The sequence below is a fragment of the Microcaecilia unicolor genome, chromosome 1 (assembly GCF_901765095.1).
Source record: "Microcaecilia unicolor chromosome 1, aMicUni1.1, whole genome shotgun sequence".
NCBI lineage: Eukaryota > Metazoa > Chordata > Amphibia > Gymnophiona > Siphonopidae > Microcaecilia > Microcaecilia unicolor.
In genome coordinates, this window is record NC_044031.1 from 265939808 (window position 1) to 266083986 (window position 144179).

General features: G+C 43.9%; 1 protein-coding gene across 2 annotated transcripts; it reads right to left on the minus strand.

Annotated features, from left to right (window-relative positions):
* Positions 1 to 7130: 7130 nt before the first annotated feature.
* ENTPD3 (ectonucleoside triphosphate diphosphohydrolase 3) lies at positions 7131 to 117186 on the minus strand. 2 transcript variants are annotated; one of them, XM_030190029.1, is made up of 10 exons: positions 117128 to 117186; positions 91900 to 92024; positions 67884 to 68001; positions 60949 to 61099; positions 51112 to 51271; positions 32726 to 32956; positions 22785 to 23051; positions 22565 to 22675; positions 15527 to 15664; positions 7131 to 8014 (listed from the first exon to the last, which is right to left on the minus strand). In XM_030190029.1, exons 2-10 carry the CDS (start codon positions 92014 to 92016, stop codon positions 7826 to 7828), a joined length of 1482 nt encoding a protein of 493 aa, XP_030045889.1. In that variant the 5' UTR covers positions 92017 to 92024; positions 117128 to 117186; the 3' UTR covers positions 7131 to 7825. The 2 variants fall into 2 exon arrangements, with proteins under 2 accessions (XP_030045889.1, XP_030045888.1); XM_030190028.1 differs by lacking the exon at positions 117128 to 117186 and adding an exon at positions 115725 to 115880.
* Between the last annotated feature and the right edge of the window lie 26993 nt (positions 117187 to 144179).

Sequence of the window (144179 nt, forward strand, 5' to 3'; positions counted from 1 at the left end):
TGCCCCCCCTCGCCCCCCCCCCAGTCTACACCTATGCATTTAACCCTACCCTCTTCTGTCCCATAACCAATTCTTAATCCACAGAAGCACATTACCTCCTATCCCATGATGCCTTAATTTTCTCAGCAGTCTCACATGAGGTACTTTGACAAAAGATTTCTGAAAAATCTAGATATACTACATCAACCGGCTGACCTTCATCAACATGTTTATTTACACCTATGAAGTGTGGGATTCAATCTCCAGGTATGGTGATTTGAAGTATTGTGACCAATTCAGGATACATGACACAACTGCATGATTTGACACAGTGATGTCATTGATCTTAGAAGATTGAAGTAGGGGGATTATATCCTTGGAGCCGAAGAAATAGTCCAATCTGGAGTATGTGAGATGTGGAGATGAATAGAAAGAGTACTCTCCATCCATTGGGTATAGAAGTCACCAGAAGTCAGACCAGCCATATCAAACATATAAACGGCGAGTGACCGTACTCACTCGCAAATGCGCAGTAGAGACTTCCCTCTCTGCCCCGTCCCCGCTTCAATACGTGATGATGGGGGCGGGACAGAGAGGGACGTCTCTACCGGCATGCTGCAGACGTCGGAACCGCTCCCCCTCCTCCCTCCCACGGAGTCGCCACCGCCCCTCCATCTGGCCCGAGCACTGTGAACTTACATCAGCACGCAGCAGCAGGCACATCAGCAAAGCTGCCATCGGGCTTCCTTCTCTGCCTTTGTCCCGCCCTCACCGACGTTACGTCACACGAGGGCGGGACACAGGCAAAGAAGGAAGCCCGCCCCGACGGCAGCTTTGCTGATGTGCCTGCTGCTGCGTGCTGATGTAAGTTTACAGTGCTGCTTGGGCCGGGTGGAGGGGCGGCGGCAGCGACTCGGGGGGGGGGGACTCGGAAACCCCTCCCCCATTCCAAAAGTAGCCCGTTTTCACGGGCTCAACGGCTAGTTCCTCCATAAAAGAAGAGAAGAGAGATCTTGATTTCAGTTTTGTAAGACAGCAGTTTGAAGTTCTATCTAGAAGAGGATACAGCGGGAAATTAAAGTCTCCTCAAATTAAAGTATTTGAGGAACAGGAGATGTTATTTCCTCAGGGCTTTTTTTGAGGGGGTACTTGGGGGTACTAAGTACCAGCTCCTTTTCCATTGTCTGCTAAAATGGACCCATGGTCCCCAAGTCTTAATGAAAGAGCTCAGGCTCTACACACCAATTCTGCCTTGTCATAGATTCTGTGACTAGTTGCAGGGGGCCTGGCTAATGTGGGATGAGTTCCTCAGTGATCACCCCACACCTGAAGGGTGGCCTGGCATTTGAGTACCGGCACCTTTTTTGCTAGAAAAAACACACTGTATTTCCTAATACTAAGGAGCAGAAGATGTCTGGGTCATCTGTATTTAGAACGTAGATAGTGAGCAGAATAATCAGCTTGCCAAGAATTGAGCCTTCCAGATAGGAGCATCTGCCATTGAGGTTAAAGATGTGTGGGTCACAGTGAAATTCTATATTCTTGGGGATAAGAGTGATGACTCCATTTTTTTCCCTTTCGCGGGAGCAGCATAGCAATGTTCAAAATAATTCCCAGTGAGCTTATTTAATTCAGACTTAGGGCCCAATGCACAAAGGCAGCCATAAAATATGGTTGCTTCTTTAAAATTTAGTGAGTCGGAAACAGCAACTGATGCACAAAGGGAATCACATGCAAACGAGCTGCATGGATCCCCCTTTTGTGCATTGGATGCTGTTTGTGACTCTGAGCTGCCAAACGCATTTGACTGCTCCCAATGCAGACCTGACCTGACCCCAACACCCCCCTCCAATCACCCCTCTGCCGACTCCCCCCCCCCTCCACACCTGGCTCCACCCTGCACTCCAAGGAACAAATATCTGGTGCTCCAGTGGACCCCCCAAACCTCTCCCGGCCCCCCCCCCATGCAAACAATCCCCAGTGGTCCAGTGGAACCCAAATCACCTCCCCCTCAAAGAAAGAATGGCCCTGGTGGTCTAGTGACCCCGAGCCCCCCATGCCCCCTTCCTGACCCCCAATCCCCCAAAGGCACCAATGGCCCTGGTGGTCTAGTGACCCCGAGCCCCCAATATCTGGAAAAAGATGGAGGCAGGAGGACAGGTGCCTTGGAGCCCACCCTGCACAAAATGCCCTGGCCCAGTGCATCCTGGAAGTCACCGGGAGGGGAGAGGTAGGGAGCACAAGCAGTCAGCCTTTGCAGCTGCCTGCTTGTGCGTCTCGTCTCTCCGACAACTCCAGAGCAGCTGCAAAATTTGCTTGTTGGAGCTAGGCACTCTGGAGCTGTGCATCACCCCGAATGCTCATTAGAATACTTATGAGCTCATTATAATACATTTGCATGGGGTTCTTGGTGGCTGCTAACGGCACACATTAGAGCCACAGAAATCCCCTTTTTGCATTACTCCCTAAATTAACATTTACTTTAGACTGCCTACAACCAGTCTAAAGCAGACATTCCCAGCACGGTAAGCATAGTGCATCAGGCCCTCAGATATATGAGACTCCTGCAAGAAACAGATGTCCGCTTTGCAGTGGCGTTCCTAGGGGGGGGCGGTGGGGGCGGTCCGCCCCAGGTGCACGCCGCCGGGGGGGTGCCGCGCGCGCCTGCCCTCCTCTGTTCAATGCTTCTTCTCTGCCCTGGAACTGGTTACTTCCTGTTCCGGGGCAGAGAAGAAGCATCGAACAGAGGAAAGGCGCGCGTGGCACCCCCCCTCCCCCGGCGGCGTGCACTCGGCGAGGGGGGTTCCTTCGCAGGGGTGTCCTTTTGCCGGGGGGGGGGGGGTCCGCGTGGCATCGGGGGGAGCGCTGCACCCGGGGGGGCGGGGCGCATCGGTGATCCGCCCCGGGTGCCAGCCCCCCTAGGAATGCCACTGCCGCTTTGAGACGTTTGTGGCAGGATTTTTTTTCCTCTTAATAACGTGAGTTATGCCTTTAACATTTGAAGTGACAAAACAAATTAGGCATCTAGAAGAGCAAATCAGGGAGCTCCAAAGAACACATTATTTCTAGAGGAGGAAGTGTTGCATAGTTCCACATTGCCAAGGCAGGGAAGAGGGAGAATAACATTCATAACCAGAACATAAAACCAGAGACTGGAATCATGGTTAGCCATGAGGGTCGTGTAAGAGCAAGGTCAAAACATTGGACAAAATATGTAAAGATCAAAAAACTGTAAACATCAGCCATCCTGTAAGCGTTCAGAGAATTGTTCTTCCAGAAATGTACATAATGCTTCAGAATTATCAAAAACTTTGGTGGAATTATGATAAGTAATTTTCATTTTTGTTGGAAATAATAGGCCATATTGGGCGCCCACAGATTTTAATTTAAGCCACATGACCAGAAAACTTTTGCGAGCACGTGCAGTGGTTTTCACAAAATCAGGGGTGAAGATTAATTTCTTCCCTTGGTATCCCTCTGTTTTTTGACCCTAGCAGATTGTAATATCTGAAGGCATGATTGAACTGTAGAAGTCGCAAAATCACTAGACATGGGAACTTCACATCTATGGGAGGACGGGATGGGGTTCTGTGGGCCCATTCTATTTTGAGCAGTGGGTGCAATTTGATGCCCAGGACTTGGGCGGAGAAAGGCTTGCAGAAAGATTAGGTCATTACCTTCACAGGCCTCTGGCAGACCCAGGATGTGTGCGTTGTTTCTGCACATTAAGTGCTGCTCTGCTGGAACTCATCTTGAGCTACTACTGAAAAAGGTGCGAGCAAAATCCAAATAAATAAATAAATAAACTTTAAATTTCCTAAACGTTTCTTCTAAATGTATATAATTTGGAAGCTGATTCCACAAGAGCGGGGTCAAGGAAAAAAATGCTCCCACTCTAGTGGAGCTTAACCTGGTCCTATGAATAGATGGATCCGCCAATCTCTGATCCTGAATGGGTCTTAAAACCCTGGCTGGTGTATAAGGAATAGTCAATGTGTGTAAATACCCTGGTTGTAGAGAATAATAGGTGAAAAAAGGAAAAGGGGTCCACAACTTCCACAGGAGAAGTGAGCACAAAACAGCAGGGGTGAAAGTGGAGAAAATTCCAAATGACCAATACAAACAAGGCGTAAGAGTGTCCAAAAAGTTTATTTGTCAGAAAAAACTGACCTAAATACATGGGCCGTGTTTCGGCAACAAGCCTTCCTCAGGGGTCAATATGGTTCAAATAAGTCAGCATCACAGAGTGTGAAAGCTGTTAAAATACTGGAGCACAGTACACTGCATGCCTTGGAAAACAGTCTCTCCACTTTCACCCCTGCTGTTTTGTAGAGAACAATAAGCATTAAGAGTTAATGCTAACATTTTAAACTGTGCTCTAAAAACCACTGGTAGCCAATGATATTTCAGAAACAAAGGTGTAATAGCTTCATATTTTCTAATATTCCCTAATAATCTAAGAGCAGTGTTTTGCAATGTTTGCAAGCACTTAAAATTTGCCTTTGATATCCCTGCCATAAATGACATTACAATAATCTAATTTTGATTTTAAAAGAGCTTGCATGAATGCATGAAAATATTTTTGTCAAAAAGATACCTAAGTGATCTCGATAATCTAAAGGTATAAAACCCTTTTTTTAATTGTTTCTGTAACTTGACTCTCAAAATTTAAATTGGAGTCTATCAGTTCCGCTAAATATTTGAATGTATCCACAGGAGAAAAAGTTAGGCCCCAAAAAGTTGGAAGGATATTTTTTTATCTCTCCGTGATCTGTTATCAAACACATACGCGTCTTTTGACTGTTTAATATCAAATGCTGCTCTCTTAGCCATTCAGAAACTGCTGGACCAGCTTTGGTGGAGACAGGGCAAGAGAGATTGACTGGCTGACAGACTAGGGGAAAAAGGGGGAAATATGCTGGATGGAAGAGAGGAGGACAAACCGTGGTGCCTAGGAGGGAGACATAGAGGGGCATAATCGAAAGGGATGCCCAAGTTTTGTTGAGGACGTCCTTGCAAAACGTCCCGATGGAGGGGCGGGGAAACCTGTATTATCGAAACAAGATGGACGTCCATCTTTTGTTTCGATAATACAGTCAAGGACGTCCAAATCTTGAAATTTAGGTTGTCCTTAGAGATGGTCGTCCCTAGACTTGGTCATTTCTGATTTTCAGCGATAATTGAAATCAAGGACGACCATCTCAGAAACGACCAAATGCAAGCCCTTTGGTCGTGGGAGGAGCCAGCATTTTGTAGTGCACTGGTCGCCCTGAAATGACAGGACACCAACTGGGCACCCTAGGGGGCACTGTAGTGGACTTCATAAATTGCTCCCAGGTACATAGCTCCTTTACCTTGTGTGCTGAGCCCCCCAACCCCCCCCCCTCAACACCCACTACCCACAACTGGACACCATTACCATAGCCCTTATGGGTGAAGGGGGGCACTTAGATGTGGGTACAGAGGGTTTGTGGTGGGTTTTGGAGGGCTCGCTGTTTCCTCCACAAACGTAACAGATAGGGAGGGGGATGGGCCTGGGTCCACCTGCCTGAAGTGCACTGCACCCACTAAAACTGCTCAGGTACCTGCATAATGCTGTCATGGACCTGAGTATGGCATCTGAGGCTGGCATAGAGGCTGGCAAAAAATATTTTTAAAGATGTTTTTTGAGGGTGTGAGGGGGTTAGTGACCACCATGGGAGTAAGGGGAGGTCATCCCCAATTCTCTCCGGTGGTCATCTGGACATTTTGGTCATCTGGACATTTTGGCCACCTTTTTGTGCCTTGGTTGTAAGAAAAACAGGACCAGGTAAAGTCGTCCAAGTGCTCGTCAGGGACACCCTTTTTTTCCATTGTGGGTCGAGGACGTCCATGTGTTAGGCATGCCCAAGTCCTGCCTTCGCTACACCTCCTATACGCCCCCTTGAACTTTGGCCGTCCCTTTGTGTCAAAAGATGGGCATCCTTCTCTTTCGAAAATGAGCCTGATACTGAACTGTGGGAGAGAGGAGTGGGATGATAGAGGGAGGTATTCTTGCCCCAGGGTAGGGGGTGTGGAAAGAAGGAAAGAGAGAGGTGGGAGACAGGGAGACAGATGCTAGGTATTGAAGGAAAGAGATAGGGACACAGTGGGGCAATGCTGATCACAGGAAGGGACAGGGACAAAGAGGGGGGGGGGAATGCAGGACAAGGCAAAACAAAGACAGAGGGGAAACTGCTGAATATAAGGGCTGGTTTGGGACACTTTGAGGGCAGACGCTGAAATTGGAGGAAGGGTAGGGACAGGGCCACAGAGAGCAGATGGTGGACGGGATGCATAAGGACACAGGAGGATGGTGGACATCGAGAGAGAAGAAATGTCTAATGGAAAGAAGACATTGCAAAAGACAAAAAAAAAAACGGAGAAAAGCATAGAACAGACACTGGGACCAAAATGAATAGAAAAACTAAATGATCAGACAACAAAGGTAGAAAAAAGTATTTTATGAGAATTTATTAATTGGAATATGTCAGTTTTTGGAAATGTGCATCTGTGATATTTTGCATTTCAGTTTCAATTTCTCTAGTATTGCTGTATGCTGAGTCTGACTTCTTGAGGTTTCCAGTTCAGTTTTTTACCTTCATATCTTTTATTGATCTCTGGTCCCTTGTGTCATATTTGCTGTATTATGTGTTTTTCAAGTGTGACCAAGTTGCAGTATTCTGCTAGCATGTAGTATTTGCGTAGAGATCTTATTGCAGTCCTATTTGTTTTGGGTTTTTTTCACTAGGTAGTATATTGGTATTTTAGGGCCCGGTGTAATATTTATAGTGCTGCCTTTTCAGGCATAAGGTTGCAGCTCTTCATGTCCTGGGAGTTAGTGCTTTAATAGTCTGGTAAGGTTCTGAGTGTGTTTTTGCCCAAGTTTGTGTATAGTGTTTTGCAGTGGAGGGATTGTGTGTTGGCCTTACTGAGGTGGTACCAAAACATCAGAAAAGGGTTTAGACTCTAAATTATGAGACACGGCCTCTTGAGGGAACTTTAATACAGTTGAATTGTTTCCATAGGCGTCTTGGCTGAGGGCAAGTGGGATGTGTAAGACAGAAGAGAGACAGACTAGACTGGCTGCAGACCTCTATGGAGGTGTAGATATCATCTATGAACACTTTTTTCAATTCTCTTTAATTCAGTTGCCTAAGAGAACTATATATATTTATTGAAGGTTACACCATTTAATTTTCTTGCCACTTTATATTTTGGCATTTAATACATACTTATAGACTCAGACCCCATGCCCATCCACACCCACTTTAGCCTCCCCAAACAGCCAAGACACCGACTGCCTACGAGTTAATTACAATATTATTTTATCATTTTTTTGTTTGGTCTTTATTGAGTCATATCATGGTGTACAAAATCCACTGTTATAGCCAGTTACACATTCATCCTCAGATTTCTTTCATAGAAACACGAGCACTTCTTTTGAGGTTCAACACTTTAAAAGTAAATCCTAGGCAAATGTTCCTTTTCTCCTATGACCCAGAAAGTCTCATCAGCCGGCCTGCAGCCCTGAAGTTTAAGCTTGAAGCAACCCAATGGGCACAAATGAGATAGCCAGGGCTTTTAGACAATATCACACGAACTCCCTGCGAAGCTTAAAGAAAGGGCCCCCTCGAAAAGTCACACGATGCATTTTTAAAATACCATTAAATCTCCAGGCTGCCAAAATTTTTTCTTTTCCTTCCTCTCATCCTGAAGCATAGTTTGTAAGGAAGTGAGAAGAAGGTGTGCATCTAGTAGTCCATGAGGAAAAGTGCTTTTCTTTCCCTGTAGCATTCCCTTGGTTGTTGTGCCAAGCTTCTTTCTTTTAGCACGCACGGATAAGTGAGATCACAAGAAAGATCAGACACAGGACACACAGCGCAGTGAACAGGAAGAGGAGTCCTGCAAATATTGAGCGGCTCATAGGAAACTGGATGAGTTCAGCTTCAGCAGGAATCATGTTAGTGAGGTTCAGCATGTAGCCAAGGGTCCATGCTATACTGCTGTTTCCAACCTGCAGTACAACAAAAACATCATTTCATTATTCTTCAATTTTATCCATTTGTTCATAATGAAATGGTATAAGCTAAGGACAGTCTACAGAATATGCCGAATACATCAAGTAATGCACATCAAAACAATAAACCCCACCCCTTCCCTACTTAATTAGTCAGTTCTTCTCTGAGTCCCAATATCTAAAACCCTTCTAAAACACATGATCCAATAAACCAAATGACCCATTCCCCACCCCCCACCCCCAACTAAGAATAGTACAATAGAAACCAACAATCACTTAAAAGCAAGCAGCTTTGCCAGTATGGGGAGACTGAAGGGAGTTATGTAGTCTCAAATGCTCGTGTACAATAACATCTTTGTAAAAGTTTTATGTTGGTCCAATAGTAGGTATCACCAGGGGCGTAGCCAGACAGCAGATTTTGGGTGGGCCTAGGCAAGAAGTGGGAGGGCACCAAATGTTCTCTCCCCCACCCCCACACCAAAAAAATATCTCAGCTGATGGGAAAATGCTTCTCTCCAGTCTCCACCTTGGTAGTCTGCAGCAGGCATGCGCTGAACACTGAGCATGCGAAGGTGCCAGTATTATGGAGAGCAGCATTTTCATTACCATGTGCTACTGTTGGATGGGCCTGAGCCCTAAGTGGGTGGGCCCCAGCCCACCCAGGCCCACCTGTGGCTACACCACTGGGTATCACAGCCTGCAAAGAATTCAGTCTTCACTTTTAGGCGCCCTTTTACAAAGCAGCAGTAGTTCCAGTCCTGGCATGTGCCATTTCTTGAGCGAGGGGAAAATTGCCCCATATTTGTTTAGCACAGTGCTAACCTGGCAGTAATCGGGCAGCGCAGCATGCTACCCGGTTAATGCCCAGTTACTGCGGGACCCCTTACTACCACCTCAATGGGTAGTAATTGCTTCCCCCTGCGTGGCCATGCAGTAATAGCAATATTATCCCATGGCCAAGTCTTTTTTACGGCCTTTTTATCTGCTGCAGTAAAAAGGGCCTCAGCACGTGGCAAAAATGGCCCCCGCCGCTAGCGCAGGGCCCTTTTTATTGCAGCGCTGCGTATGCCTTGTAGCGCTATAGAAATGCTAAATAGTAGTAATAGTAGTAGTAGTAGCTTGGTAAAAGGACCCCTTAAGGAATGTGCTCCTGTTGGTTAACTTTTTTTTTATTTTAACTACGATTAAATTTTTAATCATGATCCACATTTTTAACTCTTATCTGTTGCCCAGCATTGCTTTCTCTCCCCTGCCTATCCTATTTCACATTGGCATAACATAACAGAGGGAAGACATGGGCGTCAGTTGCAAGTAGCATGTGGGAATCGCTGCTGGAGACCTTTTGAAGATCCAGATAAATGTTAAGATAAATGCGGGGGGGGGGGGAGGAAGCTAGACTTGTGTACTGGGGGCGGGGGTCAGCAGTAGGAGAGGAAAGAAATGGGTGTCTGTGTGATGGGGTAACAGGTTTAGCAGCAGAAGGGGAGCTGAAGGGGAAGGATGCAACAGGAAAAGATAAAGGTAGGTACCTGTATGGAGGGGAGGGGGAGCAATGTGTTGTGGGAAGGAAGTGTATGTATGCAACTTTTCGTTATATTCAGCAGGTTTAAAAAATTTCCATACTACCAAGCCATCCAGTCCAGAGCTTTGACTAAACATGTGATTAAACATTTTAATACCACAAATAATTTTGATTACAATTTTTAATATTTGCCCACCCCTAATTGAATAGCCTGTTGTAAAGGAATAATCAGCCATGCTGAACATTTGTTCAAAAGGATGTTTGGGTCAACTTTCAAAAAAAATTGAAAAGCATGTGTCCAAAATGCATGTCATGATTAATCGCAATTAATCACGATTATAATTTTTCATCGGTGCCCACCCCTAGTTAACACATATTATTCCACATTAATGCAATTTCAAAGGCATTTTTAATAGAGGGCCAAATATTGTCAGTGGGACTTATTTACAAATTACATGTATAACCCATATTAACACACATTGATAAATCTCTGGGAATAAGGAAAATACCTGCTGTACTTAAATTGAGCTGCCTGTGAAAAAATGTGAACCAAATCCAAAATATGTGGCCTTTTACTAAATCATGTTAAGCACTAATGCACACTTAGGGGGTCTTTTACTAAAGCTTAGCTCGAGTTATCTACGGCAGAGCCCATAGGAATAAAATGGGCCCTGCTGCGTATAACTAAGCTTTAGTTAAAGACTCCTTAATGTGGTAAAAAAGGGTTACCGCACAATGGGTTCAAGCATTTTGCAGTAATTTGCCTGTCAGTGCGTGCTAAATGTGCAGTATTATTTTTTTCTAATCATTTTGGGAAGGGGTGGGGAAGGGGCATGGAAATGTTACTCAGTTAATGCTCTCTGATTAGCGTGCACTAATTGGATAAAGCAGACTTAAGTCAGGAGCACTTAGCACCTACTAAACAGGAGGCAGTAAGTGCTCCCATGTTAGCCTTTTGGAAGTCCCATAGCATGAGACCTGCAAAAAAAAAAAAAAACCCTGATGCTTTAGCAATGGACTTAGCAAGAGGGAAAGTCCCATGTTAAAACACACTGTTTTCAGACCGTAGGACATAGCCGGGCTGTCTCCTGCAGTCAGCACTGAACCGGGATATTCAATGCCAGACCGTTTCTGGTGACCCTGCATTGAATATCTGGTTTAAATTTGATTGGTTCCAACTTAACCGGCCAAGCTGATTTTTAGCGCAAGCTTGTCAAGTTGGAGCCGGCCAAAGTTATTTTGCCTATTGTGGCGGTCAAATGTGGCAGATAGGATTTAACTGAATGGATTTATTTATTTCTGACATTTATATCCCACATTATCCCAAATAAGTTTTTCAATGTGGCTTACAATAAACAATACATACATTTTTTGTTTACATATATTTTATTTTTATTTTTTAATTTATACATTTTTTTATACTTTTTTTGGAGATACATTTTTGAGTATATATATAAAAATATTCTTTTAAAAAATGTTGGCATTAATTTTGTGATTATTAGTGGTGTATGTTGATGATGACATTTTTTGTGCTGATTGGGCAATCCAGGTTGGCAAGTCTTTTTAAATATGGCCGCCGTGTTGTTCCTGCTGTTTACTTGTGATTGACAAGGGAGCAACTACCCTCCAGCAAGCTAGAGTTAGTCCACAATGCTCTGTTTCTTATTTTCCTTTTTTCTTGCTGCATTTTGTGTTTGTGTTCATTAATGCTTGCTGTTTTTATTGTGCAGTATCAGTGCCACCACCAGTGGGTTTCCTGATGAAGCTAATGTGAAAACGGCTCCGTCGGGACTGCACGGTTTTGAGCTATATAGCTGGAGTGGAGCCATGGATCACACGAACGCAGCACTACTCAGATAAGTTTGATTGTCAATATTTAATGATGTGCTTTCTGGATAATATTGAATGTGATTTTTGTTACTGAGTAGTGCTTGATTAAGTGGATAATTATTTTGTTACAATTAATTAATGATTAAAAAAAAATTTTAGAAGGTTTTTGATCCATGACTACTTTTTCATTGTAGGCAAAAAAGAGCCGCAGAAAGAGCGGTGCGTTGTGCTGTTCACTGCCACAGTATTATGAGATCTTTTTTCCTCCTTTAATTGAGAGTGTTGTGTTTTCCTTCACTTTTCAGTAATTGAGCAGTCTCATATTATTAGTGAAGAGGATCTTAGTGAGTTTCTACTTTGATTACAATAAACAGTATACATTGTAAGGCAAAGAAAGAAGGTTGTAACACATTGTCGATGTGAGGTTTGAATGTTATTTTCTGGTCCAAAATAACCACTAATATCCTAACTTTATCTTAATATCATAATGTATGCAGAGATGGATTTGGACAGTAAGGATTGGGAAAGTGAATAGATTCACATCTAGAAACATTGAGAAAAAGTTTATGTTCTCGTAACCAGGTAGAAATTTGTTTCAAACAAGAGTTGAGAGGTCTGAAATCTATAGGATCAAAAGAAAAGGTATAGACAATTTGAATATCATCAGCATAGCAATATGGTCTGCAGCTACAAGATTGAATTAAAGTGATCAAAGATGATAGGAAAAGATTGAATAACATAGGAGCAAGGATGGATCCTTGTGGTACACCACAATTACTGAAAATTTTAATAGAAAGAGCATTATCAATAAAAAGTTGAAAAAGTGTGAGAGAGATATGATTTAAACCAGTTCAGAACAGTCTCAGAACAGTTTCTGAAAGACCCATAGTAGATAGTCGATATAAGAGAAGACCATAGTCTACTAGGCCAGAGGCTGATGATAGATCTAAAGATACAACAACTGCAGATGTCTTTTGATCTAAAGCCATACACATTTCATTGTAAAAAAGCTGTTAATAAGGTTATAGTGCTGTGTGCTACTCTGAAACTGGCTTGCCTAGGATGGAGAGCAAAGGTCTTGTCAGACAAAGTTGTTAACTGACTTAAAACTACTTTCTCTAAAAGTTTAGAGGATAGAGGTAGGTTTGAAATAGGTCGATAGTTTAAAAGTTCAGTTGGATCCAAGTTAGATTTTTTCAAAATTGGTATGACAACTGCATGTTTCCAGACCTCAGGTACAATTCCATACTCAAGTCTGTGCCGAATCAGGGGTAAAAGAAGAGGCATAAGTAAAGAAGAAAAACGTTTGAAAAGTCATGGTGGCCAGGGATTCAGAGGACAGATGAAGAGTGTGAAAAGACTCAGATCATGGAGTGTAGGAATTTTGAAGGAACACCATCTTCAAGGACTAGGTTTGTTGGGTTTGCCAATGGACATGCTGATGGTTCTAGGGCCCACTGCATATTTAAAATGCAGCCTTTTCCTTGATAGGGTCCTTGTTATATGAGATTTGAAAGCAAATGCTCTAGGTGCTGAGTGACTTTTATGTATTACTTCACAATATACCTGGCATTGAGTGGGTTTATGTTGCTATTATTGAGATAACATCATAATCAAACTTTTTGTATGGTTAAGTTTTATGGGAAAATGTCCTTGTTTTGCTTTATACCCATTGTTGGGGGAGGGCACAGGGTTTTATGTGGATGTATATAACATTTTTAGATTTAATATTATATATTTTATTTGTTTATTTTTTATTTTTATTACATTTGTATCCCGCGCTTTCCCACTCATGGCAGACTCAATGCGGCTTACATATTATATACAGGTACTTATATTTGTACCTGGGGCAATGGAGGGTTAAGTGACTTGCCCAGAGTCACAAGGAGCTGCCTGTGCCTGCAGTGGGAATCAAACCCAGTTCCCCAGGACCAAAGTCCACCACTCTAACCACTAGGCCACTCCTCCACACATATAGTGAAGCATATATGTCAAGGGTATTTAAAGGAGTCCATAGGACAGTCAGGTTTTCAGGATATCCCTAATAAATATGCATCTAAATATAAATATCTAGGTTCACAATCTATTTAAAGTGGTACTCCAAAATCACATCAACTACAGTAAAGAGAAACATGGAACCATGTAGAGCTGAGCTCAGATATGATGGACATTGAATGGTGTTCTGAAAGCAACTACACTTTTGGGTTTAATGGAATGTGGAGGATTAAGGAGAGAATGATCATTGGACCAAGGAACTGAGATTTAAAGAAGTCCAATGAGGAGAGATTTATTAAACAAGAAAATAGTAATCTGTTACATTGACTCCACATGAACAAGCTATCTGGTGATGTTTATAACTTTAAAGACTTTGGGGGACTAGGTACCCTATGGACAGATTCAAATAATTGTACTTGGAGGAGATTTAATTAAAGTGTAGATGCATTTAAGCTAAATTAGTACTGTTGAATTGATTTTTAAAAGATTTGTATAATAAAGTTTTGTAATTTGTAAATTGTTTGAAAAGTGGGTTATCATTACAGTTAAAAATATGCATGGAAAGGACAGACATGCAAATTTCTCTCACATCTATTCATTAACTTACCAATATAATCACTCTTAAAAGTTTTACTGTATCAATCTACTTTATTAAACCCTTATATTTAGATTGCATATACAATTAATTAAAACTTCCTCAATCCTAGCCTCATTCATACATACAATCACTCCTACAATTCAAATCGTACTTGGTTATCGCACATAAAGTACACATCGTAGTACATCCAAGAAATGATGACTAATCTTCATATACAGCATCATCCTGACTGTCTTTAATTAAATACATATTTCTCATCAACTGCCAGTGGTATATGTCTAATTATCTCATAACCCTGATACTTCTGTTCTTTTTTCCTTTTTTCTTTTTTTCACTGTATAGCAATATTACATAGGTACTGTCAAAGTGCCTTCTTGTTTTTTCATTGAAAATGTGTGCTTATATTGTGCCACACCTTTTCCGACTTATGTTAAAAATCAATTCCAATTCTAATCAATTACGTCTATATCTTCTCTGTTCTTCCATTTGTCTTCCAATCTCTCTCCTCGAGTCTCCTCTCCTTTCCTTAACAACTCTCCTCCTGCTGGAGGTATGAGTCCCAACTCCTGCCACACCCTACACAAATGTGTTTCGCCGAAATGCGTCTTCAGGGGTTGTGACTATAACAACAATAAAGCCAAGATTTGACTACATGTTGTTCTGTAATCTATCTCTTAACTATCTTATTCCATATTTCGCTTACCTTCACTCTGCTCACTTTTGTTTCTAATTATATTCGGACAGGCCCTGGAGGAACCCTCGCTGAGAATAGGGAGAAAATAGCAACCAGGCATCAACTGACGTTATACCCTCTACCCAGAAATCTTCCCACTTTAAATGATAGTGGAATTACATCACGGCAGCAAACCCGCCCATTCCACCTCTTTATTCAATCCTTTCGGGGCCACCGTGCCCCATTCAAAGATTAATCTCTGTTCTAACCTCAACATCTTTTGTAACACATTGCCCAACTGATTTGTCTCAAATTCTGCCAATACCACAAATTTTAGATCTTGCATTGAATGATTTTGTTTCACCCAGTGATCCACCAAAGGCGTGTCCATTTTGTGTAAATTGAAAAAGAACTGAAAATACTTGGGATAACGAATGACAGATATCTAACTTTTGATAAACAATATCAACTAATGGTTAAAGCCTTCGGTATATTAAAAAAAACTCTGGAAAATACATCATTGCTTCACTCAGGACAATTTTAGACAATTTTGGTGCAATCTCATTCTTGCACAAATTGATTATTGACAAAATCTAAGGCTAAATCTTGCTAAATATTCTATTCTTCAGAACGGTCCATAACCATACCAAAGTCATTTTTCCTCTGGATTTGCAATTTCAACTATGCAAGTGAGAATAATGGTAGCATAGTCAGGAAGAAAAGCAAAAGGTAGTAACAAAAAAAGCTAATAAAGTAGTAAAAACAGCATTAGGTTTACACTTGCAAATAGATTGGATTTCCTCAGTTTAAGAACAACAAAAAAGACTAGAAAGTGCCACTAGAGGAAGCCACTGGTCAACAAACGAAATCTAGAAGTCACTTTAAACTTACTTCTTTTTGAAACTGTATTTGAGACCATGTTTCTGCATTAAATTTATATCCATGTACTAGGAGGTAATATATATAGTTTGCAGAGAAGCAGTAGGACCTTGCATATGTTTCTTCAAATTTTGACAGAATTAGTGGAAGCTAGAAGATATAAAAATACACACACATGATAGGTACATCCTGATATATTTTTAAAAATTGGCACATAAGTTAGATGTCTAAAAGATAGCACATTATCAAACATACCCAGTTGGATATCTATTTTGGCAGCTGTCCAGGAACCATGGTTTCACGTTTAAACAGCTAGATACATTGATACTTTTTTTTATTAAATTATGATTATTATTATATTGTGTGCCCATCTAATCATGTGCAAAGTTTAAGATGTTTTAGTGGGAAAGGGTTTTGAGGGTCTTTTACTAAAGTGTGCTGGTGTTTTTAGTGCATGCTAAAAATAGGCCCATGCTAAATGCTAAAGACGCCAATGCAGTGGCGTTCCCAGCCTGGATGGCACCCGGGGTGCACGCTGCTGGGGGGTGCCGCAGCGCGTGCCTGTGGGCTCCGACTTCGCTAACTTCACTCGTTCGCTGCAGCTCCCTCTGCCCCGGAACAGGAAGTAACCTGTTCCGGGGCAGAGGGAGCTGCAGCGAACGAGCGAAGTTAGCGAAGTCAGAGCCCACAGGCGCGCGCTGCGGCACCCCCCAGCAGCGTGCACCCGGGGTGGACCGCCCCCACCGCCCCCCCCTTGGTACACCACTGCGTCAATGTATTCCTATGGGCATCTTTAGCATTTAGCGCACGCCTATTTTTAACGTGTGCTAAAAACACCAGCGCGCTTAAGTAAAAGACCCCCTAAGACTGTGAGCATTTGTTGTTTGGTTTCTATTTTCTAAAAGCCATCTGCACAAAGTTTGTAAAGAAATGTTAGCAATGTTAAACAGGGTAGGGGGAGGGGAGGGAGATATTCAGCTAGTAGCACTCAACATTTCTTTAACTGCTGGCCGCTGATGGGAGTTTTCATTTTATTCCGGCTTTTCTGGCCATTTTCTCATTTTGTCAGTTTCTGATAATAGCGTGCACTCTTTGGAAATGATGCACACTGTGAGCTAGATTCTATATACGGCGCCCGAAAAAAGCGTTATTCTATAAGCTGCGCTTAAAGTTAGGCGCAATGCATAGAATAGTGTTTACGCCTGGGAATTGTATCTAACTTTAGGCATGGCCATTTGCACCAGCTGAAACATGGTGCAAATGTACATGCCTAAATTAGGCGTGTATCCCTATTATTCTATAACAGGCATTAATTTTAGAAACACCACTGTTATGCCCATGACCCTCCCATTTCTACATCTCCTTTTTCAGATCACATGTAAATTTTAGGCATGGATCCTATGCCTAAATTTACACATGCAAATTATGGATTTCAAAAATCCTCTGAGTGAGCTACCTTATTTTATTCCAGGACCTATTACCCACCACCAACTGAAGTATCACTCTCCAACTATTTTGGTCAAAAATAACCTTCCTTAAATCAGAAAGTCAGAAAATGTGCTAATTTAATGGCATAGCTTCATACCTCATTGTGATGTATCTCCGCATCCAGGTAGTACAGAATAACAACTTTTCTCCCAAATGTACTTTAAGGGAGCAGTTTTGTACTTATACTTTAACAAACAAAATAAAGGTATTTTAACATATAATAGGGCAATGCTTCTTCCTTCCCAGTCTTATGTGGAACTGGGAGCCCTGAAGCCTTCTGGTACTTGATCTCATGATCCGTGACCTTCTGCAGGTCAAGGCTTAGAGGGAAGTTCTATTGCTTGCTACCTCCAGTTAGGTGCATTGATGCGAATGGCAGAGACTATTATAAAGAACAAAAGACCTCTTTTACTAAACTGCACTAGTGATTCCTGGCACTGCAAATGCGTTGCAGCTCAAATAGGCTGTGGTGCATTTCCCGCACTGGGAATCGCTAGCGCAGTTTAGTAAAAGAGGCCTTTTGTTCTTTATAATAGTCTCTACCATTTTGCCCAGCACCAATGTCAGGCTCACTGATCTATAATTTCCTGGGTCATCTCTGGGACCATTTAAAAAAATTGGTTACATTAGCCACTCTCCAATCTTCTGGTACCACACTTGATTTTAAAGAAAAATTGCAAATTGTAATAGATTTGCAATATCATTTTTTAATTATATTGTCACGGAACCCGGGATGGTGAGCCCTTGGGCTGCAGCCAGGCTGCAACAGACAAGTCCTCTGGGGAGGCGCAGAGCAGAAGCGAACCAGGCACTGAATACAAACAAGATACCAGACATGGCAAATAGACAGGGCACACTCAAGACAAGCAACAAGCACCACCAGAAAAGGGAGATAGATCACTCAGGTGGGCTGCAAGGCCGATCCGGAACCTCACGGCTGAACTGGAACCGAATCATACCAGAGGGAAGGGAAAAGAAACAGAACGGAATCTCTTGAGCAAGTACTACTCAAGCAGTACACACATACTGCACTAAACAGAGCTACAAACAAGGGGTCAAAAGACCCTACACACAGGCACAAAAACACTGAAGGGGAAAAGACAATCCCTCTTAGACTCATATGGTAGAAACCACAAGTAAAAGATAAGAAAACCACACAGGAAGGCAGCACAGGACTGGGCTTAGAACCACAGCTATAAATGAATAGTCCTAACCAAATCAAATAGAAATCACATAGAGAGGTAGCTCAAGGCTGAGCTAGTAGTCCCAATGGAAGAGCTGTCCACTCGTGCCACACAGAGAGGCAGCTCAAGGCTGAGTTAGTAGCAGGGCTTTTTTTGAGGGGGTACTTGGGGGTACTGAGTACCGGCACCTTTTCCATTGTCTGCTAAAATTAACCCATGGTCCCCAAGTTTTAATGAAAGAATTCAGGCTCTACACACCAATTCTGTCTTGTCATAGATTCTGTAACTGATTGCAGGGGGCCTGGCTATTGTAGGGTGGATCCCTCAGTGATCACCCCACCCCTGAAGGGTGGCCTGGCATTTGAGTACCGGCACCTTTTTAGTAAGAAAAAACATACTGGCTAGTAGTCACAGCTAACAGAAGAACCACCCACTCAAACAGAACCAAACAGAGAGGATGCTCAGGGCTGTGCTAGTAGACACAGCTAAACGGAAGAACAGCCCACTCGTGCCACACAGAGAGACCACTCAAGGCTGCGCTAGTAGTAACAGTTAAACGGAAGAGCAACCCACTCAAACTCAAAACAGAAGCCTCACAGAGAGGTCTCAAACAGAAAGCACACAGGGAAAACTCAAGACAAGGCCACACAAAGGAACACTCACGGCTATGCCACACAGCACTCAAGGATAAGAGAAGCCACTCATAAAAATACGCAATGCTGTGCCACACAGCACTCAAGGGTAAAGGGAAGCCACTCATAAAAATACACAAGGCTGGACCACAGAGTCAAATAACAGACACTAGAGAAAGGGAAAAGCAAGCAAACAGGGAAGGCTGCCTTTACATACACAAATCAGATAAGGAGCAATGCTCACAAGAATCAGGAGGCAAACACAGCAGACAAAGAGTTAAAGCAGGCTAAAGGGAAGGGCTGCTTCTAAAACACATCAGAAAGAAGCAGGGCTTACACTGCAGTCAAAGGTTTAAAGAAAAACAAAGGGGAAAACAACCAATGTTCTTACCAGAACTCAGCTAGCACCCACAGCCAGGTAGGGAAAGGAAAAGCAGGCAGAGACAGAGCACACACAGCTGCACGGAAGTAAGGTAATCAAGGAAAGCAGCTGGGCTGACAACAACCAGCTCTCTGAACAGAGAATGGTAACAAGGGAAACCACACAAGGAAACAGAACAGGCTTATGCTTGAGAGCCTAGATAACAAGGAAGGAATCTATTCATGTACAAACCAGAACCATACATATACAGAAAAACAGAACAGGGCTTTGCTTAGGAGCAAAGTTAACAGGCAAGTAATCCACACAGATTCAAACCAGAACAGAGAAACAGAAGAGGGCTTTGCTTAAGAGCAAACCTAACAGGAAAGTAATCCATACAGATTCAAACCAAAACCACACACACAGGGCTCAGGGCTGTGCCCAGAGACACAGCTTAACAAGAAGACCAGTTCTCTCAGAATCAAACAACAGTACAACAAGAAAAGGGAAAAATAGACCTGTTGCAAAGGCAAGGCAGTAAAGCTCCCTTGGTCCTTAAAAAGGAGTAGGCTGATGATGTCACAAGTAGGAAATGAAGCAGAAGCAGGGAGACCAAAGCGAGGCTTGGCTTCAGGGACACCAAAGCGAGGCCTGGCCAACAGGAAGAACAACAACAGGAAAAAAGGCAGACTGGAGAGGTCACAGAGCTAGATACAGAGAAACAGTAGGTCTGAACATAAGGGCACGGCCACAACCGTGACATATATCAGTACGCCAGATGATTTGCTACTCTTTAGTTTGTCAAATTGCCCTATTACAGGTTTATAGAGTTTTGTTTCGATTCCTTTGACACATCAGCATTAAATACCATTTCTGGCGGCATGCGTATCTCCCTCAGATCTTCCTCAGTGAAGACTGAAGCAAAGAATTTAAAAGAAAAAAATATGTCAACATCCAAGTGCTGGCTACGTCCAGCATGAATATCCATTTTACAAACGGAAACATCCAAATTACGAATGGGACAAAATATGGGACATGGATGTCTTTGTGGCAGCATCGGAACATCCATATTATAAAATGTCCACATAGATATCCATGTGGAAACATAGAAACAGAAAAATATGATGGCAGATAAAGACCAAAATGTCCGATCCAGTCTGCCCATCTTCCGTAACCCTTAACTCCTCCTTTTCATGCTTTCTTAAACTCTGACATAGTTCTCGTCTCCACAACCTCCACTGGGAGGCCATTCCACACTTCTACCACCCTTTTCGTAAATAAATACTTTCTTAGATTCCTCCTAAGCATATTTTCTCTTAACTTCATTGTATGTCCCCTCATTCCAGAGTTTTCCTTCATTTGAAAAGGCTCTTTTCCTGTACATTAATGCCCCTGAGATATTTAAATGTTTCTATCATATCTCCTCTTTCCCTCCTCTCTTCTAGCATATACATGTTTAGGTTCATAAGCCTGTCCTTATATGTTTTATGTCCAAGACCGCTTATCAATTTTGTAGCCGCCCTCTGGACCAACTCCATCCTGTTTATATATTTCTGTAGGTGTGGTCTCCAGAATTGCACACATTCCTCTAAATGGGGTCTCACCATCACCTCTTTCTTCCTGCTGGTCATCCCTTTCCTTATGCACCCAAGCATCCATCTGGCTTTGATTGTCGCTTTTCTACCTGTTTGGATACTTTAAGGTCATCAGACCCAATCACCCCCAAGTCCCTTTCTTCCTTTGTACACAGAAGCACTTCATCCCCTACCCTGTACCGTTCCCTCGGATTCTTGTGACCCAAGTGCATCACCCTGCATTTTTTAGCATTAAATCATAGTTGCCAAATATTGGACCATTCCTCAAACTTCGCTATGTCCTTCCTCATGTCATCCACATCCTCTGGGGTGTCCACCCTGTTGCAGATTTTGGTATCATCCGCAAAGAGACAAACCTTACCAGACAGCCCTCCTGCAATATCACTCACAAAGATGTTTAAAAAAGCCGGCCCTAGGACCCTTCAAATTCCACTGCAGCTCTTTGTAATTTTCTTTTCTTTCATTTAAAAAAAAAATTGTGAGCCCTCCAGGGACAGAAAAATACCTACTGTGACTTCCCTTACTCCATCCAGTGGAGAACTGCTCAATTAGATCGCCTTTCTGTAATCTGGATGTGCCAAGTACCAGGTATAAAAGCGGATGTCCATCTTTTTGAACATAGGTGTCCCTTCCCCTTCTGAAATCAGAGTTGAACATCCATATTTTGGACTCTCTCTAGTCCCACCCCAAACAAATGTAGACCATGCCCCTTTCAAACAGAAGAGTGAAGCAAATACCAGGAGGATATCAAAATATGCAAGGACCTTTATTGTAGAACTCATAGGGACCTGACACAGCTGTGTTTCAGCGCATGGACCTGCCTCAGGGGTCATCAAACCTGTAAGACTGACATTATTAAAAACACTTATATTCAAAAGATATCAAAGTGCTTAGCTGTGCAAATCGTTGTGTCATCCAAGTAAGAAACAAGCGTAGCTTCTCCGCAATGCAAAAAGAACTCTCTGGAAAACCGGTGACATAGAGCTGAAAATTGTCTCCCACCCAGTAGTTAAAAGTATGTACATCAATTTCAGAGCACATGTACATGCAATAAAGGGAAAAGAGACAGGGCAAGGGGAAGCAGTAGACAGGAAGGCGTGCTCAGGTTTCTTCCTACTGACTAGATCATTTGGTTTTACTTCTCTAAGACTTTCCTCTCGGGAAAGCAGTGATCAAGGTCAGTGCACTGGTACTGAAGCTATGATGAGTGAGAAATAGGGCTCAAAGAGTGTGAGAGTGAGAAATCTTTCAAATGAGCATGACACACTCCTAATGAGTGAGACTTTGCATCTCTGAAAAGGGCTCTTTAATAATCAGGTCTTTAGGTTAGTCTTAAATACTGACTCAATTATTTAGTACTTTTTGCTAGCTCCATTGTTTTAAAATAGAAGTACAAATATTCTATGGTAATTTTCTTAAAACTTTTTTTAAAGGTACCAGGTTGGGGCTAGGGTGGTCTCTACCTTCTATTCCAGGTGCAAGGAGGACTGGCATTAGCGAGGACAAACAGGGCAATTGTCCTGGCCCTGATGCCATGGGGGGGGGGGGGGGGGAAGCCTGCCTTAAGCTAAATGGGGCATAGCCTGCAGGGGACTTTGAGGTGCCCTCTCCAGTTGTTGCCCTGGGCTTCTGATGTTTAACACTAGCCCTGGATGCAAGAAAGAAAGTGAGTTAAAAAAAAGTTCCAGGTCGGTGGCCTAACAGAACATCAAGCACTGCAAATATTCACCCAGAAGGCCACAATGAAACTATGTCTCCCCCACAGATACAGGAAAGAAGCACACACTGACCTCGTTCCAACTCTGCTGGCAGAAGGACCACACACTGACGTTGAACGTCTTCAGGGAAAAGTATCCCGTTAGGTTTAAGGCACTGGTTGTGTAATAGAACCCAGAAAAGGCCTGAGGATTAAAGCAGATGGCTCACGTTACAAAGAGAGAAATTCTGAGGAATTAACAGCGATGATAATAAAAGAGCAAAATGAATCACTGTCTCTCCTTCCTATCTTACCGAAAAGTTCCCTTTTACTTTAGGCTGATAGACAGCGTTGAAGGAACAGTCATCATCACAGGCTGTAAAATTAAACAGCATCGCCACCATCTGCTGGCACAGAGCAGGATCTCCTGTACCCCGGATGGTCACAGTTTGCTCTGGATTGAAATCTGCCTGTCTAAGAGATTCAGTGCATCGGCCACTGAGCAAGTGCTTTGTTGTAAACTGCACCTCATAGTTCTGGGGGTAGCAGGGGTTTTCAGCACTGGATTTGTCAAGCAAATTCTGTGAAGAAGAAAACAATGGTTATAGTTAAAATATGTGCTTTTAAATAATCAGGGGGGCCTTTTACTACAGTGCAATACGTTTTTGCACTTACCACATTTTTACAGCAAAAGTTAATGCAAAGACAGTGCAGTCATCGTTGGGGACGTGCCCAGCATGTCCTCTGCAATTACCAGACTGAAATGTTTTTTTTACCATGTATTATGATTGTTTGTAATTAGCAAAGAAGCACGTAATGTCTCCACTTGAAGAGGTCAGTAAATGTATGCGTGCTAGCCACACATGATAGCATATGGTAAGTACCATGTGCTAACTGGTGTGCAGCTCACTCCCATTCTCTGCCCAGAACCTTCCCAGCAGTGGCATAGCTACAGGGGGCTTTCTGGGCCTGGGCCCTCTAAACTGGATCTGGGGCCCTTGATTTGGCTGGTGGGGGTCCCTAACCCCCACCAGCTGAAGCCTTTCTCCAGCGCTGTTCTCTGTGCATTGCCTGCCCTGCTTCCCCTCACGTTCTATGCATGCTCGGTTTTAGTAAAACCGAGCACACATGCAATTTGTGGGGAAGCAGGGCAGGCAATGGCAGAGGACAGTGCTGGAGAAAGGCTTTAGCTGGAGAGAGTTGGGGACCCCCACTAGCCAAGGTATGTAGGGTTGCAGCGGGGAGGGGGGGCCAAACTGTGCTCCCCCACTTTGGGCTCTGGACCCCCCAAATGTTGAGGTCTGGCTACGCCCCTGATTGTTACCAGGTGGTAGGAGGAAGGGGGGTATTAGAGGAGAGGCTCCTGCCAATTTAAATCGCTTTGCAAATTGGCTGGAGAGTCTCTCATTGATTGTCCTCCTTCCACCAGGTCTCTGAGATACCTATTATATCTACCTCTTCATTTACTGCTATATACTCTAACTCTCCTTTCATTTTTTCGGTTTCTGGCATTTGTATACAGACACTTCGAAGTGTGTTTTTCCCTTGCATCCACAAGCTACTTAGAAGTTGACAGGGATAATTTGCAACCTTTGCTCTGTTCTGCTATTAAACATTCCTGACTTTCTTTCACCTTTGTTGAAACCTCTCTATTGGGATTCCCTAAATGTCCTGATATAATAGTATCCTTCAAGGATACCTCACTCTGAACCATGCGCTCCTGAGCAACTGTCGTTTCCCCCCCCCCCCCCCACCCCCATTCTAATTTAGAAGCTGCTCTATCTCTTTTTTAAATTTTAGTGCCAGCAGCCTGGTTCCATCCCAGTTAAGGTGGAGTCCATCCTTTTGGAATAGGCTCCCCCCTTTCCCAGAATGTTGTCCAATTCCTAACAAATTTAAATACCTGCTTCCTGCACCATTGTCTCATCCATGCATTGAGACTTCAGAGCTCTGCCTGAGGTTTCCTGTGACTATCAGCTCTGCTCTACACTGATGCTTTGGTAAATTCTAGAATAGTCCCTTAACTGCTAGCCTATGAAACTGTAATACTTTATATGCTAAACAAACAAAACCCTATTCTCTAAGCTGCCTTTGCTAAAGAAACAGAGTAACTTAAAAATAAAGACACTGAGACTACTTATTTAACTCTAAATCTACTTTTCCCCAAGTTTAAAAGCAATGTTTCCAGCAAATAACTTACCGGTGAAGTTCTATCCTGCTCTGGACTCCTCTCACAGCACCTCTTCTGGACAGAGAAGAACTGAAAGTCTGGCTTACTTATGTGCCTGTGCTGCTTTGATGACTCACACTGCAATCAGTGTGACAACAGGGACCTTTTCAACTCTCCTCTTTAATCAGTCACTGTGGCTTGATTGACAGATAACTAAACACTAACATGGTGTTACTTACTTTCTAACAAGAAGACCCTTTGTAAAAGATTCTTTGTAAAGGTAACTTTCTCTAGCAAATAATTTGAAATAAAAATACGCAAGTATGACCCTACCTTGCTTTCTGATAGTATTCCTTTTCTTTTAAAAGCTGCAAACTAAAGTTAAATCTCTAAACCGAGGTTTCCTGTGACTATCAGCTCTGCTCTACACTGATGCTATGGTAAAATCTAGAATAGTCCCTTAACTGGTAACCTATTAAACTGTAATAGAGGCTTAAAATGCTAAATAAACAAACAAACAAACAAACAAAAAAGCCCTATTCCTTAAACTGCCCCTATAAGTGATTTAAACAGCTTGGAGCCTCTCCTGACTATTTAAATCACTTTGAATATCTAAATCATTTCGAATACTTACCCAACTATAAATGCATCTTTCTGTATATAAAACAGATCTCTTCTGAAACCACAACCAATGGGGGTAGCCTGGACTTATTGCATAATGCTTAGCTTACTAAAAGGAATAAAAGTGGTTTCACTGACTAAATTTTCAGTTTGTGTTGCCCAAAAGGATTTCCCAATCACAAAGCATAAAACGTTAAGAGGGGAAGTTATCAATGTGGGCTATTATTAAGATGGCTTATTGTACTGTTAACCTGGGTTATTAGTAACTAGGTCTCATTGCATAAAATGGGGCCTTTGCTAACACAGCATAAGTTAGTGGTAAACTAACCCATCTTAACAGTAGCCCTTGTTGATAATTTCTCCCCTAAATGCTTCACTCTCGGTTTATGACCCCATATGATCAAGCACTGACTACTTAATCAACCACTAACTAGGAGATGCTAACCCCCTGACCATGTGGTTATATCAGTGCAGATCTAAGCATAAGACCAAGTGCCCATTTACTAAGCCACGTAGATGCCTATATGCACCCAACGTGCGTCAATTTTGAGTTACCGCCCAGCTACCGTGTGGCCCTTGCGGTAATTTCATTTTTGACGCGCATCCACTACGCGTGCCGGAAAATAATTTTTATTTTCTGGTGCGCGGCAGAAACTGAGCAGTAATCATTCTATGCACATAGATGATTATCGCACAGTTACTGTGTGAGACCTTACCACTCAGTCAACGGCTGGTGGTAAGGTCTAAGACCCAAAATGGAAGTGCACCAATTTTTATTTTGTCGCGTGTCCATTTTCGGCAAAAATTTTAAAAAGGTCTTTTTTACAGGAGCGCTGAAAAATGGATCTGCATGCGTCCAAAACACGCGCCTACAGTAGCGCAGCCCATTTTTCGGCAGACCTTAGTAAAAAGGCCCCCAAAAGCAGAGGCAGGGCAGAGAGCCAAAGATACATAAATTGATATTAAAGGCTGCTGCTTTAATCCCAGGTAAACCACACGCCTTTGATACAATGCCAAATTAATTTTCCTCTACCTACTTCTCAGCAGTAATGGAAAGCAAACTGCAGTATTTGATACCATGTTTATATATCCTACTTTATTGGTGCATGATATTCACTATTTCTTTTACTCCAAAGTTTGCAGTATTTGTTTTTAAGGCTCCCCCTTTTAAAATATTTATACAAAGGATTTCCATTTTTATCATATTTAAACTAAATAGCTTTGAGACTTTAAGCCAGATATATAAACACCAAAAACCTGGAAGTTGTATGCATGATTCACAGCTGTATGCATAAAACCCACTAGTGAAATGTGATTACCAGGACCTCCAGTCCTAACTTAATTGGCTTCTTTAGCAGAATTTTGTAAGGATGAATGCATTAAAACCCTTAAAGATAGTTGGAGCCATGTTTCATACCATTTCATTAATATGTGATATGCTGTTGACAGAGCACCTTGTACACCACAAAAGAGAGAGGGAAATTAGAGGGCTGCTGACAATGCAGATGGCAATATTTATCCACTATCTCTATGGAGAAGACAAAATGCATTCCAGTAATTCGTTCAGCAGCTGAGTAATACTCATATTTATTATTCATTTCTGAGGAACTAAAGGTGAACTGCCCCTTTGAAAGCTCCTTCCATTTAGCCACGTTCACCTAGCAATCGGCATGGAGATCAGGATTTTCAGCTGCAACCCAAATCCCAACCTTAATGCAGGTATTTTCCAGTTTTGAGGTCTATCACATTTCATCCCATGTAATTGATGGGCAGTTTGTTAGAGCCTGATTGAAGTTTGCTATATTTTCCCCCTGATTTCAAAGGTCCAATGGAATCTCAGACTTGTGGGGGGTAATCTTATAAAAGGATGCCTGTTTTTGAAGTCTAAAATAGGCAAAATAGGTAATTACGTGCCTTTAGAAACCTGTTGTTTCTTCCTTTATAATATCGCCAAAATTCGCCCTTTCCTTTCTGGACACGCTATCAGAACCCTCGTCCACGCTCTCGTCACCTCTCGCTTAGATTGCTGCAACTTGCTTCTCGCGGGTCTTCCACTCGGCCACCTCTCTCCTCTTCGGTCTGTTCAGGATTCTGCTGTGCGACTGGTGTTTCGCTGGAGTCATTGTGCCCATGTCGGCCCTCTTCTGGAGTCGCTTCGCTGGCTCCCTATCCGTTTCCGTATAAAATTCGGGCTCCTCTTATTGACTTATGGGTGCATTCACCCTGCAGCCCCTCACTACCTCTCCACCCTCATTTCTCCCTACACTCCTTCCCAGGAACTCCGTTCACTAGGCAAATCTCTCCTAATTGCACCCTTCTCCTCCATCGCTAACTCCAGACTTCGTTCCTTTTGTCTCACCGCACCTTATGCCTGGAATGGGCTCCCTGAGCCGTTACGTCTGGCTCCATCCCTGGCCGACTTCGGATCCGGGCTAGAGGCCTACCTGTTTGATGCTGCTTTTGACTCCTAACTTGTCACTTGCTCGTAACCTTTATCTTGTCTTCCTCTCTTCAATAGTCCCTTTCCCTATGTGTCCTTCTGTCTGTCCTACCCTTATCCTTATTGGTCCTGTCTATCTGTCCTGATTTAGATTGTGGGCTCTTTTGAGCAGGGACTGTCTTTTCTTCATGTTCAATTGTGAAGCGCTGCATACGACTGGTAGCGCTATAGAAATTATTTATAGTAGTAGTAGTTTAGAAAATAGAAACAGCCTTAATAATGTGCAAATGCTCAAGCTCATATTTATACCTGCTCCAAAGCTGTAAATGTGTGCATGTACTTTATGGTTATATCTATGTATTTAAAAAATGTGTGTGCATCGCAAATCTGCCTATACTCCATCCAAATTGCAACTTCAAGAATACCTATACACAATGTGCATATAAAGAATTGTGATCTTTCAGTGCATGTATTTATTATGCATGTATGTAGACTGACAATTTTATAAAAGCCCTTTTCTGCCTATAAAATAGGTGTGAGGGAGTTAGTGGTATAGCGACAGGTGGTACTGCCACTATACCAATCCCTCCCTCACACCTGTTTTATAGGTGATAACACAGTAAATGATGGCAGATAAAGACCTGCATGTCTGCCCAACAAGGTAGTTAAAGCCACGCCTGTAACTCTGTGCAGGCCTCAGTCACCCATGCGAAATCTCCACCATGCCAACCATACAGTCAGCCAAACATGATGTAGTCTCCGTTATACCTACATTCCATCCCCAATTATTATTGATAGTGACAATAAAGTGATCCACAACACTGGAGTTGCCGAAGCTTCACCTGTCTCTTGCCAGTTGCGGGACACAGACTGTAGAAGCCTATCTGGCATCAGCCTTGGTTCCCCCAGTGCTGGTGTTGCTGAATGTTCTTTCAGTCTTTTGCCATTTGCGGGACACAAACCGTAAAAGTCTGTCCGGCATCAGCTTTAGTTTCCATTACTCTTGCCCAAGGTAACACCTCAACAGACACGTTGTGTTTCTATCCTATTTCTATTTAGGCATCCCTTGTGTCTATTCCACACATTTTTGAATTTGCTCATCATTTTTGACTCTACCAACTCTCCTGGAAGGGCATTACAGGCATCCACTGCTCTCTCTGTGAAAACTATTTCCTGGCATTACTCCTAAGTTTACCTCCCTGCAACCTCCATTCATGTCCTCTAGTTCTACTGCCCTTATGTCTCTGGAAGAGATTTGTTTGAATATTAATACCTTTCAATACTTAAATGTCAGTATCATATCACCTCTCTCTCGCTCTCCTTTTCTCTAGCATGTACATATTCAAGTCCTCCAGTCTCTTCTCATATGTCTTATGGCACAAACCATGTACCATTTTTGTCACCTTCCTCTGATCCACCTGAAGTCATTTTTATGTCCTTGAAGAGATACAGCCTCCAAAGCTGGACACAGTACTCCAAGTGGGTCCTCACCAATGACTTGTAGAGGGGCATCAACACCTCCTTTCTTCTGCTGGTTACACCTCTCTCTATGTAGCCTTGCATTCTTCAGGCAACAGCCACTGCCTTGTAACATTGTTTCACTGCCTTGAGATCCTCAGACACTAACACCCCAAGATCTCTCTCTTGATCCATGTGTGTCAGTCTCTCACTCCTAGCATATACTACTCTTTTGGATTTCTACATCCAAGTGCATCACATCCCTCTGGAATGCTTTTCCATTTGACCTTCATGCAGAACAATCTTACCCCCTGGTTTCGGGCCCTCCTCAAGGCACACCTCTTTGCAGTAGATTTTCCCTCTCTAGCAATCATGCGGTAACACCCAGCCTTTTATGCTTCTCTCTTTTCCTCTATTCTTGGATTCGATGGAGCTCTTTTCCACTCTGATTATTAATTGTAAACCTCTCTGATATGTTCTGAAGGGCAGTATATATAATCCCTAATAAACTAAACCAAACTAAATCACCAATAATAAGATAGAGGCAACAGTCCAACAGTGAGATGGGGGCTATCCAGTCTTTTGCACTGAGTGTCACATGTTTGATTATCTCCCAGTTGGTGAAAAGTCATATCTGTGTACTCGGTGCAAGAGTTCCTTGCACTCAGGGAATGGGTCCGATCTCTGGAAGCTAGAACAGCAGACTTGGAGGAGCTGAGGCAGATAAAGGTTTATAGATGAGGCCTACAGGGATATAGTAGAGAAGTTTAACCTCTATCTGGCAACCTCTGTACTGCCATGGAGCAGAAAGGTCTACTAAAGGGAGAACATCACTGTGGAGAGGCAGGAAGTAATCCTGTAGCCATGGCCTGCCCTTCAGTGAATGCAATATCCTCTCACACCGAGGATGTGCCTCCAGGGGCTTCTGCCTATGCGGTAAGGGTTAGGGCGCCCATTGCAGTTGGAGATATGATCATTAGGCATGTAGACGGCTGGGCTACTGGTGAATGTGAGGATCGCCAGGTCACTTGCCTGCCTGGTGCAAAGGTAGTAGACCTCATTCGGCACCTAGATAAGATTACAGACAGTGCTGGGGAGGAGCCTACTGTCTTGGTACATGTGGGTACCAATGACATAGGAAAATGTGGGAGGGAGGTTCTGGAAGTCAAATTTATGCTCTTAGGAAGAAAGCTCAAATCCAGAACCTCCGGGGTATCATTTTCAGAAGTGCTCCCCATTCCATGCATAGGACCCAAGAGACAGGCAGAGCTCTGGAGTCTCAATGTGTGGATGAGGTGATGGTGCAGAGAGGAGGGTTTTAGATGTGTTAGGAGCTGGGCAACATTCTGGGGAAGGGGCAGCCTATTCCAGAAAGATGGGATCCACCTTAACCAGGGTGGAACCAGGCTGCTGGCATCAACATTTTAAAAGGAGATAGAGCAGCTTTTAAATTAGAAACTGGGGGAAGTCTGACAGATGCTGAAAAGCGCATGTTTCGGAATAAGGTATCTTTAAAAGATATCACCAAACAGAGAAGACAGAGCATTCCAATAGCAAAGTTACAAAAAAGACCATAGTAGGCCAGGTGTATTTAAATAAAGAGCAGACAGATTTTCAAGATTGCAAATTAACACTGTCAACTACTGAGCAAGTTGAAAATAGGAAAAACAAACATTGTTTGAAATGTCTGTAAGCAAATGCAAGAAGTCTACGAAATAAGATGGGAGAGTTAGCATATGTAGCACTAAATTAAAAGATAGATACAAAAGGCATCTCTGAGATCTGGTGAAAGGAAGATACCAATAGGACACTGCCATAACAGGGTACAAATTATGTTGCAGTGATAGGGTGGATTGAATTGGTGGAGGGGTAGCATTATATGTTAAGAGGGCCTTGAATCGACATAAACACATCTTGGTATCGCTATGGATAGAAATTCCATGTGCAAAGGTGAAAAGGATAGTGATAGGAGTGTACTGCTATCCACCTAGCTAGGATGAACAGAAAGATGTAGAAATGTTATCAGAAATTAGGGCGGCTAACAAACTGGGGAACACAATAATAATGGGTGATTTCAATTACTCCATTATTGACTAGGTAAATGTAACAATAGGGCATGCTAGGGAGTTAAATTCTTTGATGAAATCAAGGACTGCTTTATGGAGCAGCTGCTTCAGGAACCAAGAAGAGGGAAAACAATTCTAGACCTAATCCTTAGTGAAGCACATGCTGCGGTGCATGATGTGGGGCCACTTAATAACAGTGATCATAACATGATCAGATTTCATATAATCTCTGGATTAAATACACGCAGGAAATCCAATACATTAGCATTTAACTTTCAAAAAGGAGACTATGATAAAATGAGGAGAATGGTAAAAAAAAAAAAAAAAAAAAAACCCAACCCGATTAAGTACATAAGTATATAAGTATTGCCATACTGGGACAGGCCGAAGGTCCATCAAGCCCAGCATCCTGTTTCCAGCAGTGACCAATCCAGGTCACAAGTACATGGCAAGATCCCAAAACAATACAACACATTTTATGCTGCGTATCCTAGAAATAAGCAGTAGATTTTCCCCAAGTCATTTTAATAATGGTTTATGGACTTTTCTTTTAGGAAGCTAGCCAAATCGTTTTTAAACTCCACTAAGCTAACTGCTTTTACCACATTCTCTGGCAATGAATCGTCCCATCCCCTTTATCATTTTCATCGCTCTTCTCTGTAATTTTTCTAATTCCACCATATTTTTTTGAGATGCGGTGACCAGAACTGCACACAATATTCGAGGTGCGGTTGCACAATGGAGTAAAACAAAAGCACTATAACGTTCTCATTTTTGTTTTCCATTCCTTTCCTAATAATACATAACATTCTATTTGATTTCTTAGGTGGGGCAGGAGTGGGAGGGGCTTGGCCTAGAGTGGACATGTTCTGGACAGATCCACAATTCTGATTGGCTGCTGTGACCTGAAGTGAACATAACATAAGAACAGTAGCCATACTGGGTCAGACCAATGGTCCATCTAGCCCAGTATCCTATTTTCCCAACAGTGGCTAAGCCAGGTCACAAACCCAAATTGTGGCAACACTCCATACTACAAATCCCAGGGCAAGCAGTTGCTTCCCATGTCTGTCTTAAGAGTAGACTATGGACTTTTCCTCTAGGAATGTGTCCAAACCTTTTTTAAACCCAGAAACGCTAACCGCTGTTACTACATCCTCCAGCAAAAAGTTCCAGAGCTTAAATATTCATTGAGTCAAAAAATATTTCCTCCTATTTGTTTTAAAAGTATTTCCATGTAACTTCCTCGAGTGTCCCCTAGTCTTTGTACTTTTAAGTAAAAATTGATTTACTTCTACTCGTTCTACACCACTCAGGATTTTGTAGACCTCAATCATATATCCCCTCATCCATCTCTTTTCCAAGCTGGAAAAATCAATTACATAATTAATTGTTGACAAATGCTAGTGAGGTATACTACTGATGAGACTCTCAGCCAGGCAATGAAATGCATATGGTTCAAGGGGAACAAGACTACTTAATGGTATTGTAAAATAATACCTGAACTAATAATGCCAGGAACTTCTTTTCTGCTTCATCTCTTCCATAGCACTGATAGCTGTGCGTGTATACATTGTACTGATAGCCATACAGTGTCACCTGCACACTGCTTTTGGAGCTCTGCCCAGATTCCTCAGGGATGAACGATATTTGTGTGGAAGCACCTCCCAGATCCAGAGCACCGGTGGTCTCCATTCCATGAGGACGCGTCCAGATTCTCAAAATATTTTTCTAATGAATAAAAAAGGGGCATTTTGTTAATCTATATCTGTTCTCCATCAAAGACTCTTCCAATTAATCAGCGTTAATCCTAAATACTGAAGTAATGCTGTAAAAAAGATTTTAGACTCCCAGTAGAAATGTTATGCTGACCCGAAGAGGTTGGTTGTCAGTGAAAAGAATTTCTATGAACTAATTGGCATTTTAAAAGCTCATGTTTAGAGATTCAACCAATATAACCCATGAGAAGGAGTAGGAAATTAGTGTGCCTTAATCCAAGATTATATATCCTGTGGGGGTCTATGGGAATATAGTGCCACCGAGTTTTTGCATACTATAGGTGAAACTTAATTTAGTTTCCCTTCTGTTCTAAAATAGCACAAAATTATTCATTTCAGATTCTCTTCTGTTTGGTCAGCAATGATACTAGAATGGCAAAGGCTTCATTTAGGGTCCATGTTTGCAATGTAAAGATATACAAATAGCATTGCGTGGAGGGGCGTTTTTGAAAGAAATGTCTAAGTCAGAATTTGGACGTTTTACAAAGACGTCCAAATTCCAAACCGGGAAGAAAGTCATTTTCAAAAAAGAAGGACGTCCATCTTTTGTGTTTGAAAATACCATGGTCATCCTGTAATTTGGACGTTTTGTGATTTGGACATCTTTGATTTTCGGCCATTTTTGAAAAAACAAAAAGCATCCAAGTGTAAAATGTCCAAAGTCAAGCCATTGGGACTTAGGAGGAGCCAGCATTTTTAGTAGACTGGTCCCCCTGACATCCCAGGACAGCAATCGGGCACCCTAGGGGGCACTGTAGTGGACTTCATAAAATGCTCCTAGGTACACATCTGACCATTGCTCCCTTACCTTGTGTGCTGAGCCCCCCCCGAAACCCCACTACACCAACTGTACACCACTACTATAGCCCTTACGGGTGAAAGGGGCACCTATATGTGGGTACAGTGGGTTGCTGGTGAGTTTTGGAGGGTCCATAGTTTCCTCCACAAGTGTAACAGGTAGGGTGGGTATGTGCCTGGGTCCACCTGTCTGAAGTGCACTGCACCTACTACTAAACTACTCCAGGGACATACATGCTGCTGTCATGGACCTGAGTATGACATCTGAGGCTGGCATAGAGGCTGGCAAGTAATATTCTTAAACACACTTTTTGGGGGTGGAAGGGGGTTAGTGACCACTGGGAGAGTGAGGGGAGGTCATCCCTGATTCCCTCCAGTGGTCATCTGGTCATTTTGGGCACCCTTTTGTCCCTTATTTGTATGAAAAACAGGTCCAGCTCAAAACGTCAAAGTTTTAGTGCTGGACGTTTTTGCTTTGTTCCATTATGGCTCAAAGACGTCCAAGTCTTAGGAACGCCCAAGTCCTGCCCTGAACAAGCCCCTGATATGCCCCCTTGAGATTTGGATGTCCTTCTGATGGATTTTGGAGAAAGCCATCCAAAATGATGTTTTGATTATACTGATTTGGACGTTTCTGTGAGATGGTTGTCCAAATGCTGACTTATGTCACTTTTTGGACGTCCATCTCTTTAGAAAATGAGCCCAATAGTGTCTTAAACCCAAGCTTTAGTAAACCAAATCTGCTCTCAGTCTTCCTCCTCAGACGTTTATAGTCCTCAGGGTGGGTTCCCTGACTTTCTCTTTACAGATTATATATTGCTGTAAAATGCAAAAGAAGAGTCCATTAACAAGAAGAGAGGCCCAAATCACAAAGCAAAAGACATGAACTCAATCCACGTTAGTCGTGAATGCACATGGTCTTGATTATGTGAGGACATTCACCAAGTGACAGTTCCCCTGTTTTCAAGTTCACCTGAGGTTGAAATGACTTAGAGAGAAATTTCTGATATGATGTCCAGATCCGATTTTGGATGTTTGGCAAAAAAAAAGTCCAAATGTCCAGTGCCAAATATGTTTAGTGCATCTTCTATTAAGGGCCATTTTCAAACAAAAAAATGCCCAAGGGAAAAATACGCAAAAACAAACCACTGGGATGTTTGGGGGGGGGGGGGGGGTCATCATTCTTACTAGATAGGCCACACAGACATCCCAGTGGAGCAGTGGGGCAGCCTAGGGGGGGACTGTAGTGAACTTCACATAAAAGGTCCCAGGTATACATCACATCATTCTGTACCCAACTATACACCACTACTGTTGTGCCCCCCATTTGCAATGAGGCAGGGAATTGGGTTGTGCCCTTGAACTACAAAATCCCTGTAATCCTGTAGTTCCCTATGATAGGCTCTTTCAGAGCACATGTCCAGCTCCCTGTGTCTTTTTGAGACTTGTTCTATTGGCTTGCCTTGTTATCTGTACATGATAGGTTAGTTGCCCCCCCCCCCCCCCCCCCCCCACACACACACACTTCTCTCTCCACCAGGTCTGTAAGAGTTAGTCTGCAGCATATCTCCTCTGTGAACTGAAACTGCTTATGCTGTATTTTGCTGTATGACCCCCTTCATGCTACTGTGATGCTATCACGATTTTACCTGTGTAAAAGTATAAACAGCATCATTATTCAGCATGTTGCTGCAAACTCCCAGCCTCTTTTGCTTGAGAGAGAGAGAGAGAGAGAGAGAGCTGGTGGAGAACAAATTCTGACTTTGCAAGGCACATCTGAACTGTATTTTCACCTTGTTTGATTACTGCTTTAAAGAAGATTTTGGTTCAAGAGCTGAAGCAAAATCTTCTTTAATGCACTAATCAAACAAGGAAAAATACAGGTCAGATGTATTGGACACAACTGGCAGTCTGTTCTCCACCAGCTCTCTCTATCAAGCAAAAAAGGCTTCTCTTCTCATAGTGATGTTCTATACTCTGGTTTAAGCTGCATGGCAATCACACCCTTGAGAGAGCAGAACAACTACAGTAGCTTTTATGCTGCAGGTCTCACCTATATGTGGGTTCAGTTAGGTATTTTGTGGGTTTTGGGGAACTCACATTTTCCACCATAAGTGTACCAGTTAGAGTGGGATATGGGCCTGGGTCCCCTTCTCTACAGTCCACTGCACCGACACTAGGCTCTAAGAGGAATGGCTGTTATATCTGTAGCTGTCATAGAACCTGGTATGTACTGTCACTTTCACCTCTTAGGGGGGTGGGGGTGGGTGGGTGGGAGTGAGTGAGTGACCACTGGGGGATTAAGGGGGGATTATGCCTTTATCCCCCTGTGGTCTTCTGGTCAGTTTGGGCACCTTTTTGGTACTTAGTCATTACTGAAACAGGTCTAGCCAGAGATATCCTTTTTTTTTTTTGCCCTGGACAATTTTACAATGTTCCATTATCACAGAAAAATATACAAATCATAAACCTGCCCTAATTCCAACCAAAACATGCCTCCATGTGTCCCTTTGAGATTTAGATGAACTGCATAGAAAAACTTCTTTTAAATGAGTTTCAAAAATAGCTATTTGGATGGATTTGCAGGAAAAAAAAACATTCATCTATCACTTTGTGCTGTTTGTTTGTTTGTTTGTTTGTTTGTTTTTTTACATTTTTGTGTTTCAAAAATGAGCCCCATAGTCTAGTAAATGGACGTTCACAATTTATCTGTGCTTAATACCATCAAAGGCTAGGAGGGGACATGGTACCTTGACTGGCTTCTTATTGTATTGAGATACAGAGCAGGGCCCTTTAATTCCCTTCACCACCCCATCATAGGTATGCCTTAAAGTTTAGCCTTTGCAGGATTTCACTAGTACCTTTTTGTTTTCAAAAGAAATGCTGAACAACCAAGAAATGCAAAATACTTATGCATTAATTTAGATATCAATTATGCATTTAAGCAAAGATACTTACCTATAGAAGGTATTCTCCGAGGACAGCAGGCCTTATATTCTCACGTATGGGTAGCACAATCCCGCGTTGCATAGTCCGGAGCTTATGACCACCTATTAACAGCTTTGTGGAGCATGAGGCATGCTCCACTGCGCAAGCATGAATGCCTTCCCACCCACAATGAGAGTGTGGTTACCGTAGTACAATACTACAGCATACAAAATAAAAAGACAAAAAAGGAGAAAACTCCAAGGGGGTGGGAAGGTTGTGAGGATATAAGACCTGCTGTCCTCAGAGAATACCTGCTAAAGTATCATGGTCCCATGGTCTTGCTTGAGTTTCAACAAAGTCTTCCCCACAAGAGGTATAGCAGGATACGCATATAGAAGACCTGTCCCCCAATGAAGGAGGAAGGCATCCGACACTAGTCTGTCATGGACCTGGAGCAGAACTGAGGGACCTTGTGATTGATGTGAATGGCAAAAAGATCCACCGAGGAGGTGCCCCATGCTTAAAAGATCTTGTGGGCAATGCCCATGTTACATAAGTACATAAGTGTTACCATACTAGGACAGACTGAAAGTCCATCAAGTCCAGCATCCTGTTTCCAACAGTGGCCAATCCAGGTTACAAGTACCTGACAACATCCCAAAACAGTACAATACATTTTATGCTGCTTATCCTAGAAATAAGCAGTGAATATTCCTCAAGTCCATCTTAATAATAGCTTATGGACTTTTCTTTTAGGAAGCTATCCAATCGTTTTTTAAACCCCACTAAGCTAACTGCTTTTACCACATTCTCTGGCAATGAATTCCAGAGTTTAATTACACGTTGAGTGAAGAAATATTTTCTCCGATTTGTTTTAAATTTATTACTTTGTAGCTTCATTGCATGGCCCCTAGTCCTAATATTTTTGTAAAGAGTAAACAAGCAATTCACGTCTACCTGTTCCACTCCACTCATTATTTTATAGACCTCTGTTTACATTAAAAATTATATCTAAAAAAAAAAGGAAGACAAAACCAAAACAGAAAGGAGGCTTACATTACAATGATCTAATTAATAAAAAGGGAAAGGGAAGGATTTGAGGAGTCAAATTAATAATTATGCTAAGGTATAAAAGGAGGGAAGGGAGTGAGAAGAGACAAGACCAAGGAAATGATGCCATAATGGGTAACTTCCTACAGTATCAATGGGGACAACTTAAGATGGTAATTAATAAGCTACAATGAAATAATGTATCTTTAATAAAGCCTTACATTTTAAAAATTATAATTCAGAACGGAGATCTAAAGGAAGAGAATTCCACAATGTAGGTGCAACTACACTAAAGAAAGAAAACAATCTTGATAACAACAGCAATTTGTTGCTTAAATGGCAGTAAAGAGTCTAAAGTAACTCCTAAACTTCTAACTGAATTTGAGATAGGAAGTAGAGTATTTTCAGACTAAAAAGTTGATAATGCACACGTCTCTCCTGAAGAGACGTGGTTTTCTCTATATTTTCTCTATATTCAAAGAGTTTTCTCTATATTCAAAGAGAGACAATTTAGCAGTCATCCAAGCTCATATTGTTCTAAGATAAAGTTCAATCAATTTAAATCCTTCTTCAACTTTTGATGGTACAAAAAAATAAAACTGGAGATTTGTCGGCATATAGGCGATAACTAATACCTAAATTGGCTAGTAATTTACAATCCAGAAGCATAAACAAATTGAACAAAAGAGCTGAGAGGAACCCTGACTTCAATGCAACACAGTCAGACTTAGAACCACTTAGAATCACTTGAAATTGGTGATCTGGTAAAAGGATTTGAATCATAACAATACTTTACCAGAGATCCCAAAAGATTTTAAACAACTAATATAGCATGATTCACAGTATCGAATGCTGCTGCTACATTCAATGATATCATGTAAAACCTCTCATCTCTATCAAAACCTAATCGGATTTCATCAAGCATAGATATTAGTAGGATTTCAGTTCTGTGTTTGGATCTAAAATCAAACTGAAATGTATCAAGTCAGTGGTTCCCAAACCTGGTCCTGTAGACACCTCAGCCAGTCAGGTTTTCAGTATATCCACAATGAATATTCATGAGGTAGATTTGCATGCAGTGGAGGCAGTGCATACAAATCTCTCTCGTGAATATTCATTGTGGGTATCCTGAAAACCTGACTGGCTGAGGTGTCTCCAGGACCAGGTTTGGGAACCACTGTATCAAGTAAATGATGTTGTTCCACAAAGTTTGACTATTGGGATAGGCCCATCTTCTCCATTACCTTAGCCAAAAACATTAAATTAGAAATTGGATGAAAATTTTCAACCTTATTAGAGTCTGAAGAAAGCTTTAACACCAAACAGCTGCCCTCTTTAACAAAGCAGCTACATCATCCTCTTTAAAGGATTTATTGATAACAGCCATAGAAGGAGCTATATCTGATTTCAAGACTTTCAAAACCGAGATAGAGCATGAATTCATCAGGCTATTGGAATGTTTCAGTGCTTGAATAGCCTGGATAACATAATAAGATACAACAGGTGCAAAATCCATCCAAATTTCAGCAGTATCAGCAAAGTCCAAATGAATATTTGTCTCAAAGAGATTTGCAATCTTTTCTACTTTTGCTTGAAAATAAAGAGCAAATTGTTGATGATGGAGTAGGTAGCTCATAGAGGGGGGTCTTTTACAAAAGCACAATAGCGTTTTTAGCTCATGCTAATGATTAGCGCACGCTAAACGCTAGCAATGCCCATAGGAATATATGGGCATCTCTAGTGTTTAGTGCATTCTTATTTTAAGTGTGCCTTTGTAAAAGGACCCCAGAGATTGGGAGAGACTAGAGATTCTATAATAGCAAATAACTCTTTTGATTGAAAGGGAGTTTTAGAAATCCTATAGTCAAAATAATTTTCCTTAGACACTAAAACAGATTTTTTATATATCTCATGACCTGTGAAATACTCTCTTTGGGACCTGCTTACTAAGCCACGTTATAGGTGTGTTAGCGTTTTCCACCAGAATTGTTATATCCACACTAGCCCACTCCTCAAGTCACTTCACTGGCTCCCTGTCCGCTTCCGCATTCAGTTTAAACTTCTCGTACTGACCTTTAAATGCATCCATGCTGCAGCCCCCCATTACCTCTCCACTCTCATCTCTCCCTACATTCCTCCCCGTGAACTCCGCTCACTGGACAAATCTCTCTTGTCGTCCCCCTTCTCCTCCACTGCTAACTCCAGGCTTCGCTCCTTTTCTCTCGCGGCACCTTATGCCTGGAATAGACTTCCTGGACCTACAGTGGGGGAAATAAGTATTTGATCCCTTGCTGATTTTGTAAGTTTGCCCACTGACAAAGACATGAGCAGCCCATAATTGAAGGGTAGGTTATTGGTAACAGTGAGAGATAGCACATCACAAATTAAATCCGGAAAATCACATTGTGGAAAGTATATGAATTTATTTGCATTCTGCAGAGGGAAATAAGTATTTGATCCCCCACCAACCAGTAAGAGATCTGGCCCCTACAGACCAGGTAGATGCTCCAAATCAACTCGTTACCTGCATGACAGACAGCTGTCGGCAATGGTCACCTGTATGAAAGACACCTGTCCACAGACTCAGTGAATCAGTCAGACTCTAACCTCTACAAAATGGCCAAGAGCAAGGAGCTGTCTAAGGATGTCAGGGACAAGATCATACACCTGCACAAGGCTGGAATGGGCTACAAAACCATCAGTAAGACGATGGGCGAGAAGGAGACAACTGTTGGTGCCATAGTAAGAAAATGGAAGAAGTACAAAATGACTGTCAATCGACAAAGATCTGGGGCTCCACGCAAAATCTCACCTCGTGGGGTATCCTTGATCATGAGGAAGGTTAGAAATCAGCCTACAACTACAAGGGGGGAACTTGTCAATGATCTCAAGGCAGCTGGGACCACTGTCACCACGAAAACCATTGGTAACACATTACGACATAACGGATTGCAATCCTGCAGTGCCCGCAAGGTCCCCCTGCTCCGGAAGGCACATGTGACGGCCCGTCTAAAGTTTGCCAGTGAACACCTGGATGATGCCGAGAGTGATTGGGAGAAGGTGCTGTGGTCAGATGAGACAAAAATTGAGCTCTTTGGCATGAACTCAACTCGCCGTGTTTGGAGGAAGAGAAATGCTGCCTATGACCCAAGGAACACCGTCCCCACTGTCAAGCATGGAGGTGGAAATGTTATGTTTTGGGGGTGTTTCTCTGCTAAGGGCACAGGACTACTTCACCGCATCAATGGGAGAATGGATGGGGCCATGTACCGTACAATTCTGAGTGACAACCTCCTTCCCTCCGCCAGGGCCTTAAAAATGGGTCGTGGCTGGGTCTTCCAGCACGACAATGACCCAAAACATACAGCCAAGGCAACAAAGGAGTGGCTCAGGAAGAAGCACATTAGGGTCATGGAGTGGCCTAGCCAGTCACCAGACCTTAATCCCATTGAAAACTTATGGAGGGAGCTGAAGCTGCGAGTTGCCAAGCGACAGCCCAGAACTCTTAATGATTTAGAGATGATCTGCAAAGAGGAGTGGACCAAAATTCCTCCTGACATGTGTGCAAACCTCATCATCAACTACAGAAGACGTCTGACCGCTGTGCTTGCCAACAAGGGTTTTGCCACCAAGTATTAGGTCTTGTTTGCCAGAGGGATTAAATACTTATTTCCCTCTGCAGAATGCAAATAAATTCATATACTTTCCACAATGTGATTTTCCGGATTTAATTTGTGATGTGCTATCTCTCACTGTTACCAATAACCTACCCTTCAATTATGGGCTGCTCATGTCTTTGTCAGTGGGCAAACTTACAAAATCAGCAAGGGATCAAATACTTATTTCCCCCACTGTATATGTCTAGCTCCATCTCTACCTGTTTTCAAATGTATGCTGAAAACCCACCTTTTCACTGCTGCATTTTAGCTTCCATTACTCCCTCAACCGTGACTGTCTTGTCTGTCTGTATTATTTAGATTGTAAGCTCTTTGTATCAGGTGTTCAGCGCTGCGTGCGTCTGGTAGCGCTATACAAATGCTAATAATAATAATAATGTTAACCATGTACGCGCGTTAACCATGTATGCGCATACCATATCCCTATAGACACCTACACGGTTAGCATGCGCGTTAATTGTAGGCACGTTAAAAACGCTAACGCGCCTTAGTAAACAGGTCCCTTTGTGTGTAAACATCAGGACATTTCCTCCAATTTCATTCTTTTTTCCTTAACTCTCTTTTTTCCTTTTTTTTTAAATTTCATAACATACCAAGAATGATGTAGTAATCATTTAAAATTAACCAGCTCTAGACGCCATGGTGCAGGGCTGACGCTGGAAAGCTAGGCTCCGCGCACATTCACCCGGAAATCAGATAATTTGACTTACCCAAGGAGCGAAACGCCACATTTTCACTCATAATCGGTGGGAGAGCGATTGGCGAGTGGAGATCGAGTGGAGAAACATAGAATGGCAGCGAAATCGGTGAGGAGAGAGCGAGACAAATCGAAACTGCCAGAAAACAAGATGGCCGACCAGCGAGATCCTGGAGAATTTGCGGTGGGATCCGCATGGCTGACCGAAATCACGGCCGAGGTTACAGCGGCGGTCGAAGCTGCGCTGGACAAAAAACTTCAGCAATTGCTCGATCGGATGGAGGAAGCTCATGAGCGTATTGATAGTATAAATATGGAGCTAGATGAAGGTTTACAGCGGATTTCAGAGATGGAGGAGACGGTAGGGGCGCAGAAAGAGATCAACAAGAAATTGGAGCGGAGAGTACAGGATCTGGAGACAAAGATCGATGATATGGAGAATAGGAGCAGGCGAAATAACCTGCGTCTGGTTGGGCTTCCAGAATCGCTCATGGATAAAGATCTGCCCACCTTTTTGGAGGATTGGCTGCCGAAATCATTGCACTTAGAGGACAAATTACAGAGTTTTTGTATTGAAAGGGCTCATAGAGTTGGGCCTCCGAGACAGCATGAGAACAGGCCGCGAGTAGTCATACTAAAATCTCTGAACTTTCGACATAAACAACATATTCTGGAAGCGATAAGAGGAGGCAATACCCTCACCTACCAAGATAAGAAGATCCTGTGTTTTCAGGATTACTCCCAGCAGGTGCAGGCGAGGAGGAAGTCCTTCGCACCTATATGTACGGACCTTTTCAATAAAAAAATAAAATTTGCGCTCCTATATCCGGCTAAGCTGCGCCTCACGATCAATGGAGTCACCAAATTTTTTGACACAGTTGAAGCAGCTAAAGCATACATTCAACAACATGGGGGTGAATAGACCCTCTAAGAGGAAGGATATAATTACAGAAGCATTTTCTGGAGCTTTACAGGACAGAGGTTTATTTGAAACTATTTTGCTATGGAAAACCACCCTTGGGAAACATTTTGATCTCTCAAAGATTGAACATTGAATGATGAAACAGAGATTTAATTAGACATGTTCAATGCTTGAATATATGGGATCTTATTGACGATACAATACATAGATGACAATAGGGGAAATAGACATGGACTGTGGAATATAATATGGAATTTCAAGGTCGTACGAGCATGGAGAGGCGGAATGCAAATAAGGCTGAAAGACCACACAGAACTGAAACACAGCACAGTATGCTGAACTATTGAAAGGTGGTTGCAACAGAAGATGATCAAAGACTGGTATATGAAAAGTGACCTGTTAATTTGTGAATGAGTAGGTCGTTAGGAATGGGAAGAGTTGGAGGGGTAAATGATAACTGCAGGGTGAATGCAGGTGTTAATAAGTGACTAGTTCTTTGAACAGGAGGGAGGGAGGGAGGACTTGAAGGATGGGAGATGGGAGGGAGGGAGGGGGGGGATGGGAGATAGGGAGACATATAGAACTTGGCTAACAGATTCTCAATTAGATACATGGAGTCAGAAGAGAAACATGAGTGAGTTGAATGATGAGCGGCTGCTTGAACAAATAGTAGGAGTGGTGCTGCTGGGACACCATGACTGCCCTTATGTGGATGTGGAATATTGGTTGATGCATGAGCGAGATTTGGGAGACTGATGGGATTAAGGATATACTCCTGGAATGTGGGAGGTATCACATCTCCCATTAAGAGAAAGAAAATATTACATAGTCTCAAAAAGAAAAGAGCAGATATAGCACTCCTCCAGGAGACACATCTATCGTCTCAGGAGCATCTTAAGCTCAAAACCTGGTGGGTGGGGACAGTATTGGAGACCCCTGCGGTGGGGAAGAAGGCGGGGGTAGTGATATTGTTCCATAAATCACTCCAGGTTGAGGTGGGGCAGCTGTGTATTGATTCTGAAGGGAGATACATTCTGGCACAGGTCAAGGTGAATAACACAGCCTACCTCATTAGTAACATATATGCCCCTAATGTGTACAGTAAGAAATTCTTCCATACTCTCATAAGCAAGATGCAGCAATTTAATGTTTCGAAGAATATAATTGGGGGTGATTTCAATGTAGTAGCAGATCCCACCATGGACAAATCACATAATGTAGCAGGTGCGAGAGGGGAGATGGATAAAGGTATCAATTTGATGTGTGGAGCTCTGGGAGTGGTTGATGTGTGGAGGGTTCTTAACCCAAATACCAAAGATTATACGCACTATTCTAGAGCTCACCACACGCAATCACGAATAGACTACATACTGATAGATGAAGACAGCTTTGCAGATATCATGGAGGCAGCAACTGATCCTACGATAGTATCGGATCATGCGGCAATATCTATTGAATTTAAAGATCTGAATTCACAAAGCAGACAGCTTCGATGGATATTTCCCTTGGATCTGTATTATGATCAGGATTTCAGACCATATATTAGGAGAAAATGGGAGGAATATGCACTGTACAATGCATCTCATACTGATACACCAATATTGTTCTGGGAGGCTGGGAAGGCTGTGTTAAGAGGAGAGATTATAGCATACAGTGTCAGAAAGAAAAAACAGAGAGATCGGGAGATCATTAGATTGGGGGAACAGTTGGTGCAATTGAGGAGGGCATATGGACAAGGGGCAGCAAATCATATCCGAGAGCAATTGTTAGCCACTCAGGTAAATTTAAATGAACTGCTACATCAGCGAGCCAGTAAATCTGTTGAATATTATAGATATCAATTGCATAGATTTGGAAATAAACCAGGGAAGCTGATGGCAGGGCTGGTGAGGAAGGCGAAGGGGCAGAGGAGAGTGTTGGCGGTCAAGACACAGAGGGGGAACCTAGTACATGATGATACAGAGATACGAGAAGTATTTAAAGATTATTATGCTAGGCTATATGCCAAAAAAGACGAAGATGATTTAGACCCTGACATATATTTAGAGAATATCAACAAGACAAAGATCTCAGAACAACAGAAAAAGGCGCTAAATACACCGATTGAGACTGAGGAGGTCCTTAAAGAAATTAAAGCTAGTGCTTTACATAAAGCTGCGGGGCCAGATGGATATAGGGCTGAATTCTATAAAATATTAATGCAGGACATAGGAGGTCCCTTAACTAAAGCCTTTAATAGATCAGTTGAATTAGGGGAACTTCCACAGTCTTTGCGACTTGCGGATATAGTGGTATTTCCAAAACCTGAGAGAGATCCAACTATACCAGACTCATACAGACCAATTTCACTGATTAGTTATGAAGCTAAGCTGCTAGCAAAAATTCTGGCCTCGAGATTGGCAAAAGTGCTTCCCAGCATAGTTGCAACTCCTCAGGTGGGATTTATACAAGGGAGACAGAGTGGGAAAAATATTAGACTGATATTGGCATCAATAGAGAATGTGTGCAGAGGGGGTAGAGATTCCCTATTGATCAGCTTCGACGCCGAAAAGGCGTTTGATCGAGTAGAGTGGGAGTTCCTGTTCGCTTCATTAAGAGCGTACGGATTTGAAGGCTTCTTTACACAAGCAATCTCTATATTATATAAGAACCCTATGGCGAGAGTGCAGGTTAATGGAGCGTACTCTCGAAATTTTGTAATTAATAGAGGTACCAGACAGGGATGCCCTCTGTCCCCTTTACTGTTTGCTATTACGCTAGACCCGTTGGTCAGGGAAATCATAGATAACCCTGAGATTGAAGGTATAAATTTGGGAACCAGAGAATTTAAGATCTCGGCGTTTGCCGATGACATTTTGGTTCATCTAGCTAGACCGGAGAGCTCGCTACCGGTGTTGATGGAGGTTTTTGAAGAATATGGGGCCTTTTCGGGATTTAAATTGAATTTCCAAAAGTCAGAGGGATTGCCCACAACTAATCAGGTAAGGGAGAAATGGAAGGGTAGGTTCCCACTGAGATGGGCGAACAAGGAATTTAAATACCTAGGCATAACTCTAACAAGTGATCCGAGTAGATTATATAGACAGAATATTGATAAGTTATTGCAATATACGCGCCACAAACTAGCAATATGGGAGGGACTACCCTTAACTTTAAGTGGGCGAGTGGGTTTATTTACGATGATACTTTTTCCAAAATGGCTCTATGTATTAAGACAGTTGCCACTAGTTTTACAGACTAAAGATATAAAGAAGATTCGAGGCATGTTGACTAGGTTCTGTTGGAGTGGGAAAAAGGCTAAAGTTAAATTGGAATATCTCTATGGGAAAAGAACAGAGGGAGGCCTGGGGTTGCCTGACATTAAACAATATAATTGGGCCTGTTTAGCTAGACACTTAGCAGATTGGATTATGGAAACAGAAGAGCATACGGCATGGAATATTAAGTGTGCATTGTTTAGACCATATCATCCCTATTATATGATGCACGTTGAGAGTAAAATGTTACCAAAGGAATGGAAACATCATATTTTATTGCACCCAATGAGATGTATATGGCAGTACATATTGAGGAGATTAAATAAGAACCCACGATGTACGGACCTCCTCCCACTAGTAGGAAATGGAGCATTCGAACCAGGGAATGCTTACCCAAAATTTATTAAGTGGGCACAGGAGGGAGTGGTATTAGTGGCAGATGTTATGCAAGATACTGGAAAGATTATATCAAGGGAGGCTTTAGAGGACTTGGTGGGAGTAGAGAACGTGACATGGTATGCTTACTGCCAGATCCACAGCTATATTGAGAAATTACTTAGAGAAAAATGTGATAGAGGGATGTATGAGTTGCTGGTGAATTTGTTTTTGCCTCAGGGAAGAGAACAGACTACGGTGTCCACACTGTATAAACAGCTAAGCTTGATTGCTAAGCATCGTAGCTATGAAGCAGTGGCAAGACGATGGTCTGAGGATTTACAGGTAGAGATCAGCAGTGGAGATATAGTCCAATCACTAAAGGAGATAGTACATAAAGTGGCTAGTGCCAGATATAGGGAGATACAATTTAGAATCATTATGAGAGCGTATTTTTCTCCCATACAGGCTTATTACGCAGGTAGATTGCAAGAAACACATTGCAGTAAATGTAATTTTCAGAGAGCAACACTGTATCACATGTTCTGGGGATGTCTGGTTATACAAAAATTTTGGGGTCCAGTGCTGGAATATTGTGAGGCCTTGCTGCACAGGAAGCTTCGGCTAGAGACTAAAACTGTTGTGCTTGGACTAAGGGGACGAGGGTCAATAATGCGACATAAAGAAAGTCTATTTATCTATAAGGTACTAATTGTTGGGAAGCAATGTATATTACAACATTGGACACAAGATATAGGACCATCCTTCTGGCAATGGAGGAGCTCGCTTCACTCCCTGGTGCGAATGGAAGCACGTGCTATGTCCAGTAGCCCTAGAAATAGACAACGGTTTTGGGAAGTCTGGGAACCATATGTACAGGCTCTATCAAGCAGAGCTCGTAGTTTATTGGTGAACACACTCACGGGAAAGGAAGGGAAGGAAAGTTAATGATATATATGTTTATTGATTAATGGTGATATGAGAATTATACGGTTCAGGTATAGGGGGGGAAGGGGGGTGGGGGGAAGGGGAAGGGTACCTTTAAAACTTTTGATGACACTTTAGATATGATTATGTTAAGAAACAAAACGGACAAAGACTTGGATTAAGTAAATGTTTATTGACTATATTTGTTATTGACTGTGACATCAATAAAACAGTTTAAACATAAAATTAACCAGCTCTAAAGGAGCAATTGTTTCTAATGATAAATCTAAAGAATGGTGCCAATAATCTGTAGCTTCTATTAATGATAATGCCTCAAGATTGTTTAAATGAGGAATCCATAATCCATTCATTTTGCAAATTCTGAAGCTCATAATCTGGGTGCTTGGGCTTCCTAATTGTTTTTGGCCCCCTTTTATTAAGCCACGCTAGCTGCTGTCAGTGCGGTAAGGCCGACAAAGCACATTCACTTTGAATGGGCTCTGTCAGCATTGCCGCACGGCTTGATAAAAGGGGGCCTTAGACACTTCTGGTCCTGTTTACTAAGCCACACTACAGGCATGATAGCATTTTAGCATGTGCAAAAAGCTAGAGTCACCTATAGGAATATAAGGGCGTCTCTAGCGTTTAGCGTACGCTAAAAACGTTAGTGTACCTTAGTAAACGGGGCCCTTCTTGATATATATCTTGAGATAATAAAGAAAAAGAGCTCAATTTATGGTCAGATCAAGGAATTTCAGAAATAGATGGCTTGGATTTCACATCAGTTGAACTTTCATCATTTAAAAAAAAAAAAAAAAAACCTCTAAAATATGCCCACCAGAGTGAGTGGGAGCAGAGACTGTTTCCAGCCTACAATAGATAAAATCTTGAACTACTAAATCTGTAGCAAGCATATATGTAAATTAAAATCATCTAAATAAGAGTGTTTTTTGTAAATAACAAATCACATGCACTGAAAGCGTCAATCAAAGAATAGTCATGGTAAAGCAGACCAGGAGGACTAGAAATCAAAGAAATTTTCAAATTAGATGAAACCAACAGTAACGATTCAACATGACCATTCACTTTAAATTTATTACTAATCTGAAATGTTATGTTATAACAATTTTATTGATGACAAACCAAAGCATATACATCCAAAAATACCATAATACACTTTTCAGGTATGCAATACAAGCAATAATGCCCTCTGTCATCAGTCTTTGTAACAATTATTATCCGCCCCCCCCCCCCTATATTATAAATTGTAACAATTTTACGTAAACAATATTCAACCATATCTTAATTGTGAGTTCTAGGCTTCGTACCCATAAAGTACCGTAAGAGCCCTCTTCTCTACCGCCAGACTCACTCTGTTACAGAAACTAGTCTCCCCCTTATCCGGCCTCACCTAAGAGTATTATGTCTTTCCGCACTAGAACAGAGATTGAAAACTCAACAGCAACAGTTCTAACATAGTAAAGGACTATCCTCCAGCTGCTTACCGCCACCCCCAAAATAATTTTCCAAGTGAGATGCTGTTGTCCTTCCAGCATCCCCAACATAGTAATCAGCCGCAATTTAGCGCTAATTCCTCCCCTGCGCCCCCTAGGAAGAAAACAAAAACAGGTCTAGCATCAGTTTAAAAAGAATTAACGATAAGACTCCATGCTTTGTGAGGTAATGATTGAATATAACTGTTCCAAGTGGCCAAAAACATTTGTTTCCTCTTATGAGAGAGGCGAGCGTTTTGCTGCTCCATCAACATCAGAGCATGGAACTTATTCCGCCATTGCCAAAAGGATGGTGCCTCGTCGCTAATCCACACTCCCAATATAGTCAGCTTGCCCAGCAGCCCTGCCTTCCTTATCAAAAGTTTAGAAGACTGGCCATGTACTCCAAAAGTTTCATATTTGTCTAACAGGAAACCCAATGGTGTTATTTTATTTGGTCCCTCACATATATGGGCTCATTTTCGAAAGAGAAGGACACCCATCTTTCGACACAAATTGGAAGATGAGCGTCCTTCTCACAGGGTCATCCAAATCGGTATAATCGAGAGCCGATTTTGGACGTCCCCAACTGCTTTCTGTCGTAGGGACGGCCAAAGTTCAAGAGGGCGTATCGGAGGCGTAGCGATGGTGGGACATGGGCGTGCCTAACCTTTGAACTTCCTCGACTCATAATCGAAAGAAACAAGGACATCCCTGATGAACACTTGGACAACTTTACCTGGTTGTGTTTTTCTTACGACCAAGGCACAAAAATATATCCCAATGGCTTATTTCTCTGCATTTTTCCCTTAGACTTTTTTTTTCCAAAAATGGCCCAAAAAGATAGACACACTGAGCACAAAATCTTTTAGCAAATGGCCATTTTCAAATCAAAAAGTTGGATGTTTTTCTGGTTTGAAAATGGCCATGTTCACTACTGGATTTTTGGATGTTTTTCATACAACGTCCAAAATTGGATTTAGATGTCATATTGAAAATGCCTCCCCCGCCCCACACACACACATGTACCAGAAGTTCTTCTTTTCTAACCAGGATTTATAAAATAATGGAGAACAAGAGATGAACATGCAAAACTATTTTGATACTCTTTCATGCAGCAAAGGCATCTAGCACAGCCAGATGTAAAGGAGATTTGGAAGATTCCTAGAATAAAAGTACATAGCAATTAGCCAAATAGACCTTAAAGCTACTGCTTTTCTCTGGAGAGGAGGTCACAGTAGGAGACAGGGTGCTGGGCTTGATGGACTTTTGGATTGACCAAAAGTCACATATTTTATGATCAGTGAAAATGCAGTAAGCACCGTGAGGCCTAATTAAAGTGGGAACTCAGAAAAAGGACAAAGGGGAATGTGTGTGAAAAAGGGAATCCTATCAAACCTGGGAACTGCTGAAGACATTATGAGGATGAATATACACAGTGCATTTATTCTACCAAAAAAGATGCCAGTACTCAAATGCTAGGCCACTCTTCAGGAGTGGGGTGATCACTGAGGGACCCACCCCACAATAACCAGGTCCCCTGCAACCAGTCACAAAATCTATGACAAGGCAGAATTGGTGTGTACAGCCTGAGCTCCTTCATTAAAACTTTGGGTCCATGGGTCAATTTTAACAGACAATGGAAAAGGTGCCAGTACTCAGTACCCCCAAGTACCCCCTCAAAAAAAGCCCTGAATATACACAATTAATTTCCTCTTTTATGAAACCATATCTAGACTGTAATATTCTGGTTGTAGCTGGGTTTTATAAACCTGACTATTCATGTTTGACCACACAAATTCAACTGCAATAACTATCAATTAATACTATTTATACTTTCAGCAATCTAAAATCAAATCGGCTTTCGATTACTTTTGCATCTTATGCTACGAAATTTTATATGTCTCTTTTGACATATATTTCTCTTAAACTGACTATGTTTAGTGAAAATATGACAGAAGAAAACATGCTTTTTTTCACACACCTCCAAGAAATTGCCCATTAAATAGTTGACCGTAATCCATCCATACACCCCTTCTTCTTGCCCGGTTATGATCTGAGCGCCCCTAAAATCAAAGGGCTGGTTTCTGAAGTAGTTGTGAATGCCCGAAAGGACGTCATTTGCTGCCTTTTCATTCTGTGACCTAAGCAATTTACAGAACACAAACTGCTGAGCAACCTCAGGAGACAGTCACATCCTTCCATCATACACAAGCCCCACAAATAAGGAACACGCCCAAGAGTTACCAGATGAATCGGGGAAAGTTAGGACAGGGTGTGCCAATCCTAGTCTCACCCAATTCCATATTCAGGGGGTGGAGAGGGAAAACCACCTGGGTATCAGGGCTCCTATTAAAAGGCAGGACTCCTATAAGTGGGCCAAAGTTAGGGATGTGCAGGGAGATAGGGCTAGATTCTATATATCATGCCTTATTCCGCGTGGAAATCAAAGCGTATTCTATAAAGTATGCTTTGATTTACTTACTGCAGCTTAGTAAAAGGACCCTCATATGTACTGAATCCCAGGGTTTTCATGAATCTACTCAAACTTGATATCAACAGGGTAATTCTATAAAGACAGTGCCTACCTCAAGGTACTATATATGCACAAAAATAATTTGAATACTGGCATATATGTGCATATCAGAAAAATTCCCTGGTAACTGTTGTGTTCCTGAAATAGAAAATAATGCTTTGTGCAACTACATTTAGTTGTGGTCAATTACACAAACTAAAACCTAGTGTAAATCCCGACGCCTAAATTAGGCACGGAGTGGGTGTATTCTATAGATTTTAGAAACACCATTGACCTGCCCATTTCACGCTCATGACCACGCTCACTTTTAAACTATGCAACTTAGAATTTACGTGCACAGAATAAGCTTAGCAAGTAGTGCACATAAATTCTAATTAATGTCAATTAGTGCTGATAATTGCTTGTTTAACATCCAATTATCAGTTCTGATTAGCTTGTTAACTAAGTTACGTGCATTGTTATGGAACACTTTTTGATTTCCACATGGAAATCGAGGCGCGATATATAGAATCCCGGGGACCATGCTTTGTTCATTTTCAGCAAGGAACAGAAACCAGAGCAGACCAGGAGTCCAGGAAAATCTTCAATAGAATAGACCTGACATGGCCACGTTTCGCCAAATAGGCTGCATCAAGGGTTTTACAAGGGTTAAGACAGTGCTATCCCTAGCTAGCAAATGTGCATCCAGGACTGCAGTCAGCAGCTTTTGAATAGCATAAAAAGAATGTGGAGCAGCGCTCTGCTCTGTTCTATTAAAGATTCTCCTGGACTCCTGGTCTGCTCTGGTGTCTGTTCCTTGCTGTTTGCTGTGGATTTGAAGAGCCTCGGTGGGTGTTGTGTTGTTCATTTTCAGGCCATTTTTAGACTTTTCTCCAGATTATCATCTATTTCTTTGGTTTATTCATTTTAAACAAGTTTGTTAATACATGTTAGAAATTTTTATTGCATTTTAATCAATTTAATTGCATTAATTGATTTAGCATTAACTCCATGTTTTAAGGTATGCACTAAATATGGACGAGTGAGTGAATATCTCTAGTAAAAGTACACATACGTTTCCACCCATATTTTTATGGACGGATTCCTGGGGCTGAGCGAAGTTAGGGAGAAAATGTGCTTAGTTTCATCTTTCTCCTAAGACTACATACTCTAGTTTAGCCAGAAAAGATATTCACAAGAAAAGTAGGTGCAAGTATTTGAACAAAAAAAATTATCTACGGATCCAACTAGACAGATACAGTGGAGAACTGAGCATATACAAAGGAGACTGCATTTTTTTTGTGAGAGAAACATCCTGTTATACCAACTATATAGTTTTGTTCCAACAATTCATAAATCAATAAGTGGTGCTCCTAGATGATAAATCATAGCTGGAATAGGTTCTATACTAGAACCACAACCAGTTTTTAAAACCCAATGAAACAAAGTGTTATGAGAAAATGAAATCATTATATGTATGTATTGTGATTATGCTTACCTTAGAGAAATGCATGCTATGAAATAATAGAATTAGTTAGGCCTTACTGCAGAATAGAGTAAAGAAAGGTCATGCATAGGCCATGACTTTAATTCACTAGCTCGTTAGCAAGGAAATGAGTTGAAATCATCTCAATCAGCTGGGTATGGGAGCCTTATCTAAGTAGCCATTAGAGGGAAAAAGCAAAGAGATGTTTATGTATTTTACTTCATTAAATGTTGACCAGAAGTTCTGCAGCTGTGAAAAGCTTGCTAGTCAGAAAGCCTGCTCAACTATATCATCACATTGATATGTTTTAATTAGCTAGAAGTCTACTTATCTTATTAGAGAAACATAACTTCAAAGGTAAGAAGAGTTTGATTGCTTTTCACCTCATTAAAACTTAGTTAGAAACTATGCACCTGGTGATGGTCAGATAGCAAGTTCTTTGTCTATTTAAGTTAGCATTTGAGAGTTTTAGATCAGACTGCATCAGGATTTTGTACCTTGATGCAGGGGCGTAGCCAGACTTCAGCAGGAGGGGGGTCCAGAGCCCGAGGTGAGGGGGCACATTTTAGCCCCCCCCCGGCGCCGCCGCCCCCTGCCACCATTGCCAAAAGCCCCACCGCCGTAGCTGCCGCCGTCACCATTGCCGACACCCCCCCCCACCGCCGCCACCATCACCAACTTTGACACCCCCCCTGCCGACGACCCTCTCAAGCCCCCCCTCCCATCGCCAACCCTCCCCCGCTACCGCAGTCATCGCCTACCTTTGCTGGCGGGGGACCCCAACCCCCGCCAGCCGAGGTCCTCAGTCTTTTCCCGCATAAGGCTTCATTCTTCTGAGTCTGACGTCCTGCACATTGTACATACAGGACGTCAGACTCACAGAAAAGAGAAAACATTTTTAAAGTGTCATAATGCAACTTTTGGACAAAAATCTTCTCAAAACGTCCAAATCGGTTTTTATAATGAATAAGACACAAAAAGGTGCCCTAAATGACCAGATGACCACTGGAGAGAATCAGGGATGACCCTCCCATTGACCCCCCCCCCCAAATATGTGTTTAAAAATGTTACTTACCAACCTCTATGACAGCCTCAGATATTATAGCCAGTTCTATTAGAGCAGCAAGCAGGTCCCTGGAGCAGTGTAGTGGTCAGTGCGGTGCACTGTTGAGAAGAGGACTCAGGCCCATACCTCCCCCTACCTGTTATACTTGTGCTGTATCCACATATAGGTGATCCCTTCACCCATAGAGGTTATTTTAGTTGTGTACATTTGGGGTCAGTGAGTTTTGGGTGGGGTTTGGAGGGCTTAGCAGACAAGATAAGGGAGCAACGATGAGATGTGTACCTGGGAGCATTTATTTGAAGTCCACAGCAGTGCCCCTAGTGTGCCCCAATGCTCTCCTGGGATGTCTGGGGGACCAGTCCACTAAACATGGTGGTCCCTCCTACATCCCAATGGATTGATTCTCTACGTTTTTCACTTGTACTTTTATGTATTTTTTATTTTTTTCAAAAATGGCCTAAAAAGATACATGCACAAAGCACAAAAGCTTGATACAAATGGTATTTCTGGGGAATTAAAGGCATTTTGCGGTTTCAAAAATGGTCATATTTTCTATTTGGATTTGGGATGTTTAATACAAGACATCCAAAGTCCAACTTGGACAACATGTCAAAAATGCTCCTCCACAAAACTTTTATTTCTGTTTTATTTTAATTAAAAATTATAATCGCAATTGATCATGTGATTAAAAATTTTTTAAATTGTGATTAATCACACTATTTAAAGGTATTTTATATATATATATATTTATTTATTTACACCCTCCCCCCCCCCCAAATTGCAGGTCCTTGTGACTCTGGCCAAGTCACTTAACCCTCTATTGCCCCAGGTACAAAATAAGTACCTATATATATTTCTTTCAGGGAGAGAAAACTAACAACTTATAGCAGCAGCTTCAGAGAGCATTTTCCATCTCACAGATAGGCTGCAGAGAATACCTTCTCCTGCTTTAGACTTAGTCCCGCCCACCCTACCCCTCTACCCACCCACCCCTAGAGTGACATGTCTTATATAACCTCCCTATCAACCCACTTATTACTTTACCTCACCCATTTCTATTCTTCTATCACCTTCTCCCACTACTCCAACCAGAGTTACATCTAATCACACTGACCACCCTTCAACATCTTCAGTCCTTCTGTGACTGTTCTCTTGTGCTTGACTGCTTAAATATTTTTAATTTAAATGCTTTACTTTTTGTCTATTAGATTGTAAGCTCTTTGAGCAGGGACTGTCTTTCTTCTGTGTTTGTACAGCGTTGCGTACACTTTGTAGCGCTCTAGAAATGTTAAATAGTAGTAGTAGTAGTATATAATATGTAAACTGCTTTGAATGTAATAACATAAAGGTGCTATATCAAATTCCACTCCAGTCCTTTGGCTAAAGGACTGATATTCTGTCTCCCTCCCACCCCCAAGTCCAACATCTCTCCCTTTATCAACCTTTACACCCTCTTCTCTTCCCCAGGTCCATTATCTTGCTCTCTCTTTCGCTTCCATTCCTCCCTCCCTCCCTCCCTCCCCTCCACCCCTATGACAAGTGACACAAACTTGGTGGTGAACAGCACCAAGTTCTTCTTGTGAATGCTAGAGCTCACCGCCTCAGTCATAGCTTCCACCAGTGACCCCTCCAGTTCTGCTCATGGGTCTTCAGCAGCTCACTGTCCTCCCCCTACCTAGGTTTCGGCATCTGCCCCCTCTCCATCTCCCACCCACTGGTCTATCTTAAAGGTAGTCTTCTGCTTGAAGAAACCAACCAGATGATCAATGTGGAATAATGATTTAGATAAATAATAACTGGGGATAATCGGATCAATACCACGTTTTCTTTGTTTGCTGTTGTTTAAATTGATCTCCTTGTCTTGGTTCACTCTCCCTATTTATTTTGTGGTCTAAGAAAGAGAAAGATTGTATAAAATCCATTTATCTTGTTGAGATTGTTTTCTTCTAGTATTGTTTTAATGTACAATCATCTCTGTTTTACTGTTTTGCAAGTGATCCTTGTAAAATGAAAAAATTATAAATAAATGATTAAAAAAAAAAAAAAAAGTAGTCTTCTGTTGGTCCCCGGCAGTGGCAGTGTTGCACATACGCTGCCTGCGGCCTGCTCTGAAGCTTTTTTCTCTTGGTTTTCCTGCCTCCTCTAATATCACTTTCGGTTTCTGCATGGGTGGGACCGATCAGATGGAAAGCTTCGGATCAGGCCGCAGGCTGCAGCCGGGGACCAACAGAAGACCACTTTTAAAATAGGCCGGCGTGGGAGGGGGTGATATTGAATTGTGGGTGGGAGCAAAGATGCCGACTCATGCTGAGGACAGGGGTTAGGAGTGGAAGAGAGCAGAAGAGATGTTTGGAAGAGACAGGAAACACTGCAACATGATTGATTTTTTTTAATCGCAATTAATAATTAATGCATTAATTGCAGAGTTAACTGTGATAAACTTGCAGCTCTGATTTTAATATAATAAACTGCTTAGATATACATTCTGTGAAGGGTGGTATATCAAGAAAAAAAGAAATTGAACTTGAATTCATTGCTTTTTTAACAGAAACATCATCTGTTTTACTAAGAATTCTTTATATTACAATTCCTAATCTGCTACAAGACACTGAAATTGTGCTTTCAGAACTGATTTCAGCTTCTTGATACCATGTTTGTTTTATCCTAATTACTATTGAATCATAGTGGGATATTCTTGCTTTGTAACTAGAATAACTCCTCCTTATTTCCTCAATGCTGATATCTTTGACCCCACAGTTGTCTATGCTGCTTCAGTTGCAGCAGACACCCTGGAGACTCAAAAAGCACATTTACTGTGTACCAGCAAAAACTAAAACCTATTAAATAAGAACAATGTTAAAAAAAAAAAAATGAAGTAGTTTAAAAATAAATAAGATGATGATATGGAAGTTCCAGTTTTATTACTTTTTCACTTTTTCCGTTGACCTGATTGAGCTAAAATCCACACATACAATTAATAGCTATCAACTCAACCCTACTACAAAGGTAACACCGTTGGTGGATGACTTTTAGCTTCTTAACACATTATTAATCTCTGCAAACTGCGATGACACCAACTTTTAAATAATTTAAATAACTGCACTAAAACTATGGAAGCTGGCAAACACTCATGGGAAGATGATCAGAGGGTCATTAGTGCTGGACTAGCGCCCGCATTTACCTGCGCTTTATGATCAGCTGCCAGTAGCGCCAGAACAAAAGAGTGCGCAGCAGATCCAACAAAGTAGCATACTAATGCATGCTACATATGCTGATGCACTCTTTCGTTCTGTCACCCCTCATGATTAATGGTAGAGCGTGCTGAACAATGGCGCTTTACCACGCAAAACCCTACGCCAGCTTGGAGCTGACGTTAGAGCAGGAGAGGAACAGGACAGCAGCTGGGCAGCAGGATGCAGCTCTCCACCTGGGCTGTGTCAGCCGGGGGTCTAATGTACCTCCCACTCCCCAATCCTTATGGCCCTGGCAACAGTGATCCCCCCAAGCCCCCACACCCTCCCGGACACCAACACAGGGGGCTGGAGGTCCGGTGGACTTTCAGCTCCCCTAACACCCTCCCTCCAACAGAAAAAAGTGCTGGAGGTCACTAAACCTCCAGCCTATACCCTGGTGATCTAGCAGCGACTGACTGCAATCCCCCACCCCACCCTACCCCCCAAACCTCTGCTATCTTGAATAAAGGAGAGACACAATCCTAGTCCCTTCTCCTATGAGCACTGCCTCCAAAATTGCAGCTCCCAGCCTTGCCCATTGCACCCTGGGATGCACTGGGCGGGGCTTCCATTCTGGTGACCTCCAGCTCTTTCTTCTGCTGGAGGTCCACTGGACCTCCAGTCCCCCATGTTGGTGTCCAGGGGGGGCTTGGATGGCTTGTGGTTGCCAGAGGGTGTGGAAGGGTAGTCCCTTGGAATGTTTGACAGGTCTGGGCTTTTGACAGCCTGACCTGTCAAACAAGTGCGTGAGGGTTGTGCCTGAGCTGCGCATGCTCAGGCACAATCCTCCTGCACTTCACCCCTATGATCAGAGCTAATGGCAAGCTTAAATTTGTATGCTATTAGCTCTGATCATAGGGGCGGTATAGGCCCGTGCTGTTCTGACACTGTTTTTAGAGCGTTGTTTGGAACAGCGTGAGATTTCTGATCATCTGGCTATCACTGAGTTAGATCATAAGAGGATTGGAGAAACTGCAAGAGGACCTTACGAGACTGGGAGACTGAGCATCCAAAAGGCAGATGGCATTTAATGTGATCAAGTATAAAGTGGAACTCAAACTATAGCTACATGATGAAAGGTCCCACTTAGGAATAACATCCCAGCAAAAGGTGTCATTGTTGACAATATGTTGAAATCCTCTGCTCAGTGTGCAGCAGCGGCTAAGAATGCAAATAGAATGTTAGGAATTATTAGGAAAGGAATGGAAAACAAAAATGAGAATATGCCTTTCTATCACTCCATGGTACAACTGCACCTGGAATACTGTATGCTATTCTGGTCACTGCATCTCAAAAAGATATAACAGAATTAGAAAAGGTACAGAGAAGGGTACCAAAATGATAAAGGGGATGGGATGACTTCCCTATGAGGAAAGGCTAAAGCGGTTAGGGCTCTTCAGTTTGGAGAAGAGACAGCTGAGGGGAGATATGATAGAGGTCTATAAAATCATGAGTAGAGTTGAACAGATAGATGTGAATCACTTGTTTACACTTCCCAAAAGTACAAGGACTAGGGGCCATACAATGAAGATACTAATTAGTACATTTAAAACATATCAGAGAAAATATTTCTTCACTCAACATGTAATTAAGCTCTGGAATGTATTGCCAGAGAATGTGGTAAAAGCAGTTAGCTAGCGGGATTTAGAAAAGGTTTGGACAAGTTCTTAAAAGAAAAGTCCATAATCCATTATTAGGTAGACTTGGGAAAATCCACTCTTTATTCCTGGAATAAGTAGCAGGCAATCCATTTTACTCTTTAGGATGCTATTCTGCTTAAAGGGGCCTCAATCTATGTAAAGATTTAGTAAAAATCTTTGAAAAATAGTTTGAAAATTTTTGTAGAAATTTCGCCTATTCAAATCAAGAATACTTAAAACAAACAAGAACTCAAATCTCCCGACAGGTACACATACCAAAGGTATTGAAATACACCACTATATTAAGCGGGAGTAAGATATTATAATTGGTCAATAGAGCAATATGGAAGAGGAAAAAAGAATCAGTACAAAAAACTCCGAAAACATGGAGAAAAACTACTGATTCAAAAAAAAAAAACAAAAACCCAACCTTCCATCCAAAAAAAGGAACCTAGTGAATGAACATACAAAAATTTAAATATAAATATAATTCTCAAAAAATGTGTAAAGATATACCAAAAAGTACATCAAAAATTACTCCCAAATCTTGCCTATTGTAAAACATTGCTCACATAAGTAAGCTTACTGCCCCTAGCGTCAGAAAAAAATATTTTTTGAAGGCCAATGTACAAAATTACAATGAGCAATGCAAAAATGTCCCCAGCAGCCCAAAAGAGTCACTTAGGGGCCCTTTTACTAAGCTGCATAAGGCTCTACGCACGCCCAACGCACGCCAAAATGGAGTTACTGCCCAGCTACCGCGTGGCTTTTGCGGTAATTTCACTTTTGGTGCACGGCCGATACGCGTGTCCGAGTGGCATTTGGTGCACGTAGGTCATTACCGTTCGGTTACTGCATGAGACTTTACTGCTAGGTCAATGGCTGGCAGGAAGGTCACAGACCCAAAATGGACACGCAGCAATTTTGATTTTGCCACACGTCCACTTTCAGCAAAAATTTTAAAAAGGGCTTTTTTACAGGTGCGCTGAAAAATGGATTGGTGCATGCCCAAAACCCTCGCCTACACTACCACAAGACATTTTTCACTGCGCCTTAGTAAAGGACCCCTTAGCTAGTCGATGCCACTCCTTTACAAAACAAACATCCCTTAATTTGGCTCAACGTGAGTCTCCTCCTCCAACACTTGACATGTCTCCTCCTCTGACACTGAGCAATTCACTGCCAGGTCACATAAGACACAGGCATTTCTTCAAATGTATTTCTTCTTCCTCAACAAGAGCGCCTCGTTTCGCAAATTTCATTGCTGGTTCAGGAAGAGAAGTTTGGGGCACGTGATTGGTCAGCTGATTCCTATTAGACATTGAAATTGTCGGCGTCTGTGGGTTTCCCGACGCCATCTTTGAGCCAGTGTTTTCTTTTCTTCCTGCTTTTTTGCTACCGCTGAACATTGCAGAAAGCAGCAGTGACAGAGAAATCAGCCGGTAAAGGAGAGAGCAGTGGAGGAGCCGTATCCACAAGAACTAGGGTAGCAAGTCATTTTTGGGGGGATGACATTTGCTTCCCCTTGCTACCCTGTAGCGACATCTAATATGGAATGGGAGAGTGGGTTAATGTTGAATCGCAGGTGAGGGGAAAGATGCCAGATCACACCGAGGATAGGGGTTGGGAGTGGAAAAGAGCAGAAGAGATATTTGGAGGAGACAGGAGATGCTGCAATACGGTTATTATTTTTTAAATCACGATTAATAATTATTGCATTAATTGCAGAGTTAACTGCAATTAACTTGAAGCCCTACTTTATATCCAATCTCTTTTGGCACATTTTATTCTTGAGACAGTTGTCACCCTATAAAAAGGAACATTTTTGTCATGCATGCCTACAGAAAAAGTTAAAAAAAAAAAAAAAGAGTTCCAAGTTACCTGAGCAACCGCATTCCAGCAGTGGCACCCAAGTAAACAGGAGTACTATTCTGCTGATGACTCGGAATTTTCTCTTTAACTTTTTCCATACAGTTTTCGATGGATTTAGCCGCTCCTTCAGGGTTATTCCCATAACCAGATATCCCAGAACCTGGAACACAAACAATAATTACAAGCTTGGGATTTTTTGATCCCTGCAATCCCTCATCTTGGTGAAAAGGTGGCTGAGGGGAGATATGGTAAAAGTCTATAAAATAATGAGTGGAGTTGAACGTGTAGATGTGAAGCGTCTGTTCACGCTTTCAAAAAATACTAGGACTAGGGGGCATGCAATGAAGCTACAATGTAGTAAATTTAAAACGAATCAGAGAAAAGTTTTCTTCACTCAACGTGTAATTAAACTTTGGAATTCGTTGTGGTAAGTGCGGTTAGCTTAGCGGAGTTTAAAAAAGGTTTGGACGGCTTCCTAAAGAAAAAGTCCATAGACCGTTATTAAATGGGACGAGGAAAAGTCACTATTTCTGGGATAAACAGTATAAAATGTTTTGTACATTTTTGGGATCTTGCCAGGTATTTGTGACCTGGATTGGCCACTGTTGGAAACAGGATGCTGGGCTCGATGGACCTTTGGTCTTTCCCAGTATGGCAATACTTATGTACTTATGTTAATTATGTTTTCAACATCACGATGAGAGCATGCCGGCTGTGTAAGTGTTTTGTAATGTTTAACTTGGCCATATAAATTGCTGTGAGGTAATTTTATAAAGTTTTACTGCAAGTTAAACTGCATTTTACCTGCAGAAACAGGGCACATATAGAATTGCCAGGGTTTATATGTGCATAAAAGTACATGCTACCAACATCAAACACAGGGGCCCTTTTACTAAGCTGTGGTAAAAAGTGTCCTCCGCTAATTTGGGCGCCTAAAATTGGCGCGTACTGGGCCATTTTTGCCACAGTGGGTTAAAAGGTCTTTTTTAAAACTAGGGCAGTAAATGGCTGTGGGCTAATATTAAAATTAGCACATGGCTATTTACTGCCTGAGCCCTGTTAATATATGGCCTGGCTTTAGATCTACCACTGGAATAGTGATGGGTAAAGCTATGCAGCCTAAAACAACTGAAAAAGTACTGACTAGGCCAAACAACAAGTAAATGATTTAATATTTGAGAATCTGCAAAAAGCAGGTCTGAACAATGAGTCCTGCCACAAATTGGTACAATTTTTAAATCAAATACAGCACCTGTAATGAAAGAATGATGGATCAGATGAATAAAATGGAGCTTATAATTTTGGTATACAATGATACAGAGGTAATACAGAGTTCATGAGATGGTATGAAAAGTATGAAAGGTATGAAAAGTATTGCAGCCGGAAGATGTGAAACTGTTATCTCAACGCTTCCCAAAACATGTTGATAATTAGCAGTAGCTGAGAACGGAAGGAGGTGGGCACATCAGACAGCAGACCGCGTGGGAAAGTATGATCTCAGAAAGTGAGAAAGATTAGGAGCAAGGTTTCTCACCATTCACTTCTATGGAGAGGTTTGTGTATAAAAGAGGGGAGATTTTGCCTTAGTTTGGAACTCCTCCCCAACGCTTCTCTCAGACGGCAGGGCGCTGTGCAGATAAACCCAGAATCTGATGTCTGTATTTGTATCAACTTGAAGACTTGTGTTTGGGTAAGAAATAAAATGTACCTATCTATCTAAACCTATCTCTGTCTCTATTTTTATTGATTCTATCTTCTCTTTACCTAACATTTAGCCTACAAGGTAGATCACATACAAGTGACACTCAGTTTTGGACAGAAAGCAGTAGTTATGGGAATTAGTTTTCAATTACGGCTCCTAATGCCACCCCCTTGTGATTGGGTGACAATGGAGGTTAGAGAAACTATACAGAACCTGATATATGAAATAAGTACCTTTAGTCCCCCGTGTGACGGAGTCAGAAAGAGGTCTATAAGAGGAGGGAATTAAAACAGCCCTTACCGCCACCTATTTACCTGGTAGTAAGGGCTCATGCGCTACTCGTGTGGTAGTCAGGCAGCATGTGGCAATGTGGCCACTCTGCCGATTTCCCAGCGGTAGAAAATAGAAAATTATTTTCTACTGCTGGAAACTGCGCGCGAGCCAACTTCAGAACTACTGCAGGGCATCCGTGCTATCCCGGGGGTAGGGTTGATTTGGCGCACTTACATAGCCACTATTTTATAAAGATACATACTATAAAGTAGTCAATATTCATATGTAGCTTACACTGTATGGCATACAAAGGTTATACCTCCACTCCTCATCGGTCATGGTGCTATGTCGGAGGCTTTTCTGTGCCTGAGATGTGGCAATTCAGATTGAGAAAGTTTTATACATTTTCATAAAAATTAAATACATTTCAATGGACACTATTCGAATTTTTGGAATACGGAGAATTCAATAAAATCAATTTTGGACCAATGAGGAGTGGAGGCAGCAGCCCCCCCCCCCCCCCCCCCCCCCCCCGACAATGCTGACAGGAATTTGCAGTTAGTTGACTGGTGCAGTGTCTATTTTCTAAAACTCTGTATTTTGAAGGATGCATATCATACTACTGCTTTAGCAAAGCTTGTATCACAGAATCCCATGTTCAGTACATTTGCAAAAGGGAAATGGGACTTGATATACTGCCTTTCTGAGGTTTTTGCAACTACATTCAAAGCGGTTTACATATATGCAGGTATTTATTTTGTACCAGGGGCAATGGAGGGTTAAGTGACTTGCCCAGAGTCACAAGGAGCTGCAGTGGGAATCAAACTCAGTTCTTCGGGATCAAAGTCCACTGCACTAACCACTAGCAACATTCCATGTAGAAGCCTGCCCTTGCAGATCAGCAATGCGGCCGCGCAGGCTTCTGTTTCTGTGAGTCTGACGTACGTGCAGGACGTCAGACTCACAGAAACAGAAGCCTGTGCGGCCGCGTTGCTGATCTGCAAGGGCAGGCTTCTGCATGGAATGTTGCTAGTGAAATAGCAACATTCCATGTAGAATCTCAAATAGGGAAAGGGAAATGGGACTTGATATACTGCCTTTCTTTTTTTAATTATTTATTTATCATTTTTAATCAAATTAAACAAATTATTAAATTGGAACAGGTAATACAGACAAGAAAAATTTTTGAAGAACATTATTTTCTCCCATAAAGGGAGCAAAATTAACAAAGAGGAAAAAACGTTTTACTCTTCTTTAGACCACAATATAGAGGGGGAGGTCAACCTAATAAAGAAGACTAAATTTTACAAGTAATTGAACAGCGGTAATATGCATAGCATGCAACCTATCTTAAATTATATTTCTATTATCTTCAAGTGGATCAACGGCTGGTCAATTTCTTCGCACTTATAAATGCCTTTAACTGCTCTGGTTGATAAAAAATATATTTTAAACCCTGAAACTTTACAATGCATTTACAGGGGTAGTTAAGGTAAAAGGAAGCCCCTAAAGATATAACCTCTGTTCTCAATAATAAGAACAACTTCCTCCTGTCTTGAGTTTGTTTAGTTATGTCAGGGTATAGCCATACTTTTTTACCCCTAAACAGTGTCTGCATTTTTTTAAAATATAAGCGTAGCACAGCATCTAAATCTTGCTGAAAAACAAAAGACACAATTAGTGTTGATCTTTCAGAGTTCACATTTAAAGTTGTCTCTAATATCTCAGTGATATTTAAAGAGTCCTCTTGATTTTCCTTTGGGATAGCTAGAAGAGAAGTTACAGATGGTTTGTTTTGAGGAATATAATATACTTTATTCACTGGTGGAATAGATTCCGGGGAAAAGCTTAATACCTCCAAGAGGTATAATTTAAAGGCATCCATAGGATTAATCCCCAATTCTTTCGGGAAATTCAAGAGTCTCAAATTAAGTCTCCGATTGAAATTTTCTACTTGTTCTAATCTACGTTGTGTAGACGAATTGTCTTTTATCAATGATACGGAGACTTCATTTAGTTTGGTAACATCTTGCTTAAGACCATCCAATTGTTCCTTAGTTTCTTGCTGTACTGTAGTAAATGTTTGGGATAAAGTCGCTATAGTACTTACAAGATCTTTAATTTCTTTTGCCGAATTGGCCACCGCTAATTCCACTCTCTGGAGAGCACTCCAAATGCTCTCCAGGGTCACTGCCGATTTATCCCCCGGCGTTTGGGCTTGATGTTCAGCCCTCAACATCGGGCCTCCCTCAGCCTGTGCCGCTCCTGTTCCTCGAGCCAGGACCGCCACGTTGACCTCTTCCAGGTCACGGAGGTCACGCCAGGAAGGGCGCACTTCGGGATTCGGCGGTGGTAGAAGCTCCGGAGGGGAGAGTGTAACTTCAAGCCCCAAGTCAGCTAGGGAGTCTTCACCCGCAGAGACAGCAGGTTCCCTCTCGGATACTAAGGTAGGTGGCTGCGTGGCATATCTCACGATAGACTGTTGAACAGGAGAGGACGTCCTAATAGCCGAGGCTGCTACTTTGACTATCCCCTTACGCTTGGTATGGGGCATCAGGATAAAGGAAAATCGCTTGATACAACAGAAAAACGGAGAGCTCCAACGCTAGCACTCAGCATGCCGCCATCTTTGGACACCCCCCCCCCCCCCCCCCACCGATATACCGCCTTTCTGAGGTTTTTGCAACTACATTCAAAGCGGTTTACATATATTCAGGTACTTATTTTGTACCAGGGGCAATGGAGGGTTAAGTGACTTGCCCAGAGTCACAAGGAGCTGCAGTGGGAATCGGACTCAGTTCCCCAGGATCAAAAGGAAAACAATATCATAAAATAGCAGCAAGCGTGCATAGGAGGGTAAGAGAAGGGTAAACATTTTTACTTGATCTCCAGTCTTTTCTTCCCAAAGCTGAATTAAACAAAATTAAAAACCTGACTTCCTAGTAATTAATTAACTCCAAATATGCCATGTGGGCAGCCACATTGTCTCCTACTCCATCTGAATATCTCTGTGAATCACCGTATGCCAAATTACCAGTTCGGCGGCCTCTAATAATTCATACAGAAATAGAAGGAGGCAGGAAACACAGTCTGTAGCCATTTTGTCTGAGCTCGGCTGATTCACTAACTGGAGGTCCATCTTTTTAGTTTGAAAAGTCTTATTAAATGTTTTAACCATATAATGATGCAATTACAAAAAAAGTTATTTATACAGTTTTAACCTTCCTAGATTCTTTGTAATACACAGCGTATATGTATAGATAGGATGCAAATGAAGAACACCAGATAAAAGATTGTATTTCAAAATTTTAATTGCGTTTAAACAAGCATGGCACCCTTTACATGGCTGAGTTTCAAATAATCTTTACCAGGGGTGTTCCGATACGGATTAACATTGTGCTGCTTTGTCAGAGCACCAGTCTTATAAAAACTATATTATACCAGTGTGATGTAATCAAGTTTCTCATAACACACAATTCACTGAAAATCAGTATTTGTCATTGTTTCAATAAAGTAAGAAAATGATACCATAAACTGGGATGACTTTGCCCTATGGGCAGCAGCGTAGCCAAGTTTTGAAGTCAGGGGGAGCAGTTGCAAGGCCTGAAGGGCCTAATTGCCATAGGTGCCGTTTCATTCTAAATCCGTTTGGGGGAGCAGCTGCTCCCCTTGCACCCTCTCCCCCAACTACATCTCTGCCTATGGGGTGACTTTGGCCCTTGGTGACAAAAAGACATTTTATCAAATAAACACTTTGGAGCTGATATTAAGATTATTTACAAAGACTAGGGGACAATCGAGGAAGGTACATGGAAATACTTTAAAAACAAATAGGAGGAAATATTTTTTCTCTCAACGAATAGTTAAGCTCTGGAACTCTTTGCCGGAGGAGGTGGTAACAGCGTATCTGGGTTTTAATTAAAATGTTTTGGACAAATTCCTGGAGAAAAAGTCCATAGTCTGTTATTGAGACAGACATGGGAAGCAACTGTTTGCCCTGGGATTTGTAGTGTGGAGTGTTACCACGATTTGGGTTTCTGCCAGGTACTTGTGACCTGGCTTGGCCACTGTTTGGAGAACAGGATACTGGACTAGATGTACCATTGGTCTGACCCAGTATGTCTACTCTTATGCTCTTATGAGGGAGGTAGCTTGGCTAACTTCCGTAGTTGGCGGCATACCCAGAGCTTCAATGCCGGGCCTTGCAAGGATTTTAGGACACTAAAGGCTTTTCATGTTTTCTCGCTTGTGATTACTAGTAGTATGCTTGTATGAGCACGGGCCATGTCAAGTACCTGAATAAAGACACATTTCTATTCCAACTCAATTCTGAAGGTCCTCTGTGCTTCTTTCATGTGTATCTTTATTTAAAGGACATAATATTTTTTATCATAAATTTGTCTCTCAATCTCTTTAATATACATAGATCAGTTCACAAGTACATAAGTACATAAGTAATGCCATACTGGGAAAAGACCAAGGGTCCATCGAGCCCAGCATCCTGTCCACAACAGCGGCCAATCCAGGCCAAGGGCACCTGGCAAGCTTCCCAAATGTACAAACATTCTATACATGTTATTCCTGGAATTGTGGATTTTTCCCAAGTCCATTTAGTAGCAGTTTTTGGACTTGTCCTTTAGGAAACCGTCCAACCCCTTTTTAAACTCTGCTAAGCTAACCGCCTTCACCACTTTCTCCGGCAATGAATTCCAGAGTTTAATTATACGCCCTTGTCCAGTAGCTTGATGACAACTTCATGATTTTGTACAAGTAATCCAATCGCATGGTTCTCATCTCTATATAACAACGTGGAGAACACATTGATTGAAGGCATAGATTAAGGGACCCGTCTCTCCTGCCCAGTGAAACCCCTTTGAACTATCGGGGCCCTATAAATTAAAATCCTGCAACATGTAGGATACACTGCTGCTTTCGCTCTGGTTGCTGAGCAAATCACATTTGTGCTTACCTTTAGCATTGCATTTGAAGGTTTGGTTTACCACACCAGTATTGTTTTCCTTTTCAGAGGGCCACTGGTACACATAAATTGTAGTTCTGGAGGATCCAGCATCGACCACTACCCCATACTAAAGACAAAAAAACATAGTTTTAGGTCCCAGGTCCCACCAAATGTCAACAGTCATTCACAGAGGGAATCAGGCTATTAGTACATTCATAACATATGTCCTTCTGAAAAAATGAATCCTGCTGCTACAAATTAAAAGAGAGTTGCAGGTTTGTTGACAGATAACTTATGTTTGTCATGTAATGAACATCAAGGTACTCTTCTCCGTTTAATTTTTGAATGCCATGGTACTAATCTATTTTGGTTCAAAGTATTTATTTATTTATTGCATTTGTATCCCACATTTTCCCACTTATTTGCGGGTTCAGTGTGGCTTACAATACATTGTGAATGGTGGAAATACAATTTGTTACAACTCGATTATGGATTACATTGTGAGGAGTTATGCGAAAAGAAAGTCAAAGTAGCGTTAAGGGAATAGAACAGTGGAGAAGAACAATGGCAAATTATCTCATCTATATTTAATTTTACTGAAATTCTAACCCCTAAAAAGATAATATTTGGTTCAATAACATTGGATTAATCTTTGGACAGTTATGATTCTAAACTATTTGACATATTGATAGCAATAACTCTCAAATATATTTTATCCAACTGGAAGAATAATTCACAACTTAACATTCATTTTTGGTGGAATAATGTGTTACAAATTCATAAGTATTGTACAGCTAACACTGGTCATTTCCAGAAGTCTAATCACAAAGTTTGGTAACAATGCAGCAATATTTGGACTCACACCCCACTAGTTAGCCATCCTGCTTATAATCGAACGAAAAAAACGCCCAAGAGTCGACCTAAATCGGGAGATGGACGTTAATCTCACAAAAACGAGTAAATCCATATAATCGAAAGCAATGTTTCAGTGCGTCCGTGTCGCTCGTACGTGGACGTAAAAACGTCCAAATAAGAGGCGTGTCGGGGGCGTGTTAGGGGCGGTGATACGACGTGGACGGGTACAACGTATAACGAATAGCGAAATGGCTCTGGTTGAGCGGGAAGATGGGCGTTATATGATGGACCTGAAATAAAAGCGACCAGAGCAAGGGGGAAAGCGTCTTGAGACCCATTAGCGATTGTGTGTAGTTGGAGAGTGGCGATATAGTTGGTGGAAGAGCTGAAGTGGTGGTTGCAGAGAGAAAGCCGAGCGTGTTCAGTACCTGTGACGGTCGTCTGTGTGCCCTGCCTCTTTTTGTGTCTTACCCTTTCACCGTTGTTCCTTACTCCTACTCCTTTGCTCCATCGCCCCCTTCCCCTCCCCCTATCCCTCCCCATTCACTCTTCCCACGTGTATACTCTATTCCCTGACCTCCGTTTGTCTCTGTGTGCCTGTACTGTTTGGCGAGTGAGTGGCCAGAGGGCGTGGTGGCTGGAAGTGACAGATCTGTGTGTGTTGCTGTTTGTTTGACTACTAGTCCTAATACTTGCACTGGTGGTGGGGATATGGATGCACTTAATGCACTTGTGGCATGCATGCTACACGAAGAGGCCACCCACCGCAGGAGGTATTCACGGCCCCGAGTGTTTAGGCCCCGCACCACCTTCCTACAACTCACTGACCAGCAGTGTCTAACAAGGTTCAGGTTTGATAGGGCCACTATTCGTCAGCTGTGCAAGCAGCTGACACCCCTCCTTCAGCCCCAGACACGTAGGAATAACCCCATCCCTGCCCACCTCAAAATCACTTCCGCTCTCTCTGTCCTGGCCACTGGCAGTTTTCAATCCGTATTAGCTGCTAACACAGGCCTCACCCAGGCTTCTATTTCACACTGTCTCACCCAGTTCCTGGATGCCTTCATGACTCACACCTCACACTACATCACTTTCCCCACCACCCCCCAGGCCCTGCACAACAACATGGCCGCCTTCTATGCTGTTGCTAGATTCCCCTCGGTCATCGGTGTGATAGACTGCACACATGTAGCCCTCAGACCCCCCCGGGCACACGAAGCCACCTACAGAAATAGGAAGGCATTTCATTCTATGAACATGCAAGTTGTATGTGATGCCCAGGGGGAGATATTAGACGTGTGTGCCAGGTACCCCGGCTCCAGCCACGATGCCTACATCCTACAGCACTCGGGCATCTTCCGCAGGTTCGAGCGAGGGGAGTTCATTGGTGGATGGCTACTAGGTAAGTGCAACATGCATGTACCACCCATACTAGACCTCCTCCACTGGCCAACCCTCCGCCCTGGCTTCCTCCACCACAACCCACTATCCAAATCCCCCCGCCCCCCCCTGTACCTGCTCCAAGCGATACACACTCATCTATCTCATTCTGCTTTTCTGCAAAGGTGACCGAGGCTACCCGCAGAGGACATGGCTTATGACCCCCCTGATCCACCCACAACCAGGGCCAGAAGAAACCTACAACAGGAAACATCGCAGCACCCGGGGGATCATTGAGCGCACCTTTGGTTTATTGAAAAACCGCTTCCGCTGTCTGGACCGGTCTGGAGGAGAGCTGCTCTACAGTCCAGAAAAGGTGGCCAAGATCTTTGTGGCGTGCTGTATGTTACACAATTTGGCCCAGCGCAGAGGACAGCCTCTCCCAGAGGAGCCACAGCCACCACCAGAAGAGGCCCCAGATGAGCTGGAAGAGGAGCCCCCTCCACCCCCAGCCCACAGAGCAGAGCTCAGTGCCTACCAGCTTGGCGTAAGAGCAAGACAAAGACTCATTGAAACAAGTTTTAGGTGAATGTAAGTGAACATTTATTTTGTACATACAGTGCATATGTGTTTGGTCACCACCACCACCACCACCCCCCTCCCACACCCACCCCCCTCCCACCAACCCTCACCCTACAGCATGTCCCATCATTTTCCCCTTCCCTTCCCCCGTCCCCTCCTACCCCTCCCACGCCCTTCCTTTGCAGCTGGTGCTGCATGGGAAGTCTCTTCTGAGCTGCTGCTCCCAGTGTCCTCCTCCGTATCCCCACGGCAGCCTGCGGCTTCGGCTGCACCGTGGAAATCGGGCCACCTTCTTGCTTCTAGTGGTCTGGCCACAGGACCCAGAATGGGAGCAGATTGCGCGGGTGCTGCAGGAGTGGGTGCGGAGGCTGAGGAGCGCAATGCCCACCTCTTAGCTGGTGGTTGCTGGTGGTCAGTGGAGGAGGATGTTGATGGCAGGGGCTGCTCCAGCAGCACGGGGGCTGGAGTAGGCGCGGTGCCCTGAGGGCGCAGGTGTTGGATGCTCTGCTCCAGCCGTCTCAGTTGCTGGAGCACCTCCTGGTGGCCTTCACGGTGCGCCTGGAGGAGTTCCTGGTGTGCTCGCTGCTGTGCCTCCAGTGCTTGGCGCTGCAGCTCCAGTTTCTGCTGGCGGTACTCCTCCAAGCGCACGTTGTGGCGGAGTAGCTCCGTGGCCAGCCGCAGGAGTTGCCTCCTTTGGCCAGATGGCCTCTGGCGGGGAGCTGGGCCCTCCTCCTCCTCAACAAAGTCCTCCGGTGCTGGAGGTGCGGCCTCTGCTGGTGCAGGTGGTGGTGGTGGTGGCAGAGGCTGGACAGCTGGTGCAGGTGGTGGTGGTGGTGGTGGCAGAGGCTGGACAGCTGGTGCAGGTGGTGGTGGTGGTGGTGGTGGCAGAGGCTGGACAGCTGGTGGTGGTAGAGGCTGGACAGCTGGTGCAGGTGGTGGTGGACGCGGAGGATGCACAGCTGGTGCAGGTGGTGGAGGCTGGACTGCTGGTGCTGCAGGCTGTGGAGGTTGAGGCTGGACGGATGGTGTAGGGCGTTGGCCTTGCAGGCCACTAGGGCCAGCCTCCTCTGAGTCTTCACCTGTATAGCACAAGAGTGAGGAATAGTGTTGGTGCAAATAACCCACTTTTGTCTTTCAGCATTCATATACATTGGTATGTCCCCCAACCTGATGACCCAGCAAAGAGATGGTGAGGAGGAATGGAATTGACACGGGTACGAAAGAGAGAGGCCCGCAGGCAGCTGGGTAGAGGTGGTGGATGAGCAGCCAAGAGAAGGACACCACTCACAACGTTGTGCACAAGCTGTTAGTTGTATAATTGTTAAATTGAACAACATTGCAGCATGTGTTGTGTTACTACTGACTTGCTAAACTGCATAGAACTGCTTTATGACCCCCATTACAGGCTCCTTCAGTTGAATGCATGTGGCCCACACTCAGTAGAGCACAGAGGTCACAGGAGGAACTAGGCACAGTTTGGTAATGGGAAAATAGGAGGGAGTAGTAGGGAAGGATGGCCCCCAGAGTTCTGCCACAGTAGTAACCTACACACACCCATAGGAGCCAACTGGAAAGTAGTATTGGGGGTGCTAAGCCCAGTGACCAACACTCCTCCCTGCACAGCTACATGATCTTTCCTCAATATTGGGGGTGCTCACACACACACACAGCACCCACCCTGTCTGCTTGCTCCTATAACACACATGACCACTACCACTACTCAAATAGAGCTTACAATTAATTCTATACATATGGGCACACAGGACAAGTAAGAGGAAACCCAATGACAACGGTAGGGATAGGGAGTAAGGGTAGAGAGCTAGTGAGTAGGGGTTACCAGGTCACAACAGCATCATAAAGGTGGCCTGTTAATATACAGAAAGACAGCCAGAGATACTCCCCCCCCCACCCCCACCTACCTCCCTCCTCCTGCCCCCCACTCCTCACCTCCCTCCCCCTCACCCCAACTTCTATAACACAAGTGTACTGCAGCACAACAGATACCCCAACTGCATAATGAAACACCTACCTGAGTCCTCAGCCTGGCCCGAGGTGTCCATGGAGCCAATCCCGTGGATGCCCTCCTGGGGTAGGAGGGAGTACACCATCAGCTCCATGGGTGTAAGGTTGGCAGTGTCATTGCCTGGGGGATTGGCCCCTGCCTTCCTCCGAACATCCCTCCTCAGCTTCCGCCACTTCCTCTTGCAGTCCTCCACGTCTCTCCCAGCATGGAAGACAGCATTCAGGCTGTCCCGTACTGCCTCCCATTCCCGCTGCTTTACTGTTGCTGCCAGCCTCTGCCCTGTGGGAGCAAACAGACTCCGGTGCCGCTGTACAATTTCTTGTACCAGGAGCTCCACCTCTGCCTCGAGAAAATTACCCTTCCGGGTCGGCGGCATGCGTGGTGGCATTGTACCAATGGGGTTTTCGAAAATACGGAGTGGGCGTTTATATAGGCGCCAAGAACGCCCATTGAGACGGGGGAATAGGCGTTTCTGATTTGGGCGCTACTTTTTCAATTATACACATAATTCCTAAGCGTGCCCAGCTCAGATAGCGATTAGGAACACATGGTTTCGATTATGAGTAGATAAGTATGGGCGTCTCCACCTGCCTTCCCTTTCTTCATTGCCATTTTACCTGCCATTTCCTGCACTGAGACCTTGCCGGTTGTTCGTAATAATCATTTACAGGGTTTTACCCTCACTTAGCATGCTTGGGTACACCTGTGTATTTAGGGGGGGGGGGAATTATTGTTGGCCCTCAGCCACCACGCCTTCCGTTTCCTCTCTTCCACATCGCCTGATGCTCCCTTCCTTTCTCCCATTCTCTCTGCCTGGTTGTAGCAGGCAGTGTGTGGGGGCCACGAATTTGCTACACTCACCCCAAATCAAGCACCCCTCGGTAAGGGTCATTTCAATCAGGGAGATGTGCAGCTAATGTTCCAGAAGATAAAAGGCGCACTACACAGTCTTGAAACAGACGTTCATGGTAAGCTCTCATTTGTCTGCCACCTCTTCTCTTTGTGCTCATAGTCAAGGAGTGTGCATTCACTGTATGTACAGTGGGGGAAATAAGTATTTGATCCCTTGCTGATTTTGTAAGTTTGCCCACTGACAAAGACATGAGCAGCCCATAATTGAAGGGTAGGTTATTGGTAACAGTGAGAGATAGCACATCACAAATTAAATCCGGAAAATCACATTGTGGAAAGTATATGAATTTATTTGCATTCTGCAGAGGGAAATAAGTATTTAATCCCTCTGGCAAACAAGACCTAATACTTGGTGGCAAAACCCTTGTTGGCAAGCACAGCGGTCAGACGTCTTCTGTAGTTGATGATGAGGTTTGCACACATGTCAGGAGGAATTTTGGTCCACTCCTCTTTGCAGATCATCTCTAAATCATTAAGAGTTCTGGGCTGTCGCTTGGCAACTCGCAGCTTCAGCTCCCTCCATAAGTTTTCAATGGGATTAAGGTCTGGTGACTGGCTAGGCCACTCCATGACCCTAATGTGCTTCTTCCTGAGCCACTCCTTTGTTGCCTTGGCTGTATGTTTTGGGTCATTGTCGTGCTGGAAGACCCAGCCACGACCCATTTTTAAGGCCCTGGCGGAGGGAAGGAGGTTGTCACTCAGAATTGTACGGTACATGGCCCCATCCATTCTCCCATTGATGCGGTGAAGTAGTCCTGTGCCCTTAGCAGAGAAACACCCCCAAAACATAACATTTCCACCTCCATGCTTGACAGTGGGGACGGTGTTCTTTGGGTCATAGGCAGCATTTCTCTTCCTCCAAACACGGCGAGTTGAGTTCATGCCAAAGAGCTCAATTTTTGTCTCATCTGACCACAGCACCTTCTCCCAATCACTCTCGGCATCATCCAGGTGTTCACTGGCAAACTTCAGACGGGCCGTCACATGTGCCTTCCGGAGCAGGGGGACCTTGCGGGCACTGCAGGATTGCAATCCGTTATGTCGTAATGTGTTACCAATGGTTTTCGTGGTGACAGTGGTCCCAGCTGCCTTGAGATCATTGACAAGTTCCCCCCTTGTAGTTGTAGGCTGATTTCTAACCTTCCTCATGATCAAGGATACCCCACGAGGTGAGATTTTGCGTGGAGCCCCAGATCTTTGTCGATTGACAGTCATTTTGTACTTCTTCCATTTTCTTACTATGGCACCAACAGTTGTCTCCTTCTCGCCCAGCGTCTTACTGATGGTTTTGTAGCCCATTCCAGCCTTGTGCAGGTGTATGATCTTGTCCCTGACATCCTTAGACAGCTCCTTGCTCTTGGCCATTTTGTAGAGGTTAGAGTCTGACTGATTCACTGAGTCTGTGGACAGGTGTCTTTCATACAGGTGACCATTGCCGACAGCTGTCTGTCATGCAGGTAACGAGTTGATTTGGAGCATCTACCTGGTCTGTAGGGGCCAGATCTCTTACTGGTTGGTGGGGGATCAAATACTTATTTCCCTCTGCAGAATGCAAATAAATTCATATACTTTCCACAATGTGATTTTCCGGATTTAATTTGTGATGTGCTATCTCTCACTGTTACCAATAACCTACCCTTCAATTATGGGCTGCTCATGTCTTTGTCAGTGGGCAAACTTACAAAATCAGCAAGGGATCAAATACTTATTTCCCCCACTGTATGTAGTCTGGAGTCAGATGTTAGGTAGCTCTGTTTTCACCAGGTTCCTGTGCACTGTACTGTGGGGTTGGCAGGTCCTCAGTGGTGTGGGCCAGCTGTTGGAGGTGCTGTATTGGTTCCCGGTAGCTTCCATCTTCCTTGTTTATGTGGTGTACCCCAGTCCCCATTTATGAAGTGGCCACCCATTCTCAAGGTCCATAGGCGGGGGAGGGGAGAATGATTAATGCAATGGATGTGTATAGCACTTTATGCAACACCTTCCTAAATTGCTCCATAGGTAGTAGGGTAGGGAACATGCACATTACATTGTTTTTAATCGGTAGCCTGGACAAAATGATCGAGGTGGCTACAGGTAGTGCCACTGAGGCCTATGACGTGGTGGTGAGGGAAAGGGGTGTGTGTACAGGTACCAACCCAAAGTAACTGGTGGTGGATAAAGCCTGGTGGCTGCTGTGGCCTAGTGGTTAGAGCACCAGCCTTATAATCATAAGGTTGCTGGTTCAAATCCCACCTAAGGCAAGTCACTTCAGGGACAAAGTTTGACACAAACCCAGAATACTTGAATGTAACACACCTTGATCAACTACTGGAGAAAGTGTGATCACACCTGCAAATAATGAGCACCATTTTTATTTGTGCCCTTCCCTAACACAAGTATTACATTGCAACTGTGATGAAGTAACCATCCATCTATTGGGTTTCCCATTGTTTCCCTTTTGCTCCTCAGCATTATATACCATAGCTGATGTATTCAATGTGAAAATATGAGCCAGCTGTTTGTAGGTCCTTCTTGCCCCCCCCCCCCCCCCCCACCAATGTGGCTTGTGGGTAAGGATATGTGTCCATCAGACAGCAAACACTTTGTATGTGGTACCTGGAGTTATGTGGAAGTGTGTACCTGGCAGATCACACGTGGTACAATATTCATCTCTTATTGATGGCACTCTGTATTGTGGGTCAGTATGGTGGAGGGGAGGGAGGAAGGGAGAGAGAGATGCTGGCTGGCCATTTTTATTCATGAACACAAATATCCATCCAGCCTCCCCGGCCCAACCCCCCTGCACATATAGCCATGCAGGTTGGAATGAACAGGTGGCGTTCTGTCTGGCCAACATTCTCAGACATACATCACCTTCTCATTCACACAGCACATTTAATGCTATGCATATTGCTGCCTCCTTCCTCTCAACTCAACAGCACCATTTGGTGATATGTAATGCACAAGGGAGACAAACACACACACACACACCCTGATAGTTATATTATAACAAACATTTATTTCCCCCCCACCCCCACCCCTACAAAATAACCCCAACAATGCCCTCCTCCCCCCCACAACTCCCCACACACCCCAACAATTCCCTCCCCCACCCCCCACAGAACCCCCAACATTTCCCTCCCCCCCACACACAACCCCAACATTTCCCTCCCTCCCCTCACACACAACCCCAACATTTCCCTCCCTCCCCCACACACACAACCCCAACATTTCCCTCCCCCCACACACACAACCCCAACAATTCCCTCCCTCCCCCCACACACACAACCCCAACAGGCCCCCCCTATTTAAATTAAGGGCGGCCACGCCCTCTTAGTAAGGCCCTCTGTAGCAGGGCAATGAGCAGCCCCAGCAGTACCCTTAGTGGGCCCTGGAGCTGCTCATTGCCCTGCCGTAGGGCTGTCACCTCCTGCAGCAGCTGTTGCTGGCCAACTAGAAGTTGCTGCTGGCCAACTATAAGTTGGTGCTGGCCATCTACCAGCTGCTGCAGGAGGCGCACTACCGTAGCCGGGCCAAAGGCTGGAGGTGGGCCAGGGGACACGGAAGATGGCCCAGGGGATGGAGGTGGCCCAGGGGACACAGAAGCTGGCCCAGGGGATGGAGGTGGGCCAGGGGACACAGAAGCTGGCCCAGGGGATGGAGGTGGGCCAGGCGATGGCGCTGCAGGTGGGGAGGGAGAGCCCTCATAAGGAGCTGCAGGTGGGGAGGGGTCCTCAGGAATGTCTATGATGAGGACTCCCTCCTCCGAGTCCTCCTCCTCCTCTTCTCCCTGGTGGCCCGCCTCCTGGCCTGGCTGCTGCTCCTCCTTCTCCTCCATGTGCCCCTCCTCCTGCTCCTCCTGCTCCTCCTGCTCCTCCTCCTCCTCCTCCTCCTCCTCCTCCTCCTGGAGGTGGTGGCCCTCCTCATCCTGCCGCTCAGCTTCCTGCTGGTGGAGCCCTGTGTATGTAAAAGGAGTGTGATTGAGATCAGTGCATACACCATGGCTTGCATAGTGCAGTAGCTGGGTGGCGTGAGGCAGGGGATGGGGCAGGGTGTGGTAAGGCGTAGCCTATGCCCACGGGGAATGAGCTGCATCAGATGACATGAAACAGAACCCTGGACCCTCCTCTGACACACACCACGCAGGACATGTGGGCATACCAAATTCATTGCTGACCAGCATGTTTGCATTGTGAGATGCAACGAGGGGTTGATGGGCAGTTGTTGTAGGAGTTATTGGGGGGGGGGGCAGTGGGAAGGGTGTTGAGCACAATTCTTTTATGTGATTTAGGCCATAACATGCAGTAAAAGTAGGGCCTCAGGCACCTGTACCAGGACACAGTAATCAGCCACCACAATAAGGGGAATAGTAAAGTGTGGCATATCATCTCATTCATCTCGGGGGGATGGTCGGACGTTGCAAGCATGCTCATGGGAGAACCCCTGCAACCTGCATCCTTGATCTGGGACAGATATGGTATTACTAGGTGGCTATTAGGCACATGGGAAGTGATATTGTACAACACATTTGCTTTATTCATGAAATGTATGTAGTAATGTGTACAGGTGTCCTGTTTTTGAATACTTACGGCGAGCCCTGAGGTGCCTTCGCACCGCCCGGATGATGTCGGGCCTCTCCCGCCTCACCCTGCGGAACCGCCTCCGCAGGGACTCTAGGTCCCGGTGGACTCCAAAGCGTCTGTAAGATATAAGTTTGTAGAGCAGGGGTCAGGGGTGTTCGTCCTTTTTGTCCTCTGCACACATTCATTTACTATTCACATACCAGAGAGAGAGGGTCTACAGTGTTGGGGGGGGGGGGTACCTCCATTGGTAGTGAATCATAGGAGCCACCTTTTTACCATTTTGGGGGGTGGAACCCCCAGTGGAGATGACCCCTCCCTCCATACATATTTGATATTGGGGGTGGGGTGGTGAAGCACCCACAGCAGCCACCGAGTTGGTTCCTATGCAGATGATGCCAGAGAGGTGGGCATGAGGCCAGACAGTACCGTTTGTATACATTATAATGTATGCTTGTTAAACTACTTTATATGTGTTATCATGACCATGTTATAAAGTATGGTATAGGTTTCATTGGTCTCATGCTTCCACTATTTGGAGGCGTTGTAACCCACTGGCTGCAAAGAGGGGTTGGAAAATGTGGCTTCACATAACTAACGAAATTTTCACATAACACTAATAGCATAGTCACGATACTAACCTAACGAAATACATTCTTGTAGGGATGTGGGAATGGTGGTCGTTTAAATAACATACAAATTATTAGTGATTGTGCATGTTCCTATATTACTCATGATCCTTGCATGGACACTCCAGTTACTGGTGGTAACATTGATGACGGAGCTGTTATATGTGTAGGTACAGGAGGGGAGGGGGGTTGGGCCATAACCTTACCTTTCTAATCGTTCCCGGATGCGGGACCAGGCTCGCATGGCCTGCAGCCTGGGGGTCAGGTGGTGGTGTTGTATGAACAGGGTGTGGCGGTGCCTTAGGCACAGCCTGACGAGCAGCAAACTCTCCGCCTCTCCGAAATTTGGCTCTCGCCGTTGTGCCATTTTTCCACATGTTGGAAAAGAGGTGCCTTATATAGACGACCTTGCATGAGGGACGTCGTTTCATGCACAGCTCCATATATGGATGACCATTCCATATACAGTGGGGGAAATAAGTATTTGATCCCTTGCTGATTTTGTAAGTTTGCCCACTGACAAAGACATGAGCAGCCCATAATTGAAGGGTAGGTTATTGGTAACAGTGAGAGATAGCACATCACAAATTAAATCCGGAAAATCACATTGTGGAAAGTATATGAATTTATTTGCATTAGCAGAGGGAAATAAGTATTTAATCCCTCTGGCAAACAAGACCTAATACTTGGTGGCAAAACCCTTGTTGGCAAGCACAGCGGTCAGACGTCTTCTGTAGTTGATGATGAGGTTTGCACACATGTCAGGAGGAATTTTGGTCCACTCCTCTTTGCAGATCATCTCTAAATCATTAAGAGTTCTGGGCTGTCGCTTGGCAACTCGCAGCTTCAGCTCCCTCCATAAGTTTTCAATGGGATTAAGGTCTGGTGACTGGCTAGGCCACTCCATGACCCTAATGTGCTTCTTCCTGAGCCACTCCTTTGTTGCCTTGGCTGTATGTTTTGGGTCATTGTCGTGCTGGAAGACCCAGCCACGACCCATTTTTAAGGCCCTGGCGGAGGGAAGGAGGTTGTCACTCAGAATTGTACGGTACATGGCCCCATCCATTCTCCCATTGATGCGGTGAAGTAGTCCTGTGCCCTTAGCAGAGAAACACCCCCAAAACATAACATTTCCACCTCCATGCTTGACAGTGGGGACGGTGTTCTTTGGGTCATAGGCAGCATTTCTCTTCCTCCAAACACGGCGAGTTGAGTTCATGCCAAAGAGCTCAATTTTTGTCTCATCTGACCACAGCACCTTCTCCCAATCACTCTCGGCATCATCCAGGTGTTCACTGGCAAACTTCAGACGGGCCGTCACATGTGCCTTCCGGAGCAGGGGGACCTTGCGGGCACTGCAGGATTGCAATCCGTTATGTCGTAATGTGTTACCAATGGTTTTCGTGGTGACAGTGGTCCCAGCTGCCTTGAGATCATTGACAAGTTCCCCCCTTGTAGTTGTAGGCTGATTTCTAACCTTCCTCATGATCAAGGATACCCCACGAGGTGAGATTTTGCGTGGAGCCCCAGATCTTTGTCGATTGACAGTCATTTTGTACTTCTTCCATTTTCTTACTATGGCACCAACAGTTGTCTCCTTCTCGCCCAGCGTCTTACTGATGGTTTTGTAGCCCATTCCAGCCTTGTGCAGGTATATGATCTTGTCCCTGACATCCTTAGACAGCTCCTTGCTCTTGGCCATTTTGTAGAGGTTAGAGTCTGACTGATTCACTGAGTCTGTGGACAGGTGTCTTTCATACAGGTGACCATTGCCGACAGCTGTCTGTCATGCAGGTAACGAGTTGATTTGGAGCATCTACCTGGTCTGTAGGGGCCAGATCTCTTACTGGTTGGTGGGGGATCAAATACTTATTTCCCTCTGCAGAATGCAAATAAATTCATATACTTTCCACAATGTGATTTTCCGGATTTAATTTGTGATGTGCTATCTCTCACTGTTACCAATAACCTACCCTTCAATTATGGGCTGCTCATGTCTTTGTCAGTGGGCAAACTTACAAAATCAGCAAGGGATCAAATACTTATTTCCCCCACTGTATGGCCCCTATCAGCACGTGGACGCCCTCGTAAGCATAGACGTCTTTGACGTGCACATGCCTGCAGGAGTGTGAAACGTGCCTTATATAGATGAGTATGACGCACCCCACCCGACCCTTTTCACATATACACAATATGCATTTACTGCATGTTCAGTAGGTGTACAGTGCATGCAGATCCGGACATTCAGATGGGCACATATGATGAAAGTATGGGTGGAGCAGCATGATATGTCTGTAGTTGACACATATATGCGTTCCTCATATATTTCCGTACCCGGATGGCATGAACAACATGTACTGTACTTGCGATACACCTTTGTACATTATTTTACACACCACCTGATTTGGTCATTTGCACCTGCAATAATCGACCATCTTAGGGCGCCCAATTTAGTCACGCTTATGCGCTCGTCATTTGATTGTTTTCTTACAGGGATAATCGATTATCGAAAAACGCCCACACTATTTTTCCATTATACAGGTCTATTTTTGGGCGTTTTCGTAAGAACGTCCTAATTCGTACTTGGACGATCTTTCCATTATGCCCCTCTATGTGTGCACAATATTATGATCCCCCCTTTTCCCCTTTCTTCCCTTTCTTAATTTTACCCCCTGTACTTCGTTTTCCCCTCCAAGTTATTACCTATTTTTACACAACTTCCATTTTTGTATATCTGCTGTATACTTAATTCGAATTAATTCATTTTTATTAGTTATACGTTTGTTATCATATAGTTCATCTTGTGGAATGGAAGCTACATTCTATTTTGTAATGAATTTGGATGGATGTTTTATTAAAACTAATAAAAATAATACAAATATAAAAATAAAAAAATAAAAAAGAGAGTTCATTAAAACTCATGTTATGTAAGCATTTTACAAGTTTAACAATGTGAGGTTGATTCACAATCTATTGAAACTGCTTTTCCCCTTATATGTGTGTATCTGGTGGTAAATGTCTGTGTGAGAAAATGAGACTTCAGAATTCCTGCAGAGATAAACAGTACTCTGATTTCCAGTTTATACCTTCCTAGAAGTCAATATACATCCAAATGATCACCTTTTTAAAAGTAGTTTAACTGTAGAAATCTTACATTTTCCTGGCACAGTCCCCAAGGATAACGATTTCTCCACAATCACTGACAGAGTCAGAGCTACTGCAGAAGCTAAACCCCTTATTATGGCCTAGTGGTTAGGGTGGTGGACTTTGGTCCTGAGGAACTGAGTTCAATTCAAGGCCCAGGCAGCTCCTTGTGACTCTGGGCAAGTCACTTAACCCTCCATTGCCCCATGTAAGCCGCATTGAGCCTGCCATGAGTGGGAAAGCGCGGGGTACAAATGTAACAAAAAAAAAAATTACTGCAGCACAACAAGGATCAATCAGAGATTTTATCGGTGGCAAATCAAAAACAGTCCACACTTTACTAACTGTCCCTACATCAAATAGACCTACATTCCCAGTAACCTTCAACGACTTCTCTAATCTCTCCATCTTTTCCATGAGATAGAGGGCAAAATCCATAGGATCAGGACCCCCCCCCCCCCCGAACCATGTACCAATTGTCTCATGGTGCTAAACAACTCCTTCTATCAATGCAAGGCAGTTTGAATTTTAAGTCTATAAAACTTATTTCTCTCATCGTCACATAGAGATAAATATTCCAACAAGCATAGCTTGTAGCTGTCAAAGTCATCAATATCCCTGGTTTTCTGCCATCAATGCTCACTCTGATGTAATTCCCTCCACACCTGCTGCACTGCAGAGGTCATCCAAGGTCTCGATCAGTGCAACCGTATCCAGTGCCAACCCTAAGAAAGAATACCAGTCATCTACCAATTTTTCCAAGGAGTCCATCTTGTTTCATTCATTACTGTTTCACTTGTGTTTGCTCTTTGTTTATGTTTGTTGTTTGAAATCAACAAAAAGTTTTGAACTAAAATAAACCCCACCTTTCCTAGCTAGCAACCTCACACAATATGGCAAGTACAACCTAAACAAAGTTATAGAGGGAGGTAACCCACATGCTCTGAACCGAGCTGCAGATATAATTCTAGCTACTTTACTGGGCAAACTAGATGGACCATGCTGGGCTTTTTCTGCTGTCATTTACTATGATACTATGGAGCCCTTTTACAAAGGCACGTAAGCGCCTATGCACGTCCAACATGCGTCAAATTGGCACAACTGCCCAGATACCATGTACCCCGGGCGGTAATTCCATTTTTGGCACATAACACTTCGTAGAAAATATTTTCTATTTTCTACCACAGGGCCCTTATTTATTTATTTATTTATTTATTTGTTGCATTTATACCCCGCTCTTTCCTGCTTGATGGCAGGTTCAGTGCAGCTTACAAAGTATGGGTTACAAAGTATCACAGAAAGAAAACAGTTGTGGAGGGGGGATTGAAGTATAGGTAATATTAGTGGTGTGGATTTGCTTCGTAAGTTAAGTCGGGTAGTTTGGATAGGCTTGTTTGAAGAGGTAAGTTTTCAGCAGCTCTCGGAAGGGTAGATGTTCGTTGGCTGTTTGGATGGCTCTTGGTATGGCATTCCAGAGTTGGCTGCCTATAATGGAGAAGTTGTATTTGAGACCTTTACAAGTGGGAAGGTGAAGGTTGAGATATGTTCGAGAAGATTTGGACCTGTTCCTGCCTGGAAGGTCGATCAGATTGGTCATATAGCTAGGGGATTCTCTGTGGATGATCTTGTGGATCAGAGTGTGGACTTTGAAGTTTATTCGTTCTTTGATGGGGAGCCAGTGGAGTTTTTCACGGAGTGGTGTTGCGCTTTCAAATCGTGATTTACCAAAGATGAGTCTGGCTGCCGTGTTTTGGGCGGTTTGGAGTTTTTTCAGGGTTTGGGCTTTACATCCAATGAAGATGATGTTGCAGTAGTCAGCGTGGGTAAGTACAGTGGATTGTACCAAATTGCGGAAAGTTTTTAGGGGAAGGAATGGTTTCACTCTTTTCAGTACCCACATCATGTTGAACATTTTCTTCGTTGTGGCTTTTGCATGAGTTTCTAGAGTTAGGTGGTTGTCTAAAGTTACTCCTAGGATTTTTAGATTGTTGGATATTGGGATTGTGACATCCGGGGTGATCAGGGTAGTTGGGAGTAGAGTAGAGTGTTGTGATGAAAGGATTAAGCATTGAGTTTTTTCTTTATTCATTTTCATCTTGAAAGCGTTAGCCCAGGAGGCTAAGATGTTCATGTCAGTGGTTATTTTATCAGAGATTTCTGCTAGATTGGATTGGAAAGGGATGAATATGGTGATGTCATCTGCGTAGATGAAGGGGTTTAGGCCAGATTTGGCTAGGGATTTGGCCAGAGAAATCATCATAAGATTGAAGAGGATTGGGGATAGAGGCGATCCTTGGGGAACTCCGCATTTTGAAGACCATGCAGACGAGATTGATGTGGTTGATTTGACTTGGTAGGATCTAGTGGTGATGAAACTTTTTATCCATTTAATGATGTTACCACCGATCCCTAGTTTGTCCAGTAGTTTTGTAAGAATATCATGGTTTACCATGTCAAATGCGCTGGATAGGTTGAATTGCAGAAGAAGTATGTTGTTTCCAACTGAAATTTCTTGTTTGAACTTTGATATTAGGGTAAGAAGTACCGTTTCTGTGCTGTGTGCAGGTCGAAAACCTGATTGTGACTCATGTAGTATGGAGAATTTTTGTATAAATTTGTTGAGTTGGGAGGTCACTCTATTTTCCATTAGTTTGGTCAGAAGAGGGATGGAGGCCACAGGTCGGTAATTAGTGATGTCGTTTGCCGGTTTCTTGGGGTTTTTTGGTATTGGTGTGAGCATTATATTGCCGTGTTCGGAGGGGAAGGAGCCTTGTTGAAGTAAGAAGTTTAAATGGGTGGTGAGGTCTGTAATGAATCGTACTGGGGCATTTTGGGGCATTTACCTGGCGGTTATTGGCAGTTGGCACACACTGCATGCTTACCACCCAATTAGCACATGAAACCTTACCGCTAAATCGATGGGTGGTGTTAAGGTCTCAGGCTGAAAATAGACATGTGCTGGTTTTCATTTTGCCGCACGTCCATTTTCCACCACATTAAAAAATTCCCCCTTTTTCCAGGCACACTCAGGAAATGGACTAGCGCGCATCCAAAACATGCGCTACACCAGCGCATGCCACTTTTTAGTGTGCCTTAGTAAAAGGGCTCCTATGTTCCATAATAAAAGAAAAATCCCCTTTAGGGAATCTGGTCCATTCCACTCTGACAGCAGAGCAGCACTTAAATTTGGATACGGATGTAACTGAGGATAAAATCAGGCAAGTGATTAAGGAGCTGTCCTGAAATAAAGCCCCAGGGCAAGACGGATATACTGTTGAACTCTATCAAGCATTTATGGATCTAATCACCCCCACTCTTACAAGCATATCAAGTGTTTTTGTCTTGTGGCTTTAGGAGCCGGACTTAACACCTGCAGAAACATGGTGAAAACGCTGGTACCCAAGTTAGGCGCACTGAGGCAATGTTACACGTGCAAACTTTTAGAACACCCCTGACACGCCCTTGGCCACATCCCCTATTGAGTTACACACTAGAATAGTTAGGCACCATGTCATAAAATAGTGTGCAGTCAGATGCACAAGCAAATTTTAATGAGTACCAATTAACTTCAATAATAGGCTGTTAGCATCCAATTATTGAGAGTTAATGGCTCATTACGCAATTAATTTGTGCACACATTTGGGCATGCAAATCTGGGCGCCCTGTATAGAATCCAGAGGATAGTTGGAAAGACAACTCAACTGTAGGCTTTGCTGTTTGGTGAAATACTGTTTGTCATACAGGTAAATATGAACAGTTGTAAATAAGAACAGAGCAATTATTCATGAGAAGGTATGGCCATTTAGTTGACTGATTTATAAATCCCAGTGCTTAATGTTACATACTTTTATCCAATTGTCTTAAAATAAGATAATGGGAATTGGGCATTTTGTTCTGCTTTTGTTAAAACATTTAAAGTGGAAATGATAATTTTAAAAAATATGTTTGTCTTTTTTGGGCTAGCGTAAATTATTGTCTTGCATTTCACTTTTACTGTTATTTCTTTTATTATTTTGATAGAATATATATTAACAATATCAAGCACTATTCATGTCACAGTAGGGTTAAATTTGAACTGATCTGTCTATACTGCCCAGTTCTGTGAGACATTAAGTGACAGTGGCCTCTGTCCCCATGATTCCTTAATGATCGGTGCAAATGGATTTTAATTACTTAGATTAATGTGTGATGACTTGCACTAAATGGCAGCTGTGACTTCCAGCCGTTTGTCTCCCCAATTCCTTTCTTCATCCATCTCGTTCTCTTATGCTTCCTCTCCTGTAATTTTCCCCTCACTTTAGTGACCCAAGTGACATCCATTTGAAATCTGCTCATTAGCACTTGACTATGGCTGACTCATGAGCAGATGACAGCATCTCCTTAGAGACCTGTAAAAGTGGTCAGAGCAGACAACATAAGAGCCAGTTAGGGGAGGTGACACTCTGCATCTTATTTCTCAGAAATTACTTCAGCCAGTATTTCTGCTGGGGGGAGGGGGGTTCCCCCATTTTTCTCTGATGTTTTGCTGTGTAATACAATCTGTGCCCATAGTGTTATTCATTCAATCAAGAGAAGATAGAGCATGAAATCTCTCCCGGACCTGTCATGTAATTCTTTCAAAGTTCCACCATTATCTATTTTCTTAACTGGCAGAGGTACCATTATGCTCCATCTAATGTTATCATACTCAAAACCAGAGTATCCTGGAACACTGCAATATATTCATTTTATCAAGAAAGAGTTGCTGATAAATTGGAAGCACAGCAGACCAACATACGCTGGAAATAGTTGCAAGAACATCAATTAAACCCAAAATACTTATGCATGACTTGGCTACATTTCACCAAAAGGCTGCATCAGAGGCAAAACTAAAACAAAATTATAATCACATTATAACAAACAATAAATAATAATCACATCATACAAAACATTAAAATGACTACAATATTGATGTTAAATCATATCAGAATCATACAAAAGTCATAAAGAACCATGCATAGCTTAAAAGACATACAGAATCGCAGACAGAGAACATGTGGGGGCTTCCAGACAATGATGGTGTGAAAACTATTTGAATCCAAGAAGGTGAAGGAATAGGCACAAAACCATAGTGGTGCAATGGTGATACGAGCTGGATCAAAAAGTAGTGTCTTAAAAAGCAGAGTTATTACAGTTCAGTGATATGGAAGGTAAGCGTAGATCTACATGATACATATCTAGAGAGGTAAGGTCAAATGCACACTTCTTTCTAGTGTAACACACGAGGGAAATTCTAAAATCACTAATTAAACCAATTAGTAAAATTATTAAGAAGACTGAATACAAAATTCTGGATGCAAATCTTAGCTACTGACCACAGCCTTACAACAAATACTCTGCAAAACAAAACTCCAGCAGGATCACACTAAATTGATATACAGAAATTAACCTCTACAGTCAATTCTTGAAAAACCCTTTGAAGCAGACATCAGTGTAAGAGCAAAGACCACTGAATTCTAAAATTAATCTATAAAAATAGATTTCTTAAAAGCAAACATTTAAATGTTATTCACAGTCCTGCAGCAATCCTCAGGAGAGTCCTCAACAAAATCAAACAAACTTTTATACGTTTAAAAAAGATCTCTAAACTTTAAAAAAAAATCAATGGACTATACTTTCAAACATCAGAAAAATAAATAAAAAGCTAAAACAACCAATAGAAAACCTCTAAAGAACCCAATTAACCACCTAAGGACTCTTAAAAAAAACCGTTAACATTGAAAAACGAGGGTCAGAATCAAAAGAGCCTGCCTCGCTCACCTCCTAAATATGAGGCAGTAAACTATCCCTCCTTAACTCCAGCAGGTACCATGCACTAATGAAAACATTATGTATGACCGGAAATAAAGAAAAAATACTGGGAATGCCCCTTCTTGATTCAGTGTTAGTTTTGGGCTTGCTGCATGTTACAATGCTGCATTAAAATGCCTTAAGGCCAAAACTTAATGCACTTTAGAAAAAGGACCCCTACAATGTTTAAAATGTTGTTTCTTATATATAGCCTGCATACTATTGAAGTGGTGTACATTCAGGTAGAGTAGGTATTTATTATTTATATATTGCATTTTTATCCCACATTTTCCCACCTATTTGCAGGCTCAATGTGGCTTACAATTTTCCATCATGGCAATCACAATACAAGAGTAAAGAAACAGTTGGTATTACATAAAAAACAAAGTATAACATAATAGATATAAGCAAATCGGTATATAAGATAACAGTCATAGTATCAGGAAGTAGTGATGTGCTAAAATTTCTATTATAGATCATTATGGTATGCCTTGTTGAAAAGAAAAGTCTTTAGTGATTTTTGAAAGTTGAGTAGGTCATGAATAGATTTCAGGTCAAGAGGCAATGCATTCTACAGCTGCATACTCACGTAGGAAAAGCTGGATGCATGTGTTAGTTTGTATTTTAGACCTTTACAGCTTGGGAAGTGAAGATTTAGGAATGTGCGTGCTGAACTGTTAGCATTCCTAGGTGGTAAGTCAATAAGGTCTGCCATGTAGGCCGGTGCATTTCCATGAATGATTTTATGAACCAGTGTGCAAACCTTAAACATAGTACGTTCTCTAACTGGAAGCCAGTGTAGTCTTTCTCTCAGGGGTTTAGCACTTTCATATTTTCTCTTTTCGAATATGAGGCTGGCTGCGGTGTTCTGGGCTGTCTGAAGTTTCTTGATGATATGCTTCTTACAGTGAGCATAAAGTGCATTGCAGTAATCTAGATGACTAAGCACCATTGACTGTACCAGGTTGCGAAAAATGCCTCTTGGGAAGAAAGGTTTTAATCTCTTAAGTTTCCACATTGACTGGAACATCTTCTTGGTTGTGATCTTCATGTGACTTTCAAGTGTGAGATTTCGATCAATGGTGACTCCAAGAATTTTCAGGGTGTCTAAAACAGGAAAGGAAAAGTTTGGTGTGTTTATGGTGGTGAATTTGCTTGTGTTATATTGTGAAGTAAGTATAAGACATTGTGTTTTTTCAGCGTTAAGTTTTAATTGAAATGCATCCGCCCATGAATGCATGATTTGGAAGCTGTGGCTGATGATGTCCATAATTTCCATTAGATTATATTTGAACGGGATGTAAATCATGACGTCATCTGCATATATGTATGGATTGAGGCCTTGACTGGATAATGACTTGGCTAAGGGTGTCATCATTAAGTTAAAGAGGATCGGGGAGAGTGGAGATCCTTGGGGAACTCCACATTCTGGTGTCCATGGAAATGACATATTCTAATTAGATTTTACTTGGTATGATCTTGTAGTTAGGAATCCCCTAAACCAATTAAGAACGTTACCTCCAACTCCGAAGTATTCAAGAATGTTTAATAATATTTTATGGTTAACCATGTCGAATGCACTAGACATGTCAAATTGTAGGAGGAGTATGTTGTTACCAGTTGCAATTGTTCGTTTAAATTTAGTAAGAAGAGTAGTTAATAATGTTTCGGTGCTGTGATTAGACCGAAATCCTGATAGAGAGTCATGAAGAATTGAGAATTTATCTTAGTATTCAGTAAGTTGTTTGGTCACCACACCTTCCATTAGTTTGCTTATCAGAGGGATAGACGCTATTGGTATGTTTCTGTCCCAGGAGGGCTCACAGTTTATGTTTGTTTCTGAGGCAATGGAAAGTTATGTGACTTGGCCAAGATGAGAAGGAGCTGCAGTGGGATTTGAACCAAGATCCCCTGCTTCTCAGCCTGATGCTCTAACCATTCGGCTATTCCTCCACTCCAGCTCAGTCACTACCCAAGAAAAGAATCTTGGAGACTTTGTAGACAATAGCTTGAAATCCTCAACTCAATGTGCGACAAACGTCAAAACATCAAATAAAATGTTAGGAATTTTGCAGAAAGGAATGAATAATGAGACAGAGAATTATTATAATGCCCTGTATAGATGCATAGTACAAACATACTTTGAACATTGTAAGGGCAATTCTATAACCATGTGCCTAGAAATAACTGCCCGGTGGGTGCCTACACTATAAAGGAATCTAGGCACCTGTTTTACAGAATACTAGCACAACAAATAATATATGCATACAGTATTTAGGAATGACCAGTTACACAAGCCATACAGCTGGTGTAACTGTAGGCGACTAGACACATGCCACCCAATATTAAAAACCATTTAACTAGCCAGGAACAGCACTTAACTGGCTATCTGGCAATATTCAGTGGGAGATGGCCAGTTATCTCCCGCTGAATATTGTCTGTTAGTGCTTAGCGGATAACTGGTTATATCATGCGATATAACTAGCTATCCACAGATATTCAGCACATCGCCGGCTAAGTTTAGCTGCCAAATTAGGCCACTGAAATAGCTGGAATATCTTTGGCCGGTTTAAACTTAAACGGTCAGCGCTGAATATTGGCTTGGCTGCTTAAATTTAAACTGGTGAAAAAACACCCAGATATTCAATGTCAGTCACCGGAAATACCCCAGCATCGAATATCCAGGCTGACTGCTAATTGCGGGAGTTAGATGGGCTCTCTCCCATGGTCTGAATATCAGGCCCATGTATAGCATTCTATAAGGTATACAGGTGTGAGTTCCATCCACGCCCTGCCCAGGCCCCACCCATGTATGTTCATCTGAAATATACACGCTGTAGAAGATTAGCGTGTTCTTATAGAATCTAGGATGTATATGTATATGCTCACACATATGCATGTACACACTTGTATTCTAAACATTTAAGTGAGTAATGCATGCACAAATGTTAGCACTCATTTTTAAGAATTGCATCTCTGTGTGCAGGTCTGGTCGCATCATCTCAAAAAAGATAATAAAATGTGAAAAAGTATAGAAAAGGGCCACAAAGCTTTAAAGGGGACAGAACAGCTCCTATTTGAACAAAGGCTGAGCACATTAGGTCTCTTCAGTTGGATCTGAGAGGGAATTTGATAGAGGTTACCAAAATCATGAGCAGAGTTAGATAGATAAACGGGGTACAATTATTATGCCTTCAAATTGTACCAACACTGGGGGGGGGGGGGGGCACTCCATGAAACTAACAGGTAGCAGATTTAAAACAAATTGAAGGAAGTATTTTTTTCATCCAATGAACAATAAAGCTGTGGAATTTGTTCCCAAATGATGTGGTTAAGGATCTTCCCCAGCTGGGTTTAAAAAGAGGTTTGAACAAATTTCTAGAGGAGATGTCCATAAACAATTATTAGCCAAGTAGTCCTAGGAATGCTACCACTCACCCTGAAGAAATAGATCTATTTTGGGGGGTCTGTCAGGTACTTCCTGGTGAACCAGATTGCCTCTGTTGGAGATGGGGTGCTGATAGACCTTTGGTGTGACCCATCATGACATATCTTATGCTCTTATAAGAAGCGTCAACAATCTCTGTGATAGAAGAAGGTATTATACAGACTGGGCTGTTAGTTTGGCCAGGCAGACTGGATAAGTTATATTACCTCTTTCTGCCTTCATATTCTACGTTTCCATGTTTAACTACTAATGCAGCAGATAATGTGGAACAATGAACCACACCTCCCGATCACTGTCCCACATCAGCAGCGTAGGTGCCTTTCCCCAAGTGCATGGAATTCTTTCTGTAAGTTCCATGGAGATTTTACAATTATCATGGGTTAATCTTTGCAATTATTTGCCAAATTCTAGACTACGTCTTGTACTTAGTTTGCTCATTTAGAGTTCATATACACTCCATCATCATGCATGTAGTGAGGCTGATGGTGGTGTTGGAATCATGCTATGCATCTTTATTGGATTTTAAGAAGTAAGAATGCAATCAAGGCATTTTTGTTTGTCATAAATTAATCAGATATGTTGGTTTTGGACTTGGCTGGTAAATAACATTTCACAAAATGCAGTTGAAATGGCTCTTCTTATCCTCTGCTTCCGTTAAACTTACCTTTAGTCCTGGAGAAAGAACTTCCTTTTTGTGAATTTGAACAAATACAATTGTAATTATAACTGCAACACTTAGCAGGAACATCAAAGCAATGATGATCGGAGTCTTGGAAGGCATCTTGGTGCCTAAAACAAAAAGAAAAATAGTGAGCATACCATGTATCATTTACCTCCTTGATAACATAAGAGTAATCATGTTTCTAGTCTTCATTCTCTAAGTTGCTAGTTACTTTTCTAACATTTCTCATAAGTGGACTGGAGCTTGTTTTTCTAATAGTGATCTAGAAAACTGTCCACTCTGCAGACTTCACTTACCTAGGAACCAAATGGTGGAACTCCTTACAACCCAACATAAGAAATATATAGGATCATACTAGATTCCACAAAATCCTCAAACCGTTCCTATTTAAACAAACCCTCACAAAGAACAACCATATCTCAAACAATTAATTATTACCTGAATTGGTTATTACTCTGTTTACCATTAACTTTCTCTTTGCTTCATGTACAATTTCTCATTCATAATAGATTTTCTAAATGTTAAACATCTATAGCTACCCCAGTATGTTTATGAAATTGTAATATTGGATTCTTACAACAAATTACTTTCTTATGCATTATTCTTTGTTATGTATTCTATAGTGTTTATTGTAAGCCACATTGAACTCAAACTTCTTTGGGATAATGTAGGATATAAATGTCACAAATAAATAAATAAATAAATAAATAAATAAATAGGAATAAAAGCAATCTAACAACAAACCCTTGCTGGCCTCCCACTTAGTCACCTCTCCCCTCTCCAGTCGGTTCAAAACTCTGCTGCCCGTCTCATCTTCCGCCAGGGTCGCTTTACTCATACTACCCCTCTCCTCAAGTCGCTTCACTGGCTCCCTATCTGTTTTCGCATCCTGTTCAAATTTCTTCTACTAACCTATAAATGTACTCACTCTGCTGCTCCCCAGTATCTCTCCACACTCGTCCTTCCCTACACCCCTTCCCGTGCACTCCGCTCCATGGATAAATCCTTCTTATCTGTTCCCTTCTCCACTACTGCCAACTTCAGACTTCGCGCCTTCTGTCTCGCTGCACCCTACGCCTGGAATAAACTTCCTGAGCTCCTACGTCTTGCCCCATCCTTGGCCACCTTTAAATCTAGACTGAAAGCCCACCTCTTTAACATTGCTTTTGACTCGTAACCACTTGTAACCACTCGCCTCCACCTACCCTCCTTTCTTCCTTCCTGTTCACATTAATTGATTTGATTTGCTTACTTTATTTATTTTTTGTCTATTAGATTGTAAGCTCTTTGAGCAGGGACTGTCTTTCTTCTATGTTTGTGCAGTGCTGCGTATGCCTTGTAGCGCTATAGAAATGCTAAATAATAGTAGTAGTAGTAAACCCTCTCAGAAAAATAAATGTTCCAAATCAATCTCTATAAAATTAAAATAATATCTAATGAAACTACTTCAAAGAACCCATCAGATAGATGGTGCAGATCTATATATATAAAACTCACCCTCAACGTTCTATTGTCTGCTGATGTCACTGAAGCCAAGGTTCATATGTTCAAAGCTCTGAAGCCACGAAAATCACAGTCTCTGGGCCCCACCCTCGCGTCAAACATTATGACGTTGAGGGCGGAGCAGATTCTCACCTCCAACGATCTACTCAGGCCACAAACTCCGGATTTCCACACTGTAGCTGTGCTCCGCCCTCGCGTCAAAACGCGATGACGTCAAGGGCGGGGCATAAAAACCGCCACCCACACAGAGCTACAATGGAAACAGCAGCGGTGCATGCCACGAACCAGGTAAAACCGCGACGAGCCATGCAGCCATGAAACCCTTGCTAGCGCCTGTTTCATTGCGCTCAGAAACGGGCCTTTGTTTACTAGTTTTATAATATTTACTACAGGGGTTATACACATCAAAGAGCAGTGACCAGAATGTGCATACTTTTATGCGATCCACATGTAGCATGTTCAGAGGTGGAATTCAGATGGAGCATAGGCAGAATCATGATTTATGCACATTGTTTATAAAAGAAATGTGCATGTACTTACTTTATACGCGAGCATTAACACCTGCTCCATGAGTTCACAGAAGGCATGATCTCTGCTTCTTTGCCCCTATCCAGCTTATAATCGAAAGACAAAAACGCCCAAGTTCTGACCTAAATCGGGAGATAGGCGTTTATCTCCCAAAAAGGAATAACATTGTATAATCGAAAGCCGAACTTGGACGTTTTCAACTGCACTCCATCGCGGAAGTGTACAAAGTTGATGGGGGCGTGTCGGAGGCGTGGTGAAGGCGGGACTGGGGCGTGGTTATCACCCGAACAGAGATGGGCGCCTTTCGCCGATAATGGAAAAAAAGTATGCGTTTGTAGCTAGAATTTAGGGCACTTTTCCTGGACCCTGTTTTTTCATGAATAAGGCCCAAAAAAGTGCCCTAAATGACCAGATTACCACCAGAGGGAATCGGGGATGACCTCCCCTGACTCCCCCAGTGGTCACTAACCCCCTCCCACCACAAAAAAATGATGTTTCACAACTTTTTATTTTCACCCTCAAATGTCATACCCACTTCCCTGGCAGCAGTATGCAGGTCCCTGGAGCAGTTGTTAAGGGGTGCAGTGGACTTCAGGCAGGTGGACCCAGGCCCATCCCCCCCCTACCTGTTACAATTGTGCTGCTTAATGCTTAGTCGTCCTACCCCCCCAAACCCACTGTACCCACATGTAGGTGCCCCCCTTCACCCCTTAGGGCTATAGTAATGGTGTAGACTTTTGGGCAGTGGGTTTTGAGGGGGATTTGGGGGGCTCAACACACAAGGGAAGGGTGCTATGCACCTGGGAGCTCTTTTACCTTTTTTTTGTTTTTGTAAAAGTGCCCCCTAGGGTGCCCGGTTGGTGTCCTGGCATGTGAGGGGGACCAGTGCACTACGACTCCTGGCCCCTCCCACGAACAAATGCCTTGGATTTATTCGTTTTTGAGCTGGGCGCTTTCATTTTCCATTATCACTGAAAAACAAAAACGCCCAGCTCACAAATTGTCGAATAAAACATGGACGTCTATTTTTTTCGAAAATACGGTTCGGTCCGCCCCTTCACGGACCCGTTCTCGGAGATAAACGCCCATGGAGATAGACGTTTTCGTTCGATTATGCCCCTCAACGTGTCTTTAGAAAATAGGCTATAAATAGGCACTATTTGGCCTTCACACATATAAAATTGCCCTCCACATGCACAGACACCCCTGGGGGCAGAGAGTAGGTAGAGCAGAAACAGGATCAGCATTTAAACATGAAGGGGGTAAAATTTAGTCCCACTCACCAGGGCCATACCGAAATTTTCAGTGGCATAATACAGATGGGGGGGATTCTATATATAGCACCTGTTATTTACAAGCACGTTAACTCTGTGTTAGCCAGTTAGCATGCAGTAAGTGTAAAACACTAGCTGGCTAACGTTCCGTTATGCCACACTGCCTGACAAAAAATTCTGACAAATTCAATAGTTTAACTTGTGGAAACAGGAAAATTACAAAAAAAAAAACATTTAACACAGTCGCATGATAGCCTGGCTCCATGCGTTAATCTGCATTAAGGGCTTTATTCTACAAAGTTGATGCTCCTTAATTTTCGCTCCTAAATTTGTGCACCTAAGTTACAAGCGTAATCTATTTTCCTACATACATGTAGAACATAAATTATGCTCATAAATTTAGGAGTGTAAATTTTAAGAGCGTAAATTTAGGAACATAACCTATATAGAATAAGGCCCTAACAGCCTTTCATAAAAGGAAACCTTATTTCTTTGACTTTGGTATTTAATTTCAAGTGAAATTCATCTCCGGAATGTAATTGCTACTGGGGTGTGCATAAGGAAGCATGGGAACTCAAATAAATTGGAGCTATTCCATATATTTTAAATACAAATAGCAAAACTTTAACTTGTATTCTGGCCAGTGTAGAGCTACTAAAAATAGGATTGCTCTATCCCAATTCATTTGACTGCTATAGTTTATATTACTGGCAGTCTTTTAAATTGTCTATCCAGGATCCCAAAAGAACTATGTTACAAATATCAAATTGCAACATTATAGTTCACGTAACATAGAAGTGTTGTAAATGGTGGCAGATAAAGACCTGAATGGTCCATCCAGTCTGCCCAACAGTCACACTCATCAAGTCATGATTAAACCAACAATGAATCTGATATAAAATACTTGATCATTGTCTCTCTGGCATTTCTGGGATATAGACCGTAGAAGTCTGCCCAGCCCTGTCCTTAGGTTCCAACTACTGAAGTTGTCGTCAAAGCCCACTCCAGCCTATCCAAATCTATCTTGTCGTTTACGTAAAAGTCTGTCCAGCACTTTCCTCATGTTCCAAATTACTGGAGTTTCCTTTCCAGCCCATCCCAGTGGCGATCCTAGTCGGCATGACACCCAGGACGGATCGCCGATGCGCCCCCCCCCCCCGGGTGCAGCGCGGCCCCCCCCCCCCCCGGTGAAATGACACCCCCCCCCAGGTGCACGCCGCTGGGGGGGGGGTGCCGCGGTGCGTGCCTGTCAGCTGAGTTCGCTGACTTCGCTAACTTCGCTGCAGCTCCCTCTGCCCCGGCCAGAACAGGAAGTAACCTGTTCCAGGGCAGAGGGAGCTGCAGCGAAGTTAGCGAAGTCAGCTGACAGGCGCGCGCCGCGGCACCCCCCCAGCGGCGTGCACCCGGGGCGGACCGCCCCCACCGCCCCCCCCCCTTGGTACGCCACTGGCCCATCCTAAACTGGATTGCTATATACAGAACCCAGACCATGCAAGTTTGCCCAGCACCAGCCTTAGTTCTTCACAGCCAGAGTCACCATCAACAAACCATTCAATTCACATTGTTTAATATCCAAACGAGACTTAATGGACCTGATATTCAAAATTATTTAAATGGCTAGGAGAGTTGAGTCAGCACTTAACATAACCGCATAAAACACAGCCCTGTCTTATGCTGATCACCACCAGTTGAATCTTGTACCCTATCCAGCTGATTTTCAAAAGAGATCGCCGCCCATCTTCCAACACAAATCGGGAGACGGGCTGCGATCTCCTGAATCCACCCAAATCGGCATAATCGAAAGCCGATTTTGGGCGGCTTCAACTGCATTCCATCGCGGGGCTGGCGAAAGTTGAAAGGGGGCTTGTCAGCATGGTAGCGAAGGCGGAACGGGGGCGAGACGGGGGCGTGCATTGAGATGGCCGGCTTCGCCCAATAATGGAAAAAAGAAAGCCAGCCGTCAGGAGAATTTGGTCCGTTTTATTTGGATCCTTTTTTTTAGGTCCAAGTCCCAAAAAAGTGCCCCAACTGACCAGATGACCACCGGAGGGAAGCGGGGATCACCTCTCCTTACTCCCCCAGTGGTCACCACCCCTCTCCCACACATACACAAAAAAAATCCAACATTTTTTGCCAGCCTGTATGCCAGCCTCAAATGTCATACCCAGCTCCCTGTCAGTAATATGCAGGTCCCTGGAGCAATTTGTAGTGGGTGTAGTGCACTTGAGGCAGGTGGACCCAGGCCCATCCCCCCCACCTGTTACACTTGTGCTGGTAAATGTGAGCCCTTCAAAACTCACTGTACCTGTGCCCCCCTTCACCCCTTAGGGCTATGGTAATAGAGTTGTGGGCAGTGGGTTTTGGGGGGCTCAGTACACAAGGGAAGGGTGCTATGCACCTGGAAGCTATTTTTGTTTTTTATATTAATTTTTTAAGTGCCCCCTAGGGTGCCCGGTTGGTGTCCTGGCATGTCAGGGAGGCCAATGCACTAGAAATGCTGGCTCCTCCCATGCCCAAATGCCTTACATTTTGCCGGATTTGAGATGGCCGGCTCCAGTTTCCATTATGGCTGAAAATCATCCATTTTGATACAGAAAGTGAAAGTGCCTTGGTGCTTTGTAGCTTTTACTACATGAGACGTGGGGTAAGGAATAATATATTGTAGAGGAATATATTCGAGTTATTCCCCAAGTTTTCCACGTCATCACTGTGACCCCTGACGCAGGTGCTAGTCACCGAAACACGGCCCGTGTCGGGTCTTTTTGTCAAGGCTCATTCATTAAAGAACTGTGTTCCATTTTTAAAGGCCCGTGGTGCTGTTTTTTTTGTTTGGACTTTAGTTTGTACTTCGTTCCCTCTCTTTTGTTATATGAAAATCAGAGTCGGCCATCTCATCTAACCCTGGCAAGCGATTTGGCCGACGCCAAGCATATTTCGAAATCACCAGCAAGTAGTCTGCTATTAAAGCTTTTTTTTTCCAGCTTTAATAGCAGACTACTTTGCTGGTGATTTGAAAACACAACAGGACACGCTGTTTGTGCTGGGTTTTTTTTGCATTTCCTTTTTCCTTGTCCTGATATGCAATTTGCAATTGTTCTTATTCGTAGAGATACAGACTAGCCCCTGACGCAGCCCTTTTGTGGGCGAAACACGGCCTGTGTCAGGCAACTGTCTTAAATACGGTATCTTCAATAAAATATTTTGGATAATATTGCTCATTTTCCACTAAGCATTATTCTATACATGGTGATCAAAACCCAGATTTACACAAACTGAACCTTGGTGTAAATCCCCACACCTAAATTAGGGCCCTGTTTACTAAGGTGTGTTAGTGTTTTTAGCACATCTACACTTAGCGCGCGTGCTAACCATGTAGGCACCTATAGGGATATTATAGGCGCATGCATGGTTAATGCGCATGCATGGTTAACATGCGTTTAAAACGTTAACGCACCTATAATGTTGCTTAGTAAACATGGCCCTTAGTCACAAATTCCCTGAATTCTAAAACACTGCGTGCAAATTCTAAAAGTGCCCCGGACCCGCCAATGCCTATGTCGAAACCCACAAGACTACTACGGGAAATCTCGGCCACCATTTTGAAAACACGGCAGCGCTGGCAGGCGGGGGGAATAGTGGCAGCATAGTGGGCAGGAAAGAACATGCCCCCCCCCCACGCAGACGCCACCAGACTACCAGGACCCCTCAGTTAGAACCGGGGCAGCGAGGGCATCAGCTGCAGCAGCAGGGGTGGAGGGGGGTGTCAGGCAGCAGCCCGGCGGGGACCCAGACCACCCTCAGTCCACCCCTATCACTCGTAATTTTAAGCCAGTGATACCTGCAGAAAACTATGATTTGCTGGCTGGTCTTCATCTACCATCCCAACCAGGTCCATGTTCTGGTGGCAACAAGCTTACCTGCAACTGGCTTCCCTCTCTTGCCTTTCAGTGTGCTCCACTGCACCGTCTGGCTACCTCCTGTAGTCTCTGTCTGGAAACCCAACTGTTCCATGTTCTCCTTCTGTGTCCTTCTTCTGCCACTCCAGTCACAGCCCTCTGCCCTGATAGCATCAAGTCTATACTCTGGTGTACAGACAGCAAGCATCCTGTGATTATGCACCAAAATGATTTCATGCACAGTGAACTCAAAATGAAGCACTATGCCAGAACAGTTGTAACAGTGGCAGAAATCATTACGCTGTGCTTTACTTAACCCGTGTGTGTGTGTGTGTGTGTGTGTACGTGCTTGTATGTGTTAATTAAAGATTTATAATGCATGTCCTGGAAATTGTAAAGTCAGAAATGAAGTGCCTTCATCACCTGGAAAGGGAAGAAAATGCATTTACAGCACACTTTGGAGTGTAGTTGCAATTATGAAATGCTCTGGGAAGAGAAAAGGGACATTACACTTACACAGAAAATGAAAACAACCTGTCATCCTCTTTTAAATGTGATCAGAGCACAGGGCAATGTCTTCTGCCATTGTTAATAGTGCCTTGGCACAGGTCAATGCTTCTTTATTTCAGTGAATAATCGCGTATGCTGTCTGACAAACAATGCCTGTTTTGTATTTAACTGTTTCAGAAATACCGTGTTTCCCCGAAAATAAGACAGTGTCTTATATTAATTTTTGCTCCCAAAGATGCGCTAGGTCTTATTTTCAGGGGATGTCTTATTCGGGAGTAGTAGGGGGACTGTGGCGGTCGGGAACAGTATTGAAGTGGGGGGCGGTATCTTGCAGGAGTAGGCCGTGGCTCGCCTATCTGCCCACAGTGACTGCAGGACTCAAGCGGAGCAGAGCCGCCCTGGCCAGGCTGGGAATGGAGAAGGGTTATGCACTAGGGATGGTAATGGAATGTGGGGCCGGGCTGCTCTGGCTGGGGGTCTCGGGAGGTTGTGAGAGGGCTTAGGGCACAGGATCATCCCTACCGTATTACAAAAGTTTTAAAAAAATTCTACGGTAGCTCTGTTCCCCGTTGGTAGTGCTTTATGCGCTCCTCCTGTACATTCGTAACACTTTCCATCCTTCTAGTCTGACTTAGCCCTTGGGCGATGGAGCAGCGCCAAAAGGGCTCGGTTACTCATTTTCTTTTCTTTTATTATTTCTGCAAGGGGGATGTTTCTTTTCTTTCCAGGCTCACTTACCGGTAGTTGATCTTCACAAAAGCGTGAAGGAGGATGGAAGGAGTCCGCTGGACGATAGATTTTCTACCTCAGTCTTGTTTCTTGCATTTCTTTAATGTTATTTCGTCTTTGGGTTGCAGCGAAAAAAATTAAGGTTTCTGTGTCCATGTCCCATCGGGGCCAAACAAAAACTTTGCTAGGTCTTACTTTCAGGGGATGTCTTATTTTCGGGGAAACAGGGTAGTAAGAGCAATAAAGACATCACTGCTAACTATAGCATGTCTTTCTCTACTCTTAAAATTAGCTGAATCTATAAACAGTGCAGAGCTCAAGGGAATATTACAGTAAAATAATTCAAAATGCACACTGTTTCTCATCAATTGCCACATAATTGCACTCAAATCAGATTTCTGAACCATAAATATGAACCATTCTAAAAGCCCAGGGGATGCGCCATAAATGGTTCCCTCTTTTTATTTCATAACCTCTATGTGACTGGGTTAAAACTACTGAAAAGCAAGTTTGCCACCAGAATAGCAGGGCAGGAGAAAGTATGTACATTTTTGACAATGGAGAAACAATGGTTTCGCAGATTCTGAGAAGTAAACTGGTCAGGGAATTCTCCTACTGTGGAATGTGAATTACATCCTGGGATACACTATTCATAAAGGGATACACTATTCATAAAATACAGTATAAACATATGTTTATCCCAGCCATAAATCTAAGTGAATATTGTTTGCTACTTGATAATGGGACATAAGAAACACCACAATATCAAAAATGATCATCTCAATTAATGGATTATCTGGATAATAATAATATTCTCCAACCCTCTCAGTCTGGCTTTAGGTAAGGGTTCAGCACTGAAATGACACTGATCACTTTACTGTCAGATATTGAGTAAAGTGTGCATTGTAGAGGCATAGTTTTGCAATTTGATATGTCCTGCACATTTCATATGGTAGAGCATGAACTGATGTTGGATTTACTGGATTATTACAGTCAGTGCTTTTTTTGTGCCGGTACGAGCCAGTACGGCGTACCGGCACCTTTTTCCTGAGGTCCCTCACTTGCCCGCTCCCTTCCGTTCCTGCTCCCGCGCTCCAAAATTTTCATTACCAAAAGTCGCGATTCTCCTCTCTCCCCTGCCCTCCCCTCCATGTCCAGCATGTCGCCTCTCTCCCCTGCCCTCTCCAAGTCACGGCGAACCGGAAGTGAAGGCAGCAGTGCTCACTGAGGCAGGCATGCAGGCAGGTTTGTCTCCTCTTGCGTTGCTTCCCTCTCAGCACTTCCCGCTTTCGAGGGCTTCCTTTCCATTTATATCTTTACTTTCCTCCTTTCTTCTTCATTTCTTGCCCTACATCTATAAGTAAAAGCTGGGTCCTCCTCCGTGAAATTGACTGGAGGAGGTATAACATGTATCCAGCTTTTGCCTATTTTCTCCATCCATGTGCAGTTTTTCTCCTCTCTTCCCTTTCCCTCATCTCCATCCATGTGCATCTTCTTCTTTTTTCTTTCCTCCCCTCCATCCATGTCCAGCACTTCTCCTCTCTCCTCCCCTCCATCCATGTCCAGCATTTCTCCGCTCTCTTCCCTCCCCTGTATCCATATAAAACAATAATTCTCTCTCCCCTCCACCCACACCTCCTAGTCCCATCGATCTTCTGCTCTGTTCCCCTCCCCTCTACCTATATCCCCAGTCCCATCTATCTCCTGCTTCTTCCCCCACACCCCCTAGCCCCAGCTTGTACTCTGTTTCCCATCCACACCATCTAGCCCCATCCATCTCCCGCTCCTTCCCCTGCCCCCACCAGTCCCATCCATCTCCTGCTCCTTCCCTCTCTGTCCCATCCATTTTCTGCTTCATCCCTCTGCCCCAGTCCCATCCATGTTCTGCTTTCCATTATCTCCTATTTGACTTTTTTCTTCTTCCATGTCCACCGTCATTCCCTCTGTGTCTCTGTCCTGTCCAGGACCAACCCTCTGTGTCTCTGTCCCTATTCCTATGTTCAGTATCTGGCTTCTGTGACCCCATCCCTCCCCCATCCCACTTCTGGCCCTGCACTCCGACCCCAAGGCCAGTATATCTCCCTTTTGCCCCCTCCCCATGGTACGGCATATCTTTGTCTGTCTGTCTCTCTCTCTCTCTCTCTCTCGTTTTCTCTCCCTTGCCCCTTGCCTGGATACAGCATCTTTCCCAATCTGTCCCCCACATATCCCATCTTTCTAATCCTCCATCCCAGCATGTCTCTCTCTCTCTCTCTCTCTCCCTCATGGGGGAGACAGTTTCTCTCCCCCTCTCTTCCCCTGCTCCTCATCCAAGCTCTTGCTTCCTTTCCCCCTTCCCCATAGTCAAGCATTTCTCTCTCTAACCCATCTTGCATGTTTGTTCTTTTTCCCATCCACGAGTGAGGCATCTCCCTCTTTCCTTCCACAAAGGGCCCCCCCCCAGGTCCAGTGTCACTGTCCCTCTCTCCTATCGACCCCCCACCACTATCACTGTCCCTCTCTCCTTCCACTGCCACCCCCAAGGCCCAGTTTCACTCTCCCTCTATCCCCCCCCACAGTGAGGTCCAGTGTCACTCTCCCTCTCTCCTTCCACTATCCCCCCCAATGAGGACCAGTGTCACTCTCCCTCTCTCCTCCCTCCCCCCCACTAGTTCCAGTGTCAGTCTCCCTCCTTCCTCCCTCCCCTCCGCAAGGTTCAGTGTTGCTCTCCCTCTCTCCTTTCCTCCTCTCCCCCTGCAAGGTCTGGGATAGCTCTCCCTCCCCCCACAAGGACCAGAATGGCTCTAACCCCCCCTCTGTGAAGTCCAAGATCACTCTACCTCCTCCCTGCAAGGTCCAGGTTCACGCTCCCTCCCCTCCACTGCGAGGTTTGGGATCGCTCTCCCCCTCCCTCTCCTCCAGTGTTGCAGTCTTCAAACTGTCCGGGCCACTGGCAGCATTAGCAATGTAGGCACGCTGCCTTCAGCCTGCCCCAGAAGCCTTCTCTGTGCAGCAACTTCCTGTTTCCACGTAGGCAGGACACTGCAAAGAGAAGGCCTCCAGGGCAGGCCAAAGGCAGTATGCTTACATCACTAACGCTGACAGCGGCCTGGGCACCTTAAAGACTGTGACGCTGAAGGAGGGGGAGGGGGTGCGAGTGTGCGATACTGGATCCTGCAGGGAGGAAGGTGGAAGTAAAGAGGGAGATGCCACACCACTCAGGACAATGCCAGAGGTGGCAAGCCATTTGGGGAGAGGTAATGACCCCCTTGCCCTCCAAACTACACCCATGGTGCCCAGCTATGTCACTCCACAGGGAGCCTAATTTCTCCATGCAGGAGACACAGCTCCTGGTTCTCCTGTGCCTGAGGCACAGGAGACAAATCATGAAGCACCACCACCACCTGCCCCACACAATGTCTCAATGAGGGTATGGAGATCAAAAAGGAGAAGCTTGGAAAGGTGAGTGTGATGCATTGTTCCCCATGATCACAGCACTACTCATGTGTAAGCACCATACATAGGCAGGGTCACATGCACTGAAGTCCCTTTGTTGTTGCAATACATGTTATTGATTTTTTTCATAAGAAAACAAACAAACATTGCTGAACATGTCAAGTGCCTTTGATATGGTTGACCACGGAATCCTATTACACATTCTTGAATACTTTGGCATCGGAGGCAATGTCCTAAACTGGTTCAAGGGGTTCTTAACCCTACGCTCATATCAGGTCACATCAAACTCAACTACGTCTGCTGCATGGACACCTGAGTGTGGAGTACCACAGGGATCCCCCCTCTCGCCAACTATCTTCAACCTAATGATGACCCCCTTGACAAAATATATGCCGATGATGTAACGATATATATTCCTTTCAAACAAAACATCAATGAAATCTCCAACGAAATCAACCAAAGTTTACACATCATGAACACCTGGGCAGATGCATTCCGATTGAAACTGAACGCAGAAAAAACTCAATGCCTCATACTTACCTCCCAATACAACACGAATAAATTCACTGCAATTAACACACCTAAACTAAATCTGCCAATCTCAGAAACTTTAAAAATCCTTGGAGTCACCATCGACCGCCACTTAACACTTGAGACTCACGCGAACAACACAACCAAAAAGATGTTCTACACCATGTGGAAACTGAAAAGAATAAGACCATTCTTTCCAAGATCTGTCTTCCGCGACCTAGTGCAATCACTCGTACTCAGCCACTTGGACTACTGCAACTCACTATACGCAGGCTGCAAAGAACAAATACTGAGGAAACTTCAAACAGCCCAGAACACAGCAGCCAGACTCATCTTCGGAAAACCAAAATACGAAAGTGCAAAACCCTTACTTGAGAAACTACACTGGCTCCCACTCAAGGAACGCATCACTTTTAAAGTATGCACCTTAGTCCACAAAATCATTCACGGTGAAGCCCCTGCATACATGTCTGATTTAATAGACCTACCACCCAGAAATGCTAAAAGATCATCCCGAACTTTCCTCAATCTCCACTTCCCTAAATGCAAAGGCATAAAATACACCCCCCTTGAGCTGACACCCGGGGCGGACCGTCCCCCCACCCCCCTTGCTACATCACTGCACATATCTGCCCCCCCCCCCCCTGCATTCAGGCCCATGCCTACATACTGATTGGAACATTGGCAACAGCTCACTACAGCATACTGAGCTACCCAAAGGTGCACCTGCTTCACCCCACTGACCAGCCCCACCTCCCAGCAATAATGCACATGCTCCACAGAAAGACTATCATGCCATGCTCTGTCCCCATGGCCACCTCAGCTCACACAGCATCTGTGCTTGTGTAATGCACACCCACCCCCTCAGCTCCCCCTCCCCCATCTGCCTGTTGCTATGTCACAGGCTATGTGAGGAGCATTGCACAACTTGCTGTCCAAAATAATAATGTATGTGACGCCAAGAAGGCCCATCACCTGAACCCTGCCTCTATCAACTTGTGATCTGCAGACGCTTTGGAATTCACCAGGATCTTGAGTTGCTCCGGCGCCAGTACAGGCATGTCCAACATGAAGACCCCACCAGTGGCGTACCAAGGGGGGCAGTGGGTGCGGTCCGCCCTGGGTGCACGCCGCTGGGGGGGTGCCGCACGTCTGTCGGCAACACTCGTTCCCTGCTCCCTGTGCCCCGGAACATCCTGTTCCGGGGCAGAGGGAGCAGGGAACGAGCGATGCCAACAGGCGTGCGGCACCCCCCCAGCAGGTAAAAATGCACCCGGGGGGAGGTGTCCGTCCTTTTGCCATGGGGAGGTGTCCTTTCGCCGGGGGTGGGGTGGTCGCACTGCACCCGGGGGGGGCGCATCGGTGATCCGCCCCGGGTGTCAGCCACCCTAGGAACACCACTGGACCCCACTCTAATCCCGCGCATGCAGGAGTGCCTCAGAGCCTGAAGTAAGTACCACAAACATAGCACCCCTATAACTGCTCTGTCCCCGATCACCCATAAGCTCCATATCTACTAGAATGTTTTGCAGCCAAATACCAACCTATGAGATGACGTAGAAAGGGGGAGGGGGGAAGCCCATTGGTTAGCATTCTCAAGCAACCAATACAAAAGTTTTCAGCATATCACACACACCTACCTAGCACATTGCAGCAGCTATAACAGGGGAAATAAAACATTAACCCCAAACACCCACAGTGGGAATCAAACCCACACCCCCTAAATTTGAGCACACAGCCCTAACCCCTATACCCAACATGCATCTGACAACTATTGTACCTGAATATAACTTGTCTTGGGCTACAACTGAAAAAAAGCATGAACTAAATCCAAAATCTGTTGAACCCCACCCCCCACCCCCCAGTAACTGAAATCCCCAAACAGAATGTGTTGTTCTGGCATTCCAGTACACAGAGATAGTTTACCACTTTAATCTGTCTAACATTTCAAATTATCCCCTGTATGCACTGCCATGTTTACACCATTTTCTCTGAGTGATTAGTCCATAGGCCCACAGCCTTCCGGAAAAACATAGTTTCCTAATCATTTCTCACATCAGACTCTCTCCCCTCATACATCGTTTCATAACCACTGCAAACACACAGTCACATTTCAATGTGTGCACTTTCGATTCCATCCTCCCACTTCCCAATTTACTTCTGAACCATCCTGAGATGTTTCAAAGGTTCTTCCTAAGAGACAAACCAGACAGGTTGATGTTTTTCATGGGGCAGAAAAAACTGTCTCCCTTCTTTGAATTTGTCAAGCCCTCAAAAGTTGTTAAATCAGTGGAGGAGTAGCCTAGTGGTTAGTGCAGTGGACTTTGCAGTGGTTACTGCAGCTCCTTGTGACTCTGGGAAGTCATTTAATCCTCCATTTCCCCTGGTACAAAATAAGTACCTGATAAACCACTTGAATGTAGTTGCAAAAACCTCAGAAAGGCTGTATATCAAGTCCCATTTCCCTTGTTTAGCTAAGGATTGTATATGCTGATACATTATTTTATTAAAAGCTTGTTTCATAACAACTTTTATGATCTTGCTTATGAAAAAGAAATTCTGTTATTACAATACTGTATGCTCAAGGGAGAGAAATTTAAATCTATTCCCTCAATGGGTTTTGTTTATTGATCGGTCCAACGTTAGAATTTGCTCCCATCAAAACTGAATTAACTTTTTTTTATTTGAAATTTCATAAATTATTAAAAGCATATTTATTTCAAAAATATTTGTGCTAAAAAGTTGTTATTTTTGAAAATATTTGATATAATTTTTTACTATTTTTGATATAGTGTTACTTTTTATGTTTTTATGTATATTTTAATATGATGTAATTCCCTAGTGATGACCTGGTATTCTTATATTATAATCCACACTGATCCAAGAATGGTTTATTGTGGAATATAAATTTAATCGTAATTTTAATTGTAACAAATGTCCTGAGCACATGTTCTGTGGTCTTTTACGCTTTCCTAATGCATCCTTACAATGGAAATCATTCCTATCACTTCAGAAGTATAGTAATATACCATGTCACAGCTGGGTAACTTGTTCCCACACAGCAGCAATTCAAAGTACATAGGAAGATCAGAGAACTCAGTCTGTCCTGTCTGCTAAACCACAGTCTCTTGTGTCTTAAGGGAACATCGGACTGGAAAGCAGATGGATTTTTCTCATCTTTACTGTGTAAACACACACATTCTATCCTAGGATTCTAAAGGGCTGCTAGAGTCACTGAATGGCATCACTTTTTGGGATATGTGTTCACGCATAGTGAGCATGAGACCGCGGGTCACCAGAACAAAATCACAGCAGCCAGAGTTATGGTTTTCAGGCACAATGCCTATGTCAACATTAAAATTGGAGGCTGAATTAAATATATCAAAGCACAGGACGTCAGACTCACAGAAACAGAACGAAGCCTTGCAGATCAGCAAAGCGGTGGCGCCAGAGAAGAGGACCTCAGCTGGCAGGGGTTGGGGTTCCCCGCCAGCAAAGGTACCCGACGGCGGCAGCGGGTTGGCAGTGGGAGGGGGGTCGAGGGGGTAGTCGGCAGGGGGCCCAGGGCCAAATCTACAGGGGCCCATGTCCCCGTGGCCCCATGTAGCTACGCCCCTGCCACGCGGTAGCCCTACTGCGGCTTAGTAAAAGGACCCCTTAGTGCATACTAAACACTAAGAAGCCTATTCTATACCTATGGTTTTCTTAGAATTTACCATGCACTAATTCTGTTAGTGCATGCAAAGCTGTAGAAAAAGGACACTAAAGTGATTAATCTGAAGACTAAGGGCCTCTTCTATCAAGCCACGATAGCAGTTCCTGTGCGGCAATGCTGACGAAGCCCATTTCAAAGTGCATGGGCTTTGTCGGCATCGTCACACCAGGGACCGCTAGTGTGGTTTGATAAAAGAGGCCCTAAGTCAGACCCAGCCAGGGATTGCTTAGTATTTCTCAGGTGGGCTAGCTCTTCAGAGAATCACAGAGGCCCCTGAGTCTCAAAAGCAGATGAGGCAGATTTTTAGCTGTAAAACTGCGCAGATTGTTTTCTTCAGATGTGGAGGAATAGCCTAATGGTTGGTGCAGTGAGTCAAGCTCCTGGGGAACTGGGTTTGATTTCCACTGCAGCTCTATGTGACCCTAAGCAAATCACTTAACCCTCCACTGTTCCAGGTACAAAAAAAATCCACCTTAGATTAACAGCCCACTAGGGCCAGAGAAAGTATCTGTATATAATGTGTACATCTAGTAGCACTATAGAATTAAGCAGTAATAATTAAAGAAAAATCTAGTAGCTGAATTAATTTCATGTTCAGTTTTTAAAAATATTAAATAAGTATTCTTCCCAAACAGAGACCGCTTTTTTGTGTGAGCCCCGGCTCTGTGCACAGGAATTGTAATCTTTTTTTGAAGAAGGGGGAGGGAGGAAAGACTCCATCTTTCAGCCTTTACATGTGCTGTTAATTAGCTGAAAGCCACACGTTAGGTGCAGGGGCATAGCTATGGGTGGGCCTGGGTGGGCCCAGGCCCACCCAATTTCAGCTCTGGCCCGCCCACCCACTTTTCCTCCAGGCCCGCGCCAGCCCCAGCTCCCATTGCCGGCCACTGCTGCTTTTCCTGTTGAGCAGCAGGGCCGGCACTACAAAAAGAAGAAGCGCTCAGCTGACTGAGCTGAACGCCAACGCTAACGACAAGAAAAAATGTTTTTAAAAAAAGCGCGGCACTGCAGGCAGCCTGGAAGCATTAGCTGCTGGCTCTGCAGGCTCCTCCCATCTCTTACATCACTGCCCCTGGAGCAAAACATGGGCAGTGACGTAAGAGATGGGAGGAGCCTGCAGAGCCAGCAGCCAATGCTTCCAGGCTGCCTGCGGTGCCGCGCTTTTTTTAAAAAACATTTTTTCTCGTCGTTAAGCTCACCTACCGGCAAAGAGGATTCATTGAGAACAGGAGATGAAGTGACGTCAATAGTTGAAGCCACTTAGGTTAATTTGTGTTTCCCCTTCCTCGTGCAGGGGTCGTTCTGCTTTCGCTCAACATAAAGCAAACCGATAGCTGCTTCATCCCACGTTGTTCTTCTTTATTATTGGTAGCATTTTTATTTTTAATCTCATTTATATTTTCAAACATTCCAGCTTGTGCAGCATACGGATGTACACAGAGGAAGTAGTTTGTTATAAATTTTAATCAGTGTGTCATTTGGAGGGGCAGGTTATTATATTCGTGGAGAGATTTTTTTTTTCTCCTGGTAAAGGGCCACTAAAACAGACATCATGTTATGAGAATCAGGTGCTCAACATTCAGCGTTTCTATTTATTAATTTACTTATTTATGACATTTATATCCCACATTAAACATGAATTAGGTCGAAACCTGGGAGCATTTAAAATCTTTTTAAAGGATGGCAGAGAAAGAGGGAAAACGGAAGGATGGGGAGAGAGACACTGGATGGAAGGATGGGGAGAGAAAGAGGAGAGATGGATGAAAGGATGCAGAGAGAAAGGGGAGAGACTGGAAGGATGTGGAGAGAGAAGGGACACTGAACAGAAAAGGGTAGAGAGATAGACACTGGTTAGAAGGAGGGAGAGAGACATTAGATGGAAGGATCAGGAGAGAGGGTAGATGGGTGGAAGGATGGGGAGAGAAAGAGGGAAGACGCTGGATGGAAGGGTAGGGAGAAAGAGGTGACACTGGATGGAAGGATGCAGAAAGAAAGAGGGGAGACTATTGGAAGGATGGGGAGAGAGAGGGGAGACGCTGGAAGGATGGGGAGAGAAAGAGGAGAGCTGCTGCATGGAAAAGGGGAGTAGTGAAAGATTGGAGAATAAGAGGAAGGGGCATGGGGTGAGGGGTGAGAAAAAGATGAAAAGCCATAAGTAGATGAAGGAAATTAAAGAATGGATAGTAAGAATGAATTAAATCTGGACACAGAGAGACACAGAAAAATATTGAAGAAAGCAAAGAAAAAGGAGAGAAAAATGACAAATGGCCAGGAAACCCTGGCAGAAGAGTTAAGCGAAAACGAAGGAAAGCAGAATCTAGAGACTGGGAGCAACACAATGAGAAAAAGTAAATAGCCATACAACAAAGGTAAAGAAAATAATTTTATTTTTAATTTAGGATAAAGTAATATGGTGTTAATAAAGTTTCAGAGACCAATACTTCCTTCCTTAGGTCAGGAGAGGATACCGTAACAGCATTATACTGACCTGAGGCAGGAGGTTTTGGCCTCTGAAAGCTCACTGAAAAGGATTAGGCTATTAAATAAATTGTATGAAATCGGATGCACTGAAAAGCAGCACTTTACCCTATATGACAAATGCATCTGAGTGTGACTAAATTTTGCTGGGGGGGGGGGGGGGGTAGAGAAAAAAATTTGTGCCCACCCACTTTGGGTTCAGGCCCACCCAAAATTGGCAGTCTGGCTATGCCATTGGTTAGGTGATGACATCCTAGCCATTTTTAAATTATGATGCTCTGCTTGCTAAAGGTGCTGTGCTTGACAGAGAGAGGGCAATTTTCACAGCGCCCACATAGTTGTAAAATCTTGGAGGGGGGAGGAGGTACTTTTAACTGGTGAATTTTACATCTGGTCTTGTATATGGTAGGTTGGCATGCACTTTCACTTTGAAAACTGACTTAAGGGAAAAAGTACCAGCACTCTTTTGTTCCACTTGACGAAAGTCTTCTAGAGGGCTGAGGAGATTAATATAAACATAGAACCTCACAATAATTGTATTGACATATTTAAAAGTGGTCTGTGTATAAACAGATTTTATCTAAACGTCCACTTGTGTAGCTGCAGGTTTCTTAAGACCTGTGGTCACCACTGATCACTAAAAAGTAACACTTAATGCACCAAGTATGCAATCCCAACACAACACCCACCAAGTTTCTTTTCCCTACACATAAAGCTTATTTCTGCTGCCCAAGTATGTCTAAGCAGTCTAGCGTCTCTCCCTCTGCCTTTTCAGTTTTGCCCTCCTTGACGCTCTAATATAGAGAGAGAGTGAAGCCTCCTTCACATACATTCAGAGGTTGCAACATCCCAGGCTCCAGACAAATAGACATAGGATCCGAAAGATAAATACAGGAGAAGGGAAAGGAAGAAAACAGAATTCTTACAAACTGAAGAAAGTCACACAGCCAGGCTCTTACATGTAGGCGCTGTTTCTTGGATCCACATCCTTTCAGTCTTCTGTTGCTATATAATAGATGCTTCGACTGCATTGGGTTTATTGCTGCCATCTAGCGTTCAGATCCTCAAACTAGTCCAGAATAGGTATAGAGACATTTCATGCTTCACAGCTATCACTTTCCCCAGTGTGTGGTTCACTCACTCCCCATTAGTGTGATTTCCTTTGCGGGGGAGCAGTGGTTTCCACAAAGATGCCTAGTAGTTACCCAGTTCAAGGCTGGGGATATTGGGCCAGTCCTGGATTTCTAACCACCCCATCCTGGTACCTTATGAAACTTGCAGCACTGATTTCAATGGGCAGGATCAGGCACCACAAACACCACACTGCTTTGTAATAGAAGTTCAAAACCGGGACTGGCCCAACATTTCCAGCCTGGAATTAGGTAACTTAGCATTTCCGTTTCCATATCCGGTCCATGAGAATTTTGCAGCGGTCTGTTCTTCTAGCCAACCAAAACACTCAGTTATGTCAGAAGATTATATACAAATATTTTGTGGCTCTTCTGAAAATCAAGTCTTTTGGAGAGTCCCAAGGACAATTATGGAAACACTGCTCAAAAGATCATCTAACCAGGGCTGTCTTTCCACAAATTGTTCATAAAGTACTACACATAGACCAACAGATGTGCCCTCTATCCAGTGCATTTTTTCTAGCGAAAAAGGTGCCGGTACTCAAATGCCAGGCCACTCTTTAGGGGTAGGGTGATCACTGAGAGACCCATCCCACAATAGCCAGGCCCCTTGCAACCAGTCACAGAATCTATGACAAGGCAGAATTGGTGTGTAGAGTCTGAGCTCTTTCATTAAAACTTGGGGACCATGGGCCAATTTTAGTAGACAATGGAAAATTGCAACCAGTCACAGAATCTATGACAAGGCAGAATTGGTGTGTAGAGTCTGAGCTCTTTCATTAAAACTTGGGGACCATGGGCCAATTTTAGTAGACAATGGAAAAGGTGCCGGTACTCAGTACCCCCAAGTACCCCCTCAAAAAAAGCCCTGCCTCTATCTCTCTCTCTCTCTCTCTCTTTCTCCATGTTCCATTTTCAGCTTCCCACATAGCACTCAGAATGATACATTATGCCATAGGGAACTAAAGTACAGTGCCCGGATGCCCTTCCACCTCACCTCTACCACCTCCTTCCTTACCTGTTCCTAGACTACATACTGCATCTGTATGCAAAGATTCAAGAAGAGATATTTGTATACTACTTTTCGAATATTCTCTGATAACATGCACAGAGCATCACCTAAAAATGATCACCCTACACCTTGAAACCTAGCGCACTGTCATTCACAGAGCACACAAAGATGCAAAGAAATCATATGTTTTCTGGTCAGAATACTAAGAAAGAAATGTTAAAACTATCCAAGAATGTAAAATTTTTGATGTTAAGAAGATACAATATTTTGATAACCACAAGACAGAACTTTACAGAGATCTGGGTTTTCTATCACATTATAAACCATAAAATTATTCCTGCTTTGTCATCCTCTGATCATTTATTTATTTAGATTTTGCTCACACCTTTTTCAGTAGTAGTTCAAGGTGAGTTACATTCAGGTACTCTGGATATTTCTCTGTCCCAGGAGGGCTCACAATCTAATTTTGTACCTGAGGCAATGGAGGGTTAAGTGACTTGCCCAAGATCACAAGGAGAAGCAGTGGGATTTGAACTGGCCACCTCTGCAAGACCTGTGCTCTAACCACTAGGCCACTCCTCCACCCATCTCTCCCTGCTGCTCACCTCCCCACCCCCACCCTTCCTGGTGAGGCTATCATTGGAATACTTCTCTGTTTTACTTATACATTTTGATATTACCATCATCTTTTGCTCCTATTATCCTAGCAGATGGTTCTGGCCTTTGAAAAAAAAACTGTATGCAGTCCAATAAAAAGGTATCAGCTTATTATCTTTTTGTTTGGTTTCTATTTATTACTTTTAAAGAACTGATATAACAGATGTTGCATTGGGGCTGACTCCATCTAACATTCCACTGCAGAGACTGCTTTATTGCCAAATAATTCTGCTTGACAAAAAGTGGCAATTTTCACAATGCCTGAATGGTTGTAAAATCTTGGGGGGGGGGGGGCTTTCAACTGATGAAGTTTGCATCTGGTCTTGTATAAGGTGTGCATGGGCTTTCACTTTGAAAACTGACTAAAGGAAAAGTACCAACATATACTAAATCCTTTTCCTGCTGGTATTTTCCCTGGTTAAAGCAACACACAGAGAGAAAAGTCTGTGTGTTGTTGCAATCCATACCCTAAACCTGCATTTAGGGGATCTTTTACTAAAGGGTCACCGCGCGGCACTCTGCAACTACCGCCCAGCCCACCGCAGCAGCCAGCGGTAGTTCCATCCCCAGTGCGCAGCATTTCTGGCACTGCCGGAATTTTTTTAAAAATTATCACCACAAGGTGCCACGTGCTGCCTGGTTACCACTGGGTTAGCGCAGGAGACCTAACCACCACCTCAATGGGTGGCAATAAGTGCTCCCCCGAAATGGCCACGCTGCAAGTGCGAATTTACCGCACGGCCATTTCTTTTTTCCACCTTTTTACCCGCTGCGGCAAAAGGGGATTCTGCATGCAGCAAGGGGCCCTTAGACACCCTGTTCAATGAGAGTAAATGTACATGTGTCAGAGAGCAATCACACTTTTATCTGGACTAAGGAGCGATTTCCAAATGCCTCAGATAATAACTAGTGTACCTGAATGTAATACACCTTGACCTACTAATGAAAAGGCCTAAGCTAAAAAAATATATATCCCTTTCCAAACTGGCTATGAAAATTGCCGTCTGTACTTTGCATGTATAGTGTCTTCTATATTTGTGATCATTTTGAATGAGCCTCTCTATAAATAAATCTGAGAGTGGGAATCCTGTATTATTATTAACACCCTTCTCCTTACTGTACTGAAGTCAGAGAGTCCTTTTGTGTTTCATTTTCTCAAACCTTGAACCTGAAGAAATAAGTGGAAATTCCCTATATAAATATTCTCCTCTAAGAGTAAACCAAAAAACATGCAGTACTGGGACATGCCAGCCCTAAAATTCAACATGCTGTCACAAGCTCCTTTTTTTTTTAATGTTATAATAAGTTTATTAAATCATAACAATACACCACAGAAAATGCAACAGAACAGAACAAAACACACAATATGGTACAGAGTGCTGAGTTCTAACTGTAAAATTAGTCCTTATTGGATAGAAAAAGGTCTAAAGACTTCCATTTGCGGATAGCTGATTTGTGTCCAGACAGGGAGAGTACTGCAGATTGCTCATATTTTTTATAAAGCAGAATCCAATTCCACCACACCACCACATTCACAAGCTCCTTCTAAAGGCAGACTGTGTGTATCCACAGTGTCTTTATTAAGTTTTTCATATGGTTAGCTTTGAATTCATTGATTTGTATTTGGACTACGTATTTATTATGAATTGATTGTGTTTCACTGTAAACCACAAGGGGGAGTCCTCTGATCAATCAGAAAGACAGTAGGAACATCTCAGCTTAGATCAGATATAGAATTTGATTCAATATTTGATTTGTGTATGTACTTCCATGCACAGACACTACATTTTTCTTAATTTTGCTCCAGGCTTTTGAGCGGCAGGACCTTCCTTACTGGCATGCTCATAAAAAGGAAGGGGGGAGGGGAGCTTCATTTTCAAGTAAATCCCAGAGGAGTTAAAACTCCCCAAAATGTTCTATTAATTTATCATAGCAATAACAGGAGACAATTTTAAGCATGCACCTTGTTCAGGAATAAAGGGGGAACTAGGCACCAGTGATCATTGATTAAGAACAACTTCTCCCAAGCTAGAGTAGAAATTCCACTATCTAATCCTGTCCAGAAATCACACATTTATCATGAAACTGATGCATTTGTATCAGCCTACTGACAGTATACAGTAACTCTCAGTTAAACCTTAAGTTTTTGCAAACCTACTGCAAGGCATTCAAAAACATACAGTACAGTGTAAAAGGGGGCAAAATGTCTCCATAAATTTCTAAGAACACATCCTTGACTTGTCTAACATGCTTTCAGCTGTTGTATTTTCCCAGACCTAATTCTTATCACTAATGAGCAGCAGCCCTTTTTTAGTAGTACTTTAAGCTATGTCCCCCCCCCCCCCCCCAGCTCTAGCCCTTCTCCCTGCTCCACTTCCATAGGCTCAGTATCCTTGCTCTTATCCTTACCGTCTATTAGTAGTCCTGTGGCTACAATCTGCAAAGTCTTCTTGAGGTTTTGCACCACTCCACTCAGGTAAATAGGAAACAAATTGAAGTAGAAAAAAAAAATCTGACAGAGTAAAAGGAAGAAAGATGCCAGAAGACTGATTCCGAGCTGCCAGGGAGAGAGAGGACTGTGGAGGCTACTGATTCATTAGTGGTGAATTTCTAGGACTTCCTCTTCAGTCACACCCCTCTGCAGGGGAGTATCCTCGGCCCCCATTAATCTGGGGAGGGGAGCTCACATTCCTTTCCTGCTCAGACAGGTCAGGAGATGTATCCATGCACTCATCTCTTTTCATATATATATATATATATATATATATATATATATATATATATATATATATATATATATATATATATATACATATATACACCTCCCTACTGATGATCCCCAATGCTTGGCCTGCTAAATTCAAAGTGCCGGAGTTTACATCTAGCTAGGGCAGGGGAGGGTTTTCTGTCAGTCTTCTGTTTCTTTTGGCCTATTTTCTTTAAGAATTTTGTATTATTTCAAAGCAAAGTGACATCTTAAAAATATTGTTCTTTCTTTTTCTACTATACCTATGGAAATGTGCCTTTCAGTGCTATATGATTTTGGGGGAGGAACACAGACAAAAGAGGAAGATGTCTAAAGGCCCTTTGTTATTATTGTTAGTATTAATCATTTACATACCAGATACCTATACAGGACATGGGGCATAATTTTATAACAAGGCATATATGTGAATATGTGCCTATAAAGACAACCTAGTCACAGAAGAGAGGGTAAAAACAGCAAAGAAGCGTAAACAGAAACAGAAAAAAGCAACACTGGGCCTTCAGGATAGAGATAACTGTCGTCCTTTAATCTGAAAATGACCCGACAGGGGTCGTGTTTCGGTGTACAAACGCCTACCTCAGGGGTGTAAAATAAAAAACATATAAAAAATGAACATGAATAAATATTACTCAAAACAGGCATTACATATATAAAAAATGTAAAAATGTATATATATATTGCTGACAAACATTTACATAAAACCAATAGGCAAGTCATCAAATTCATAAAAAAAACAAAAGAATCAAAACAGCATTAAAATTTGACAATAGAGGACTAGAGCAAGTTAAATGGTTTGATAATTAAAATTATGTAAAAAAAAAAAAAACAATAACATAGCAAGATCAGGTAAGTTGCCAATTTCACAAAATAAAACATAACATAGCATCTGCATGTCAATAATCTCATCAAATTCATAATCAATAGCAAAAAAACAGTACTATTAGACAATGGAAAACTAAAACAAGTTGATTAGATTGTGAACTGAAATATTGTAGAAAGGAGAATCTACTGCCTAATCAGAGAAGCGATAATGAAATGATCTTACCGAAATGGTTCTTATGTGTATAATATAGAATAATGGAAATGAACCACGAAGTTAGGGCATATTGCCTAGTATAAAACAAAGGAGGATTATTTAATCATTTTATGAAGATGAAAACATGAGCGTATCCAATCCCCAGATATCAATAAATATAGTGTGCACAAAAAACTTCCCTTAGGTAAAATATAATATGACTCCATCAGTAAAATATGTGCCATAGTCAATGCAAACATTATTTCCTTTATTCAGTGCAGAGACTTCCACAAGAAATTCCAAATTGCCCATTTACTTATGAAGGAAGTTTATAAGAGGTGACTGTAGTGTTACATAGAAAAACAAATGATTAATAATTAATAAATAAATGAATAATAAATAAATAAATAGCTAGACAACTTCCCATGCAATGTGACAGTGTACAAGAATTTCTTTTGGAAATAAACAAGGTTCCATTGCAGAAAAATGTCTTTAAAAAGCATCATACAATATCCTATATAATAAAACGCACCTCCAACATTCTGAAGCTGAGAAAGTGAAGCCTTGAAGCATTCATGCTCTCTCTAAAGCAGTATCCATCTCCTGAAGTGACATCAGCGTACGTCCAGGTACGTCACACGGAGCACTGACCAACCACAGGTGGGAGGGCGGGCGCACGGTGGCGATTGGCTCTACCATTCAGTGGGCGTGCACGCTGAGCTGTGCACGGCAGCGGAGGTTGGGCGGTTGGAGGAGGGGCAGAGATTTGGGCGGTGTGGTGCTGTAAGGGGAAGGAGAATCGCTGGGTGGCTGGAGGGGGGTAGGGGAGAGAGCAGAATCGCTGGGTGCCTGGAGGGGGGCAGGGGAGATAGGACAATCGCTGGCTGGCTGGAGGGGGGGGCAGGGGAGAGAGATGATTCGCTGGCTGGCTGGAGGGGGGCAAGGGAAAAAGGAGAATCGCTGGGTGGCTGGAGGGTGGGCAAGGGAAAAAGGAGAATCGCTGGGTGGCTGGAAGGGGGCAGGGGACAGAGGACACTCAGTGGGTGGCTGGAGGGGGGACAGGGGAGAGAAGAGCATTGGTGGGTGGCTGGAGGGGGGCAAGGGAAAAAGTAGAATCACTGGGTGGCTGGAGGGGGAGCAGGGGAGAATCGCTGGGTGGCTGGAGGGGGGACAGACGAGACACACTCGCAGTCAGCACTCTCACTCTCTTTCTGTCACACACACACACTCGCACATTCACTGTCCCTTTCTCACACACAGTCAATCTCACATATACTCTCTCAAACATACACACTCCGAGGAAAACCTTGCTGGCGCCCGTTTCATTTGTGTCAGAAACGGGCCTGTTTTACTAGTTGTAACATAAAAGGCAGCGTTAAAAATGACCTCGTCGCTCCATACACCTCTAAAAATATCTTTCAAAAAAGATAGGTACCCCCATTGTACTGTAGTGTTATGGAGCATAATAAATAATCTAAAGATATGTGTATACATTAATGTGTCGTGTTGTAAATGTATATTTATTTAGCAAAAAATGTACATAATATATGCGGTGAATGCTTTCCATAAACATATACTAAGTGTTGCACAGCGTCTGTGGTCTTACTACAATTCTAGAGATCCCCCTGTTTGCAAAGCTTAAAATCTTATTGTCTAGCGAGTGGCACTGCTTGTGCTGTATCAACATCGGGAGAATATATATTTATGTAAATGTTTGTCAGCAATATATATATACAATTTTACATTTTTATATATGTAATGCCTGTTTTGATTAATATTTATTCATGTTCATTTTTTATATGTTTTTTATGTTAGACCCCTGAGGCAGGCATTTGTACGCTGAAACACGGCCCGTGTCGGGTCATTTTCAGATTAAAGGATGACCGTTATCTCTATCCTGAAGGCCCAGTGTTGCTTTTTTTCTCTTTCTATAAAGACAACCTCACATAATCTTCCCACATGCAACAAAATACTAGTATGAATGCTTTCTCTAGTGTGGTCCCCTTATTCAGCCTTTGATGCGGCTATGTGACACTGGCTGTGAACTACGCAGAGCTCCATAGTCACAGAGCCCTGTGGTTCAAAGAGAACAGGATTGAATCGTGCAGCCCCTGTAACAAGGAGCTGCTTTGTGACCCTGTGCAGTCATAGCTGGCAAAAGACCAGTTACAACAAGTCAAGTGCTGGGACAACCGGCCAAGGATGGCATTTGGAAACATGGGGTGAAGGGGATCAGAATAGGTAGATGGTTCTGGGGGGGGAGGGGAATGGGAACAGAGCAGAAGCTTGTTGGGACTTAGGGAAAAGGGGAACAATAGAGCAGAAGCTGGATGGAATTTGAGGGTAGGGAAGGAAAGAAAGAGAACAGAACAGAAACTGGATGGGGGAGAGAGGAACAAAGCAGAAGATGGATGGGACTGGATGGAGGAAAGGGGAACATGAGAAACAGAGCAAAAGCTGGATGGGACTAAGGGGGAAAGGGAACACAGCAGAAGCTAGATGACACTGGATGGAGGAAAGGGGAACAAGGGAACAGAGCAGAAGAACTGGAACAGTGATTGAATAGAAGTGCACTGCAGGGCAGACAAGGAATTATGGATGGGAGAGAGAGTGGGAATTTGGAGGGGATAGTGAGGTAGGGGATAGGGAATGGTGAGACTGATGGAAATTTTGTGGGGATAGGTATGAACGAGGAAGAGGTGTTAGATGGTTTAGGAGTATAAGAGAAGGTGTGAAATTGGGATAAGAGAAAGGGGATGAAGTATATACATAGTGTGAATGACCCGGAAAACTGGAGAGGATGAGAAGCACTGAAAAAATAGTGAAAAAGAGGCAATAGGAGATAGGTTAGAGGGTAAAATATTGAAGAATGGCCTGGAGGAAAAGGAAGGAAGGAGAAACATGGATGGAACTGGAGGTGATAAGGGGATAAGAAGCAGTGAAAGTAGATGAGGGCTGAGAGGGTGAGTACAGAGGATAGAAACTGGAGATGGGGGAGTGGGAGAAAGATAGAGGGGATAGGAGATTGGGGGAAGACAGAGGGGCCAATGGGAGTGCTGGAGAGGGAATGAGAGAGAGATGGGAAAAGCTGGTAGGTAGATGAGAGGTAAGAAAGAAACTAAGGACTAGAGGATGAGAGAAAGGGAGGATGAGGGGTAAAATCACATATGAGTGGATAGAGATAGAAGAGAAAAGTGAAATAAAAAGAGAAAGATCAGTGTCAGATGTAGAGAAGGAAAGGAAGAAAAGAGGAGAGAGAAGAAATGGAAAGGCAAACATAGAAAAGAATTTAGGAGAAGACTGATACCAGAAAAGTGGAACAGACTGGGGCCAACCCAATCCAATTAGAAAAGTGCCCAGACAACAAAGGTAGAAAAGAAAAATTTTATTTAATACATTTAAAGGATTAGAATGTGTCTGCTGTGGTAAATGTACATTTTTTCTATTTTTGTACTTAGCAGAGTACAGGAGAAAATAGATTTCTATTTATGACCAATATTTTCACTGCTTATAGAGTCTGGCTTTCTTGAGGGGAGGGGATGCATTTCAGTTTTTATCTGCATGTTTTTTGTGGTTCTCTATTCTGTATCAGGCAAGGGGTTGTCCATGTTCAGCATGAGTGACTGAGGTGAAAGATTCCTCTAGTATGTGGTGCCTGAGTAGAAATCTGTAACAGTCCAGCTTGTTCCAGTTTCCCAGTAACTCTAGAGCCCAGTGTAACATTTATAACACTGTCTTTTCATAGGTGGGTTAAGGCCGTTATGGTGTGATAAGATTTCTATGCAGGGTTGAATGTCTTTTTGCAGGGATTTTTTTTTTTTTTTTTGCAAAGTGTCTGTCCTTATTTGAAAGCTGGCACTAGGGCAAAGTGGCCTTTACCATACATTAAAAAAAAATGTTCCTGACCAATATTCAGCAGGTGGCGGACAGCATTTTTTAAAATGCTGATCGTTGCCGGCTAGATTAGCCGCAGTTATTCAGTGCCAGGCCATGTCCAGGTACCGACACTGAATATCGGGGGCTAAATTTGGTAGGGATAACTGCCAGAGCCTATGCAGGTCCTAATCAATATTCTGTTGGGGCCTGCATAAGATACGTCCGTTTTCAGCAAAAAAAAAAGAGGCTTTTTTTGCAGGCGCGCTGAAAAATGGATCTGCACGTGACCAAAACCCACGCCTACACTACCACAAGTCATTTTTCAGCGCGCCTTTGTAAAAGGACCCCTTAAAGATGCAACTGATAAATCAAACCATTGTTGAAAAAAATCAACATTTGATTAAAAAATAATGAATAATTACAGACCAACTTCCGTCCTGCCGTTCCTGGCTAAAATCATTGAGAAAGCAGTGCTGCACCAACTAATGGAGTTTGTTGAAGATAATCACTTGTTAAATGATTTTCAATATGGTTTTAGACCCAACTATAGTGTCAAATTTCTATTGCTATCAATGATAGATGAACTAAGGATCGGAATGGACCAGAACATTAATTTCTGCGTTGTCACACTTGACATTGCGTCAGCTTTCGACACTATGGACCATCAGTTCCTAATTAATACATTGTCAAATTTTGGCATAAGGGGTCAAGTTTTATTTTAGTTTCTTTCGTACGTGCAGAGAAGAAAATTTCATTTTAAAGTACAGGATTCTGTATCCACTAGTTGTCCAATGACGCGTGGTGTACCACAAGGTTTAGCCCTATCAGCAGTACTATTTAATTTATTTATGGTGTCTCTGGGAGATGTCTTCCAAGATCTACACATATAGTATAGAATATATACCAGGGGCATATCTGAGGTTCGGCGGTAGGGGGGCAGGGGCTAGAGTGAGGGGGCACATTATAACCCCCCCACCACCACCGCTGCCGTCGTCGTCATCAACCCTCCCCTCCTACCGCCGTTAACCCTCCCCCGCCTACCGCCAACCCTTTCCCCGCCTACCGCCAACCCTTTCCCCGCCTACCGCCGTCACCTACCCCGAGGTCTGCTCCTGCCGGCTTTTTAAACTATTACTTCAGCTGGTGGGGGACCCCAACCCCCGCCAGCCCAGCTGAGGTCTTCTTTAACTTCTTCATCCTCGTGCTGTTAAAGCTGCATGATGCATCCTTCCAGTTGGACGGAGTTTGACATCGCAGCACGTTGACGTCCGTACAACGTGCTGCGACGTCAAACTCCGTCCAACTGGAAGGATGCATCATGCAGCTTTAACAGCACGAGGATGAAGAAGTTAAAGAAGACCTCGGCTGGGCTGGCGGGGGTTGGGGTCCCCCGCCAGCTGAAGTAATAGTTTAAAAAGCCGGCAGGAGCGGACCTCGGGGTAGGTGACGGCGGTAGGCGGGGAAAGGGTTGGCGGTAGGCGGGGGAGGGTTAACGGCGGTAGGGGGGTCCAGGGTGAAATCTGCAGGGGCCCAGGCCCCTGTGGTCCCACGCAGATACACCCCTGATATATACAGATGATGTACAATTCGTTGTCCCTGTCAAAAACCATGTTCAGGATTTATCTGTATAAATGAAAAATATTTTTGGTAGAATCACTTACTACTACTACTTATCATTTCTGCTTACTGGATGAAACAGGCAAAAATGTCCTTAAATGTTGCAAAGGCAGAAATAATGTATGTAGGTAGGGCCCTTGACTCATCTCTACCAAAAACATTTGAATATCAAGGTGAAAAAGTGATCATGAAGTCCTTTGTCTATAGTCTAATTTTCCTAGACACCAGTTTGTCAATGCAAAAACATATCAACCACGTGTTGAGCAAGTTGAAAGGTATGGTTACACCATATGACTTTCAGACAATTGTACAGAGCTTGATACTGACAAAAATTGATTACTGTTACTCTCTATTTCTGGGTATACCATCATCCCGAATCCAAACACATCATCCAAAACACAGCTGCGTGATTGATCACCAAAATATCAAAGTCCAAACACATCACTCCAACATTTAAAAAAAACAGATTGGCTTCCTGTAACATACAGAGTTCAATTCAAGACTCTCGTACTGACGCATCAACGTATATATAGAACTGTCTCAGCCTACTTTTGCAATACTCTGCAATAATATAAACTGAAACGAACTCTAAGATCCGAGACGTCACATCAGCTCTGTTTACCTCCCACGAAGTCATATACATAGAGACAGAACTATGGGCCTTCTCTATCGCTGCCCCATCCTTGTAGAACACTCTACCTGGATACCTAAGATCATATGAAGATACTCAACAATTCAACTGACTGCTAAAAACTCATCTGTTTGTAAAGGCCTTTTCAGGCACATGAGGATGTATTTGTATGACCCTTTAACTTAATTTTTAAAAAGAAATTTATTTATTTACTTTTTTCTCTCTCTTTTTTTGTCCTTTCTTCCCTTCATTTCAGTTGCATCCAGCTGAATGACCATGTATCATCTTCATATGACTGCAACTGCTACCTATCTAAGTCTATGTATGTGACCATTGTTACCTGCCTTGGATAAAGATGGGATATAAATATAGTAAATAATAAATAAATAAAATAGTATCTGGCAGTGAAAGGAGTGTGTGCTGTTCATGAGATGATAATTACAATTTGAATATTTTTTTTGTAAGGGGGAAAGCTCCATTGTTGGGGAATATGAAGTTTGTGATACAGAAATGGAGCTTTAGGACTTAACCTTGAGTTTCTGACCAATCCTGTATGAAATTCATATTCTGTTTCCACACAGAAGAATGTATTGAATGATGCTATCAGTTGTAACAGCAGTGGGTAGCTGAAACTGGCTGGAAGGGGGGGGGGGGGTTCTTTATGCATAGGATACTGTGGTATCTTATATTACTAAGTGGAGAAACAGAGGGTATTATGTGCCAAAATGTCACTTTGGATTCCCCTTCCCCCTCTTCTTGCCACCCCAAATATTTCTGACTAGAGATGCCTCTGACTGGAACAAGGGCAATGATGCTGATGCTGGAACAAAGTATGTGATCCATGGGCTTGGGTTGGGACAAGTGGGCTAATCCTGAGCCTGGGGCTGAGCCTAGGACAAGCTGGTTAGGGCTAATGCTGACAGAAGGAAGAAGGGGATCAATGGTGGGGTATAAGGGCTGGGAGAAAGGCACTCGGGGTTCATGCTAATGCTGGGAGAAGGGAGAGGAGAGTAAATATTCACTCCAAAAGTACAAAGACTAGGGGACACTCAAAGAAGTTGCATGGAAATACTTTTAAAATAAATAGGTGAAAATATTTTTTTCACTCAACGAATAGTTAAGCTCTGGAACTCTTTGCCAGAGAAGGTGGTAACAGCGGTTAGCGTGTCTGGGTTTAAAAAAGGTTTGGATAAATTCCTGGAGGAAAAGTCCATAGTCTGCTATTGAGACATGGGAAGCAACTGCTTGCCTTGGGATTTGTAGTATGGAGTGTTGCCACGATTTGGATTTCTGCCAGGTACTTGTGACCTGGCTTGGCCACTGTTTGGAAAACAGGATACTGGGCTAGATGGACCATTGGTCTGACCCAGTATGGCTACTCTTATGTATATGTATGTTCATGTATATGTATGTTCTTATGTCAGATATGCTGGATGGTCAGATTAATGAAGGTAGGAAAATCAAGACTGTTTTGCACCTCAGGGTAGGTTACATTCAAGTACAGTGTTTATTCTAGTGTTCTGTGTGCTCAGTGTGCCCTCTCCCTGTCTCCCTGAAAATAGCAGCCCCAGTCTGCACTTTCTGGGTCAAGGTTTAACTCTTGCTTAGGGTCAGTCATGAAGGGACCAAGGAGAAAGCCTTTTGCTTAAGTAGCTTAGCAGCAGTATATTTGTAATGGTTGCTATGGTAGAAATTTTAATAGCAAGAGTACTGAGTGCTTCCAAAGAGAAACTGCTGGTGGCTAGAAAGGGGACTCCCTTCCTAACTTAAAATTCCTTTTATAGAGATCAAATAAAATACCTGTGCAATCATTCTTAATTATAGTAATTTTACCACTTGTATCTACATGCTTTGCAACTAAACTCAGCTTTAGACGTGGCCACATCAACTATAGAAATACCTGATATCTTTCATGTTTTGAAAATAATTTTATCTAGAGTGTAAGTGTCTGTAGTGAATTTTACTATTTCCAATGTATAACTAATGCATAAATGCGTTATTCAATATTTTTTCCTAAGGCCCATAGGAGATTTGGATTAAACCCATGCCTTTTTAATAGCAGTTTTTGCCTTTAGCCTTTGGATATGGATTTAGCGCACACCTTTCTCAGAAGTTCAAAGTGAGTTATATTCAGGTACAGGATAATATTTCCTTGTTATCCATACCATCTGGAGTCTCTATCCTATTAAAGGTTTTGGGAACGTCTCACCAGAAGAACATACAGTAAAAACAAAAAAAACAAAAGTTTCTCTACTGGGTTAGATTGTAGGTCTGTCTAGCCCAATATCCTGTTTTCAACAATGGCCAGTCCAGGTCACTGCTTGCCCCGGTATTGGCAACATAGAATCTTGCTACTATTTGGGTTTCTGCCATGTACTTGTGACCTGGATTGGCCGCTGTTGGAAGCAGGATACTGGGATAGATGGACCATTGGTCTGACCCAATATGGCTATTTTTATGTTACGTAGCAAGATCCCACACTACTTAACCCCAGAGATAAGCAGTGGTTTTCCCCAAGTCTACCTTTATAACAGTTTATGAACTTTTCCTCCAGGAAATTGTCCAAACCTTTTTTAAACCCAGATACACTAACTTCTTTTACCATTTGTTCCAGCAATGAATTCCAGAGCTTAACAATATGTTGAGTGAAAAAAATATTTTCTCCTATTTGTTTTAAATGTTCTACTATGTACCTTCATGGAGTGTCCCCTAATCTTTGTAATTTTTGACAGAGTAAAACAATCTATTTCTGTTTACCTATTCCATTCCATTCAGATTTTTTAAAATTTGTACCTGAGACAATGGAGGGTTAAGGTAATAAGAACATCAGTGGGATTTGAACTCTGGCCTTCTTGGTTTTCAGCTTGGAGCTTTAACTATTATGCACATTACAGTGCCTATGTGTTAAAAAGGAATCTAATAGTTACAGCCCAAAATGAAACAAAATCAAGAAAATCGTTTCCTAGGTGTTGATGCAGGAAGAAAGAAAGGTGCTAATTAGATATTTATATAAAGCACTAAACTGATAAAAGTAGAATGATTAATATTCATCACATGCCTATCTAAAACATGAGAAGAGTGTATTATATGATATTGTACCTATTCATATTTACAGTACATGTGTTACCAAAGTTCTATAATTAAACAAAATAATCACCACACAATCACATTAATATCAAATGGGATATTTTATCTATACATGGAGCTTGCTTCAAAGGAACTAAAGGTGTCACATATACTTCCCATGGTTCCCCACCTTTATCTAATTTTATAAGATGCTACTTTCGTATCTAATGATGCCTGTGAACTCATTACTAAGGTCTAAGCTTCTCCCAGTAGAAAACATATTGAAAGTGATAAGAGCAGTAAATTTGCTGCCTTTTTTCTGCAGACACTAAGGCTTGGTCCCTTGAAAAAGCAGACAGCGAAACGGATGTCCGTCAGAACACATCAAGCCAAAGGTAAGTGCAGCCCTGCTGAACATACAGCTTATTATTTGTTATTTGATTACACATGTTATTCAAATTTTGGCATCATTAGAACACTGTACACAGATGCACTCATTTTGAAACACTTTCAGGGTCACTTTCGAAAGAGAAAGGTGTCCAAAAAGCAACACAAAAGGTACATGGGCATCCCCGTGAAAGAAGGTCGCCCACATCCAATAATCGAAACAGGGCCATAAGGACGTCCTCAGCGTGAGGACGCCCATCTATGGTCGTCCCCACAGGGGGCATGTCAGGGGCATGTTATGGGCGGCATTACGAGATGGACGCCCCCAGCGTATAACGGCTAGCGAAATGGTTTCACATGGGTGGGAACATGGGCGTCCTTAGTTACACCTGAAATAAAAGCGACCAGGGTAAGGGGGAAGTCGTCTTTAGACTCATTAGCGATTTTGTGCAGTTGGAGAGTGGCGAGAGCATTGTTGGGAGAGAAAGCTGAATCGTTGTTTACAGAGAAAGCTGAGAGTTTGTTCAGTACCTGTTACCTTTGTCTGTGTGCGTAGTCGGAACGTTTTCACCCTCACCTGCCTCATTTGTGTTTTACCTTTTCAGCTTTCTCTACCCCTTCTAGCCCCCAAACCCAGACACCATTACTCCTTCCCAGTGCTTTTTTTGTAGAAAAAAAAGTGCCGGTACTCATTATGGGCAGGGCCACCACATATGGCTTCACCCCTATGATAGCCACACCCCTTATACCAGCCATGGTGCATATAAACAGACATCATTGAAAATATACTAGTATAGGAGAAAAAAATAACGTGATTTTTTTTATTATAAATAATTTCTGTATGCTGTTACAGCTCCAGTATACCCAGTGCAAAATAAGGCAGCAGATGTAAATTCTCAAATTGGACATATTCCAAACACTAAAATGAAAATAAAATGATTTTTTTCTACCTTTGTTGTCTGGTGACTTTGTTTTTCTATCCATATTGGTCCCAGTCTCTGATTCTGCTGCTCTCTATCTGTTCCCTTAACTCCGTTTCCAGGGTTTCCTTTCCATTTATTTCTTAACTTTCCTCCTTTCTTCTTCATTTCTTGCCATAGATCCATAAGTAAAAGTTGGGTCCTCCTCCGTGGAATTGACTGGAGGAGGTATAACGCGGATCCAGCTTTTGCCTATTTTCTCCATCCATGTGCAATTTTTCTCCTCGCTTCCCTTTCCCTCATCTCAATCCATGTGCATCTACTTCTTTTTTCTTTCCTTCCCTCCATCCATGTCCAGCACGTCTCCTCTCTCCTCCCCTCCATCCATGTCCAGCATTTCTCCTCTCTTCCCTCCCCTGTAACAATATAAAGCAATAATTCTCTCTCCCCTCTCCTCCATCCAAGTCCAGCATTTTTCATCTCTCCCTGCCAACCCCTCCATCCATCCATGTCCAGCAATTCTCCTCTATCTCCTGCTCTCCTCTCCATCCATTTCCAGCATTTCTCCTCTCTTCCCTACCCTCCCATCCATGTACATCTCCTTCCTCTCTTCCCTCCCCACCCTCCATCCATGTCCAGCATGTCTCCTCTCTCCCCTGCCCTCCCCTCCCATGTCCAGCGATTCTCCTCTGTCCCCTGTCCTCCCCTGCCATCCATGTCCAGAGATTCTCCTCTCTCCCCTGCCCTCCCCTTCCATCCATGGCCAGCGAATCTCTCTTCCCTGACCTCCCCTCCCATCCATGTCCAGTATGTCTCCTCCTTCCCCTGCCATCTCCTTCCATCCATATCCAGTGATTATTCGCTGCCCCCTGTCCTCCCCTGCCATCCATGTCCAGCGATTCTCCTCTTCCCCTGCCTTCCCCTCCCATCCATGTCCAGCAATTCTCTCTTCCCTGTCCTCCCCTCCCATCCATGTCCAGCAATTCTCTTTTCCCTGCCCTCTCCTCCTCTCCCATCCCATCCCATCAATGTCCAGCAATTCTCTCTTCCCTGCCCTCCCCTCCCATCAATGTCCAGCGATTCTCCTCTCTCCCCTGCCCTCCCCTCCCATCGATGTCCAGCAATTCTCCTCTCTCCTCTGCCCTCCCCTCTCCCATGTCCAGCGATTCTTCTTCCCCCAGCCCATCCTCCCAGCCTTCCTCCTTCTCCACTGCCTGCCAGTGAAGCGATAGGAAGGCTGCCAGCGTCGGACTCAGCAGCGCGAACAGTGCAGCGATTGAGAGAGGCTGGCAGCATCGGAGCTTCCTTCTGCGAGTCCCGCCTATGCGGAAATAGGAAGTTGAAACAACGTAGGCGGGACTCACAGAGGGCAGCTCTGACACTGCCAGCCTCTCTCAATTGCTGCCTGCACCGTTCGTGCTGCCGAGTCCTAGGAAAACAGTAAGTAGGGGAGTAAGAGGAAGGGTGCAGGATTCGCCGGGGAAAAAAGGTGCCGGTATGCCGTACCGGTGCGTACCGGCACAAAAAAAACCCTGCTCCTTCCTCTATCTCCCCCATTCCCTCTCCATATTCTTCTCCATTCACTGTCCCCAAGTTCGTATTTCATTCCCTTACCTGTTTGTAGTCTCTGTTTGTCTCTCTGTCCTGTGTACTGCTGCAGCATGCTTGTGAAGACTGTTGTTTGTTGCTTGGAGAGTGAGTGGCTAGAGGGTGTGGCAGGAGAGTTTGTAGTGGGTCAGAGAGTGCTTGCAGTGTGGCTCTGCTGTGTGTGACTGCATTGTTTGTCTGTGGTGGGAGAGTGAGTGTCAGCTTCTGTTTGTTGCTGCTGTGTTTCACCAAGTTGGTAGGGAGAGGTGAGCACTTGTGTCACTGCATTGCATATGTAGCGTGGGGAAATGGAGGCACTAAATGCACAGGTGGCTTACATGTTGGAGGAAAAGGGGAGGCACCACAGGAGGTACTCATGCCCCAGAGTTTTCAGGCCCCGTAGCAGTTTCCTAGACCTCACTGACCTGCAGTGTCTCACTAGGTACTACTTTGATAGGGCTGCCATTCAGCACCATCGTGACCAGCTCCAACCCCTCCTGCAGCCCAGGACCCGTAGGAACAACCCCATTCCTGTGCACCTAAAGATCACTGCTTCTCTATCTTTTCTGGCCACTGGGAGTTTCCAGTCTGTCCTGTCTGTGAACGCGGGTCTCACCCAGGCTTCCATTTCTAACTGCTTCACCCAGTTCCTTGATGCCTTCCTTACCCACACCTCTGAGTGCATCACCTTCCCCACCACCCCCCAGGCCCTGCAGAACAGCATGGCTGACTTCTACGCCGTAGCTTGCTTCCCCTCGGTCATAGGCGCCATTGACTGCACACGTCACACTCAGACCCCCCCCCCTCCCCCGGGCATGAGAGGCCACTTATAGGAACAGGAAAGCATTCCACTCACTCAATATGCAATTTATGTGTGACACCCAGGGGGAGGTTCTAGACGTGTGTGCCCGATACCCAGGTTCCACCCATGACACCTATATATTGCAGCACTCAGGAATCTTCTGCAGATTTGACCGAGGGGAGATCACCGGCGGATGGCTCCTAGGTAAGTGCAGCATGGATCTGCCCAAACTATACCTCCTCCAACAGGCAGCCCTCTGCACTGTCTCCCTCCAGCTCACTCCACAACCCACTATTCCCCCCCCCCCCCCCGCCTCCACAAGGTACCCGCTCCAAACAATACACACTCATCTTTCTCATTCTGCTTCTCTCCAAAGGTGACAGAGGCTACCCACAGCGGAGTTGGCTCATGACCCCCATAGTGCACCCACAAACAGGGTCAGAGGAGAACTGCAACAGTAGACATCGTACTACCCGTGGCATCATCGAGCGCACCTTCGGACAACTTAAGAACAATTTCCGATGTCTGGACCGTTCTGGAGGGGAGCTCCTGTACAGCCCCCAAAAGGTGGCAAAGATATTCCTGGCCTTCTGCATGCTACATAATTTGGCAATGCACAGAGGACAGGCCCTCCCAGAAGAGCCACAGCCACCAGAGCAGCAGGCCCCAGATGATCAGGATGAGGAGCCCCTTCCACCTCCCGCCCACAGAGCAGAGCAGAGTGCACACCAGCTGGTGGTGAAAGCCAAGTTTAGTGTGAGAGTAAGTTGACATTTATTTCTATCAAATAGTATTTACACACCACCACAACCCCCCTCCCACCACCATCACCCGCTCTGTGCATATTCCCCTCCCTCCAACCCTCATGCCCACCCCCACCCCCAGCATGTCCCATCACTTTCCCCGCCCCCTCCCCTGGCCCCGTCTCCGTCCCCTTCTACCCCTTCCACCGTGTTCCTTTGCAGCTGGTGCTGCAGGGGAACTCTGTTGAGAGTCCTCTGATAAGCTTCCACTCTCCTCCTCTGTGTCCACAAGGCAGTCTGCTGCCTTGGCTGCCCTGTGGAAGTCCAGCCATCTTGCAGTCTGTGGCTTGCCCTGCAACCTGGGCACAGGACCCAGAAGGGGAGCTGGTGTGGTGGCTGCTGGACCAGTAGCTGGGGAGGCTGAGGATCTCAAGCTCTTCTTCTTAGCGGGTGGTTGCTGTGCAGTGGTGGAAGTAGACGCCACTTGTTGCTGCATCAGGGCTGTACTAGGTGTTTTCAGGTCACGGCATAGGCCCTCGATGCTGTGTTCCAGCCATTGGAGCTGCTGTACTACTTCATGTTGGGCCTGTACCGCTTCCCGTTACACCTGGAGCGCTTCCCGTTGCAGCTCCAATTTCTGGCACCGGAGGTCTTCCATGTGCACATTCTGTCCCAGCAATTGTGTGGCGAGGCGCAGGAGCTGCCTCCTGTGGTTGGATGACCTCTGCTGAGGAGTTGCTCCCCCTTCTGCATCTTCTTCAGTGCCACCATCGGCAAAGGCTGCGGGTGGTGGAGGGAGAACCTCTGCTGCGGGTGGTGGAGGGAGAGCCGGCACTGCTGCTGGGTCCTGTGTTTCCACTCCATGGTCCTATGTGGTTTCTTGTGCAGGCCCACTGGTTTGCTGCTCTGTGTGCTGAGGCTGGTGGCCACTAGGGCCAGCTTCTTCCTCTGACTGGCTGTCATCACCTGCATAGCAAAAGGGGAGGAAGTGTGTTGATCAAAATAACCCACTTTTGTTTTTCAGCATTCATATACATAACCCCATATGCAAAGACCCAGCAAAGAGATGGTGAGGAATGGGATTGGCAGGCAAGCCACAGATGTCATTGTAAATGGTACAGAGCTGGAGATGAGGAGCGCAGTGTACTACAGAAACTGATGTGCAAGAGAGCCACACAGGCAGGTGGGTAGACATAGAACTGTGCATAGGGTTACCATTTTTTGTCCTTAAAAAAAGAGGACACTTGCCCCGCCCATGCCCCGCCCCATTTCACACCATCGCCCCACCCCTTTCCACACCTTGGCCTGCCCCTTGTCACACTTCGCCCCGCTCCCTGTCATATTTTCCCTTCCCCCTGGTCACCCCCTCACCTCACCTGCCCTCCCCCTGGCCCTGTCATCACCTCTCCCCTTACTCACGATCTTCCCTGGTGGTCTAGTGGGCATGAAAGAGCCCCTTCTTTCCTGCCCGGTGCGCTGCTCTACATCCTGTATGCTGCCTGTGACGGTGTCGGTGAGATTCAAAATGGCCACCGAGAATTGAAGCGGCCTCGCAAGACTTAATTTCTCGGTGGCCATTTTGAATCTCAACAAGACCGTCACAGGCAGCATACAGGATGTAGAGCAGCATGCTGGGCAGGAAAGAGGGGGCTCTTTCCTGCCCCAAAGTCACTAGACCACCAGGAAAGATCGTGAGTAAAGGGGGGGAGGGGAGGTCCGCCGCATGCATGCACGCATGCACGTCAGCCCGCCCATTTGTCCAGAAATCCGGACAAATGGGCAGGCTGGCCAAAACCCGTCCAGACGCCCGGACATGTCCTCAAAAAGAGGACATGTCCGGGTAAATCCGGATGTATGGTAACCCTAACTGTGGAAGGACTGCAGAGGACTCAGTGGCTACAGCATAGAGGTGTGGGAAGGAGATATGCAGAGTTTGGTGATGGGGAAAAAAGGATGGAGTGGGGAAGGCCCCCAAAGCTGTGAAACAGTGGTAACCTACACACACATTGCTGGAAACCCTCCCCCTCCCCCCACCCCCTCCCCCCACCCCCTCCCCTGGCTACTCCCTGTGTCATGGTCTGTAATGAATAGTGATTTGTATTGCATGTGGTGTTCTCACCCCTTCCCCTACTAAGGAGCACCACACTGTCCCCCACTTGTGTAAAACAGAGTGTAGTGCAGCACAACAGATACCCCAGCTTCCTAATAGTGAACCTACCTGCTCAAAAGAGCTTACATGCACTGAATGTCTTTTCCACATTATTCAACACAGTCCTACAATCCTCCATAGTTATGGAACAACAACATTTCTAAATTCTACCCTGCAAACTATTTTCAAGGTGGCCACAAGTGCGTGCCTATCACGGCCTTGAGCCCTTAAGTCATGGTGAGGGAGAGAGGTTCTGGTTACAGTTCCTATTCTAAATTACCTGCAGGTGACTACAGCCTGGTGCCTATATAATTCCCCTAGCCTGTGCCCTTCTGTACCTGATGTATTATATTGCAATTGTGATGAAGTAAACATCCATCTAATGCTTTTACCGTTGTTTTCCCTTTTCTCCTCAGCACTATATACCATTGTTGATACATTCAATTTGAAAAGATGGCCCAGCTGTTTGTAGCTCCTTCCTCGCCCTCACCAATGTGGTTTGGTTGTAGGTAAGGGTGTCTTGTGATCAGAGAGCAAACATCGTCTATGTGCTACCTATGGTTATCTGCAAGTTTCTACTTAGCAGATCACTAGTGATAGACAACATACCTATTATTTAAACAACTCTATGCTGTGGGGCTCTATGGTAAAGGGGGGAGAGGCTGGATGGGCATTTCTGTTCCTCAACAGGCCCGCCATTCTTCAGTGGGCCTAGTAAGACGGACGTCCTTCGGCAGTTCTGTGAGAAACACGTCCTTTTTACTGTACTTTACACTTATGAATGTTCCTTATATTTCCCGTACCTAGATGTCCGCAACTACTTGCACTGTACTTGCAGAACAACCATGTACATCAGAGAAGTCCAAAAAATTGTAATAAGGACGTCTTTCTCGTAGAACCGGCGAAGGACGTTGATATGACAAATTGGCAAGTACAGTGACTGTTTTAGGAACGTCCTTTCGCGGTTCTGGAAGATGGGCTTCCTTTTTACTATACTTTGGGTGTCCCTGATTTGGGCGTTTTGCACTGTGATAATGGAATGTCTAAGGACATCCATACTATTTTTCGATTATACCTACCTGATTTTGGCCTTCACGAGGGTGTCCTAATTCATACTTGGACGACCTTTCGAAAATGCCCCTCTTTATGTTAAGTCACTAAAAATGGATAGAGGGGGGGTTTTGTCAATGATTAAATTCATCACCACAAAGGTCTTTAAAGGTGATCGGGTGACTAATGAGACTTTTCCCCCCACCTTTCCACAATCTTATTATAACAGGAAACACAATGAATGCACAGTCTGCTCCCCTGTAGTAGCCACAGTGGTATAGTCCTGGGTGTTAGATAGAAGACTAGATAGACAAAAACATTCTGGTCAGAAGGTAGAAGGATGCTAGAGAGGGAGAAGTCTGCTTCCCTGTCTCTAGATTCATACAATGCAGGGCCATGCCAACACGGTAAGCGAGGTAAGCACGGCAGGAGGGCGCCGTCCTCTGGGGGCGCCCCGCCGCGCCATGCTTACCTCCCCTTTGCTGCCGGACGGAGGTAAATTTAAAAGGGATCTTGGGGGGGGGAGAAGAGGGCAGGCAGTTGGGACATGGGAGCGGGAGGGCAGGGGAGAGATGAGCATGGATGGGAGGGCAGCAATCACCTTCACGGGGGGGGGGGGGAGGGGGCGCGTGCGCGCAACTGTTCATCTGCGGGGGGGCGCCAACTGATCTTCTGCAGGGGGGCGCCACAGACTCTTGGCATGGCCCTGATACAATGTGTGCAGTGGGACTCACTGTAAAGTTCCTCTTCTGCCCTCATTTCATATATTGCTGTGCAGCTATGGTACAAAGTTAACCATTTGACTCCATTTTTGATATTCATATTTTTAACTTTCAAATAAATTTACAGAGCAACTAAATAAAGAACTTATCTTATTGAAAGATGAAATAAGAATAGCTATAGAGATCCTGGGTCCATACAGCTGTGATGAGTCTCTCTGGATATTTGACTGCAGGGCCGGTCTTAGGGCGAGGTGACCGCATAGTGCCTCGCGCTCAAGGGGGCCCCGCGCGGTGCGCCTGAAGTCGCCCCGCCCTGACCACCCAAGCTCCAGTCCTCCCACCCTCTGAATTTTAAGCTGCCTCGTCGTTGACGTTGGAGTGGCCGGCAGGTAGCAGCAGCAGTGAAAAGCGTGCGAGCTGCTCGGCGGCGCTTCGGGAGTCTTCTTTTCCCTCGTTCAGCTCTGGTCCCGCCCTCCAATAGCATCCCCATATTCAAAAGCTATCCACAATTTAGCACACTAGTTTTTCATTTTCATTTTTTCAAGCAATTTTTCAAAGTTTCAATCACAAAAGTACCTAGCTGCTGCAAAAACAGTTCAGGGGATACTCCAAACTGTACTATAGGAATGGGATGTGGTATGCTGCCTTTCTGTGGTTTTTGCAGCTACATTCAAAGTGGTTTACATATTATATACAGGTACTTATTTGTACCTGGGGCAATGGAGGGTTAAGAGTCACAAGGAGCTGCAGTGGGAATTAAACCCAGCTCCCCAGAATCAAAGTGTACTGCACTAACCACTAGGCTGCTCCTCCACTCCAGCCATTTGGCAACTTCTTCTTCTTCTTCCAAGTAACCAAAGTTCCAATTATTAAAGTCACAAAATGCTGGTAGACTGGCAAACACAATCTGGCATCACTACAGAACACTCTCAATATGTTTCAGTGGATTCCAAGCAGAGGCCCTGTTTTGTTCTCGCTGCTTCAGGGGAATTACTGCAGATCCAAAACAAGAAAAATAATTAGCAAATCATAAAGTAGCTAGCCAAAAACAACTATGAAAATACTCAGACTTCTCCGAACAGAACACTGCCAATAGCATGGTTCAAAATGGCTGCCCAGCAAATGAAGTGGATTTTATAGGATTTCAAAAAGAATTTTGTGTCATTTCCCATTACAACACAAGTGGAGGCAACCCCGGAACAAAATGGAAATTCCCCCAAACGAATCAGGAAATTACACAAAATGAAAATTTTCTGGCTGCCCATCCCTAATAAGGAAGCGGACAGATAGGATTAGGCAGGGCGAGGTTACAATGCACATAATTGTCTAATTTTAAAGACCCTCAGATCCTGGACCTGATATTCAAAGTGTTTAGGATGCTGACCTTGAGAGTTAGCCTGCTAACATGGGCTCTTTGAAAATTTACTAGCGCTGAATGCCTAAATGTATGCTCCTGGCTTCACTAGGCTCCTAAATTTAGAACCTAAAAGTGGAAGGCAACAGGGGTAGATCTAGAATGGGGAAGAAAAGTTAGAATCTTAGCAATGATTCACAGCACTAGGTGGTTAAATGAGGCTTCTAAATCTAGGCAAATGCATGGCAGTCCTACATTTAAGTGATACAGCAAAGAGAGGGAACAAAGTACACACAAAGGTCCAAAATAGCAAAGGAAAGCACCAAGAGCCTTCAAGGTAGGGACACAAATGCTTTACTCATACTCCTTTCGGAAACAATCTTCAAAGCTGACCCGACATGGGCCGTGTTTCGGCACACAGCGCCTGCGTCAATCAGTGGGAGCAATATTCAGTAGCAGAATTTGCTCGATAAGAATTGTAGAAGATATATACAGCGGCAGTGTATGCTCCTCTGCACCTCGTCTGCCTTGACAGTGAGAGAGTGTGTTTCTGTTATAATATATGTGCAGAGGAGCATACACTGCCTCTGTATATTTATTTATTTAGATTTTGATCACACCTTTTTCAGTAGTAGTTCAAGGTGAGTTACATTCAGGTACTCTGGATATTTCACTGTCCCAGGAGGGCTCACAATCTAAGTTTGTACCTGAGGCAATGGAGGGTTAAGTGACTTGCCCAAGATCACAAGGAGCAGCAGTGGGATTTGAACAATTCTTCTACAATTCTTATTGAGCAAATTTTGCTACTGAATATTGCTCCTGCTGATTCTGTGACCCCTGATGCAGGCGCTGTGTGCCGAAACACGGCCCATGTCGGGTCATCTTTGAAGATTGTTTCCGAAAGGAGTATGAGTAAAGCATTTGTGTCCCTACCTTGAAGGCTCTTGGTGCTTTCCTTTGCTGTTTTAGTCCTACATTTAAGAGCATAACTTTTAAGGATATATTTACTAAGGCGAGTTAGGTTCCTAAGTATGGCTGAAAATAGGGGATAAGTTTAGGCATGTAGTTTAGGTTCCTAAATTTAGGAGCTCAGCAATTTTTGAATATTAGGCTCAGTCCCATAGGCGTAGTTTGACTGTTTCATTTGGGGGAGCAAAGAATGGGCGGAGCATATTAGCATATTCATTTGCATATATACATATGCAAATGAATATGCTAATATGGAGGAAGGAATTGACATTTACAGGCAAAATCACAGATGCACATTTCAAAAAGCTGACATATTTCAATTAATAAATTCTGAATAAAATACTTTTATCTACCTTTGTTGTCTGATCATTTAGTTTTTCTATTCGCTTTGGTCCCAGTGTCTTCTGTTTTATGCAGTGTCTTCTTTCCAGTAGGCTTCCCTCTGCTCCCCACCCTCCCAGTCCCATCCATCTTCTGCTCCTTCCCTCTGCTGTGCCTGACCTCTCCCAATCCCATCCATCTCCTGGTCCATCCCTCTGCTCCCTACCCCTCCCAGTCCCATCCATCTTCCCTCTGCTCCCCACCCCTCCCAGTCCCATCCATCTTCCATCTGCTCCCCACCCCTCCCAGTTCCATCCATCTTCCTTCTGCTGCCCCCCCCCCCCCCCGCGAGGTCCAAGATCGTGACTCCGTCTACCCCCTCTCTTCCTCCCGCCCTCCCTCAGCGCAGGCAGCAGTCTTTTTCAGCGTTCCTGGCAGCGGTAGCAATGTACACGCTGCCTTCGGTCTGCCCCGGAAGCCTTCTCTTCAAGTTCCTGTTCCCACCTATGCGGGAACAGGAACTTGAAGAGAAGGCTTTGGGGCAGAGCCGAAGGCAGCGTGTACATTGCTACCGCTGCCAGGAACGCTGAAAAAGACTGCTGCCTGCGCCAGAGGAAGGGAGGAAGAGAGGGGGGTAGACGGACACGCTCCTCTCCGTCCGCTTGGCTTCCCTGCCCTCTCTGTCTGCGTCCCGCCCAAAAGGAAATGACGTCAGAGGAAGGCGGGACGCAGACAGAGAGGGCAGGGAAGCCAAGCAGACGGAGAGGAGCGCATGCCTGCTTGTTTTGTTGGGTTTTTTTAGCTACTGGCGCGGCAGCGCCTCGTCATCGTTGGGGGAGCATTGCCCCTCCTCGCCCCCCCCCCCCAGTCTATGCCCATGCTCAGTCCTGCTTTTTTTTTTTTAATTGAACCATTCAGTGAAAAAGTAACCACAGCAAAACCAGGTACAAATTCGTGAGGGTTCTTTTTCTCTAAGTAATAAAGGGAAGCTACATGTGTGCATTAACTTTGAGAAGTGGTGTGAAGCCACTGGTAAGAGTACCTAGAGTACCTGCAAACTTTCCAGTAAGCTCCTTTGAGCAGGGACTATCCTTCTTTGTTAAACTGTACAGTGCTGCGTAACTCTAGTAGCGCTTTAGAAATGTTAAGTAGTAGTAGTAGTAGCTCCATAATTTTGAAAATTATCCCAATAATGGTCGTTAAAGATCAACTACCCTAAGAAACTGAAGGGCCGTTTTACTAAGGCGCAGCTAAAAGTGGCCTGTGCTGGTGTAGGCACGTGTTTTGGATCCGTGCAGGTCATTTTTTCAGCACACTTGGAAAAAGACTTTTTTTTCTTTTGTGGTCGAAAATAGATGTTCAGTAAAATTAAAACCAGCGCACGTTCATTTTCAGCCTGAGACCTTACCGCCACCCATTGACTTAGCGGTAAGATCTCACACACTAACCAAGCAGTAAGCGGCTAGCTCACGTAAACTGCCGATTACCGCCACGTGGTAGAAAATAGAAAATATTTTCTACTGTGTGTTCCGGATGCACATCAAAAATGGAATTACCACCCGGGGCACACGGTAGCCAGGCGGTAGTTACAATTTGGCGCACATTGGACACGCGTAGGCGCCTATGCACCTTAGTAAAAGGGCTCATGAGACAAAAGACCTCAACCAGCTAATTAATAGCCAAGTAAAATTCTCTTCAGACTGTAAATCCAGACTAACAAGCTAATATACTTTGAGAATTTGATCTTAGATTGAAGGCATAAACTAAAACAGATGCACAATCATCTAAAAAAGAAACATATATGTGGAAATTCGTTGGTGAATCAGCTAGTATACAGAAATATATATTGTGAACCATGCTGTGCACACTTGTGGAATGTCATTTTTAAGATGATTTAGATTTTACAGTAGTTTTGCTTCCTGTATATGGCATCATTTGAAGGAAATTCCATTTAACCTACAGCTCTATACACTCAGGACTGAAACATAAACTGCGTTATGGTGCTCACGGCATCTGCAGGAGCTTTTGAGTGTGTATTTTTAGCAGCCAACTCTGCACTTACACACCCATTAGTCTGAAAGTACCGGAAACAATTAAACTGCAGTAATTCCATTTAAGGTTAATTCAGCTTTCATAAAATGGGTATTACGTTTTTAAATCATTGATAAATGTTTATTTCCATCCACTCTAAGCGCTGCAGAATAGTAGCTAAAGAATGGCCCAGTGCAAGCATGAATTTGCTTCCTTATGAATAATATCTTTTGTCCTGGCACTTGCTTCCCACCAGGGTCGTAGCTATGGGGGGCCACGGGGGCCTGGGCCCCTGCAAATTTCATCAGGGGCCCTGGTTTGGCTGGTGGGGGTCCCCAACCCCCGCCAGCCGAAGCCTTCTTCAGCGCGGTCTCCGGCGTAGCCGTGTTCGCTGCCTGCCCCCGCTCTTCTTTCTTCTTGCTCCTTCTGTGCATGCTGACACTGAGCATCAGCATGCACAAGAGGAGCAAGAAGAAGGAACAGCAGGGGGCAGGCAGCGAACGTGGCTGCGCTGGAGACTGCGCTGAAGAAGGCTTCGGCTGGCGGGGGTTGGGGACCCCTGCCAGCAAAGGTATTTGTTTGTGAGGGGGCGATGCGAGGCGGGGGGGGGCCAGGTGAGGTGAGGCGATGGAGGGTGCAAAAAGGCGAAGCATGGCGGCAAGGGGGGGTCGGCAGGGCGGCACTCAAAATGTGCCCCCCAACCTCAGGCTCTGGCCCCCTCCCACCGTGAGGTCTGGCTACGCCCCTGCTTCCCACTCATTTAGAGCAGTGTTTACTAAGTCATGCTATAGGCACACTAGTGTATATGGATGTCTCTAGCGTTAGTGCATGCTCTAGCATTTATTGTGCACTAAATTTAGCGCATGCTAAAAACGCTAGCGCACCTTAGTAAACAGGGCCCTTAGAGCCTCTTTTACAAAGCCACACTACTGATTTCGGAGAGGAAGCCCATTCAATTCCTATGGGCTTCCTCTCATTTGCCACGTGGGAATCGGTAGCGCAGCTTTGTAAAAGAAGCCCTTAGTCTTCCAGCTGTATCAGATCAGGTCTCTGTTAGGCTTCTAGACCAAGAGACTTACTACCAGGGCTTTTTTTGAGGGGGTACTTGGGGGTACTGAGTACCGGCACCTTTTCCACTGTCTGCTAAACTTGACCCTTGGTTCTCATATTTTAATGAAAGAGCTCATGTTCTACATACAAATTCTGCCTTGTCATAGATTCTATGACTGGTTGCAGGGGTCCTGGCTATAGTGGGGCGAGTCCCTCAATGATCACTCCACCCCTGAAGGGTGGCCTGACATTTGAGTACCGGCACCTTTTTTGCTAGACAAAATGCACTGCTTACTACTACTACTTATCATTTCTATAGTGCTACTAGATGTACACAGCGCTGTACACTTGAACATGAAGAGACAGTCCCTGCTCGACAGAGCTTACAATCTAATTAGGACAGACAAACAGGACAAATAAGAGATAAGGGATTTACTAAGGTGGGGATGATAAAATAAGGGTACTGAACAAGTGTGTGTTAGGAGTTAAAAGCAGCATGTGCAACTTTCTGAGGATGCTCCTTAATTTTGTATCTCTCTCTTCGGTGCCAAGGGCCATAAATTGTGGCTCCCTCCATAACCTAGCTAACATGGAGGGGCATAATTGAACGATCTATTTTGGCGGCGGCGCTACAGCTGGCCGGCCATCTTTTCTTTTGATAATATGGTTTAACCCGGCCAAATGCCAGAGTTTGCTGTGTTTGAGATGGCCAGTTTTGTTTTTCAGCGATAATGGGAAAAAATGCCGGTGATCTCAAACCCGGCGACATCCAAGGCATTTGGTCGTGGGAGGAGCCAGCATTTGTAGTGCACTGGTCCCCCTCACATGCCAGGACACCAACTGGGCACCCTAGGGGTCAGTGTGGTGGACTTCAGAAAAAGCTCCCACATGCATAGCTCCCTTACTTTGGGTGCTGAGCCCCCCAACCCCCCCCCAAAAAAAATCCACTACTCACAAATATAGAACACTACCATAGCTCTTAGGGGTGAAGGGGGCAACTACATGTGGGTACAGTGGGTTTTGGAGGGCTCCCATTTACCAGCACAAGTGTTGCAGGTGGGGGGGGGGAGGGGGAATGGGCCTGGGTCCGCCTGCCTTAAGTGCACTGTGGTACCCATTAAAAGTGCTCCAGGGACCTGCATACACGCAGGCCTCTAGGACTTGTTGCTGCTGTATAACCTTGGACACCTCAAGACTAATCTCTTTGAAAAAAGTCCTTTATTGGAATAAGCACGTTTACTCACAGTTAACTGCAGATCAGAGGTTGTGCCCCACTGGCAAAGAGTCTCCCTGGTACTGAGATGAGCAGTAGGTCAGAGCTGGCAGAATGGTGTACAATGCCCTCTTTCAGCAACATTCAAGGTAATAACTAAGTTCTCTAACGTGGGTAACACATGAAAGGGATCTAAAAGTGGCTTACAAAAATGGCCACTACCTCATGGACTACCGGAAACAAAACTGGACACACTCTGGCCCAGTTAGCAGGGGGAAAAGCACCATGGGAGTAGAGCTCACTACCCTACACCCACCACAATGCATTGCTGATGTGACTCTGCAGTGCACCTAACAGAAAAGGTGTCACACTCACCCGAGAGCCACATCACAACCAGGGAACGGCTGTCAAAGGATAGAACACATTCTGCTGTCATGGAGGTGGGTACGGCATTTGAGGCTGGCATACAGGCTGGCAAAATATGTTTTATTTTTATTTTTTTAGTGTGGGAGGGGGTTGGTGACCACTGGGGGAGAACAGGGAGGTCATCCCCGATTCCTTCCGGTGGTCATCTGGTCAGTTGGGGCACCTTTTTGAGGCTTGGTCATGAAAATAAAAGGACCAAGTAAACCTGGCGAAATGCTGCTTAACGCAGCTTTTTTTTTCCATTATCCGCGAAAGCCGGCCATCTGGTAGCCACGCCCATGCCCGCCCATGTCCCTCCTTCGCTATGCCACTGACACGCCCCTTGAACTTTCGCCGGCGAGGCGACGGGAAAGCGGCGATGCTTTCAAAAAAGCCACTTTCGATTATACCGATTTGGCCGCTTTTGAGAGATCGCCGGCCATCTCCCGATTTATGTTGGGAAATGGCCGGCGATCACTTTCGAAAATTAGCTGGATAGGGGCCTATGCACATACAATGTTTGTCGAATTAGAACTACCGCCTGGCTACTATGCGCCCAGGGCGGTAATTCTAATTTTGACGCTGACTGTCAGATATGGTGTGTTCCTGTGCCGAGCAGTGTGCTGCTGGGTGTGAAAAGACACAGACCTGGGTTCCACTTGGTGGCCGAGCAACCCCAAAGTTCACCTGTGGTGATCGCCGTTCCCCGAGGGTTGAACCCCCAGGTGCGGGCAACTGACAGGACTTATACTGAGAGGCCAGGAAAGGGGCACCCAGAGAGACCAGCCAGAGGAGAACAGAAGGAAGAAGTTCAGGAGCGGGTCACAACAGAGTGACAGGCAGTAGGCTAAGGAGTGTCTTGGGTCCAGGCAGGTATACAGGCGGGTAACTGACCCGGGAGTCACCAGGTTCAGGCAGTATATCCAGGCAGGCAGCAGACAAGAGGGTAACCAGGTCCAGGCAGGATATTCAGGCAGGCAGCAGACAAGAGGGTAACCAGGTCCAGGCAGGATCTTACAGGCAGGCAGTAAACAGAAGAGTAATCCAGATACAAGCAGGGTCTTTACAGGCAGGCCGCAAACAGAAGAATACACTGAAGAGAAACGCTTACCCAAGTAGAAGCCGAAGCAATGAGGCAGAGGGAAAGCATCCCAGAAATAGTGCAGGCTTTCTGACGTAGACAGGAACCAGCTGAAGAAGAGAGCTTCCACAGGTCAGGTAGGCAGAGAGAAAGTCAACACAGGTGCGTGGTAGCAAGGCAATTAAAGAGCCTGGAAGTCAGGCAGAGAGAGCAGATCCAGGTGCATGAGAGCAAGGCAATCAAGGAGCCTGCAGCCAGAGAAGAAGTACACAGACATGGCTCAAGACTGAGCCAGTCAAGTGTGTGTGTTGCCAGGACCCTGTGCAGCCTGAGGACGCCGCTTGCGTTGAGGTAGGGGACATGACACAGATCCATAACGCGTGGCAGAAAATAATTTCTTTTTTCTACCACGTAGTGCTAACCGGGCGGTAATTGGCAGTGTATGCGTGCTGACGATAACCGCCCGGTTAACGTGTGAGACCTGACCACTATGTCAATCGTGGCAGTAAGGTCTCAGGCCCAAAATGGACGCATGCTGATTTTTATTTTGATACACGTCCATTTTTGGCAAAAAAAGGGCCTTTTTTGCAGGCGCGCTAAAAAATGGATCTGCGCACGTCCAATACACGTGCCTATACCAGCACAGGCCATTTGAGACCCTTTTACTAAAGTGCACTGTTTTTGCATTTACCGCACCATAACAGCAAAACTTAGTATGCAATAACTGCAAAGGCTGTGCGGTACAAAGTTACTATGCCTAAATGTTCATTCGTGTGTATTAAACCTGGCTGCAATTAGCCTAGATGCACAAGTAAAAGTTAGCAGCTGAATATCTTTACAGACTGCTTTGGTACTATCTGGCAGTCTGGGGACAATGTCTGGGCAGAAATACAAGGAGCCCAATATTCATTTATGCTCCTAACTTTGAAACCTATGGACTAGATTCTATATATCCTGCCTCGATTTCTATGTAGAAATCAAAGTGTATTCTATAAAGTACAATTTAATTGAGGCATACCTTATGGAATATGCCGCATGCTGCTCCGCATGACTAAATTTAGTCGTGGTCAATTATACCAACTAAAATCTGTCGTAAATTCCAAAGCCT

Bases quoted from the DNA above. Each gene is read 5' to 3' on its own strand.
- ENTPD3 (XM_030190029.1), bottom strand. From the start codon at position 92,016: ATGCCTTCCAAGACTCCGATCATCATTGCTTTGATGTTCCTGCTAAGT. The intron at 32,957-51,111 runs GTGTGTGAAAAA...TTTATTCATTAG, and splicing joins TAATGGGCAATTTCTTGGAG to AAAAATATTTTGAGAATCTG. The intron at 15,665-22,564 runs GTCAGTGTGTGC...TATATCTTCTAG, and splicing joins GCCAGCAGAGTTGGAACGAG to CTTCCACTAATTCTGTCAAA.